Raw genomic sequence first — 144,179 nt, forward strand, 5'->3', positions numbered from 1 at the left:
GAAGGTCAAATCAGAACCTAAATGAATAACATGTATTTTGTTATATATAGAATTTAGTTGGCATGTAATTAAAAGATTTGTATTAGATACACTCTCATCAGTTTTGTAAAAGCATATGTTTTATATCATAGAAAATAAATGGTTTTATTAGAAATATCAAACTGAATATTGGTTATTTTGTAAAAGTAAATGTTTTGAGTAGTCAATGTAACACCTCAGATTCGTATCCGGGTCGGGTACGGGTTGGGGGTGTTACAATCACCCTCAACCGATGAAAACCAACGAAGAATTTATAATCTCCGACGAAGATTCAGAAGGCTCTCCACGACAGACGACAAAGAGGCTCGAATATCATCTATTGGGGTTTTGCTCGGGACGAGGCGATGCATCGACTGATGCTGACGGTGACACTCATCAATGATTGGTGGTTGAGATCAGAGACTAATGTTTCGCATGGCCTTATTCAATTTCACGACGAGTGACGACTACTGGGGGTGGCTGACGATCGTGGCTTACTCATGAGGTGACGCCGGTGCGGTTAATAATGACAATGAATGCCACAGCTAGCCGTACGTCGATGAACAGAGGGACGATGAGGGCTGAAGGAATTTTCTGAAATTCTTATTTTTGGGGTTCTTTTTTCTTCCATCGATGAGAACACCCCCTATATTATTTTTTTACAAAGCTCGATGAAACAATCATATTCCAACCCCAAAATTTTTCCAAATTTAACAATTTGGTCCTCAATAATATTCAATTAAAATAAATTAACTTAAGAAATGAAAATCGGTTTGTGATAGAAACAACATACTGTATTTTAATTTTAAAATATTATGAATAGTGAAGACGACGTGAAAGTATCCCATTTTTAATTTTTTAATTGAAAAAATAATGAACAATAAAGGCGATCTAGAAGTATTATGCCTTTATTTTTCCTCGCCCACATAGGGCGTTGGAATTTTTTTTCTCCATATAGGGCTTTAACCAACTTATTCCTTGAACTGGGGTTTTTGCTACAGTAACCTCATTGGTCGTCAAATGCTCCATAGGTCGCCAAGTGCTCCTTGCGACAAAGTCTCCTCTGTTGCAGCAACTCTTCTCTCTTCCCTCGTTGTTGCAGCTCCACAGGTCGCCAAGTGCTTGATAGGTCGCCGTGTGCTCCTGGAGACTTATGGTGGTCACTGTAGCAATCACCCTACTTAAGCAAATAATTGTTCGACTACACTATGTGAAGAATTTTTTTCCATTACATTATTCAACCACTTTTGCCAACTTAATATTTACTGTAAATTTTGCTATATTTTGAAAAATATACATGTGATTGTAATATTTTAAGAATTAAAAAGCTAAACTACAATATCTATGTAATTTACCCCAAAATTAACACAAGATGTTTTATCCACTTATAAGAATATTTATACAAACATAATTTGCTCAAATTCAATTCCTTTGAGTTTTATTTTTTTTTATTGAAATTCATTATTTTAGATTTAATAATTTTATTCAACATTTTGAAATTTTGACGGACATCTGAGTTTGAACTGATAACCTGACCCTACAACAAAAAAATTTAGGAATTTTTGTTATTGTTTTTTTAAATAATGAATTATAAGCTATGGGCCTAGCATATCTTAGCCCAACCCATAAAGAAGATCCAGAACTAAGACAAGTCTAGCAGGCAGCCTAATCCCAGCAAAGCAGCCCCTTACAATTGCATCCATTTTTTGTCTACCAAATTAATATCTTTCTTCACTCCTCTAAAACCCTAACCTAAATCACTCGCTGAATAAACAACACACAGATAAAGAAGAAAATAAACCGTCTCCATTTCTACGATCTCAAAAAACAAGGCGAGCTCCAATTACGGCAATTTCGGATCGGCGACCCGGACCCGGATTATTTCCGGTAAGAAATGGCGGGTTCTTCTACTCCGATGGATTCTCTAATCTCGATCGCCGCCTCAGTTTCTACCGCGTCTACTAAAAAACGGGTCCGGATCTTCCGTGATGAACTCCCTCTCCTCATCGCCAATTCAGGTATCCGATTGACTTCTTTTTTTTTTTTTTATAAAAAAACTAACTTTTATGTTTTCGTTAGATTTTATTTATTTGATTGTTTTACTTGTCTGTTGCTGCTGTTGTAAAATTTGGGCTTAGATTTTGTGGAAGTGAAATGCATTTCTTCTAGGATTTGTTGAAGTTTTAGAAGTCGGAAGGATGAGTTTACGGAATTGGAAATTTTAGTAGTTCCTCTAAATGCTAATCCTTATTGTTGTTTTTTGTATTAAATGAGGTAGGCGATTATTAGTGTTTGCACCTGTAGAATGTGGATCATCATTTAGGTGAACTGAGTTGTGTTTGTTGTTCTGAATTGTAGCTACTTTCGGCCCACTCAGGTTATTTATGAGATATTCAGTTTCACGAGTAAATACCGGAAGAAGGTTGCTGAAGTACTTTGGATTAAGTTTTGAGAATAGTTGAAGAGTGAGTTCATGTTCTTGGTAGTCTGTGGATGTGAACTGGATCTAGAGTATGTTAATATTCGTGGTTTCCCTTATGGAGCATTTTATGAGTAAGGGAGGGAATTATTTATGGTTTGTATTGACTAAAGTAGTCAGGAACTTACCTATTGGATGAAACAGATATTAAGAATTTTGTGAATTTGGAAACTGTTAGGCATGAATAATGCTAAAGGTACAAATATGTTTCCTCTGTTTTACTCAGAATTCAAGTTATGATTTTGTTTTCCCTGTTAGTGCTTATATCATGCACCACAATCTGAAGAAATTATGTGCATATTGTAATGGATTAGTTTTGTGACTAGACTGCAAATATTCTACCTATACTGCTTGATTATCCCAGCTTACCTCTTATTTTTCTACTCTTTATATTGAATATTTAAATGTGCTCATATATTAAGATATTCTCTCTTTTAACCATCACTTTTATGCAGCATATGCTCCTTCCCCCTCTTTATCTCTCTCTGATTGTATTTCTCTTTCACTCAATGACTGAATAACTGTGCACTCAATGCTGCAAGTATTATGTAAAAAGCAGAATAACATGAACTTATTTCTATGCACATGCATCTACTGATCAATTTTTGGCGCTGTTGCTATTTTTGAACAGATATGTCCTCTGAGTTTACATCACTTTTGGTTGATATAATATTTAAAACCTATCCAATATATGATGATGGAGGGTCAAGAAAAGCTGTTAATGATGTGATTGTGAGGACTCTAGGTGAGGTTACATTCATGAAAAGTTTTGCAGCGGCACTTGTTCAGGCAATGGAGAAGCAATCGAAGTTCCAATCCCATGTAGGATGCTATAGTCTACTCAAGTGGTCATGTCTCCTCTTAACTAGAAGTCAATTTGCTAAAGTTTCGAGAAATGTATTGTGTAGAGTGGCTGCAGCTCAGGCATCTTTGCTGCATATTGTCATGCAAAGATCTTTCCGTGAGCAAAGGGCATGCAGGAAAACTTTTTTGCATTTATTTTCTCAGGTTTCTATAGCTAACCTTATTTGGTTTTGAGGAAATTTCCCAGCTGGTTATCGCAATAAACAAACTTAGATTTTATCGTTGTCTCTCTTTACAGTCACCTGATGTCTACAACATTTACATAGAAGAAGTGAAGGATGCACGGATTCCATACAAAGATACTCCTGAATTACTCTGTTTATTACTGGAATTTTCTTCAGCAGTTCCATCTAAATTCGAAAAAAGCAAGGTAACAATTTTTTCTTCTGTTTTATTATTTATGTTGGAATTCTTTTTGACTTTTGGGAGTCTTCAAGGTTTTTCAGTTTAACGTTTTCATATATTCATTGAGCTATGTCGAATGTTTAACATGCTTGTTTTCTTTGTACAACCCATATTTCTTGACATCTATGTTAAAGCTGTTTTAAATGCAAGAGAAAAGCCACCCAAGGGGCTTAGTGAATCTTTTCGTCCATTATTTGCACATATTTCACATGAAGATCTCCAAAGTATTGTGATCCCATCGTCAGTGAAGATGTTGAAACGCAACCCTGAGATTGTGTTGGACTCGGTTGGAATACTGTTAAGTTCAGTTGATCTGGATTTAAGTAAATATGCGAAGGAAATTCTTTCTATTGTATTACCACAGGCTCGCCATGCAGAAGATGGAAGAAGGGTTGCGGCATTGGCTATAGTACGTTGCTTAAGCCAAAAGTCTAGTGATCCAGATGCTTGCGAATCAATGTTCAGTGCAGTTAAAGCTGTTCTTGGAGGTTTGATCTTCTCCTCCTGTTATGGCATTTATAGATCTCTTCATACTGTGCATGATACTTTAACATATCTTTATTCGCTAGTGTTTTTGTGAACTTTTACTTTACATTTCATTCAAACAGGCTCAGAAGGAAGGCTAGCATTTCCTTATCAAAGAATTGGTATGATCAATGCCCTGCTGGAGTTGTCTGATGCTCCTGAAGGAAAATATCTCAACAGCCTTGCTTGCACTGTATGTGGCTTTCTTTTAACTTATTATAAAGATGAAGGTAATTTGCTTTGATGACTCTCAATCTCTTCTGTTTACTAGTAAAATTGCTACTTTTTATTGGTAGATGTTGAAAAAATGATGAACTTCATCTGTTTTTGCAGGAAATGAAGAGGTAAAGCTAGCAATATTGTCGGCTATTGCTTCTTGGGCAGCCCGTTTTGCTGATGCGATTCAACCAGATCTAGTGTCGTTTTTTTCATCTGGCCTTAAGGAGAAAGAAGCTTTACGAAGGGGTCATCTTCGTTGTTTACAAGCTATCTCCAAAAACCCAGATGCCCTATTACAGGTTAACAACATTTTTTTATTTAATATTTCATGAATGTTCAGTAATTAATTATTTTGTAGGCATTACTCTTGTTCCATTGCATTGAAGCACTTCAAATGTAAATTTTCAGATATCATCATTACTGGGCCCTCTTTTTCAACTTGTGAAAACTGGTTTCACTAAAGCTGTGCAGCGTCTAGATGGCATATATGCATTAAATATTGTTGGGAAGATTGCAGCAGTGGATATCATAGCTGGTATGTGTCTTGTAAATGATTGAAAGAATGGAATGCCTACCATCTCTTTCCATTCATGATAACTTGCTAGTTTGGAGGTTTTATATCTTTGTTGAGTCCCTTCTTCTTTGTCTTTTCCCAGAGGAGACTGTGTCAAAGGAGAAAATTTGGTCCTTGATATCTCAGAATGAGCCCTCTCTTGTTGCAAATTCGATGGTAGCTATTGCTAAATCATTGCTTTTAGGTTTCTTTTAAGTGGATTGTTTTCAGCTGTATTATCTACATTATGTAGGTTGCAAAATTATCAATTGAAGATTGCATATCATGTGTAGATCTTCTTGAAGTTCTGTTGGTGGAACATTCTCGCAGGTTAAAGTCATTTATGCTGCACTGCCTCAAACATTTATATATGTTTATTTTGGCTTATGGTTAGACTTAAGAGTTGCCTTCTTTACGCAGAGTGTTAGAAACTTTCTCGGCTAAATTACTATTACAGGTAGATCTGTTATCAATGGAAAAAAGAAAATTTTGGTATTTTCTCTGTTCTAATGATGAATTCAGTATTTGAAGACTGATTTTGAATATTGATGCAGTTATTACTCTTCTTAATGTGCCATTCAAGCTGGAATGTTAGGGAAAAAACTTATGATGCTACAAAGAAGATAATTGCTGCTGCTCCTCAGTTGTCAGAAGTTCTTCTGATTGAGTTCACAGGCTTTGTTTCTCTTGTTGGAGAGAAAATAAGTACCTTGAAGATGAGGTACAAAATGACTAAGTTCTCAAGTTTTGGTGCTTTTTATACGTTGCAGTGATTTTAATATTTTGATTTTGGAGATATTACTTTGGTCACCATTCATTTTATTTTATGGTTTTGCAGAGTGGGTTGTCATTAGCATATTCTGTTCTATTATATCCGAGGCTCTATTTATTTACTCAAAATTTGGTTTAGCCTTTTATCTTATCTAACGAGTGAAGTGTAAACTCTGTGTACCTGTAGTGATGCAGATAACTCTCCGGACAACCATCTTCATGTCCTTCCTTCTGTTGAGATCTTAGTGAAAGCTTTAACTGTTATATCATTCACAACTCTTGCTACAGCGCCAAGTGTTTCTACACGAATTATATTTTGCTCTCATCATCCGTGCATGGTTGGAACTGCTAAAAGTGACTCTGTGTGGCGGGTATATTGATTTTTTCTAGTTTGACTTTAGTTTCATGAAATTTTTCTTCTTCAGTGATTAATTTTTGTTGCGTTTTCATTCTTCTCGTCCTCAGAGGCTCCATAAATGTTTGAGAACACTCGGATTTGATGTGATTGACATTATCTCTGCTAGTGTTGGCAACATATGCGAGGTAAAATTCATGTTCTTATGAAATATGATTTATGCCAGTTTATTGGTTGGAAAAATAACCTTTTTAGCGCCATAATGCTTCTGTTACAGTCTATAGCTGACCTTTTTGGGGATGTGTTCTGTAGAGTTTAATTGGACCGATGGGGTTGATGAGTGCCAATCCACTTGAACAACAGGCATCAATCTATTCTCTACGCACTTTGATGTCAATAGCACCTGAAAATACATATTCAGAGTTTGAGAAGGTATTGCTTGTAATTGGTCAATGTCAATTTCTTTTTTTTTCTTGGTGCCAAGTATTGACATGAGTTCACTCCACTTTGCAGCATCTTATAAACCTTCCAGATCGTCATTCCCATGATATGCTTTCAGAGAATGACATTCAGGTATGGCTTTTAAAGTTATCTACTCTATTCTTGCTGGTTGCTTGGGTCTTTTTTACTCCTTCCCTCCCTGTTAACTGGTTTTGGGCCTTGAAGTGTCATTATGTACGTGGTTTTATTAGTCCCCATTCCTTTTCTGTTATCTCAAGGTTTCTGTATTATGTCCTTCATGCTCAATCAACACTTTTCTTCTTTCTTGCTTTTGCCTAATGTATTATCACTTCGAAAATTGCACAAATTATTATGGATTTAATATTTTGGACGTTTTTTCCACAAATTTCCATTTTAGCAAGTTGTTACCTGCAGGTAATTTTTTTACTTTTTAGTGAGAGTGATTTGGTGCTCAAAGATGATTTATCAATTTTTATGGAATTAATCATGTGAATAACTCTGGTTTATGATTAGTTGGAAGAATACTATGTCATTAGATTACCTTTGTTATGCCTATTAGGTTCTATGTAGTTTTATGTTCTTGTCTATTGCCTTGTTTTTTTCTTCTTCTTTTTCTTTAAGGCTTGATTATATCTTTTTTGATATGTTGCTGTAGATTTTCCGGACACCTGAAGGAATTCTTTCCAACGAGCAAGGTGTTTATGTTGCGGAATCTATTACTTCTAAGAATGCTAAACCAATTGAGGTCTCATCTCTATTTTTCTCTTTGCACTCTTTGGTTTGCTGTTCTCTTTCATATATATTTTCAGTTATTTATATTGTTTTATGTTCTATTCTCAGGACAATATCAATTCTAACCATCATGGAAAGAGGGAAGTATCTAGTAGAGCAGCTGCTGGCGGTGGGAAAAAGGATGGTGGAAAGTCGACAAAGAAAGCTGGCATGTCAACATCACCTCACTTTATAGCTTCATGATTTCTATTGCTTGATGAATCTCATAATATTGTTTATGCCATTTAATCCATACAGATAAAGGGAAGACTGCAAAAGAGGAGGCACGAGAGCAGCTTCTTAGGGAGGAGGCATCTGTTCGTGAGAAGGTTCGGGAAATACAGAAGAATCTATCTTTGATGCTGAATGCTATGGGGGAGATGGCGGTCGCCAATCCTGTTTTTGCACATAGCCAATTACCTTCCCTGGTGTGTTCCATTCTGTCCTAGATCCAACATTGGTTTCGTCTGCTTCTCTAAAATGCCTATCCTTTTTCATTTTTGCATCTTGAACTAAATTTACTCTGGTCTCAATTTTGATTTGCATTGCCTATACTCCTTTAACACAATTTTGTGAGGAACATGGTTTCTATTTTTCCTCTCTGTGAAATTGAATGCTTGATTTTCTTTTGTTGTTAATTTCATATTTGTTCACCAGATCATTGGTCTGGAATAATATTCAGGTCATGCTTTTTGATCTTTTACATTTTTCAGGTTAAGTTTGTGGATCCTTTATTGCGGTCACCAATTGTTGGGGATGTGGCCTATGATACATCAGTGAAGCTTGCCCGTTGTTTAGTGTATCCCCTGTGTAATTGGGCCCTTGATATTGCTACTGCTTTACGTCTAATTGTGACTGATGAAATTCGTATTCAGTTGGAACTCATTCCTACTGTGGATGAAGTAGCTGAAGAAAGACCATCATTGGGTCTTTTTGAGAGAATAGTAAATGGATTGTCTGTGTCTTGTACATCTGGACCTCTGCCTGTGGACTCCTTTATTTTCATCTTTCCTGTAAGATGCCCTACTTTCATATGTGGCCGAATGCATTCAATGATGTTTCTCTTATTTATTTATTTATCTATCTAATGATGTTTCTCTTCTTTATTTATTTATTTATTTATTTATCTATGTTTGTTACCAGATAATGGAGCGGGTTTTATTATCATCCAAGAGAACAGGACTTCACGATGACGTTCTTCGGATTCTTTATATGCACATGGATCCTCTTCTACCCCTTTCGAGGCTTCACATGTTATCGGTTACACAATCAAACTTTCAACCTAACAGATTTATGATTTATATATTTTTTTTGTCTTATCAAAAAAATATATATTTTTTTGTTATTTAATGGATCTCTCTCACTATATCATCCATTTATTTATTTATTTATTGCAGGCTCTCTATCATGTATTAGGTGTTGTTCCAGGTTACCAAGCATTGATTGGACCTGCATTAAATGAGTTGTGCCTTGGCCTTCAGCCAGATAAAGTAGCATCTGTATGTCCTTAATTAGTTCCTTATTTTCTATTGTGTAGTAGGTACTCATTTAATATATGTGATCTGTCTAATAATTTTGTTCTTACAGGCTTTTTTGTATGGAGTGTACGCAAAAGATGTTCATGTAAGGATGGCTTGCTTAAATGCTGTAAAATGCATTCCACGTGTTTCTGGTCGGGCTCTTCCTCAAAATGTTGAAGTTGCTACAAACATTTGGATCGCTTTACATGATCCAGAAAAGGTTTGGCTTAGAACTGCTTGCATGAATATTTAAAGTTGATTGCTTCTGGCTTACATAGGAGTAGTCATTCACTTCATTATCTCTATGCTTTCAGTCTGTTGCTGAAGGTGCAGAAGATTTATGGGACCGCTATGGATATGACATTGGGACTGACTACTCAGGGCTTTTCAAAGCACTTTCTCATATAAACTTCAATGTGCGCTTGGCTGCAGCTGAGGCATTAGCTGCTGCTTTGGATGAAAACCCAGATTCTATACAAGTTTGTTGATTTTTACCTTTTACATTTCTCTTGCATTGTTGTTATCTGATTCCTTTTGGTGGTATTTTCAGGAATCTCTCTCAACGTTATTTTCTTTATATATCCGTGATTCTGGTTTTGGTGAGGAAAATCTTGATGTTGGTTGGCTTGGTCGGCAAGGAATAGCATTAGCTTTGCATTCTGCAGCTGATGTATTAAGAACAAAAGACCTTCCTGTTGTCATGATATTCCTGATATCACGAGCACTGGTGTGTATTCTTTCCTTACTTTTGGTAATAATTATTAAAATACACTGGCTTTGCTCTTTAAGCTTGGAATGGTTCCTCCAGTGTGTTATGCTGCACAAGTTTTTTTTACTTTTAGTTATTCTTTTACTAGAAAATCAGAACAGCTAATTTATGAATATTTTGCATTTCAGGCTGATCCTAATGCTGATGTTCGCGGGAGAATGATTAATGCTGGTATAATGATTATTGATAGGCATGGAAGAGACAATGTCTCTTTGTTATTCCCAATTTTTGAGAACTACTTGAATAAGAAGGTTAACCTTTCTTCCAAATTATTGTTCTTTCTTATCTATATTTTATGTTGATTGATTCAGTCTCGCATAGTCAAGTGCTGGAGTATATTGATTTTCTTTTCATGTAGTTTTGCACAACCTGATGCATATTTGTGCATAATTGTTCTTTTTATATAGGCATCAGATGAGGAAAAATATGATCTGGTTCGTGAAGGTGTAGTTATTTTTACGGGAGCCCTAGCAAAACATTTGGCAAAGGTGTTGATTTGCTGCTTCTTTCTCGTCATATGAGTTATATGACATCATCCTAGTTTACCTTTAAGATCCATACTTCTGTTAACAGGATGATCCTAAAGTGCATGTGGTTGTAGAGAAGCTGTTAGATGTGTTGAATACCCCTTCTGAAGCTGTTCAGCGAGCAGTCTCATCATGCCTTTCTCCTTTGATGCGATCAAAGCAAGTATGTGTTATGCGGTGCTAAAAATGGGTTTTAAGGTTCAGAAATAAGTACTTGTATGCTTTTTTTTTTTTTGCAGTTATGCATGTTAATTTTTACTTGAAGAAATATGATACTTCTTAGGACGAGGGTTCAAATTAATGTTGATATTTCTTGTATAGGATGATGCAGCAGCACTTGTTTCTAGATTGTTGGATACAGTGAGAAATATGGTGAACGCCGCGGGGCAGCTTTTGGACTTGCAGGAGTGGTCAAGGGGCTGGGTTTATCATCTTTGAAGAAATATGGTGTCGTGACTGTGTTACAAGAAGCTTTTGCTGATAGGTTTGACTTTCTTTTTTATATATATTTTTTTGATAAGAAGTTTAGGCCTCATTAAAAACCCCCTTCATGATTATTGGATCACAATGTGCTCCTTTTTTTTTTGATAGGAATTGCAGGCCTCGTTAAAAAACCCCTTCTTGATTAATGGAGCTTTGAATGGAAGCTCCATAATCAGCAGAAGGAGAAAAAGAGTGCATTAAACATTTTATTAATCATAACAAATTACATAAGATTTAACAACTCCATACTGGATAACATAAAACTTAAGAACTCTACAAACAACATAAACCCACTAATACAAACAGGAAAAACCACTGATGAGACCATACTATCAACCAACCCCCTTATTTGCTAAACTGTTTGCCTCCCCATTACACGCCCATTACAATGTGCTCCTTAATCAGCAGAAGGAGGAAAAGAGTGCCTTAGAATTCATTAATAATCGAAAGTTACATAATGTTTAAAAAAAAAAACAAACATACACACTCCCTTTACAATGACCAACCCCAAGCATAAAAAACATCCTTAACAAAAACATTGGAACTAACCAATACCAGCCTTAGCCAAGCAATCAACGTCAATATTGGCTGACCTAGCAACCCATCTAATAACACCATGCAACTCCCTTAAGTAAGCAACAATGTCTTTCACTATAGCTATATAAACATAAGGAAATCAATTGTAATTCTTAACCCAATCCACTGCTAGTTTACAGTCACTTTCAACAATCAAACGTTCCTTGAACCGGTGTTGGATCGAATGAAAGAAGATTAAGCCCTTCTTAATTGCCTTAAGCTCTATCAAAATAGGAGGACCTGGACCAGCCGTCTCTTGGAAAGAACCCATCACCGACCATCCTCAACTCTTAGTAAGCCACCAACACCACTTTTCCTCCAATCTCCGCTCACAGTTGCATCCACATTTAGTTTTATAAAACCCGTTAGAGGAGGAGACCAAGACACAATATTGATAATTGAATTCCTGGAAGTAGAGCAACAATCCCCAAGAGAGGGATCACTAATGAGAGAATCATTCGAAATAGACACATCCTTGAACTTGGCTAAGAACCAAGTTGTGAGTCTAAATCTTGCTATAAAGAATAGATCAATCTGATCTAATCTTGCCCCTTCAAACACAATGGCATTCCTATATTTCCAAATCGTCCAAAGAACCACTCCCGGAATGAGAGACCAAATAGAAGAGTAGGGCACAGTATCCTCCCAAGTTAAAATAAAACTTTGAGCATTGCCATGTAGAATCGAACTATATTTCCAAAATCTCAGAAATTTATTCCATAAGGACCACGACACGAAGCAAGTGAAAAATAGATGTGATGAAGATTCAATCTCCTTTTTACAGAATGGACATGCAACGTCTACAATAGAGGACACCCCTCTCTGTAATTCTTGTTTTACTGGCAATCTCTGATACACCACCTGCCACATTAAGATTTCCACTCTAGGAGGTACCAAGCCCTTCTAAATGTTTTTCATCCAAAAAAATTCAGCTGTCGAAGCAGGGCATCATGACATCACACACAATTTAACAGAATAAATACCTTCCCTATTCCCTCTCCATATCACTCAGATTTCTTCTCATCTCTATATGCCAAGACCAACCTGATGACCGAAACTCACCAAAATCCTTTAAATTCCCATTCTTGTTTAATGAAAGAACAAACAATCTCAATTATAATGATGATTTAACATTCATAACTGAAGTAGTGAGAGAAGCTCCTCATTCTCTCTAAAAATCAAGCGTTTTCAAAAAAATTTTATTTCTTTTACCCTTTTCATATCTCTTAGATGGCGAGTAAGGTGAGAAGATCTGTTGGGAAAAAATGCGGTACAGTGATCATTTTTAATATTCCAGAGTGTCTTCATCACCATGGTCTTTGGGTATAATTCGATAAATATGGCGAGGTGGTTGATTCTTTCATCCCTAAAAAAGAAGCAAGTGAGGAAGTAAGTTTGGCTTTGTTCGCTTCACCAGATTGGAGGACGCGAGGAAGGCTATCAGATGTGCTGATAGATCTTGGATTCAAGGTAATAAAGTTAAAGTTTTCATGGCGAGATTTCATCCCCGTGAAGATTTCTGGAGAAAGTTCTCTAGTCCAAACTCAGCCGCGGTCAAGAGTATAGTGGAGAATGTTAGTCATTCAGAGGCTTCCATTGTTGGTTCTGTTGACAAGGATAAGCTCTCAACTCTCAAAGATAGCTTGGTAGGTTGGTGCAGGAAGTTTATTAGAATGAAGGAGTTGGCTGCTACTATGCACAAGGAAGGCATAGTAGGTTCGAAAATTATGAGGTTAAGCGGGTTAGCAATTTTAATCATTTTTGAAGATGAAGAGAGTATGTGGGATCCTGTTTTCCAGAATTTTAATAAAAGACTAGCAGGTTGGAAAGCAAAATCATTGTCGTTGGCGGGTAGACTTGTTCTAGTTAAATCTGTGCTTTCATCCTTGCCGATCTTTTTTTTATCTATTTTCAAGATTCCTCTCAAAGTGACTAAGAAGTTGAATTTTCTGATGGCTAACTTCCTTTGGGGTGAAGACCTTGATAAGAAACGAATTCATTGGGTGAGTTGGAAGTCGGTTTGTCAACCTATTGAAGAGGGTGGCTTGGGAATCCTTGATTTAAGGGTGATAAATAGAGTCCTACTTGGGAAATGGATTTGGAAATTTGCAAATGAAAAAAGAAGCTTGTGGAAGGAGTTGATCTGCTGCAAAAACAATGTTGATGTCCTGTCCCTTTCTATTTCAGATGCGGCTTCTCCTTTTGATTCTTGGATTTGGAAAGGCATCCTAAGTAACTTTTCGAAGAATGATCAGATCGGTGACTGTTTGAGAGACAATTCAAAGATCCAAGTGGGAAATGGTCAGTCGATTGCTTTCTGGACTGATGTTTGGATCACTAGTCTGCCTTTAAATCATCAATTTCCCAGAATTTTTGCTTTGTCTACAAATAAATGGGGGAAGGTCTCTGAGTTTGGTGGGTATGTAGATAATGTTTGGGTTTGGAACATCCATCTTAGAAGGAATTTGTTTGATTGGGAATTGGACCAGTGGATCGATCTAATGTTGTTTTTTTGACAAGACTAAGCTGTCATGTTCTGTTGATGATTTTACTGGGGTGGTCGGGTAAAGGGGATGGCATGTTCTCGGTCAAAGCTTGTAGACTGTCGTTATATGATAGTTCTGAAGAGAGTTTTGAGTGGAAGAAGTGGGTTTGGGATGGTTTGGCTCCGCCTAGAGTTCAAACCTTCTTATGGCAGATTTGCCATCAGAAACTAGCAGTTAGAGTGGAATTGAAGAAAAGAGGGATCCCTCTAGCGGAAGTACTGTGTCCATTATGTAATTCCCAGGATGAAACTATAGCTCACCTGTTCTTAACGTGTTCTGTTGCTTCGGGATTGTGGTGTAAATTTCTAAGGTTATGGGATATTTCTACTGTTCTGCATCAAGATCCTTCCTCTATTCTCTGCTCATGGTCCAATCTTAGGCATAATTCTATCATTTGGAGGTTTATTCCGACTGTTATTTTCTGGTTAATCTGGAAGGCAAGAAATCTGGTTGTTTTTGAAAATGGAAAATGTGACAGTTCAGTTCTGTATTTTATCACTAGATTTAGATTGGCGAAATGGTTCTTAGCTAAACATCCTTCGGTTCGGATTCAGACAGACCTTTTAGTAGGGGATCTTACGAGGGCAGATTCTTTTCTCATTACTTCTGGTCCTAAGAAGGTTATTGGTTGGTCTCCTCCTCCAGCGGATATGTTTAAACTCAATGTTGATGGAGCAGTGACTGGCGATGGGATGCAAGGGGGTATTGGTGGTGTCTTGAGAGACTCTTTCAGCGGCTCTTTAGCTTCTTTCTCTTCTGCAGTAGGGTCTGGTTTGCCTATTTTGACTGAACTGAAAGCTATTAAGGAAGGATTGGGTTTTTTCTATTCTTCAAATTGGGCTAAGAAGGGAAGACTTATTATTGAGAGCGACTGCAAATGTGCAGTGGATTGGATTTTAAAGCTGCAACTTGCCCCTTCATTTTTCAGTGATCTGGTGGAGGATATTGAAGCTCTTATTACTGCTAAGGGGGTCGTTCTTAGATGGATTCCTAGGAGTTGTAATTTGGTGGCTGACAGGCTAGCTAAGCAGGGGATCGGTTAAGTGTAACAGGCTTCTTGTAATGTTTTGTGCTTTTTCGATGGGTTTGTTGTGGTTGTTCCTTTGTAATAGTATTGCTAGTTTGGGAATCAGGACTCACCCACTGATCTAGGGTACTGCTGTGTCGGTTTTGAGTAGGCTTCTGTTATAGTTTTGGTTTGCTTTGGGTTTCGAGCGCTTTATGTTGTTTATGGTTTGATGGGGGTGTGGTCCTGGTTGTTTCTTATGTATTTTATGTTGTTGAATAAAATCCTAAGGCGCTCTTTTCCTCCTTCCAATGATTAAGGAGTTTTCTCCAAGCTCCATTAATTATGAAGGGGGTTTTTAACGAGGTCTTCAATTCTTATATAAAAAAAAAAGATGAAGAGAGTAGGGATTATACTCTAAATAATCATATTGGGGCGTTGAATAAATTCTTCGACAAAGTGGAAGTTTGGTCGGAAGATTTTCAGTGCAGCAGCCGTCGGGCATGGCTTTCGTGCAAAGGGATCCCTTCGTTTGTGTGGAATCACTCCACCTTCAAAAATATTGCAGACAAATGGGGAGTTCTTATATCCATTGAGGAAGGGACTGTTATGATGACAGGAAAGTTAGGGTTGGATCGTGTGGATTTGGGGGAAACGGTGAAGGGAAGAATTGGGAAGTCACAGCAGAAATTGGGGGAAGATCGAATGAAGTTAGGGATTGAGAGGGAAGCTAGGGATTGAGATCCTATCTGTGGAATTGGGGATTGGGAATCGAGAAAGAGATAAGAAGGAAGAGTAAAGACGAGATTGAAGGGGGCAGGGGAGAGCATAATGGGTTTTTAATACTTAACCCAATATAAGTTCAGGTGGGCCTCTATGTTGGGCTGGTTTGAATAGAATCATTTTAGGAGAGTTGTTTGGAGGGTGAGTCAGCTTCAAACGGTTATTTTGTTAGATTTGCTGTTATGACAGCTGGTACTGAGTATAAATAATTTGTACCCATCCTTTAAGGAATATCTTATGAATGAATTGCAAGTTTTCTGTATCTATTTCTCTCTACATTTCTTAAATCCCTAAAAATTCTTTCTTATTCGATCCGGAAACATAACAATTGGTAATCAGAGCTGAGTTTTTTGATCCAAAATCAATTGTTCACACTGGGAAAGACAAGAAAAATGCAGAAAACTGGGACCACAGAGGTACCAGAACAAGTAGCACTGGAGGAGGAGACCTTACCATCTTGGTGGGCTGGGCAGAAGGCAGAGCTGGAAGGAAGGATACAAACCTTAGAAGAAGGTATGACTGAGAATAGAGGGTATTTACAGAGGATATTACAGCTGGTTAATCAGGCAGCGGAGGAAAAAGATTCACCTAAGTCAGTGAAGAACCAACCACCAGCAGAGGAGAAACAGAACAAAAGTGAAGGTAAAGTACCATGCTTAATTACGGTTCTTAGTGAAAATGAGAAGTACACATTTCAACCTAATGAACCTGGGATTCTAGCCTCTAAACCTGTGGGGTTTACTGGACCTCCAATTTTTAATCAGAAGATGCAAGAAGAGAAGCTTATGGGTAGTTCTAGTGAGAGTAAGGGAGGAGATGAGCATGTTGATACTAGAAACTACTGTAAAAATCCTTTTGGGAATCCTAGTTCTGTATTACCTAGACCAAAAGTGGAATTACCATTGTTTGAGGGTAATAATCCGAGGGGTTGGGTCAGGAAATGTCAGAAATTTTTTAATCTGTTCGGAATACATGAGGAGCAGAAACTGGAAATAGCTGCTATGTATTTAGTTGGAAAGGCTGAGACGTGGTTTGATGGGTACATTATGCAAAAGTATAGAGTGACATGGCATGAATTTGAGGCTGATTTGTGTCACAGATTTTGTGATAGAAATTATTCTGATATTATTGAAGAATTCAATAAGTTGATGCAGAAGGGGAGTGTGGAGGAGTATCAAGAAAAGTTTGAAGAATTAAGGCCTTATTTATTGCAACAGAACATGCAGTTGGGGGAGAATTATTTTGTGTCCAGCTTTATTAGTAGTCTGAAGGAGGAATTAAAACATAAGGTGAAAGTGTTGGAGCCTAAGAACCTATCTGAAGCTTATAGGCAAGCTAAACTATATGAGTTAGCTAATGAAATTGAAGGGAAGAAGTACAAATCTCCTAGTAAATTTTTATCTTATACTGCTTCAAACAGTCAACAGAACAGTGACAATAGGAGTTTCTTACTGTTGTAACCGGTTTTCGTCCGGGCACGAAATATTAAATTGGGCGAGAAAATTGATGTGAATGAATAATTTTGAAAATAATTTAAGAGTCGCCATCGGCCTTTTGGGTCAGGTAGGTCGAATACCTAAAAAATATCTTTTAAAAGAGTTTTAAGAAAACATCAATTAAAAAAAAAATTAAACTGATCTGCGTTTATAACCAAAAATTCGTTCTTTTTAGTAATAAAAAGGGATTCGTGGTCGGTTACGTTTAGGGAAGGATTAGCACCCCTACAACGCCCAAAATTGGTACTTTGCAATTATAAATTGTCTCTATTATTAAAATTTAAAAATTCAAAAATATATTTAATTCTATTATTTTCAAAATTATATATATAAAATATTTATTTATTTAAAAATATCCAAAAAGAACTTCTAGGTGCCTTAAGACAGCTCTTTTTCTTTGATATTGATAAATAATATTATTTAATTTTTAATTTTAAAATATCAGAATAGGACATCCAGTTGTATTAAGACTGTCCTTTTCTTCGATTTATTAAGATAAATATTTAAAAATTACCATTATATATATATTTATGAATATATAAAAATATTTATTCATAAAAATAAAAATACTATTAAAACAATATATTTAAAAACAATAAAATAAAAGAAAACATATAAAATAAATGACTAAATTACAGTAAAAATAAAATTAAAAGTCTAATTCGTAATTAATCAAAATTATAGGGATCAAATATGTTATTTTCTGATTTAATGATTTAGTGACTAAAATAAAATTATCTAAAATTCGAATTTTATAATAAAATAAATTAAAAATATAAACTAGGGATTTAAGAATTATTTATAGAAATTAATGGATCAAATCTGTAATTTATCCTAAATATATTATTTTAATATGAAGGACTAAAATAAATTAAATTAAAATTCGAAGACTAAATTAAGAATATTATAAATTTAATTTAGTGACTAAAATGTAAATTTTACAAATCCGGAGGACTGCGGACGGGGTTTAACTATTTCATAATTACGCGTATAGTCCTTCCCGAAACGACGTCGTTCGGGAAGAACTATAAATGGTCCAAACCGGCTGGCCCGAAGGGCCAGCCATTTCATTTCATTTTTTTTTTCTCTCTCTAGCAGAGAGAGTTTTAAAACTCTCTGCCTTCTCTCTAGCTTCCCTCACCGGAGGGAAGCCGGTCACCGGACGGCAACCGTCTGCCGCCGTGACCATCACCGCCGGCCACCGCATCCGGTGACCGGAAAAATTTTTCTTTACACTAATATATAGATCGGACCGTCCTAAGGACGGTTCCGGTGTTATTTCTTCCTAAAAGGCTCCCAATCGGAGCAAATCTACAAAAGTACCTTCGGTATTTTTGGTTCTCCGGCGATGTTCAGTGTTTCCGGCGACGGTCAAGGTTTCCTTGGTAAGCCTCTTCTTCCTTTTTCTTTCTTTTTTTTTCTTCTGGTTCTTTGCTGCTGAGATCGTTGGTATAGTTTGTTTGTTTTTCTTTTCTTTGTCTTTTTTTTTTCTCTCTCCGGTTCTGTCTCTGTCTCTGTCTTTGTCTCTTTTTTTTTTTTTTTTTGCAGGTGGGGTGGTGGCTTTTATAGCCACCACCGTTGTAGCCGTCGGACCGGTCCGAAGAAGGGCTCTCGGTGAGTCACCGGACTACCAGTGGTGACTCACCGAGTAGCCATGGCGTGGACGGCTGGTATGATCTTCTGGAGCCTTCATTCGGGACGTGGCAGCGGCGGAGGCGGCGAGAAGACTGTCGGCAGCCGCGTGGAAGCTGGGGCGGCGCCGCGTGGCCCTAGGGTATCAAACCCTAGGGTTCCTCTCTGGAGCTATGTGGACCGTTGGATCGTGCCAGATCCAACGGTTGTAATGAGGCGGCTGAGGATGATTAGGGTTAGGAAACCCTAACTGGAAACCCAAATATTTAGGGTTTCTGGTTGGATTTGGACCGGTTTCAGTTGGTTTGTAACTGGGCCGGTTGAATTGTAATTGGTTTGTAATTTATATGTATTTAATATATTTAATAATAAAATAATAATAATAATAATAAAAATAATAATAATAATAATAATAATAATATTAATAATGATAATAATAATATTAATAATAATAATAATAATATGGATAAAAAATAGTATCTTCAGCTGCCCCTCTTTGCTCATTCTTGTGTTAACAAGAATAGGGCAAAGATGAAAAGATAATAAAATTTTTTATCCATTTGACTTTACTTTGATCATTTTGGAGATATTGAATAAATTCTTCTTTTTCTCCAGATGAGTTCTTCTCATTACAAACTTTCTGCTGGGGATGATGTTCCATCAAATGATGAATTCAAGCAAAAGGTTGAACAAGTTCTTCTCATTATGAACTTCTTCTTCCTTCTTCAGATGACGAGTTCTTCTCATTATGAACTCTTCCTCTGGAAATGATGATCCATCAAGTGATGAATTCAAGCAAAAGGTTGAACAAGTTCTTCTCATTATGAACTTCTTCTTCCTTCTTCAGATGACGAGTTCTTCTCATTATGAACTTTCTCTGGAAAAGAATGATCCATCAAGTGATGAATTCAAGCAAAAGGTTGAACAAGTTCTTCTCATTATGAACTTCCTCTTCCTTCTTCAGATGACGAGTTCTTCTCATTATGAACTTCCTCTGGAAAAGAATGATCCATCAAGTGATGAATTCAAGCAAAAGGTTGAACAAGTTCTTCTCATTATGAACTTCTTCTTCCTTCTTCAGATGACGAGTTCTTCTCATTATGAACTCTTCCTCTAGAAATGATGATCCATCAATTTGATGAATTCAAGCAAAAGGTTGAACAAGTTCTTCTCATTATGAACTTCCTCTTCCTTCTTCAGATGACGAGTTCTTCTCATTATGAACTCTAACTGGAAAAGCTGATCCATCAAATGATGGATTTGAGTCTTTGTTAAAATCTTTGAAATTCCTGTTTAAAATTTCAACAAGAATAAAAATGAATGAAAATGCATCTATTTTTGCAAATGTCTAAATATGATGCATGAATGTTAAGTTGTTTGATTTCAGATTGGTGAATTGAGTATTTCTTCAATTGTAAAAATCCAATATATCTTTCTTCTTTGAATCAGAGAATCTATCATCTTTGACTAATGTAGATGTAGATATAATGTCACAAAACCTCATGAGAATAAAACTCAATAGTATAAGCTCTTGAAAAGCTTGCATTCAAGCAACATGTTGAGTTTGATAACAATTCATCTGATTATGAAGTGACCTTTCAAGATGATTTTACAGATATCGATAGTTCTTCTAATACCAAGAAATCTTGAATTTTGATTCTGATGAAGAGAATAAACTGTTATACTTGACAAAAATGGGATTCTCAAGTGCTGAAACTTCAATATCCATGTAGAAATGTGGTCCAGATTCATCAATTGTAAAATTGATAAATTTTATATGTGATGCTCAAATGACTAAGGCTGCTGATGCACTTCTTCGGATCAAATAACTCAAAGAACACTTCCAGAAGATGCTATTGGCAAATTCATCTTCTAAATTCAATGATTGATTCTGTCCAATCAGATAACTCAAAGAACACTTCCAGAAGATGCTATGTTTTGTCTAACCAGATCAGATAACTCAAAGAACACTTCCAGAAGATGCTATGTTCTGTCCAACCAGATCAGATAACTCAAAGAACACTTCCAGAAGATGCTATGTTCTGTCCAACCAGATTAGATAACTCAAAGAACACTTCCAAAAGATGTTATGTTCTGTCCAACCAGATCAGATAACTCAAAGAACACTTCCAGAAGATGTTATGTTCTGTCCAACCAGATCAGATAACTCAAAGAACACTTCCAGAAGATGCTATGTTCTGTCCAACCAGATCAGATAACTCAAAGAACACTTCCAGAAGATGCTATTGGCATATTCATTTGTTCCAGTTAATGTTTGGAATAGGATATCACCAGGCTCATTCGATGTAGAGCCAAAATTTGTAGATTCAAAGCATTTCCATGCTATTACACTGAAAAGGGCTATATTCATAATTCTGCCAATTGAGAACAGATTTCCTCTTATTTTGCTTCCTCCATGTGCTGATGCTTTTCCATTGACAAAGAAATGATGGCCTTCATGGGATCTAAGAACAAAGTTGAACTGTTTATAAACATGTACATGAAGTGCCAAATTGACAGAAAGGATCTGTAAGGCTCTTGAAGCTATGACAATAAGCCACCTTCGAGTATTCAGAAGTATGTTCTTGATGAGTGCTGAAAATGGAATCTAGTATGGGTTGGAAGGAATAAGGTTACTCCACTTGAACCTGATAAGGTGGAAACGCTTCTAGGTTTCCTTAAAAACCATATACAAGGATCTGTATAGAAACATGTCTCCTAGTGATATCAAATGTCTTGTTTCTTTTTGCTGGAATCAGTATTGCAAAGATCATCTTCTACTGTTTTAGTATATCTTTGAAAACAGATGTGCAAGAACTGAATGGTGATCGGTTGGAGCAATTGATGAGTAGATTTGGCGGATTCGACCTTGTTGTCGGTAGAATCCCGTGTAATAATCTTGATGTTCATGGCTTTAAGCTAGTGATGATTTGACTACTTTGTATTCCATGTATTTAAAAGTATTAACATAAAGTGATATTCAGAAATCTTTAAATTATTTCAAAATTATGTTAGTTCAATAGAAAAGAATAAATTGAATTTCCAAAAATAAATTGAATCTCAAATAAATTGAACTTGAAATAAATAGAATTGTATTCAAAGTTCTGGCAAACATAATAATGATAAAAATTCAAATGTCTCAACAAATTATAAGCATAAATATTTCTAAATTAATCGCATTGACACAATTTAGAGATGATGTAAGCTTTTGTCTGGAAGGTCTCAAACGTTGTTGAAATGCTTGTAGATGTGAAGTTTCTTCCAAACTACCAAAATCTTAAGAGAATTCAATTGCCGGATGCCTAATATCAACCTGCCTTTGAGCCGCCTTTTCAGGTTTTCAACTCAAATCCTTCATTTGGTTACAAGATGCCCTTTGCGGGTTTTCACCTTGACCCCCTTTCTTTTTCTTCTCTTTTTTTCATTTTCTATTTTTTTTTTCTTTTTTCTTTTCTTTCTTTTCTTTTTCTTTTCTTTTTTCTTCAAGCATAATATTTCTTGACAGAATCCGAGTTTATTGGATTTCTCAGAATTTTTCCATCCATTTCTGCCAAGATCAACGCTCCTCCGGAAAAGGCCTTTTTCACAACGTATGGCCCTTCCCAATTAGGCATCCATTTCCCACGGAAATCCTTATGTATAGGCAAGATCTTTTTTAATACTAGATCACCCTCTTGGAATTCTCTTGGATGTACTTTTTTGTCATTAGACTTCATCATCCGTTTCTGATACATCTGTCCATGGCAAATAGCTTTCAATCTTTTATCCTCAATAAGGTTCAATTGATCAACTCTAGCTTGGATCCATTCAGATTCATCCAATTTTGTTTCTCTCAATATTCGAAGCGATGGAATCTCAACTTCAATTGGTAAGACTGCTTCCATCCCGTAGACTAAAGAAAACGGTGTTGCCCCAGTAGATATTCGAACAGTAGTTCGGTATGCGTATAGAGCAAAAAGTAACTTCTCGTGCCAATCTTTGTAAGTTTCAGTAGTCTTTGTAATGATTCTCTTGATGTTCTTATTTGCTGCTTCAACTGCCCCATTCATCTTTGGACGATATGCCACTGAATTTGCATGTTTGATCTTGAACTGTGCACAAAGTTCGGTCATCATTTTGTTATTCAGGTTCAGAGCATTATCTGTAATGATCCTTTCTGGTAAACCATACCGGCAAATTATTTCTTTCTTTATGAACTTGCAGACTGTGGACCTCTTAATATTGGTATATGAAGCAGCTTCAACCCATTTGGTAAAATAATCAATTGCCACAAGGATGAAACAATGTCCATTCGATGCTTTTGGTGTGATTGCCCCAATGACATCTATTCCCCACATAGAAAATGGCCAAGGCGCTGTCATTACATGTAAAGGAGATGGGGGTACATGAATCTTGTCTGCATATATCTGGCATTTATGACATTTCCTTGCATAATCAATGCAATCTGTGTGCATGGTAGCCCAATAGTATCCATATCTCATTATTTTTCTGGCCATGGAAAGACCATTTGCATGTGTTCCACATATTCCACTGTGTACTTCTTCAATGACATTTCGAGCTTCGCTGGTATTTAAACATCTCAATAGCATTTGATCATTGCTTCTTCTATACATAATCTCTCCATCAAGAAAATATCCAGCAGCCATTCTTCTCAAGGTTCTTTTATCAGTTTCTGATGCATTTGGTGGATAACTTTGATTTTTGATATATTGCAGGATATCATGATACCATGGTTTACCATCTACCTCTTCTTACACACTATAACAATGTGCAGGAATTTCATATACTTGCATTTTGATTGGCATCATATCAACTTTCTTAGTTGCTTGAAACATTGCAGCTAATGTAGCCAAAGCATCTGCCATTTGATTTTCTTCTCGAGGGAGATAATTGAATGTAACTTTCTCAAATTCTTTCACTAATTCGAGGGTAAAATTTCGGTATTCCAACAATTTAGGATCTTTTGTTTCCCATTCTCCTCGCAATTGATACACCACTAACGATGAATCTCCATATATCTTGAGAAATTTGATTTTTCTTTCTATAGCTGCTTTCAATCCCATGACACAAGCTTCATATTCCGCCATGTTATTGGTGCAAAAGAACTCCAGTCTACTTGTAAAGGGATAATAAACATTTTCAGGAGAAATTAACACTGCCCCGATTCCTCGTCCCAAAGCATTAGATGCTCCATCAAAGTAAAGCTTCCAAGTTGCAAATTCATCATTTGTTTTGACTTCTTCATTCATGGATATGCATAACAGATCTTCATCGGGAAAATTAAAGTTCAAAGGCTGATAATCATTTGATACACGACTGGCCAAAAAATCAGCTATGACACTTCCTTTTATCGCTTTTTGGTTGACATATACAATATCAAACTCAGATAATAACATCTGCCATCTAGCCATTCTGCCTGTCAAAGCTGGTGATTCCATTAAGAACTTTAAAGGATCAAGTTTGGATATCAACCAAGTAGTATGGTATAACATATATTGTCTGAGTCTTCGAGTAGTCCACACCAAAGCACAACATAATTTTTGTATTGGTGGATATCGAACTTCACAATCAGTAAATTTCTTGCTCAGATAATAAATAGCTTTTTCTTTCCTTCCTGATTCATCATGCTGTCCTAGTACACATCCCATCGAATTTTCGAAGACCGTCAAATAGAGAATTAATGGTCTATCAGGCATTGGTGATACTAAAATTGGGGCATTGGATAAATATTTCTTAATAATATCCAAAGTTTCCTGACATTCTTCATTCCAGACTTCAGGATTGTTCTTTCGAAGTAATTTGAACACTGGATCACATTTGTCAGTCAATTGAGAAATGAACCGAGATATATAATTTAATCTCCCCAAAAAGCCTCGAACTTCTTTTTTTGTGTTGGGTGGTGGAAGATCTTGAATTGCTTTTACTTTATCTGGATCAATCTCGATTCCTTTTTTGCTGACTACAAATCCCAAAAGTTTCCCAGAAGTTACCCCAAAAGTGCATTTAGCAGGGTTAAGCTTTAATTGATACTTCCTCAATCTCTGGAAAAGCTTTCTCAGATTTTGAATATGTTCTTCTTCCGTTCTGGATTTGGCAATCATGTCATCTACATATACTTCAATCTCTTTGTGCATCATGTCATGAAACAAAGTTACCATAGCTCTTTGATATGTTGCCCCTGCATTTTTCAATCCAAATGGCATCACTTTATAACAGAATGTGCCCCACATGGTTATAAATGTTGTTTTCTCCATATCTTCAGGATTCATTTTTATCTGATTATATCCTGAAAAGCCATCCATAAATGAAAACCATGCATGCCCTGCAGTATTGTCCACCAATGTGTCTATGTGGGGTAATGGAAAGCTATCTTTCGGACTAGCTTTGTTGAGATCTCTGTAATCCACACACATTCGAACTTTTCCATTTGTCTTTGGTACGGGAACAATGTTGGCTACCCATTCTGGGTATTTAGATGCCTGTAGGAAACCTGCATTGATTTGTTTCATTACTTCTTCTTTGATTTGTAACAACATTTCTGGCCTCATTCTTCTGAGCTTTTGTTGGATTGGTTTATATTCTGGATTGATTGGAAGCTTGTGTATCACTATATCTGTGCTCAAACCAGGCATATCTTGATAGGACCATGCAAAGATATCTTTGAACTCTTGAAGGAGATTTATCAATTCTTGTTTTATCTGGACTGTCAGAGTAGTGCCAATTTTCACCTCTTTTATTTCTTCATCTGTTCCCAAATTCACAGTTTCAACCTCTTCTTTGTGTGGTAGAATTTGTTTGTCCTCTTTTTCTACCAATCTTAATAGTTCAGTAGGAATATCACATTCCAGTTCATCCTCACAACCATTGATTTCTTCCAGACATATAGGATGCTCTAAATTTATCACTGGATTAAATCTAGGAATAAACATGCTATTAACACTGTGACACCTGCAAATTTAAGTCGGAACATTTCCGAAAGAATATAGTAAATTTATGAAAATAAATAAATGTAAAAATGTAAGAAAATGTAAAGAATGATTGCCATCTGAAAATTTTAAAGAAAATTTCTTATATTTAACATAATTTCTTTTACAAGATAACAAAAAGTTTTCATATTTTTGAGCTAAACATAAAGATTAGTTTTGAATATTACTCTGCATTAATATTAAAAACTATAGGAAGATCTTCAGTGGTCCAATTGGTGAGTGTTTCTCCAGGAAGACATGGTCGAATCCTATCCAAGTATTTGCCATTTTTGTTGTCCTTCGTAATCATGTTGATAAATAATCCATTCATAGCTTCTTCACCTATGTCTTGATCTTTCGTCAACTTTTCTTCTTTAAAGGCTTCAACAAGCTGCTGTTCCACATTAATTGTTCCCCCCTGATCTGAATGTTGTATTCAACTGTGGGAAAGACATGTGTTTCCAAAAGATTGCTCCCCCTTTCAATTTTGTCTTTCTGTCTTCACATCTTCTTTTCATCTCTTTATTCTTTTGCTGAAAATTAGGCTTAAACCCTAGCCCAAAACGGTCTTTTTTCATCTGTATACTGATAGGAACTGAAATCCCTTGAAGATTCTTTCCTAGACCTCTTCCAGCTTTAGCTCCGATGCCTAAAGTTTGTTGTACCGTCATCTTGGTACAATCAGACAATCTGGGATATGGAATTTTCCTTCCTTCTGCAACAAAGGTTGCATTTACAAATTCAAGAGCTCGAAAAGAGCATTCAAGAGCCTTATCATTGGTGTCGATATATGGAACATCGCTTGTTACAGATGCAATGATTTCTTCTTCAGCATTGACGCATATTAGTTGTCCATCAACAACAAATTTCAATTTCTGATGTAATGAAGAAGGAACGGCTCCTGCTGAGTGAATCCATGGCCTCCCTAAGAGACAATTATATGTGGGGTGGATGTCCATCACCACAAAATCAATATTGTACACGACTGGGCCAATTAACAACGGTATTTCCATTTTCCCAAGCACTTCTTTTTGAGTACCATCAAATGCTCGTACCACATTCTGATAACTCTTCATGTGTGATTGATCCAGAGGCATTCTTTGAAGTGTAACTAGAGGCATCAAGTTGAGAGCAGATCCATTGTCAATCAATACTCCTGGCAATACATGACCATGACAGTGTGTCGTGATGTTCAAAGCTCTTACTGACCCCATTCCGCCTTCCGGTATTTCATCATCTGTGAACGTTATGTAATTGTCAGCGGCTATATGTCCCACAATTCTGTCAAGTTTATTGAGGGATATATCTTCGGGGATAAATGTTTGATTGAGAATTTTCATCAAAGCATTCCTATGCGCTTCTGAATTCATCAATAGATCAAGAATAGAAATTCTCGCTTGTTGTTTGTGTAGTTGTTCAACCACACTATACTCACTATGTTTTAGGAATTTCAAAAATTCTTGAGCTTGTTTTTCTGTCACAGGCTCATTGAATGCTGGAAGGGATTCATCTTCAAATACCTTCTGAGGTATTGCCACAGCTTTTCCTTTTGCTTTCACTTGTTCTGAAGCATTGGATGTTTCGGGAGAGTAACATCTCCCACTTCTTGTAAAGAAACCGACCTCGCCCACTGCTTCAGACGTCGATGTAGTACTCAAACTCTGTATTTTCTCTTCTGTTTTATCTAGAGAATCAGATCCTCCTACCATTGAAACATGGGTAGTATAATTCCAAGGTACCCTGCGGGTATCTTTGTATGGAAATGGTAGAGGAGTGGTAATGACTACTTTTGGCCTCATTGGTGCCGGAATCACCGTGGATGATTTCACATTAATGATCACAGGATCATTTATTCTTTGATTTGGTTTAGAATCCTCTGATGAGCAAACATCATCTTCTTTTTTCCCGGGTTCTTCTTCAAAGAATTCTATTTCTCTATTGTTCATCAATTTTTGCACCAAGTTTTTAAACTCAGGACATAGTTGAATTTTATGCCCTTTCTCCTGATGATATTCACAATAATTCTTGCCTTCATTCTGCTTTGGCCTGAATTGTTGTGGAATTATACCGGCTAAAGAAAGTTGTTGGAAAATCCAAACAAACGGAGATTTAATTTCAGAAATGTCAGTCTTTGCTTTCTTTCTGTTCTCTTCCTGAATTGCATTCACGTTTTTATCTCCATGATTTGGCAATGGATGACTTGATGCGGATGGTGTATTGAATTCCAACTTCCCAGTGTTAATCAAATTTTGAACCACCCTTTTGAATGCTAGACAGTTTTCAATAGAATGTCCTGTAATTCCTTCATGGTAAACACAGTGTGCCTTTGTATCATACCAAGGAGGGAATGGTGGTTGCATGGGAACCAAAGGGTAGGGCCGTATAACATCTGCTTTTAACAGCGAATCATAGACCTCTGCATATGGTACTGGTAAAGGTGTAAAAGACAACCTTTCGTTTTCTTTTCGAGATCCTCTGGACTCTGCTCGATTAGTGTTTGTTTCCTCTTTCTTAACCCTTGGTTGGGTTATTGTAACACTTTTCGATAAATCCTTGCTGTAAGAGTTTGCATTGTTGACTTCATTTTCCTTTTTCCGGTACGTAGGTCTTTTGGAACTAGACCCATCATTTGATTCAATCTTGCCACTTTTCAAGACATTTTCAATTAATTCTCCAGAAATGACCAAATCTGCAAAATTTCTTGTTGCATTCCCCATTAAATGGTTTAAATAAGGGGCCTTCAATGTATGGACAAACATTACTGTGGCCTCTTTTTCTGATAAAGGTGGTTGAACTTGGGCTGCAGTGTCACGCCATCTCTGGGCATACTGTCTGAATGTTTCATTATTCTTTTTCTCCAAGTTTTGAAGAGTCCATCTATCAGGGACCATGTCTGTCACATGGCGGTACTGCTCTAAAAATGCTTTAGCCAAATCTTTCCAAGATCTGATGTTGGCTTTGGTCAATTGAGTATACCATTTTAAAGCCGGTCCTGTCAAACTATCCTGAAAGCAGTGAATTAACAATTTCTCGTCTTTCACATATCCTGCCATTCTTCGACAAAACATAGTAATGTGGGATGAAGGGCATGTAGTACCGTTATATTTATCAAATTCGGGAGCTTTGAACTTGATAGGGAGGATTAGGTCTGGAACCAAACTCAATTCACTAGCATCAAATCCATAGAATGATTCAGTTATTTCCACGGATTTCATTCGTTCTTCTAAGCTCTTGATCTGTCTGGTCAGTTCTTCATTTGCTTTCTGTTTCTCATTCAGCTCATTCAAATCTGGGATCAAATGCTCAGTATTAAGATCCCCTACTTTCACATCTGATATAAGCGGATTTTTGTTTGAAGATGCAGGATCCACTTGTTGATCTTCATGTGATTTGACTTCTTGTAATGCAGATGTACGAGCATTGATTTGTATAGGGGTAGTACCAGAATGATAAATTGGTTCTGGTGGAAAACCTAGAGGATACATAGATTCTTGATCAAAAGATACAGGATTTTTAGGCATTTTTCCAATAATAGCCTGCCTTTTAAACATATCCTCTATCTTCTTCATCATATTGTCTTGTGAATTTGCAATGCTGGCTTCAATTTTTTCCAACTTCATTCTCATTTCTTCTTGTTCTTTATGATGCTGTTCTTCAATACGCTGTATTTTATCCTCCATAATTCTCTTAGTAGCTTGTCTAGTACCGTAGTGATGTAGTATTTCTCTTTTGGCCAGAGTAACTGCGATTAAAAAATCTTTTAATATTATTTTTTTCAACTTTTAATTAATGAATTTTAACTTAATAAATAAAATAATTCATAGCGAAAATTATGAAATGAATGATGAATGTATGCAAAATGTATGTATGCAAAAAAGATATTGATCCCAAAAAGTTAACTGTCATAGAACAACTTTCATCGGCATACAAAAGTTTCTTTATAATAGTTCAGAACTACAGATAAGGCGTAGCTTTCCTATTAAGCTCTATAATTTCTTTCATTAACCATGACACCTTCTTTCCACACTTAGAAACTGGATCAACGTGATGCTCAATTATTTCGGCTTCAACAGCTAGTTCCCCAACATATCTGGCAACCTCGCTCATTTGTACCATGGCCTCGAACACCATATTGCTTCTTTCTTCACTTCTTTCGACATAGAACTCAGTTGACTTTTGCCATTGTTCATTCGTTCCTTCAAGAGTTTGTTCTAACTCAGTGATTCTGACTTGACAATTGTGCAGAATTTTTTCAAGATCTCTAATGCGTCTCCGCAGTGAAGCATTTTCCTCATTACTTTCTTTGAGATCATTAGGTCCTAGACGAACCTTTTCTTGAAACAATGATTCTTCCAGTTGCAAAATGTAAGCATTAAACTCTGAGTTTTTGTTTCTAGACTGATCCAAATCCTCTTCAAGTTTTGTTCGTGCTTCTTGCGTTCTTTGATTAAGCTTCTGGATTTGAACATCTTTGTTTCTGTATCTTTGCATCCAATTGCTAGCCACCTCTTGCTCTACCTCAAGTCTGGTATTGAAATTTTTTCTTTCTAACTCCCATTTTTCTTTTTCAACATTAGATTCTTCCATCTTTTGGCCTCTGACTTCAAGTTCAGCAATCAACTGGTTCATTTCAGATTCAAATCCCTTGAACATGATATTTTTCTCGCCTTCAAATTTATCAAAGATGTCATTCTTCATCTCTTCTAAATCTTTGGCTCGATCCCTTTCTCTTTGTCTTTCATTCATGATCTCGCGGTGCTCAGCCTTGTGCTTTATAATTCGCTCTCGTCTGTCGACCTCAAAATCTTCCATTTTTTGCTTTCCTTTTTCCAGGCTTTTGAGTAGACGGCTATTCTTTTCTTTCAGATCTTCAACTCGTCTTTTCTCGATGTTCAATTCTCTGGTCATCTGTACCGTCGATTGGCTAGGTCCTGATGTTTTTCGGGATTTATATAACTCCTGATAATCTTTCTGTAAGGCTCTGTACTCATCCTCACCTTTTTCTTTATCTTTTCTCAACATTGCACATTGTGACGAATGAAAGTCAATGTCAACCCCCAACATAGCTTTATCTTGTCTCATTTGCTCTAACTCTTTCGACCAACCATCTCTTTCTGCTTCAAACTCAGCTCTCAGGATTTCAATCTCTGATGGAACCACCTTAATGCGATCTTCCATAGAGATATCCTCATTTTGATCTGGTAGAGGAATATTTTCGTTTTTTCTGACAGATCTCCAATCTTCATAATCAGGAGTTAGCATTTCTTTTGCTGCTTTAGCTCGAATACAAAAAGTTGTTTTCCAAGCTGTAACGGCTTCCATGATATTTCTTTTATAATTTTTGCTGTGAAATGCGAACTCAGATGACTGTAATCCAGCAGTGACAGGTACAAATTGACGACCTTCATACTGTCTTATAACCAGAAGTGGTGCATATCCAATTCCTCCCCATAATCCGAGCAGCATTATCCAGTTGTAATCCCCACATCTGTAAATGAATTCCCTTTGTATTTGCCACGGGGCTCGCCAAACAACGTCATTGCTTTGCAAATTTCGAAAGGCATTAATCCACATATCTTTCTTAATTTCTTTCGGCCATTCCTGCTCCAGAAATTCCTTTAATGGTGAATAATCCGTATTAAAGCGTCGGTATGAAACCTTTTCTGTTCTCCAGAAATGACTACGGATCCAAACATATAACAACTGAGTACACCCTGAGAATCGTCCACCTCCTAACCTTCTGCAAGCATTTAATGATCTGAAGGTCTCTGCTAGGATGGCAGAAACAGGATTAATCTTCTTCGGTAGTTGTTCAAACAAGTCTACCACTGCAGCTTCAATATCCCAATACTTTTGGGAATATGACCATACCATATATACCCAGAGCAAATATATCGAATCGTACTTTAATATCTGGATGACTCTGAATAAGTTCTTTGATGTTGGTCCAAGCAATGCCTTCGCTTTCGCCTTTTTGTTTTGTACGGGATGCTACCCATTCTTCTCGTACCCCGGCAATTTTTGCTAATTTAACTCGGAAGGGTTGAGTTTTAATTGACTTTGAATAGATTCGATTCTCCAAAGCCCCTTCGATATGTAACAAAGTTGTGTATTCTTCAATAGTAGGGACCAAGTCCTCCTTATTGAAAGTGAAGCAATTGTACCCTGGATTCCAGAATTGAACTAGGGCTCGGAGTAATTCATCATCAACTTCTACATAGAGCAGATATGGGATGTCTCCGTAAGTCTGATAAAATTGCAATTTTTTGTTTGAATCCCAACTTTCCCAAATGCTTCGCAAATCTTGCATATCATTTCTTTTTAGTGAAACTGAAGCATAACTGGCCAAGTCAGATACATAATCATCCTGCAGACTGTCTCCTTCTTGTCTTTGTAAATCTTCAGCCCACTGTCTTACTTCTGAGTTTAGAATTACTTGACTTGAACACTTTTTATCCATAGATGAAGGCTTTCCAATGAGACAATTAACACAAGGATCAATGTCTTTTATCCTGTATGATGCAATGCAAACAGAAAAATAAAGAACACACAAAAAAGAAAATAAATTAGTTTACATAAAAAAATTTAATAATAACATTTATTTAATTTAAACATGCTTTTCTAAATAATTTAAATAAACATGTAAAATAAATTAACAGGAAAGACATAATTCATTTCTCCTGTGTGTACACCTATTTTGGACAAAATTTCGGCATGACTTCTGATTGGAAGAGTTTCTAAGGTTTTTTATATGCAAGGTTTCAGATCTAGGAATAAAGGTACCCGAATTGTCTTTGTTAGTGCCCCCTTGGGTTGCTAACCCTCAATCCTAGTCCATCACAGACTAAAGTGGATCGAGTTCAATTCGAGGGGATACATTTCTCTATGCCTGACACGGAGAATAAATTCTCACGAAGACAGAGAGCATATGAACCCCGAAAGTTACTTGCTAGGTCTGACACGGAGAATAAATTCTCACGAAGACGTTGCTTTCACTTTCACTTAAAAGGGACAACTCAATTATAGAGCTTTATGTTATGCAATGCAAGTGTTGTGTGTGAGGAGAAATGTTCAAACTTTAGAAAAATAAATAATGAAATGAAATACTTGCAAAGAAAATAAAACATATAAATATTATAAAAATAATAAATAAATAAAAAGTTTGAAAAAAAAGAATTAAAAATTAAATATATAAATTTTTAATTTTTAACTAATAGAGACAATTTATAATTGATTTTTTAAAAGTTTGACCAGTCCCCAGCGGAGTCGCCAAGCTGTCGTAACCGGTTTTCGTCCGGGCACGAAATATTAAATTGGGCGAGAAAATTGATGTGAATGAATAATTTTGAAAATAATTTAAGAGTCGCCATCGGCCTTTTGGGTCAGGTAGGTCGAATACCTAAAAAATATCTTTTAAAAGAGTTTTAAAAAAACATCAATTAAAAAAAAATTAAACTGATCTGCGTTTATAACCAAAAATTCGTTCTTTTTAGTAATAAAAAGGGATTCGTGGTCGGTTACGTTTAGGGAAGGATTAGCACCCCTACAACGCCCAAAATTGGTACTTTGCAATTATAAATTGTCTCTATTATTAAAATTTAAAAATTCAAAAATATATTTAATTCTATTATTTTCAAAATTATATATAAAAATTTATTTATTTAAAAATATCTAAAAAGAACTTCTAGGTGCCTTAAGACAGCTCTTTTTCTTTGATATTGATAAATAATATTATTTAATTTTTAATTTTAAAATATCAGAATAGGACATCCAGTTGTATTAAGACTGTCCTTTTCTTCGATTTATTAAGATAAATATTTAAAAATTACCATTATATATATATTTATGAATATATAAAAATATTTATTCATAAAAATAAAAATACTATTAAAACAATATATTTAAAAACAATAAAATAAAAGAAAACATATAAAATAAATGACTAAATTACAGTAAAAATAAAATTAAAAGTCTAATTCGTAATTAATCAAAATTATAGGGATCAAATATGTTATTTTCTGATTTAATGATTTAGTGACTAAAATAAAATTATCTAAAATTCGAATTTTATAATAAAATAAATTAAAAATATAAACTAGGGATTTAAGAATTATTTATAGAAATTAATGGATCAAATCTGTAATTTATCCTAAATATATTATTTTAATATGAAGGACTAAAATAAATTAAATTAAAATTCGAAGACTAAATTAAGAATATTATAAATTTAATTTAGTGACTAAAATGTAAATTTTACAAATCCGGAGGACTGCGGACGGGGTTTAACTATTTCATAATTACGCGTATAGTCCTTCCCGAAACGACGTCGTTCGGGAAGAACTATAAATGGTCCAAACCGGCTGGCCCGAAGGGCCAGCCATTTCATTTCTTTTTTTTTTCTCTCTAGCAGAGAGAGTTTTAAAACTCTCTGCCTTCTCTCTAGCTTCCCTCACCGGAGGGAAGCCGGTCACCGGACGGCAACCGTCTGCCGCCGTGACCATCACCGCCGGCCACCGCATCCGGTGGCCGGAAAAATTTTTCTTTACACTAATATATAGATCGGACCGTCCTAAGGACGGTTCCGGTGTTATTTCTTCCTAAAAGGCTCCCAATCGGAGCAAATCTACAAAAGTACCTTCGGTATTTTTGGTTCTCCGGCGATGTTCAGTGTTTCCGGCGACGGTCAAGGTTTCCTTGGTAAGCCTCTTCTTCCTTTTTCTTTCTTTTTTTTTCTTCTGGTTCTTTGCTGCTGAGATCGTTGGTATAGTTTGTTTGTTTTTCTTTTCTTTGTCTTTTTTTTTTTTTTCTTTCTCTCCGGTTCTGTCTCTGTCTCTGTCTCTGTCTCTTTTTTTTTTTTTTTTTGCAGGTGGGGTGGTGGCTTTTATAGCCACCACCGTTGTAGCCGTCGGACCGGTCCGAAGAAGGGCTCTCGGTGAGTCACCGGACTACCAGTGGTGACTCACCGAGTAGCCATGGCGTGGACGGCTGGTATGATCTTCTGGAGCCTTCATTCGGGACGTGGCAGCGGCGGAGGCGGCGAGAAGACTGTCGGCAGCCGCGTGGAAGCTGGGGCGGCGCCGCGTGGCCCTAGGGTATCAAACCCTAGGGTTCCTCTCTGGAGCTATGTGGACCGTTGGATCGTGCCAGATCCAACGGTTGTAATGAGGCGGCTGAGGATGATTAGGGTTAGGAAACCCTAACTGGAAACCCAAATATTTAGGGTTTCTGGTTGGATTTGGACCGGTTTCAGTTGGTTTGTAACTGGGCCGGTTGAATTGTAATTGGTTTGTAATTTATATGTATTTAATATATTTAATAATAAAATAATAATAATAAAAATAATAATAATAATAATAATAATAATAATATTAATAATGATAATAATAATATTAATAATAATAATAATAATAATATGGATAAAAAATAGTATCTTCACTTACCTAAGTCAGTTCCTCCTAATACTAATCAAAAACAGAATTTGTTGGACTACAGGAGAGCCAACAATTTGTGCTTTAAATGTGGAGAAAAATTTGTTCCAGGGCATCAGTGCAAAGTCAGACAGCTGAACTGCATGGAGGAAGAGGAACCTACAGATTCTGTTGTACAGGAATTAACAGAACAAGAGAATAGAGAGGTAGAAGATCAAGCTAAAGAAACCCTGGAAATTTCTATCAATGCAATTACAGGGAGTGTGGGACATACTACTTTGAGGATTCAAGGTTTTATCAAGGGAAAACCTATTAATGTGCTAATTGACAGTGGTAGCACTCATAGTTTTGTAACTCCTCAATGGGCCAAGGAAGGGGTTGAATTGGTGCATACCCAGCCATTAGTTATTACAGTAGCTAATGGGGAGAAGCTGTTCAGTACTGCTCGAAGCAATAAGGTGAGTTGGAAGATGCAGGGCTATGATTTCCAGCATGATTTCAGAGTGTTATCTCTGGGAGGTAGTGATATGGTCTTGGGGGTAGATTGGATGGAAGTATTTAGTCCTATAATGATGGATTTTAAAACTAAAACCATCAATTTTGAGAAAGGTGGAGAAACTGTGGTTATAAAAGGGTCTCAAAAGCTGCCATTAATCAGATCCATCACGAGAGAAAAACTACAAAAGTTAGCAGAAAAAGACACTGAACTAAGTGGGGAGCTTTATTTGCTAAGTGATGAAGTGGAAGACAACTTAGTTCCTCTACCATTACAAGAACTATTGGAAGAGTTTAAAGAAGTTTTTGAAGAACCAAAGGGAATGCCTCCTAGTAGGCAACATGATCATGCAATTGTCCTTAAACAGGGGACACAACCAGTAAACCTGAGACCTTATAGATTTGCTCATCATCATAAGGCTGAAGTTGAGAAACAAATTACTGAAATGCTGTCCTCCTCTATTATTCAGGTGAGTAAAAGCCCTTTTGCTTCTCCATGTTTACTTATAAAGAAGAAAGATGGAACTTGGAGATTTTGTGTGGATTATAGGAAACTTAATTCTGCTACAGTTAAAAATAAGTTTCCTATTCCTATAGTGGAGGATTTGTTAGATGAATTGAATGGGGCTGTGTTCTTTTCAAAAATTGATTTGAGGTCGGGATATTGGCAAATTAGAATCAAGGAGGAAGATATTCATAAAACTGCTTTTAGGACTCATCAAGGACACTATGAGTTTAAAGTAATGCCTTTTGGTCTTACTAATGCTCCAGCTACTTTTCAAGCCTTGATGAATGACTTGTTTGGAGCATATTTAAGGAAGTTTGTTCTTGTATTTTTTGATGATATATTGATTTATAGTCCTAGCTTGGCAGAGCATAAACAGCATTTAAGAACTGTGTTGGAAGTTCTGTTGGAAAACAGGTTATATGCTAAAAGGAGTAAGTGCTTCTTTGGACAGCAACAAGTGGAATATCTAGGGCATTTAATATCAGCTGATGGGGTGGCAACAGATCTTAACAAAATTAAAGCTATGCAACAGTGGCCCTTGCCTAAGAATCTGAAAGCTTTAAGAGGATTTTTAGGCTTAACTGGTTACTACAGGAAATTCATAAGAGGATATGGGGAACTGAGTAAGCCCTTAACTAATATGTTGAAAAAGGATGGGTTTTGTTGGTCAGAGGAAGCCAAAACAGCTTTTGAAAAGCTAAAGAAAGTTATGTGTAATGCTCCTGTGTTGGCTTTGCCTAATTTTGAGCAGAAATTTTTTCTGGAAACTGATGCTAGTTCAAAAGGGATTGGAGCTGTTCTTTCTCAAGCAGGGAGACCTATAGCATATCTGAGTAAAGCTCTAGGTCCTAAGCATGCAGATCTTTCAATCTATGAGAAAGAGTATTTGGCCATTTTGATGGCAGTTTCTCATTGGAGGCATTATTTGGAGAGTGGATCTTTTGTCATTAAAACAGACCATGAATCCTTAAAACACTTACTTGATCAGAAGTTAACTACAACTATCCAGAAGAAGGGACTTACACTAATAAAGCAGCAGATGCACTCTCTAGACAACAAATGGATTCTGGTGAATTTGTTCAAATGGGAGTTACTGTTATAACTCCTACTTGGGTACAAGATATTGAAAAGAGTTATGAAGAAGATGTTATAGCCCAAGAAAAATTTCCTATTCTGGTTATTAAGCCAGATGAATTACAGGACTGGAAATTATCGAAAGGAATTTTGTATTTCAAAAATAGAATTTATGTGGGCAGTAAGGGGGATTTGAGGCAGAAAATAATTGAAGCTTTGCATGATTCACCACAAGGAGGTCACTCAGGCATTCAAGCTACTTATCAGAAAATTAAGTCTTATTTTTTCTGGCCAAGGATGAAAGTTCAAGTTCAAGAACATATACAGCAGTGTGATGTGTGTCAGAGGACAAAAATAGAACATATTTCTAAACCAGGATTGTTACAGCCTATTGCAATCCCAAACAATGCTTGGGAAGTGATTACAATGGACTTCATTGAAGGTTTGCCAACTTCAACAAAATATAATTGCATTTTGGTGGTGATTGATAAATTCACTAAATATGCTCATTTTATGCCAATATCTCATCCTTACACAGTAGTGGAGGTGGCTAGAGTTTATCTTGATCAGGTTTACAAGTTACATGGTCCTCCTAAGGTGGCTATATCTGATAGGGATAAGTCTTTTACTAGTCTGTTTTGGCAAGAATTAATGAAGCAATTGGGGTCAACTACTTTATTTAGTACTGCCTATCATCCTGAGACAGATGGCCAGACAGAGAGGTTAAATCAGTGTTTAGAACAATATTTGAGGTGTATGTGTTTTTTGAAACCAAAGACTTGGTCCAAATGGTTAGCTAAGCTGAGTGGTGGTACAATACTAATTACCACTCTGCTCTTCAAATGACACCATTTGAAGCTTTATATGGATATAAAGCTCCTAATGTCACATGGACAACAGACTCTAGAGTGGAGGCAGTGCAAAATGTTATGCAACACAGGGAACAGTTAAATTCATTACTACGAGAGCAATTACTTAAAGCTACCAACAGAATGAAGCAGATGAGTGACAAACATCGAACAGACAGGGAATTTCAAATTGGTGATGAAGTTTACCTGAAGCTCCAGCCATACAGACAAACATCATTGGCCCTAAGACGAAATTTGAAGCTGGCTGCTCGCTATTTTGGACCCTACAAGATACAAAATAGAGTGGGTCAAGTTGCTTATAAACTGGAGTTGCCAGCAAATTCGAAGATACATCCAGTTTTCCATGTCAGTTTACTTAAGAAGAAAGTAGGAGAAAAAGGACTTATCTCGATCGATCCTCCAGAGGTCGCTTCGGATGGACAACTGAAAATTTATCCAGCCCTAGTTTTGGATCAGCGAGTGGTTACAAAACAGAATCGAGCAGTCATTCAACTGCTTATTCAGTGGACAAATATGGGATCAAATGAAGCAACTTGGGAAGATTATACTGTACTGAGACAACAATTTCCTCAGTTTGATCCTTGGGGACAAGAATCGTCTGGAGAAGGGGGTATTGTTATGATGACAGGAAAGTTAGGGTTGGATCGTGTGGATTTGGGGGAAACGGTGAAGGGAAGAATTGGGAAGTCACAGCAGAAATTGGGGGAAGATCGAATGAAGTTAGGGATTGAGAGGGAAGCTAGGGATTGAGATCCTATCTGTGGAATTGGGGATTGGGAATCGAGAAAGAGATAAGAAGGAAGAGTAAAGATGAGATTGAAGGGGGCAGGGGAGAGCATAATGGGCTTTTAATACTTAACCCAATATAAGTTTAGGTGGGCCTCTATGTTGGGCTGGTTTGAATAGAATCATTTTAGGAGAGTTGTTTGGAGGGTGAGTCAGCTTCAAACGGTTATTTTGTTAGATTTGCTGTTATGACAGCTGGTACTGAGTATAAATAATTTGTACCCATCCTTTAAGGAATATCTTATGAATGAATTGCAAGTTTTCTGTATCTATTTCTCTCTACATTTCTTAAATCCCTAAAAATTCTTTCTTATTCGATCCGGAAACATAACAGAGACCTTAAATCCCGACTCTTTTGATAGGGCTTTGTTTCAGATTATTACGAATTGTCATGCTCGAGTGGAAGAAACCTTTGTTTTGAAGTTGGGGAAAGGTTCTTTAAAGTTTATGTTTCTGAGTTTGAATCGTGTTTCAGCCCAGAATCTGTCTGGGTTGATTCATCTTTGATGAATGAGGCTGGTGCCTCCCCGATATCCTTGGTGGGGGAGCTCGTTGGTGTTTCCCCAGTTAAGTATCCCGAGTTAGAGGTACGTGCTGAGGAAGAAGGAAAAAACGTTAACTCATCGGAGGTGAAGAATTCCGAGAGGTGTTCTAAGGAAGATGACAGTGTTTTTTGTTGTATGGGGAATAGAACAAGTGGCAGTTTTTTGTCGGGTGAGGATGAAGAAGTTAGAAACATTGGCGAGGAAATGCTGATGGGCCTGAGGAGTAATGGTGCGGGTTAGGTGATGGTTCAATCGCAAATTGAGGCGGTAGATGTCATAAAGGAGAGTTGTTTGTCTCCACGTATTGAGGGGTTTAAGGATTATTTAATTGATTTTCCTATCCTGGATGGTCGTTTAGAGTCTAGGGTAGTGGAGGATGTGATTAATATGGGCCTTTCAAACGAGGTAGTGCGTGTTCAAGCGGGGAGAGAGTCAGAAGACATTAACAAGAAGAGTTGTGAGTCTGCACGTTCTTATGAGGGGTCCAAGGATTATTTTACTGATTTTCCCATGTTGGATGGTCAAGTTGAGTCAAAGGTGGTGGAGGATGTGTTTAAAGAAGACTAGTGAGAGAAGCTCCTGCTTCTCTCTAGATTTTTAGGCGTTTTTTTACAGCTCTTTCTTTGATCTCTCTTTGTCTTATGATGGCAAGTAAGGTGATTAGTTCTGCTGGGAAGAATTGTTTTACGGTGATCATTTTCAATATTCCAGAGCTTTTTAATCATAAAGGTCTTTGGCTGTTATTCGATAAATATGGAGAGGTGGTCGATTCTTTCATCCCTAACAAAAGAAGCAAGGGAGGAAGTAGGTTTGGCTTTGTTCGTTTCACCAGTTTGGAGGACGCAAGAAAGGCTATCAGCTGTGTTGACAAATCTAGGATTCGTGGTAATGAAGTTAGAGTTTTCTTGGCCAGATTTCAACCTCAGGCAGCTTTTTGGAGAAAGAAGCTTTCTAGTTTAAAACCAGCCGTGAGCAAGAGTAATAGGGAGGATGTTGGGCGTTCAGAGGTTCCCATTGTGGGTTCTGTTGACGAGGATAAGCTTTCAACTTGCAGAGGCAGCTTGGTAGGGTGGTGCATAATTTTTTTTAAGATGAAAGAGTTGGCTGCTATTATGCACAAGGAAGGCATATTAGGCCCGAAAATTATGAGGTTAAGCGGGCTAGCAGTTCTAATCATTTTTGAGGATGAAGAGAGTAGGGATTTCACGTTGAACAATCAGATGGGGGCATTGAATAAATGTTTTGGCAAAGTAGAAGTGTGGTCAGAAAACTTTCATTGCAGTAGCCGTCGGGCGTGGCTATCGTGCAAAGGGATCCCACCGTTTTTGTGGAATCCTTCCACCTTCAGAAGCATTGCAGACAATTGGGGAGAACGTATCTCCATTGAGGAAGGATCTGTGAATCCAGGCTCTTTTGACAGGGCTTTGTTTCAAATTATTACAAACTGCCAAACACGTGTGGAAGAATCCGTTGTTTTGAAAGCTGGGGATTTGTTTTTTACAGTTTTTATTTCTGAGTTTGAGCCTTGTTTCAGTCCTGATTCGGTCTAGGCAGACTCGTTCCTGATGGATGAGGCAGTTGCCTCCCCGTTCTCTTTAGTGGGGGAGCTCGTCGGTGTCTCGCCAGTTATTTCTCCCGTGGTGGAGGTATGTCTTGAGGGAGCTGGTAGAAACGTGGACTGTTCAGCTGGTAGAAACGTGGACTGTTCGGTGGAGAAGATTTCTGAGCGATGTTCTGTGGACGAAGAAAGTCTATTATGTTGTATGGGGGAAAGATTTAATGGCTGCACCTTGTCGGGTGGGGAAGTAGTGGAGAGGAACATAGGGGAGGATTATATTATGGGTTTAAGGAATAATGTTGTTGGTATGGGGAAGATTCCTTTGGAATTCGAGGATGTGGTGGAGCACGAGATTGTGTTGGAACACGCGGCGAGAGAGTCAGATTTTGAAAGAAGCAAAAGTTGTAAGTCTGCACGTGATATAGTGGGAATAATGGATTTTTTTGATTCGTCCAACTTGGATGGTCGGTTAAAGGCAAAGGTGATGAAGAACGTGATTAACATTATCAAAAAGCGTGCTATTAGTAATTCCAAGGGTGTGGAGGCCCAACAGGATGGGGATGTGGTTGGCAATTTGGATGGAAGAGCTAAATCGGGGTTTGTAGATAAGGATTTGGAACAGATTCTTAGAGTATTGGAGGGGAATTTAACTCTTCCCAATCCTTTGAAGAGAGAGATTCGGGTCCCCAAATAAAGGCTAGATACTGCTGAACCAAGAAACAAAAGAAGGTTCAATGTGAGGGTGTTTTGTCTGTTCTTGGAGCCAGAATATGTTTCCGTTTTTTCCAGCTTTGGAGAAAGAGTCTACAGCTGGGTTTTCTGCCCTCTTCGTGTGGAAGCTCCTGGATGTTGTGTTTTATTTTGGCTTCTTTGGTTCGAGTCAGCTATACTTTTTGGTCTTTATTTTAGGAGTTTTGTTTTCTGGTGCCCTTCGAGCCAAGAGTTAGGCTTTCAGTCGGGTCAGCCCTTTAGAGGCTGTTGCGGTTGATATGTTGGATTAGGTTGAGTTTTGTTGCTGCTGTGGGGGTGTTTTCGGTTGTTTTATGGTGTTATGTTTTATGTAGGGGGTCGATCTCTGGATGTATATTGGTTTTTTTATGTTTAATGAAATCCTAAGGCACTCTTTTCCTCCTTCCGCTGATTAAGGAGCTTATCTATAAGTCCCTCTAATCAAGAAGGAGGTTTTTAATGAGGCCTTCAATTCCTATCAAAAAAAAAATCCCAAGGGTAAGGCCAGGCAGAACCAAAGAGCAAAGGAGGGACGTGTCAATAAAAATAGCTCCGTCCAAATTTTTCAAGAGAATTTTACGGCTCCCCATAGGAAGGCTAAAGGCTGCCGAAGCAAGAGTATTCAGAGTAAGGGGCAACGTGAGGTAAAGGTGTCTGATATTGAAGGCAGATCAATATATGATTCTAAAGGCTCTCAAGTGTTTTTGATCTTGGAACATTATGACAGTGGAAGTTTTGAAAGGTGTCGCAATCCCTTTATGTTGATTTTAGCTTTTTCCGAGGAAGTAGGTTGAGATGAGGTTATTATCTTGGATAATACGAGGGATGGGCTCAAATGTTTTATTTTTTCTGAACTAAGGAGGATTGTTGGTTGTTTAAGTGTGTGATTGTGTTGTTTCAAGGTACAATTTGTAGTGATTTGTTTCAGGGGAATCAAATATGCTCTTTTTTATGGAGTTGGAGGTTCGGTTGGTCTACGATGACAAGACGAGCACGGAGGGGCAGAAAAGCGGATATAGTGTTCTCGAAGTTTGTTTTTTTGTGCTCTTCTCGTGCGGAAGCTCATGGTTTTTGTGTTTGAATATGGCTTCTATGGATTGAGTCAGTTGATTTTTTTGGCTTCTGTGAGTTGTATTGTTCTGTGTTGTATTTCGGGCCAAGTTCTGGTTTTATGTATGGTTAGTCATTTAGAGTTGTTGTTGTAGCTAAGATGGTTTAGGATGAGCTAGTGTCGGTGTGGAGGGGTATACTCGGTTGTTTCTTATTTTCTATCTGTTTGGGGGTTACTCTCTGGTTGTATATTTGTATTTTCTTATGTTTAATGAAAGCTTAAGGCACTTTTTTCCTCATTCCGTTGATTAAGGAGCTTCTCTACAAGCTCCTTTAATCATTTCTTTGGATTCCCTTATCAGTGAATATTCCTTGGGGATTTATGTTTCCCTCCAAACAAATCAATTGTCTCTACCATCCCTTGGTCCCCCCCTCCTAAAGGCTTTGTCAAACGGAATGTGGATGCAGCTACTAGTTCTGACTGGAAGAGCAGTGGAATTGCAGGTATTCTAAGAGATGAAGAAGGTCTACTTTTAGGTTCTTTTAAAACGGCTTCTGGTCCGGGTCCACCTATTCTGATGGAGTTAAAGGGCTGTTAAGGAGGGTTTAAATTTCTTTCACTCAGTGAGAGGAGGTATTAAGGGTCGGTTGATTATAGAATCAGATTGTAAAATGGTAGTGGATTAGATTAAGGATGGATCTTGTTGTCCTGTTTTCTATGCCTCCATTGTTAGGGAGATAGCTGTTAAACTCAAAGAAGTCGAGGGAGTTATTAGATGGGTGGCTAGGACAACTAATATTGAGGCTGATGGGTTGGCTAAGTCTGGTATTGGTTAATTTTACTTTATTGTTGGGGTATTTTATTTTGGGTTTTTAGGTTGTTTGTAAGGGTTTTATCTTGTTATTGTAAATCTTATGTATCTTTATTAATAAAGTTTATGGCACTCTTTTCCTCCTTCCTCTGATTAAGGAATTCAGTTCTTTGGGATGGATCTGGAATATTCAGTTGAGGAGAAGCTTAGCCGATTGGGAATTTGAACAGTGGGCTAACCTGATGGCTATCATTTCTAATTTTTGTCTGTCTAAAGAGGCAATCGATGGTCTGATTTGGAAAGGAAACGGAACTGGTGTCTATTCAGCTAATTCATGTGTGAAGACTTGTTCTTTGGCTCAGAAGCAGGATTATGTTTGGAAGAAATTTGTGTGGAAAGGTCTGGTGCCACCAAGAGTCGAGGTATTCATGTGGCAGGTAGTTCTTCAAAAACTGCCAGTGAGGTCTGAACTGGTTAAGAGAGGGGTTACGGGTAGAACAGATCTTTCTTGTCCTCTATGTAATTTGGAGGTTGAATCTTCTTCTCATTTATTTTTCTCGTGTTCAGTTGTGTGGTCACTTTGGAACAAATTTGTGCAGTATTGGAGTCTTTCTGTGGTTTTTCATACAAATGCGCAGAAGTTTCTTCAAGCTTGGGAAGATCTAAATCCTAGGTCTGCTATTTGGAAGTTCATTCCTGCCGTTGTTATATGGACTGTTTGGAAAGTAAGAAATGATATTGTTTTTGATAGAGGGAAGTTTGACCATCTTAATCTATTTTTCCTAGCAAGAGTACGACTTGCATCTTGGTTCTCAGCTAAGTTTGCAGATTCTGTTATTTCAATGGATTCTCTAATCGGGGACCCTTCTCTTGGGGATTCATGCTTTCCTCTCAACAAATCGATTGTTACTACAATTCCTTGGTCCCCCCCTAAGGGCTTTGTAAAATTGAATGTGGATGCAGCTACAAATTCTGATTTGAATAGCAGTGGAGTTGCGGGTATTCTAAGAGATGAGGAAGGTCTTATTCTAGGATCTTTTAAGGAGGCCACGGGTCCAGGTCCACCTATTATGATGGAGCTAAGGGCTATTCAGAAGGGCTTAATTTTCTTTGATTCAGTGAAAGGAGGTATTAATGGTCGTTTGTTGTTAGAATCAGACTGCAAATTGGCAGTGGATTGGGTTAAGAATGGAACTTTTTGCCCTCAGATTGGGTTAAGATGGGTTGCTAGGACAGCCAATATTGAGGCTGATGGGTTGGCTAAATCCGCCATTGGCTAATTCCAGTGTGTCTTAGGGGTATTTTATGTTGGGATTTTCAAATTGTTGTAAGGGGCTTATCTTCTTGTTGTAATCTTATGTATTTTCATTAATGAAGTTTAAGGCACTCTTTTCCTCCTTCCTCTGATGAAGGAACTCATTATAAGTTCCTTATTCAAGAAGGGGGTTTTTAATGAGGCCTACAATTCCTATCAAAAAAATAAAAATAAAAAAAATATGAGTTCCTTAAATCATGCAGGGGGTTTTTAATGAGGCCTCAATTCCTATAAAAAAAAAGAAAAAAGAAGAAGGGGGTTTTTAACGAGGCCTTCAATTCCTATTAAAAAAAAGAAAGAACAAACAATCTTGAGAAGATAACTTTAAAGAATCTAACGCCCAACTGTCAAACCAAAATCGGATACTCTCTCCATTACCCATTCGGACTTTAAACATGTTACGAAAGTTAGCACCGAACTGATCTTCTTTAAAATGATTTTTGACTACTGATTTCCATATCCAAGAAGCATTTGCAGGAAGATTGTTCTTGAACAGCAACAGTCTAGTGTCCAGATTATACTTGTTGCAAATCACCTTTTTATATAATGGAGGCTATTATTTCAGTTACTTCTGAACTCTTGTTACTCATCTGTTCCGTCTGTTTTTTTTGCTTTAATCCAACGGCCTCTCCCCAGGGCCCCCATATCCACTCTCGTTTTATCCATATAAATCAGCATAGCTGTGGATACTTGTTATGAACATGGTTATACTTTTAGTGGCTCGTATAGTTCCTTTTCCGATTTTTTTCTTACTGCAGAAATTCTGCAAAATCTCGTGAAGGAGCTTTGCTAGCATTTGAGTGCCTTTGTGAATATCTGGGAAGATTGTTTGAGCCGTATGTCAACAACCATTAAGGCCTTTTTCATTTTTTACAATTTCGTTTTTAAATATATTCATCGTGATACTTCCATGTGATTTTGATCAGGTATGTTATTCAGATGTTACCATTGCTTTTGGTTTCTTTTTCTGATCAAGTCATTGCAGTTCGTGAGGGTGCCGAATGTGCAGCACGTGCTATGATGTCTTAACTGAGTGCACAAGGAGTAAAGCTTGTCCTTCCATCTCTTTTAAAGGTGACGTTTGCATTTGTTTTCCTCTTTCCCCCTTTTTCTTATACTGCAGACTTAATTTATTTTATGGTCACAAATATAAAACTTTTGAAATATATGTTCAAGTGTCAACATTGCTTTGTAATCGTGAATGGCTTGGAACACTAGTTGGGACTCTTATGTACTGTTCTTATGGATCGAGTATTTCAGTTGCATTTGCTGGATGTAAACTAGCAGTGGATTGGGTAAAGAATTTAGATAGATGTCCTGTTGTTTATCTAAATCTAGTGAAGGAGATTGCTGTAATGTTTAGAGAATTGGAGGGTGTTATCAGATGGGTTGATAGAACAGCTAATATAGAGGCTGATAAATTAGCTAAGGCTGGTATTGGTTAGTTTTGTTGTTGAGCTTAGGATCTTTTGTTCGAGTGTTTCGGGTTTTTCTTTGTAAGGGGGCTTGGCTGTTTTAAACATTATGTAAATTTTCAGTTATTAATGAATTTTGAGGCATTCTTTTCCTGCTTCCGCTGATAAAGGAACACCAATAGGTGTTCCTTTAATCATGAAGGGGGTTTATAACGAGGCCTCCACTTATAAAAATATGTCCTTTCGGTATGGTTAATGTTGTTCTAAATACTTTACTCTGCATTTATAGGGTCTTGAAGATAAGGCCTGGAGAACAAAACAAAGTAGTGTACAACTACTTGGTGCCATGGCTTACTGTGCTCCTCAACAACTTTCTCAGTGCCTCCCAAAAATTGTCCCTAAATTGACAGAGGTGTTTCAGATTCTGACTGGTTTTTGTTATTTCATATTGTGGCTGATATTGTACCCTCGGTTTCATATCAATTTGATTTTAGATTTTTTATTTCTTGGCTTGTTAACTGCAGGTGTTAACAGATACACACCCTAAGGTTCAATCGGCAGGGCAGACGGCACTTCAGCAGGTTTTAGTTTGTCCTCTTTCCTAAACTTTAGATTCTTCTTGTATTGCCATTGTTGTGCTAATATACTTGTTCTTTTAGGTTGGGAGTGTAATAAAGAATCCTGAAATAGCTTCACTTGTCCCTACACTTCTTTTGGGTCTTACAGATCCTAATGACTATACAAAATATTCCCTCGATATTCTCCTCCAAGTAAGATTCTGAACCCGAAGTTATCAATTTTGAGTGTTCTCTTTTGACCTAAACTTCGTTGAATTTTGCAGACAACGTTCATTAATTCAATTGATGCTCCTTCACTTGCATTGTTGGTACCAATAGTACATAGAGGGTTAAGGGAGAGAAGTGCAGATACCAAAAAGAAAGCTGCCCAAATAGTTGGAAATATGTGTTCCTTAGTCACAGAGCCTAAGGATATGATTCCTTATATTGGGTTGCTCCTTCCTGAAGTGAAAAAGGTGCATTTTTCATCTGAAGTTTTAGGATTTGGTACCTTTTATTTTCTGTGCAAACCTGAATTTTTGATGTTCAAAATATGAACAGGCACTTGTTGATCCCATTCCAGAAGTTCGATCGGTTGCAGCTAGAGCCATTGGATCTCTTATAAGAGGAATGGGAGAAGAAAACTTCCCAGATCTTGTCCCCTGGTTGTTTAATACACTTAAATCTGACAATAGTAATGTTGAGCGCTCTGGTGCTGCTCAAGGCTTGAGTGAGGTTAGAATTTATCAGTTAATGAATTTCTACATATCCGTGCTAAAAGTTGCTATGAGTTAAATCCTTGCTTATCCTTCAAAGTTGCAAGAATATTTATATCATGTTTTTTCCTTATCTCCCTCCTCCTGCATGTCATGTTTGGGTGATTCTTCATCAGTGTATTACTTGGAGGCTTGTCCTGTTCTTGGTTAAGGGATTTAGAGATTTTTGATGGAGAAGAATATTACTGCATTTATAGACATCCATTGTTGTAGAGGAAGTTGCCATTATCTATTAAATTGCTTCTGTGCTCGTCTACTTGCATGTGTTATGCTTGTGCCTAGCTTGCTCTTCATGAATAGTTTGTAGTTTTCACCGATCAGGGAAAAAAAGGTTTGTATGTTGTGTAAGCATGTTATTTTATCTCTTTACAGGTCCTAGCTGCACTTGGTAATGAGTACTTTGAGAATGTACTTCCTGATATTATTCGGAACTGTTCGCATCAAAAGGCATCAGTACGTGATGGATATTTGACACTTTTCAAGGTAATCTCACCCTACCTTCTAATATATTATTTTCACCTGAAGAAATTGGTTTGGTTGGATTTTCTTAACAGATTTCTTTGAAAAAATTCTTAGTATTTCCCAAGGTCATTAGGTGTTCAATTCTAGAACTACTTGCAGCTGGTATTGCCTGCTATCTTAGATGGTAAATATTCTTACTTGTGATCTTTTTGTACGCTTCAAATTCTTACTTGAATCTTCTTTGATAATGATTCTTGGCATGAATATTAGTAAAATCTAATGGCGGTTTATCTTATTGTAGGTCTTGCAGATGAGAATGAATCTGTGCGTGATGCAGCTCTAGGTGCTGGGCATGTCCTAGTGGAGCATTATGCAACAACGTAAGGATTCTTTCTGTTTCAGTTTTTTAAAATTAATGCTGTAATTTTTTTTTCCTAGAAAATCAATAGGAATTTTCCTGTCTTTTCTAGTTAATCTTGAGCATTTCCGGTAGTGACATAATGATAATCTTTTCTGTTTTCTTCTTTTACTTCAGGTCATTACCACTTCTTCTTCCAGCTGTAGAAGATGGCATCTTTAATGATAACTGGCGAATTAGACAAAGCTCTGTGGAGCTTTTAGGAGATCTCCTGTTTAAGGTTTGTATTTCATGCAATTTCTTGGCAAATCAGAAATTTTGATCTTCTTGGTCCTTTTGAGATCCAATCCAAGCGACTCTTTCTTTCTGCCTAGGAGCTCAGTGATTTGATTTTCATGCTCTGGTTTCTATCCAGGTTGCTGGAACTTCTGGGAAAGCTTTACTTGAGGGTGGTAGTGATGATGAAGGTGCTAGTACTGAAGCACATGGACGTGCTACTATTGAGGTTCTAGGAAGGGATAAGCGAAATGAAGTTCTCGCTGCATTATATATGGTTCGAACTGATGTCAGCATTACTGTACGCCAGGTAATTTTCTCCATGTTTTAGTAAGTTATGTCAAATTAATTAAATGAACTAATGTTGTGACCATTTTGATTAATGTTTATTGTAAATAAACTTAAGAAGTTTCATTCTCCATTTTCAGGCTGCATTACATGTATGGAAGACTATTGTGGCAAATACTCCAAAGACACTCAAGGAAATAATGCCTGTTTTAATGAATACTCTAATTACGTCTCTTGCATCGGCATCCTCTGAAAGGCGACAGGTTTGGCTTTGAGCTGTTCTCCATTCTTATTGATAACGTTAGGGTTCACAACTTACAAATATCTATCGATTATATAGGCTGCTGGAAGGGCACTGGGAGAACTTGTAAGAAAGCTTGGGGAGAGAGTACTCCCTCTGATCATTCCAATTCTATCTCAGGGATTAAAGGACCCGGATGCTGGTAGACGACAAGTAAATCTTTCCTCTTCTCTTGATACTATATTTCACCTCATATTCCTTGTACTGTTGACTGTGTCATCCTTTGGTCTAACAACATAAAGCTATGCTGATTTATATAGGATGAGTTATGAGTAATTATTTTGAATCTATGAGAATACTGTAGTTCATATTTTCAATAAAATCATTAACGTTTGAATATTGGTGTATTACATTGTTATAATAGTTTTTTTTTTGTTCTATGCTTGTTAGCATCATTGTGTGCATCTTTTTTCTGTGGGGATTCCTTTGAAAGATATTGTTGTCTACAAAGACTGGTTTGATATTTGTAACGATTTCGTAAGAACTGTATGATATTGTCTAGGTCTTGAGTGTTCTGATAAGCTTGGTCTGTTCTAGTTGCTAATAAATTTCTATTGAAGGTATGATGTTATGAAAGATAGGGTTAGATTGAGACTTGGTTTTAAAAGGCGCGCCTAGGCGCTCCTAAAGCACAAGGCGCGCCTAGGCGCTCCTAAAGCACAAGGCGCGCATGGACTCCCAAAAAAAATCGCCTCAAAAGATGAAGGCGAGGTGAACTATAGAAAGCTCAGGAGGTGGTGCAGCTTTTTGATGAAGCGTCGCTTTTGTGTTTTTTCCGCTTTATGTATCTCACCTCTTTTTGCTCTTTTATTTACCTCTTGCTTTTTCTTGGGTTCAACAATGATTTTTCTCTCGGCAAAATCGTATTCAGTTGTAGAATTGAATCTGCTTTTTGTTTTCATACCACAGGTTCACAACCATCATCAAATGTTGTATCCTTTGAAATATCATGAAGATTTTCAACTTGCCCTTTTTCCTTCCCTTTTTTTTGAGGATGTGGTTGCATTCCTCTATGAAAAACCAAAGTCTCCTTTAATAAGATATGCGTTGACTTATTAAATTTCCTCAATATTTTCATCATAGGTCGAATTTAACATTGCATAATTTTTCTCATCCACATGCATCTTGTTATGAAAATCATTATCTTCTGTAAATCGGCAAAACAATACAAAAAAGTATCTCTTTTATTTCAATATTTTGCTTTAGAGACCTATATACACCGAAAGTTATTTCAGTCTTTCCTAATAATCCGAAAGGCTTCTTGCTTTCATGGTTGCATCTTAGACCCTACTCGGATATTTGGAGATTTATTCCAGGAGCAGTTTTGTGGTCTGTTTGGCTGTGCCGGAATCAGATTGTTTTTGAGAATGGCAAGATGGACAAAGATAATTTGTTCTTTTTGGTGAGGTATAGGGTGGCATCATGGTTTTTAGCAAAAAATAAGGATTTGTCTATTCATTTGGACAGCCTTGTGGGAGATCTTACTTTGGCGGATAAGCATAAATCCCCCTCTAATTTTCGACTGTCAAGATTAAAATGGTGCCCTCCTCCTTCCGGGTACTTTAAGATGAATGTTGATGGGGCAGTCAATTTTGACTGGAAAAGGAGTGGTATTGGTGGAGTTCTTAAAGATGCTGGTAATAACAAGCTGGTTTCATTCTCTACAGCTTTAGGACCTTGTTCTCCTATTCTAGTTGAGATTTATGCGATCAAAGTGGGGTTAGATATGTTTTTTGATTCAGTTTGGAGGGACAAAGGAAATATGATTTTAGAAAGTGACTCGTTTCTGGCAGTGAAATGGATCAACAGCCCGGATCTCTGCCCGGTTCACCTTGTTGATTTTATTACAGAAATTCAGAAGTCAGTTGGGCTTTATAATGTTGTTATTAGGCATATTAGCAGATGTATTAATGAGGAAGCTGATGGTCTAGCTAAGTCAGGAATTGGTTAGTGAGTGTGGACGTTGTTTTTAGGAGCTGTGCTTTTGGCATTTTATTTTGGTTATGTTTCTTTGTTTAGGCAATCTTTTGTAATGTTTGGTAATCTTATGTAATTGTTGGTTATTAATCTACTAAGGCACTCTTTTCCTCCTTCCGCTACTTGTCTCCTTTAAAGAGACAACTATGAGGGAGGTTTTTAATGAGGCCTTCTATTCCTATAAAAAAAAAAAGAAATGTTAAGTCAACTAACACTCCTTTTCAAGTTGGAGCATAGATGTCTTCTCACACAAAGCTTGTCACTCAATCTATGAAAGTCTTCCTTCTTAAGTGCTTTAGTGAATAAATCAACAATTTGAACTCTTGACGGTGTAAAAGGAGTGCAAATCTTCTTATTAGTAATTTTATTTTTCACAAAATGACATTCAATGTGTTTTATCTGTTCAAATCTTTGAGGAAAGCTTTCAACCACAACACGTTTGATTCATGACACAATATTCTGCCTCAACATTAGATCTTGATACAGTTGTTTGTTTCTTACACTTTCACGTTATTAGATTCCCACCAATGTACAGTAACCTAATGTAGATTTTCAATCACTCTTGTCACTAGTGTAGCTAGCATCATAACAATGAACTAATTTCACATGATTGGTTAGAGAGTGAGGAGTTTGTTGTTTTGAATAGTGGTTATGGTGTTTTATTTTGGTTATGTTTCTATGTTAGGTAATACTGAGGAAGTCTTAACCAGAAAATAAATAAAAAGATGAGTGAGAAAGGTAGAGAGAGAGTGAGGGAGAGTTCGAAGGGAAGTGTCCGTCCGGCTAGAGGTAGTTCTTTGTCTGGAGGAGTTTCGTGGGTTGCTTTCGTGGATAATCTTAGTAGGCGTGTGCATAGAAGTGCATTATGGGAGCGTTTTAGTCATTGCGGCAAGGTGATAAAGGTGTTTATTCCATTCGTCAATAGGAGACATTATTATAAGGAAAATACGCTTGCTTTTGTGCATTTTGCTAGCAAAGATGATCTGCATCTTGTTGTTGAAAAGATGAATAACGTATCGTTCGATGGGAGGAAAATCATGGTGTCGATCGCTAAGTATCAGAAGAAAAGTACTTCGGTGAGCTTTAAGCGTACTAATGTGGGGAGTTCTTCAGCTGCTTGTGCAGATGAGTTGCGGAAGAAAGTTGCAGAGAAGAACGAGTTGTTGAATAAGTTTTATGATGGAAGGTCCTTTAAGGATTCGGTTGTCGGAACAAAAGAAGTTGAGGGCCAGAAAGTGGGGAGTTTTGGAAATAAGGGAGAAGGGAAGAAGCAGAGAGAAATTTTTATTCCAATGGAAGATAGGTCATGGCTTAGAACGTCTTTAACTGGTATTTGTAAGCCAATATTTGAAGTTGAGTTTGTGCAGAGGGAGTTAGGTTCTGAGGGAATCAATGTCAAAGTGCTTAAATGGGGATATGCAAAAAACGCCTGTCTGGTAGTTTTCCAGACTGTCGAGGAGAAAGTCACAACGATGGAAAACAAGTGGGAGGCCTTGTCCTTTTGGTTCGATAGGTTGGAGCAAGTTATGGAAGATAAAGGAATTCCATTACCTTACTGTCAAATTTCTATGATTGGTGTTCCTCTAAATTGTTGGTCAGTTCCTTTTTTCACTAGCTTGGGATCGAAATGGGGCAAACTAGTTAAGATACAAGAACAAACTGCTAAGAGAGTGGATTGTAGAGTAGCCCATATGTTGTTGAGGGTTGAAAGTCCTTTTGATATTCCTTCCCATATCAATATTAATGCGTATGGGAGATCGTTCTTGTTCAAGATTAGGGTGGAAGGAAGTGAAGATTTTTTTCCGGAGCTAGAGGATATGGTTGAAGATGACGGAACAGTAAACAATGGGGTGAACTCGCCGGAAGAGAGCCTTGGTGTTGACATCGATGAGCAGGAAGGGAGGTTGAGTGAGCAGGCGTTGGCAGACAACCATAACAGTGTACAAGCATGGGCATTGGACTCATCTCAAGGGGAGCGCACATTTTTCGAGGGGAGGTTGGAGGGAAAAGGGGTTTTTCAAAATGTAGTGGCAGATGATGTTTGTGCAGAGGAGACAGTTTTTGATGATGATCAGGATCAGTAGGAAAAGTTGGGGGCTGGTACAGATGAGAGAGAGTGGGTGGTTAACAGGGGTGAGGTCTCTTTGGGGCTTGACAATGTTGACCAAGTTAACCGGCTCATTGGTTCTGTGGGTAGGGTAGAAGTTTTTGGGCCTATTTAGGGTAGTCCAAGTTCAAATAGAGGTGGTTACAAACCAGATGAATTAGTTAATGCTAGAGGGGAATGTGGAGGTACTCAGCAGACAGATTTGAAGGATTCAGAGCTTGATTTTCCTGTTGTCCAGGTTGAAACAAATGGGTTTCAAGTTAGTAAAGTTCTTACAAGGAGGTGTTCCTCTTCCCCTCCAACAAATCGAGTTCGACCCCCTAAGGTAGCTACCATTTTCTGTGACAGAGTTTACAGCAGATCTAATAAGAAGATTAAAAGAGTTGAATCGGATAAGGGTTTTGCAGGAGTTGATTTTTCGATTGATAATGATGAAATGGAAGTAACTTGGCAGGTTAGCCAAATGTTAGGTGTTAATTTTGAGGGGGGTAAGAAAGCTTTTGCTGAGAAGTTTTCGGAGTCTAATTCGGTTAGGGGGGAGAAGGGTGGGTATTAACCCTTATTATTGGTTGAAGGCTTTTAATTTTATTTTTATGGTTTGTGTTTCTTGTGTCACTTGGAATATTAGAGGATTAGGTAGGAAGGAAAAGGCTAGGGCAATGAGGAAGGTGGTTGTTAATAAGAAACCGTCGTTTCTTTTTTTGCAAGAAACGAAATTGGAGGTGGTTCGTGTAGGCTTGAGGAGGAAGTTGGGGGGTAAAATTCTAGGTGGGTTGGTGGATTCTCCGGCCGTGGGTGCATCAGGAGGATTGGTTACTCTTTCGGATGAGGATTGGTTTTTACCTCAGCTAGTGAAAATTTCACAAAGGTTTATAGCTTTGAAGGGTATAGTAAAGGATAACCAAGAGGTGTGTTGTTTTATTAATGTTTACGGGCCCTCTGTCGAAGCTGATAAAGAAGCGTTTTTTGAGGAATTATCCAGTTTTATTTCTTCATTGGGGTGTCCTTTATGTGTTGCTGGAGATTTTAATGCTCACTTGTCACAGGAAGAAAAGATGGGGAAATCTCTGAATGAAAATTCAATGGGATGGTTCAGGGAGTTTCTATTCCATACAAGTTTAATGGATCTGCCTTTGGTGGGAGGAAGTTTCACTTGGGGTAGTAACAGGGAAGATCCTACATTTGTGAGGTTGGATAGGTTCTTAGTTTCTGCAGATTTCTTAGGCTTATTCCCGGATGTTGTTCAGATGCTATTACCTAAGTCAATTTCAGATCATAATGCTGTGGCATTGGATTCCAATAAGATTAATTGGGGTCCGAAACCCTTCAAACTGTTCAATTACATTATGGAGGAGGAGGGTTTTAAGAAAGCTGTGGAAAAGAAAATTTCAGAAGCTAAGAGTAGGAAGAGGCTGAACATTGAGGAGTTACTTAGAGTTTCTAAGACAGAAATCATGAATTGGTCTAATGGAAGCAGATTGCAATTACAAAGTTTGATTGAAAGCAAAGAGACTAATTTCGAATCAAGAAGCTCAATTACAACAAAGGATTCCTTCCGTTTCTATGGTGGATGTTGCAAAAGAAAAAAGTGAATTATGGTCATTGTATAAAAAAGAAGAATTAGTTTGGTTTCAAAAATCAAGGGCGCAGTGGATTATGGATGGAGATAGAAATTCAAGGTATTTTCATCAATGTGCTACAAATAGAGGGAGGGTGAATGCTCTTAATTCTTTGGATGTGAGTGGGAATTTGATTGAGGATCCGATAAGGAGAAAAGCTGCTATTTTTGATTTTTTCAAGAATGCTTACAATGCCATTCCGACGGTTGGAGTTGTGAAGATGGATTTGAATTTTTCTAAACTTTCGGAGAGTCAAGTTGCTCAATTAGATATGAATTTTTCGGAGGAGGAAGTTTGGGAGGTAATACATTCGTCGGATAGTAATAAAGCTCCGGGTCCTGACGGATTGAATATGGGATTTTTCAAGAAATTTTGGCCGGTTTTGAAAGGAGACATTCTTAAGCTTTTTGAAGATTTATACAAAGGGAAGAAGTTTGGGAAAGGTGTCAATCATTCCTTTATCACTCTAATTCCGAAGAAGCAGATTCCAGTATGCATTGAGGATTACAGACCAATTAGTTTGGTAGGGGGACTTTACAAAATCTTGTCTAAAGTTTTGTCAAGGTTAAGGCTGTGCATAGGAGGGTTAATTGGTCAATCTCAATTTGCTTTCATCCCGGGAAGGCAGATTTGTGACTGCCCCTTAATTGCTAATGAAGCAATCGATTTTTGGAGGAGGAAAGGAAGGGAAGGTCGTCTTCAAAGTGGATTTCAAGAGGGCTTATGACACTGTTGATTGGAATTTTTTAATCAAAGTTATGGAGTGTATGGGGTTTAGCAGAAGATGGAGGTCGTGGATCCATAATTGCTTAAGTTCAACTTCTATTTCAATTCTTGTCAATGGCTCCCCAACTGCAAGTTTTAAAATATCTAGGGGACTGAGACAAGGGTGTTCTCTATCCCCGCTTCTGTTTAATATAGTGGGTGAATTTCTGAATTTACTATTGTCTAAAGCAGTAGCATTGGGGCTGTTTGAGGGCTTTAATTTAGGTTCTGATAATTCTTCGTCGATGCTGTCCCATTTACAATTTGCGGATGACTTGATTATTTTTTGTAAAGCTTCTAAGGGTCAATTGGCAAATTTGAAGAGGGTTTTGGTTGTTTTTGAGATGTGTACAGGGCTGCAGCTGAATTTGTTGAAAAGCATAATTTTTGGTCTCAATTTACAAGATAACATTGTTGGGGAATGGGCAGATTCTATTGGTTGTTTAAGAGGTTCTTTTCCGGCAGAATACTTGGGGTTACCTTTGGGTGCTAAGAGGAATTCTATTCAACTATGGGATCCGATTGTTAATAAGTTCTACCAGAAATTGACAGGCTGGAAACTGTCTTCTTTATCAATAGCAGGAAGGACAGTCTTGATAAAATCAGTCTTGAATGCTCTCCCTAATTACTATATGTCACTTTTCAAAATGCCAATGGTTGTGAGGAAGAAATTGGAATCTATTATGGCCAACTTCTTGTGGGGTTCATCGGCTGTGAAGAAAAGGCTCCATTGGGTTAACTGGAATACTGTCTGTAAAAATAAAGAGTTGGGGGGATTGGGAATTTCGGATCTAAAGTTACGGAATAGAGCTTTATTGGGCAAGTGGGTTTGGAAATTTGGTACAGAGAAGGACTCTTGGTGGAAGACTTTGATTTGTTCCAAGTATAATGCGGGATCGAGCTCTATTGTGTTAGATGATAAACTGCCCTCTAATGTGTCTTGGATTTGGAAAGGTGTTTTAAATAACTATTGGTCTAATGACTCTTTTGGTTTATGCCTTCGAAATAATCTCGTGCTTCAGGTGGGTAAAGGAGAGTATCAGATTTTGGCATGATTCTTGGATTTCTAATGTGTCTTTGAAGACTTTGTTTCCTAGGATCTTTGCTCTGTCTGTTAATAAGGAAGGTGTTGTGGCTGAATTTGGGTGTATATTGAATGGGGAGTGGGTATGGGATTTTCAACTTAGGAGGAATTTATTGGATAGTGAGTTTGAACATTGGATGGAACTGATGGTTTTGCTGGATAATTTTCGCCCTCTACTGCAGGGTGAAGACCGTGTTGCGTGGAAAGGTAGTGGGGATGGTGAGTTCTCGGTTAATTCGTGCTCAAGACTATTTTCAAGTTTAGCAGAATCTGACAATTCTTGGTTTGAGATTGTGTGGAAGGGATTAGTTCCACCAAAGGTAGAGATTTTCCTATGGCAAGTTATTCATCAGAAGTTGGCTGTCAAAGCTGCTTTATTGAGAAGAGGAGTTAAAGATATAGATAACCCGCTTTGTGTGTTCTGTGGTGAGGAATCGGAATCAGTCAGTCACTTATTTTTTTCATGCGTCCAGGTTTGGCAGATTTGGGCAAAACTACTCCGTCTGTGGAGAGTTTTTTCAGTTCTCCCTAATAATCCGAAAGGCTTCCTGCTTTCATGGTTGCAACTTAGACCTTACTCGGGTATTTGGAGATTTATTCCAGGAGTTGTTTTGTGGTCTGTTTGGCTGTGCCGGAACCAGATTGTATTTGAGAAAGGCAAGATGGACAAAGAAAATCTGTTTTTTTTGGTGAGGTATAGGGTGGCATCATGGTTTTTAGCAAAAAATAAGGATTTGTCTATTCATATGGATAGCCTTGTGGGTGATCTTACTTTGGCGGATATGAATAAATCCCCTTCTAACTTTCGACTGTCAAGATTAAAATGGTGTCCCCCTCCTTCCGGTTACTTTAAGATGAATGTTGATGGGGCTGTCAACTTTGACTGGAAAAAGAGTGGTATTGGTGTTCTTAAAGATGCTGGTAATAACAAATTGGTTTCCTTCTCTACAGCCTTAGGACCTTGTTCTCCTATTCTTGCAGAGATTTATGCAATCAAAACCGGGGTAGATGTGTTTTTTGATTCAGTTTGGAGGGACAAAGGAAATCTTATTTTAGAGAGTGACTCGCTTCTTGCAGTTAAGTGGATCAACAGCCCGGATCTTTGCCCGGTTCACCTTGTTGATTTTATTTCAGAAATTCAGAAGTCAGTGGTGCTTTATAATGTTATTATTAAGCATATCAGCAGAGGTATGAATGTGGAAGTTGATTGTCTAGCTAAGTCAGGAATTGGTTAGTGACTGTGGAGGATATTGTTAGTAGCTGTGCCTTGGTTTCTTTGGTTGTTTTTTTGATTTGGCAATTATTTGTAATGTTTGGTTCTTATGTAATTGTTGGTTATTAATATACTAAGGCACTCTTTTCCTCCTTCCGCTACTTGTCTCCTTAATAGAGACAACTATGAGGGAGGTTTTTAATGAGGCCTTCTATTCCTATCAAAAAAAACTGTTTCTATGTTAGGTAATTTTATGTAATGGTTGGTAATCTTATGTAATTATGGGTTATTAATATATTAAGGCACTCTTTTCCTCCTTCCGCTATTTGTCTCTTTACAAGAGGCAACTATGAGGGAGGTTTTTAATGAGGCCTTCTATTCCTATAAAAAAAAATAAGCTTGTCCATAAATTGACTAATCAAACTAACGACATGCATAATGTCTGGTCTAGTAATTGTTAAGTAAATAAGCTTCCTAACAAGCCTTTTGTATTGTCTAGTCTTCAAAGTCATCCTCCTCCTTCAACAAGTCATGATTAGGTTCCATCAGTGTATCCAATGGTTTTGCTTCAAGTAAACCATCTTCTTGTAGTAGATATGGCTTACTTCTTTAACTTGGGAAACTTTAATACCACGAAAGTACTTTGCTTTAATTGATTAATAGCCTTGTTGTGCTCACATACTAGATGAGTCTCTCCTTGAGCAACGAAGCCAGGTGGTTGATTGATATAAACGTACAAATTCAAGTCCCAAAGAAACACTTTCTTAACATCTAGTTGATATAATGGCCAATCACGATTGACTGCAACTTAGATGAGCACACAAATAGAATTTCACTAGCAACATGTGGAAAAGTTTCAAAGATGTCAATGCCTAGAGCCTCTATGTATCCTTTGACAACTAGTCGAGCTTTATGTTGAGCAAGCCATTATGGTGTATTTGATCGTAAAGACCCAACGACATGCAACAAGTGAACTCCTTTAGGTAAATTTTCCATGTGCAATCTTGTGCTGCTGAGAACAGTTGACATCTCCTTATACATGGCATATTTCCCATTAGAATCTTGAACAACCTTTGTAAAATTCGTAGGAGTAAATATGGATAACAAGGATAAGGCTAGGCTTCTAAAACCAAAACCAATAGAATGTTGGGTTTATGAACGTTTACCTTTTCTAAGAGCTATTGGAAGATCATCAATAGAATGCATTTAAGGAAACGATTGTGAGACGTGAGGAATTTTCATCTTATTTCTTCTTTTGTAAACTTGTAAAGGTATGACGGGAGACAGAGTTGTTGTGATAGGGTTGAAATTGGCTCTTTGATTTAGAGTTCTGAAAAACAAATTAGACTCAAAAAGGGTCACATCAATTGAAACAAAATTTGTTTTCGACACTGGATCATAACATTTCTATCCTTATTTGAGTTCAAGAATATCCTACGAAAATACAATGGACAGCTCAAGGAGATAACTTATCCATACCGGTTTCAAATAGATGAATAAAGCAAACACTCCCAAAAATTCGAGAAGAGTGGAGAGTTTGTAAAAAGATCAAAGAGAAACGTCACACTAAGAGTAGAAGATGACATCCAATTAACGAGAAATCTAGCAGTGAGAACAACATTACTCCAAAGGTATTAGGCACATTCATTTGTATCATACCAGTACGAGAAACATCTTCTGTGACACCAGTCCTCCACCAGTTCATTTTTTCAAGGTTAACGTTGATGGGGCAGTCAGTGGGGATGGGCTGTTGGGGAGAATTGTGGGCATTTTAAGAGACTCGAACAGCAAAGTACTAGGGTCTTTTTCGAGTGCTGTTGGTCCAGGTCCCCCTCCATTGGCTGAGCTGAAGCCATGGAGAAAGGCATTGATTTCTTTCTCTCGTCGGAGTGGGCGATGATGGGAAGATTAATATTAGAGAGTGATTGTAAAGCAGCAGTGGATTGGATTCTGCAGCCAACTTCATCTCCTCCTTTTTTTAGTTCGCTGGTGGAAAAAATTGTCTCTTGTTTTGGACAGGGAGATCATTGTAAGACACATCTCGAGGAGGTGCAATTGTGAGGCGGATTCTCTGGCTAAACAGGGGATTGGATGAAATATTTTGTTTGTGTTAGAGGTTTCTTTGTAGGTTATTGGTGGTTTTTCGATGTTTAGGGACTGAGTTAGTTTTGATGTTTAAGGGTAGTCTGGTTGTTTTTGTGTTTACGATCTTATGTGGTTATGTTTAAGTGTGCTTTCTGGTTGTATCCTATGTACTTTACCTATGATTAATATAATCCTAAGGCACTCTTTTCCTCCTTCCGCTGATTAAGGAGCTTTCTTAAAAGATCCATTAATCAAGAAGGGGTTTTTTAATGAGGCCTGAAATTCTTATAAAAAATAAATAAATAAATGGCCTGGCTTTTAACAAATAAATCCAAGTCGTTCGTGAATAATGTTCCACAAAAGTAATAAAATGATTTTGACCAGATTAATTTTTGTGTGGGGCTTTGACTTGGCTCAATTAGTGGGTGATGACTTGGCAACTGTGGAAAATTTGACACAGATCCGTTACCCTTTTCAGTATTGAGTAATGTCAACAAAGGTGCAACACAGCAAACATGATAAGTCTAGTTAATATGGATTTTGATTTCCATCTGTGTACAAGTGTCCTGCGTATAAATGTATTGATTTATGATACTTGTAGCTTTTGAGTTGTGACTGAAATTCACATGATTGACAGGGTGTATGCATTGGCTTGAGTGAAGTTATGGTGAGTGCTGGTAAGAGTCAGTTGTTGAGTTTCATGGATGAGCTTATCGCTACCATTCGTACCGCCCTTTGTGATAGGTTTGTTTTAATCTCGTTTCTGTAAGCAATTGTTCTCTATCTTTAATTGTACAAGAATGTCATACAATTTATTCCAACAGTGTTGCTGAGGTTCGTGAGTCAGCAGGCTTAGCATTCAGTACTCTATACAAGGTATTTTTTTGTTCTCTTGTTTCACTCGAACTTGCTTTTATGGGTGTATTTGAATAGAATGAAATATAAAATCTCATGATGCAGAGTGCCGGTATGCAAGCAATTGATGAAATTGTTCCAACATTGTTACATGCTTTGGAGGATGATGAAACTTCTAATACTGCTCTAGATGGTCTCAAACAAATTTTGGGGTTTTATTTCCTGCTCTCTTGATACTATACTTTGCTGTTTGTTTTGCATGTTTTCATATAATTGTCAAATACTAAATTGCTTTCTCTCATCAATTTTAGTGTCAGAACTACTGCTGTCTTGCCTCATATATTGCCTAAGTTGCTTCATCGTCCCCTTTCGTAAGTTCTCACCCTTGTGTTGGAGTTCTTTGTCAAAAAATAAGAAAGAAAAAAACAAACAAAATGCTTCAATCACTCTGCTTGATTACTAATTTGCAATTTGGTACAGTGCCTTCAATGCTCATGCTCTTGGAGCTTTGGCAGAGGTTGCTGGCCCTGGCCTTAACAATCACCTTGGTACCATCCTGCCTGCTTTACTTTCTGCAATGGGTGGTAATGACGCGGTACACATTATTCCTAATACATCTCCTTTGTAGTTCTCATTGTGAATTTCAAATGTGATCTGATTTTTTTATTCACATTTAATTGTTATGAAGAACATAAAAGTTCTTAACTCGGTGACATCTACTGCCTGCTCTTTGTGGTTTTTTCAGGAAGTTCAACCTCTGGCTAAGGAAGCTGCAGAAACAGCGGTCTTGGTCATTGATGAGGAGGGCATTGAATCATTGATATCAGAGCTTCTTAAAGGAGTTGGTGATAGTGAGGTTAGTCTCTGAGGCTCTCTATCTATGATTGACACACAGATGCGATTGCTTTCGGTTCAAGTATCAATTAGAAATTTCATCTTACTTGATCGACTGACAGACGCTAGTGCTTTTGGTGGTTTCAGGCATCAATTAGGAGAAGCTCATCATATTTGATTGGATACTTCTTCAAAAACAGCAAACTTTATCTAGTTGATGAAGCTCCAAACATGATATCTACCTTAATTATTTTGCTTAGTGATACAGATTCAGCCACTGTTGATGTATGTTATGAGCTATTCCTTGTTGTTTGTTGTTCATTTATAGCCACACCTACTACCTTGCATCTCATGTTTTGTTTGACAGGTTGCATGGGAAGCTTTATCAATGGTTGTCAACTCAGTTACAAAAGAGATGCTTCCTTCATATATAAAGTTGGTACGTGATGCTGTATCTACTGCAAGAGATAAGGAGCGCAGAAGAAAGAAGGTGAGTTCTTGATGTTTGTCACATGGATGCTGTTTATAAGATGTGAATGTTGTGTGGAAAACTAAGAAATCTGAACGTCTCTTTCTTTTGTTTAATCCACTTACAGGGAGGCCCCATTGTCATTCCTGGATTCTCTCTTCCAAAAGCGCTTCAACCACTGCTTCCAATATTTCTTCAGGTATTCCTTCTTTTCTTCTCTGCAATGTGTGTTGTCATAACCTCATGTTGACCCCTGAAAATGTTGAATTGTCCTCAAATAAGCGATGTAAATTAGTGCTGGTATTTCTGCTTGATCATCTCTATGGCTGGAGTTTTCAAGCTCATTTCTTTCTTCATTCACGTATGTTATGAATGGATGAAAGAAGTATTGAGAAAATAATTTCTATGACAATTGCCATCATAAATGCCACTAATGGATATGGAAAATGTGTAGTGTTCTCTATCCTGCAATCACTTTACAATTTGTCTTCAGCATCTTACTTGTAATGTTCTTTCTGCATGTTGAAATCATTGAAAGTTGGAATGATTCTTAGATTGCAAGGCAGTTGCTAGCTTGAGTGTTCTTTCCTTTTTGAGTTCACATTTGTTTCAAGAGTGAATACAATTAATTAAACTGTCTTCTGTGGACCTTTCTTTTTGAATCAATTAAATATATTCTTTGTTTCGGCCTGTTACTTGATACCTGTTTTCCTCTGATCGGTCTATAGGGAATTAATAATTTATTCCTGATTGTATCAGGGTCTGATTAGTGGATCAGCTGAACTGAGAGAGCAGGCAGCCCTAGGTCTTGGGGAGCTTATAGAAGTGACTAGTGAGCAATCACTGAAGCAGTTTGTCATTCCAATTACTGGGTATGCACTCTAAGAAACCGACAGGTTTAAATAACTAAAAAAGATGTCACAAAGAGAGTCAAGCACAAATGAACTGGCAAAATTGTGTGCAAAACAATGTTTGGCTGACTGTTCAGCCTGACTTGGTTCCCTGATGATGCACCGAAGCCTGGTTTTGGCTAAGGTTGTCTCCATGGATTCGATACCTCTGTTGGAGTTGCTAACTTCTATATCTCTACTGGCCAGAGATGGAAGTTAATAATATATTTTATGCTTGGATAATGTCCTCAACTTGGTTAATCTGATACTGTTATATGGTGGCATCTTTTGGTTCATTTTTATGCATTATGGAAGTAGCAGTGGCAGAAACAAGAAACAAAGATTAAATTGATATAAAGCTGAATTGATAATTTTCAGTAAAGGCTCTATTCGTGATTTGAGGAATGTTAAGTTAAGAGCAGAATTTATGGTATCAATGTTAAGGATGGGGCGTTAGCTACTTGGGCGAATGATATTGGTTGTTCGGTAGGAAGTTTCCCATCAGAGTATCTAGGTTTACCCTTGGGCTATAAGAGAAATTCGGCTGCCATGTGGGAGCCAATAGTGGAGAGATTTCATGCTAAGTTGAGCGGTTGGATGTCTAATTCCCTGTCGCTTGCAGGAAGGGTGGTGTTGGTTAAGTCAGTGTTGTGCTCGCTCCCTATGTATTTTCTTTCCATTTTCAAAATTCCAGTTTCTGTGCTAAAGAAACTAAATTCTATCATGGCTTCATTTTTGTGGGGGGGGGGGGGGTGCAGCGGATAAAAAAAATATCCACTGGTTAAATTGGAGTTCGGTTAGTAAACCAAAAAGATTGGGGGGTCTAGGGGTCCCAAATTTATTACTCTTGAACAGAGCATTATTGGGGAAGTGGGTTTGGAAGTTTGCATCAGAGAAAGAGTCTTGCTGGAAGAGGGTGGTATGTGGTGTTTATGACATGGATCCGAAATGCATAATGATGGGGACTTCGTGGCCAGGCCGTGCATCATGGATTTGGAGAGGTGTGGTTAAAAATTTCTTTTCCGATGATGGTTTTGGGGATTGTATTAGGAGGAATATGCGTTTGAAGACAGGGAAGGGGAATTATGTGCAGTTCTGGAACGATGTATGGTTGGGTGAAGTACCTTTGAAAATACAGTTTCCTAGACTCTATGTTCTTTCGAGCAACAAATCGGGTAAGGTGATGGAGTTTAGGGTGAATAATGGCGCTGGTTGGGTGTGGGACATTCAAATGAGGCGAAATTTGGCGGATTGGGAGGTTGAACAGCTGTTGCAATTGATTTCTATGTTGAATAATATCTCAATATCGCCATGTGAGGAAGACTGTTGGATTTGGTCAGGGAATGGTGAGGGTTGTTTTTCAGCTAAATCTTGTATCAACATTTTCCTTGATCAAGATGGTATTCAGCAGAAGATGGAGACCTGGGAGAGACATATTTGGGCAGGGATTGCTCCTCCACGGGTGGAGACATTTGTATGGCAAGTTGCTCACCAGAGAGTGGCGGTGAAGGAGGAATTACTGAAGCGAGGTGTGGTAGGGATTGATGATCCTTTATGCTCTCTGTGTGGTAGGGAAATGGAATCAGTTACGCATCTATTTTTGCATTGCGAGGTAGTATGGGGTCTGTGGGCCAGATTATTGAAAATTTGGAATTTGTCCTTTGTGATTCCAAAGAATATCATGGACTTTTTAAATTTGAGGGATGATTTACTTCCGAATTCTTTGATATGGAAATTTATTCCAAGGGCGTTGATGTGGTCAGTGTGGAAATGTAGAAACGAGGTTATTTTTCAGAAAGTTAAGCTGGATGTGGTGAGACTGTTCTTTATTGTCCGTTTTAGAATAGCTTCCTGGTTTGTTGCAAAGTTCAAGGATGTGAATATACCTATAGACTCTCTTGTGGGAGATTTAAAACTTGCGGATTTGGTGGGTAGACAAGGAAATGGCAACTCTAAACCAATTTGCTGGGTTCCTCCTCCGGATGGGTTCTTAAAGCTAAATGTTGATGGAGCCATGGTAAAGGGTTGGGATAAGGGAGGTATTGGTGGTTTGATTCGGGACAGTAAAGGTGTGTTGCTTCAATGGTTTTCAGAAAGAGTTGGGGGTGGTCCTCCTATCTTGGCAGAATTATTGGCGATTAAGACGGTGTTATGTCTTCTGGAAGATTTAAATTTTGTTCCTAATCGGAGGTTTATTCTTGAATCAGATTCAAGCAATGCCCTAAAGTGGATCAAGAATCCGGGTTTATGCACTCCTATGTTTCAAGTATTGGTGAAGGAGATAGTCTCTCTTATGGCAGGGAAGGATATCATTATCAAGCATATTTTGAGGGCTGCAAATTGGGAAGCTGACAAATTAGCTAAGGATGGGATAGGGTGATGTAATGGTTTCTGTCTGCTTGTATTGAGGAGTAGAAAATTTTATTTCCTATGTTTAGCTGTTGTGTTTAAGTTTTATGTAATTTCTGGTGGTGTTTGCAGATGTTTAGGGTCTGCCTTTGTTGTACTTTGTTTCATCTAATAAATTCTAGGCACTCTTTTCCTCCTTTCCTTGTCCTTCATGTTACTTTTATAACATGGAGGTTGAAAAAGGGGGTTTTTAATGAGGCCTAATCTTCTATCAAAAAAAAAAAGGTTGTGGAAGTCGGTGGTTAATAATCATTATAAAGATGATCAGTTTGGCGAGAAGGTTCGAAGTTTGTTTCAAATTAAAGTGGGTAATGGGATGAGCATAAGGTTTTGGTTTGATATTTGGGCTCTTGATCGTCCTTTGAAGACTGCTTTTCCAAGGATATTTGCTCTTTCCCTGAATAAGGTTGGGAAGTTAAATGAGTTCGGTGAGTTCAATTCTTCAGGATGGATTTGGTTTGTGCAATTGAGAAGGAACCTGTGTGATTGGGAGCTGGAACAATTCTCAAATTTTCAAACCCTCATTCATAATTATAGTCTTTTCCAAGAGTCCAAAGATGGTTTGATTTGGAAAGGGAATGGGGAAGGTATTTTTTCTGTCAACTCTTGTTTGAAGACCTGTTTTCTTGGTCCGGCAGAAGACAATTTCTGGGATAATTGTATTTGGAGGGGGCTAGTCCCTCCAAAAATAGAGACTTTTATGTGGCAATTAGCGCACCAAAAAGTGGCGGTTAAGTTGGAATTACAAAAAAGAGGAGTTTCGGGGATTGTTGATGTTTCTTGTCCTATGTGCAATAAAGAGTTGGAATCTGTTAATCATCTTTTCTTCTCCTGTACGGTTGCATGGTCCCTCTGGAATAAGTTTCTGAAGATTTGGAAATTTAGTTCGGTTCTTCATGTTAATGTTCATGGTTTTTTAATTGCTTGGTTTGATATGGTGCCTGCTTCTTCGGTTTGGTCCTTAATTCCGGGAGTAGTGCTTTGGACTATTTGGAAATTCAGAAACGAAGTGGTGTTTGAAGGAAGGTCTTTAGATCAGATTGAGTTATTCTTCATGGCCAGGATGAGACTAGCTTCTTGGTTCTTAGCTAAGTTCCAAGAGGTTCCCATCTCTAAAGAATCTATTATTAATGATCCATCTATTGCAGATTCTTGCTTTTCTACATCACATTCAGTCCATAAAGTAATCTCTTGGATCCCCTCCTAAGGGCTTTTTAAAGTTAAATGTAGATGCAGCAGTTTGTAAGGATTGGCGTAAGAGCGGTGTAGGTGGTCTCTTAAGAGATGAGTTTGGCAATATCAAGGGTTCTTTCAAGGAAAAAACTGGTCCAGGTTCTCCTACTCTGCTGGAAATTATAGCCATTAAAAGGGGTCTAATTATCTTTGATTCTATTCTTCAGTTTTTTAAGAATAAGTGGATTGTTGAATCTGACAGCAAATCTGCTGTGGATTGGATTAAGAACTTGGAGAATTGTCCTGCAGGTTTCCGGGATTTAGTCAAAGAAGTTGCTGATATGATTAAGGTTTTGCAGGGTGCTATTAAATGGGTAGACAGAACTGCTAATATTGAAGCAGATTCATTAGCTAAGGCTGGTATTGGATAATTTTCTTATGTTTGTTGGGTTTTGTTGTTTCTCCTTTATGTCAGATGTGTGTCAAGGTGGGTTGAGGATTGTTTTTGTAAGGGGATTGTTTGTTCTTAAACATTATGTAATCTTTCAGTTATTAATAAAATTTGAGGCACTCTTTTCCTCCTTCCACTGATTAAGGAAAACCGAGCGGTGTTCCTTTAATCTAGATGGGGGTTTTTAATGAGGCCTCCACCTCCTATAAAAAAAAAAAAAAATAGGTTTAAGGATTTAGAACCACTAGCTGTCAGCATAATGTCTTCTTAAAGTGTCTTGGAGACTTTTGTACTAGGGTTTCATTCTTTAACAAGTGTAATCCTAGCCTTTCTATACTAATAAGCCCCATGTAATCCTTACTTATCCGAACTTGTTAAAAATACCAAATACATGGCATCTTTAAATGAAATCTTGTGTTTCTTTTTGAAAGATTTCTTTCTATTTTTGTGTTGAGCTTTTGTCATCTGCCTGTCAATCGCGTCAATGCTTTCTTATATTTGTAATTTTTAGTATCTTGGGCATATCTCCTTTATGTTGTTTGAATCTAGTGTAAAATGGATTCTGTCAATGCCTACCTTAATAATATGATTGTAATGTCATATAAATAAAAAAATAACATCTTCAACCACTAAATCTTGACCTCTGTTGCGTAAGTGTATTTTAGTATTGCACATTTCAGGTTAATTTTCATTAATGGCCTCTGAAGTTCTTAAATAGTCTCATTTTCCCCTATGACTGCTATTCAGTGTTTTATAATCTATTTTTTTTTTCATTTTTTCTGTATCATAACTGCAGGCCACTTATTCGAATCATAGGTGATCGTTTTCCTTGGCAAGTCAAGAGTGCTATTTTATCTACATTGAGTATCATGATCCGAAAGGGTGGGATCGCACTGAAACCTTTTCTTCCTCAGCTGCAAACAACATTTATCAAGTGTCTGCAAGATAACACAAGGTCTTCTTGAAATTTGTAGCTGTCTCAACAGTACTAATATTCATTTATTCTACCGTGTTTAGTTCTCCCTGGAGTTAATTATCCTTACCTTTTATTTGCTTTCAGTTTTTCTATGTGATGTTAGCATGTTTCCGGGCTTGCTTCTTGTTTTTGATTTCTCAGTTGTTTGAATGCAGGACTGTTCGCTCAAGTGCTGCCCTCGCACTGGGTAAGTTTAGTGCATTGAGTAGCAGGGTTGACCCATTAGTCAGTGACCTCCTATCTAGTTTGCAGGTGATTTTTAGCATTTGGTTTCTGTGCGGCTGATTATCTTGTAGTAGATGGATGATGTTAGTCATTAATAATTAATTTTCAGGCATCTGATTCTGGAGTAAGGGAGGCCATATTGACTGCTTTAAAAGGTGTGGTAAACCATGCTGGTAAGAGTGTGAGCCCAGCTACTAGGACTCGTGTCTACACACTTCTCAAGGATTTGATTCATCATGATGATGACCAAGTTCGAGTGTTTGCTTCAAGCATACTGGGTGTTATATCGCAGGTACTTGACAGATTGAACCATTAGTCAAGTTGTATCCTTATAGTTTTGTTGCTATTTATTCTCACGGGCAATGCCAGAAGAGGGCATATTTTTATCCCTTTGGCCCTAATTGGTGATGTATTCATCAGTTGTACTAGTTACTGGTGTTGCCAGCTGGATGACGTACAATATCTTCTGTGCTATTGATCTGTTTGCTTATTCCGAATCTAACTTGATTTTCTTCAATTGTCTTTGACTTTTCTTTAAATAATGGTACTGCAGTATATGGAAGAATCTGAGCTGTCAGATCTTCTTCAAGAACTTCTAGAACTGTCCTCTTCTTCAAGCTGGGCTGATCGTCACGGTGCAGTTCTCACGTTCTCCTCCTTGCTCAGGCATAATCCTTCCACCATTTTTATGTCTCTGGAGTGCCCATCTATTTTAATCCGTCTCAAAAGCTTCTTGAAAGATGAAAAGGTTTTGCAGTTCTAGCAGATTTTGTTTTGTTATTTTTACTTTTACCAATTCCTGACCCTTTCTTGTAAATAGTTCCCTCTTCGTGAAGCTACAACCAAGGCATTGGGGAGGTTTTTACTCTATCAAGTTCAAAGAGACCCCCTTAACTCCACTGCACTTGTGGATGTTCTTTCATCCGTACTGTCAGCATTATGCGATGACTCCAGTGAAGTAAGGAGAAGGGCATTATCTGCTATAAAAGCAGCTTCCAAAGTATGTACACTTGCTTTAACTCTTTCTTTCAAAAGCATAACTGGCCTATTTCTTTATTTTGAGGATCATATTCGGCACCTGAAATGTGAGAACTTGTTACAGGCAAACGCGTCGGTTATCATGACACATCTGTCGTTAATTGGCCCTGCACTTGCTGAATGTTTAAAGGACGGTAGCACCCCGGTTAGACTTGCTGCAGAAAGATGTGCCCTCCACAGCTTCCAGTTGACAAAGGGTATTTTTCCAGTAGAATCCCATGTTTAAGAGCTATTTGCTTCTCCTCAACCACATCAGCTTTGCAATAAAATTAGATGCAAAATTTTCTTCTCTTTTCCCTCTCCACCGGAGTTGGTAGAAGCAAGAATAAACTTCGGCACTAAATGGTTCATTCTTGTAGGTACCGAAAATGTTCAAGCTGCGCAAAAATATATCACGGGCTTGGATGCGAGGCGCATATCAAAGTTTCCTGAGCACAGGTCCCGCCAAAAATTATATACCTTCGCAAACATATACATATTGGATGTCACTTATTATTGCTGTCGCAACATTGCTCATGTTTATTTATACAAATTTTCTTTCAAACCATTGTTATCTTAATCTTTTTTGCTGACTATGAAAATGCAGCGATGATAGTGATGAAAGTGAAGGAGAAGCAGCAAGCAGCTAAAGCTATGCCCCATTGATCTAAATATTGTATGTTTTTTTGGAGCTCAAGTGCTGAATTGAAGTAACCAAAAATTCGATACCATTTGAAGCACCTCCTGCCGACGTTTTTCCATGGCGCACATCGGTGTTTGTTCATAAAAAATACAGATTGAATACAAGAACAATAGCCTGGTTTTTTCTTTCTTTCTTGAATGTGTCTTTATAATACCAGTGTAATTGGCACTATATATGAAGATGATATAGGAACCTGAAGTTTCAGGCCCCGGATGCTTCCTAAAACATTTTTGTATGGAATTTTGTTGTTCATGATCTGGCCAAATAGTCACATTGAAAACAATGTATCCAAATTTTGAGGGCGTTTTTCTTCAGATTTTATTCCCATTTTGGCGCACATTTCATTTCTAGTCTGTAGTGGCTAGAGTGCTTTTTGTTGCAAGTACAATTCTAAATTGTCTTGATGCCTTTTAATGGATTAAAAAGTAGATATATCAGAAGCTTAGTTGTATGTTGCGATCAATGAACTCAACCATTCAACAAATGGAGAAAATAAGGCAAATGAAGAGGTAGTTGGCCATATACAATATCGTTAGTAGTAGACGGTATGATATTGGTATTATACCTTCCACCATTCAACTAACGGAAGTCACATTTTCGAACTCCCCTGCCATGGGAGTCTCCAAGCACCTCTGTGTGACCATCAGATGATGGGAATGATAAGAAATAAACATCTTGGATGGTTCCTTTCCTTCCAAAAACAAATCAGTGGTAATAAAAAGGAAGTGAGAAAGAAGAAGACAGAATTTAAGAGAAGTTTGTTAGATCTTGTTCACAACTTTTCTCTTGATTTCATTCTTAAAAACAGACAAAATGGAGTGCGGTTCTTTGGAACTTCTTTTGTAATCCTTCTTTAGAGTGCAGTTGTTAAGTCACGAGTCTTGGTTGTTAGTAAGTACCCTTGGTTTCTCTCACATATGCATGCTTTGTTGACTACCTTCCAAGTAATTGACTAGGGTTGGAAGCTCCCATCGCTTGGAATGGTGTCATCCGTGCCGACACCTGAAAGTCTGTATTATACCACCAGTACTTGGCCCATGCTAGATGACGTTCCCAATTGCTCGGTCTATCTCCGGTCGTACATCATAGATACATCTCTAGACAGCGGTTTAGTTCCTCAATTTGTCCATCAGATATGACGAGCTCATGCATAATTCTGATCCTTGTAGTCATGTCATTTCCCTCCACAATTTGCCGACAAATATCCTGTCACGGTCGCTAACTATGGAACATGATTACTCCCTGGATCAATTCGGGTTGGCAAGGCTAAAAAATGTCCACATGACTACTAAAATTGCTTCCTTTCCATTTGATTTTGGCAGACCTGTAATGAAATCACAGGGTCGTTTCCCTGTTCAATCTGTCACAGGATCAAGTCCCACGGAGGGCATTTCATAATTTGGAGGTCTCCTACGGAAGCTGCTCTCAACCTGGTGTTGGGGGCAGCCTACTATCTTACCTCCCCCTTACCCCATACATATGGGAAAAAAGGGACAGCCATTTATTTTTTTCCCATTCTTGCGAATTTCCTCAATCACTCCAAACATCAGTCTGGACAAGGCCATTAGAGCAGCATTTGGTTCCCTAGACAAGGCACCTACCGCAACATTCAACTTTCCCAGTTGATATTCGAATTTCAAACTCATAACCAATCAGTTTCGATAGCCACTGTTGCTGTTCGGAATGGTCTATTGGGTCGATACATTCTGCATTCTCGCAGTGAGCTTTTAATTGAATTAAGCAAGCGTACGATTTTCCTGTGTTAGCACTGCCTTGATGTCTATCCGGACGAATCTATCACCACTACAGATACTTGATCGAAACACGACATCCTTAATACGAGAGCAGAATACATACTCAACTTCAACTCCTGAAAAGTTTCTTGAGTTGCTTTGTTCCGTTAGAAGGTCTCCTCTTTGTGAACCAAATCGGTTAAGGGTGCTGCCAAATTAGCGAACCCTTTAACAAACCTCCTATTATATCCTAGAAAGCTTCTAATTTCTTTCATTGTAGTTGGCATTGCCCAAGCCTGAATGGCTCCTACTTTTCCTGTATCTACTTTTAGCCCTTCTCGGCTCACCAAGTGGCCTAAATATTCCACTTGCTCTTGTTCTTGTGCAAAGGTGCATTTACAACATTTTTCTATATTCTTATCAATCTTTACTATATATATCAATATATTATCCAGAAAGATCAAGACACACTTCCTCAAAAATGGTCAAAAAGATTCGTTCATGGTTGCTTGAAACGTGGATGGGACATTAGTCAGCCCGAAGGGTACTACGAGGAATTCATAATGTTCCTCATCAGTGCAAAAGGTTGTGTTTGGTCATCATCGGACCTGTGTAAAACAATAATGACTCATATTGATCTTTAGTTTATGATTTGCATCCGCCATAATGTATGTAAGGAAAGGAGCAGTGGATTAGTTTCGCTACTTCAAAGACTTCACGCGTGTAATTCATTAAAAAAAAAGTGAGGTTTTTGGGGTTAGTTTGATATTAAAGAATATGAAGAAATAAAATGGATGGACCGATTCCGACGTTTTAATTTCTTATAATTTTAGTATTTCATTTTTGAAAAGATATATATTTTTTTTTATTATTATTATTATTATTATTATTATTATTATTATTATATTTTTATTTTCCACACTCACCAAACATCGGCAGCTTTAGCTGGAACTAAAAAATAAAGAAAAGTAGCTTTTGAATTATTAAACAAAGACAAACCGAACATTTATTAGAATATCTCTCTCATTGATTTCGTCATTCTCCTGTTGTCAACAAACTTATTCATGAAGAAGACTTAGACGGTCGTTATTGGACAGCTCCTTCCAAAGCATGTCGAATTTCATCTGACCAAACTTATGTGTGAACCATTTTAAAAATTGAAGACAAAACAACGAGGAAAACACCCTACAGTTTCAGCATATAAACAATTAATTACATGGCAGACGCATCCATCATCATTGTTTCATGCCTGCGTATGTGTATATATATAGCAGAATGCTAAGGAAAACACACCAGAAAACACTACAGTGGATAAGATTGTAAAGAAATTAAACAAGCAAAATAGCAGAAGCAAAGGTTTTTCGTATGAATGCAGCAGATCATGAAATTAGCTATGCTAATAATTCAGTTCTTCAAGTTCGTTGTTACATGATTTCTGCTTTATTATATGTTCTTTTTTATTTTTCAAAAGTTATGATGCTAACCAGTTGTTTGTGCTTTCAGAAAGCAGTGATATCAAAGGTAACACCAATCATTGAAGAATCCATCAGAGATATGTTCAAGGAAATGGGTCCAGCTTGTATAAAGGTGGCAGACTTGGGTTGCTCTTCAGGACCTAACACCTTCCACACTATATCTCAACTTATAGACACTATCCATGGGATATGCAAACGAGAAGAGTTAAAATTTCCGGAGTTTGAAGTGCTTCTAAATGATCTCCCAGACAATGACTTCAACTCTGTGTTTAAGTCGGTTCCTGATTTCATCGAGAGGTTGAAGAAAGAGAAAGGAGATAAGGTGCAAGAGAGGTGTTTTATAGGAGGAGTTGCTGGCTCTTTCTATGACAGACTCTTTCCAACCACAAGCCTCCACTTTGTCAATTCTTCCTATGCGCTTCATTGGCTCACAAAGGTTCCTCACTTGACCAAAACCATTCTCCTTTTTTGGTCTACTAAACAATATATTTTAATCTCATTTAACTTTGATCTTGTCATCAGCTCCCAGTTGGGCTAGAGAACAATAAGGGAAACGTATACATGGTAAGATCAAGTCCTCCCAATGTTTTCCACGCTTATGCCCACCAATTTCACAAAGACTTCACCAATTTTCTAAGCTTGCGCTCCAAAGAAATCATACCCCAAGGCCGTATGGTGCTAACTTTTATGGCTAGGAAAAATGCCGACCCCTCCAACGAAGACTATGGTTGGGAGCTTGTTGCTAAATCACTTGTTGATTTAGTTGCACAGGTGCCATATAATCCATCTGCTCTATTTCTACGCTTACCCAATTGCAATAAACTAACTTAATTAAGAACTGCAGGGAGTTGTAGAAGAGACAGAAGTGGATTCATTCAACCTTCCTTTTTATACACCTTGCAAAGAAGAAGTGGCTGAGATTGTAAAGAGACAAGGATCATTTGAAATTAACAATCTACAAGTTTTCGAAGTGGACGCCGATCCTATAAATAAAGATGAGAGGTTCCGTAACAAAGACTCTAGTTTCAACATTTATACGCAAATGGGGAAAAATATTGCAAATACAATCAGAGCTGTTATAGAGCCAATGATCTGCAGTCATTTTGGAGATGCTATAATTGAAAAGTTGTTCAAAAGGGTTGCTGCAAATGTGGAGGACGCTTTGATTAATTCAACGCTCAATAGGAGGGTTAACATTGTGGTTTCTTTGATAAAGAAGTAGTTAATAAAGGGTAATGAAGGGTTTCTTAAATAAATTTTTTAAATATGTCAAAGTTTGAACATGGGTTGAATGTTGTATTGTGTCTCTCCACACATATATAAATGTTGATTTTGTAGAAAAACGGTTTAACGAATAAATGACTGAAGTCAATTAAGAATGAATTTATATACCATTTTTAGCATTTCTCCCACTCTCACTATTGCCATGCAATGTATGCATCCTAAGCTTTCTTATTTTTATTCATTAATTATATACAAGGGTTTGTGTTGGTTACACTCGCACATATTGCTGCATTATCTTTGTTGATGGTTGTAATGTGTGTTATGTCGATCCTATGTAGTTTACTCCTTTTTGATTTGGACAGAGAGTCATACTCGATAATTATAGCATAGTGTATTGGTTTCCATAACTAATATTCTTTGGAGATTTTAAAATCGGGGTGCCAGAAAAGATAATAATAAGAAGAAAAATTTTCCTTCTCGTCGTGTGTTGAGGCTTATATACCGACCTTTTTGGTATATGTGGGTGTCAGTTTAGTATAGGCGTCAATTGTAAGTTAATGATTGCCACTTGTAGGTTGTCAAGTGAATTGACTAGGCTATAATGTGACGGGTTTTATCGTTAATGATTTTGATAGTAATCAAATCAAAAGTCAAAGGAATGCAACTATTAGAAACATCAAAGGGCTATAACACACCAAAGAACTACAATTGTTCTCATCTGGTGTACTTCCAAAATTTTGGAGGTTTGACCCACGTTAGAGAAGGGATAACATTTTGTTCCCCCTTTGATCGAGGGAAGACTATAAAATAACTTTATATGATATTGAAAAAGATGTAGATAGCTAGAGTTTGAGATAACTCCTTTCTAGTATAATATCATGAACCATGTCAAGGCATCTAGACAGTTTTGGGTGGAGGCATCTGGTTGCCTTATGAATCAACAATTGAGTAATTCTTATTTCTAGGAAAGTGGCAACTTAACTCTTTCAGTCGATTTTAAAAAGATTTCTTTTAGTTTGAGACAACTCGTTTAACAATATGAAGTGTTCTTATGGTAATAATGGAAGTGATAGTTCAAAATCTTCCAACCGAGTTAAAACTTGTCACTTTTGTAAAAAGAAGATCATATTAAAACATAATGTTACAAGTTACAGAATAAAATCAAAAGAGAAGTTGAAGAACAGAACTTTGGAAAATCTGGTGAGGTCAATGTACTGGAGGAGTACGATGATGGAGAACTCCTAGTTGTATCTGACAACAACTTTATAACAAGTGATGAGTGGATACTTGACTCTAGTAGCAGTTTTCATATGAGCCGAAATAGTGATCGTTTTGCGATGTATAAAGTTGTACATTTAGGTGATAATTTTTTTACAGATATTGACACAATAAAAATTAAGATGTTCGATGGGATTGTTGGAACACTTGGTAATGTGAGACATGTTCCAGATTTGAGTAGAAATCTAATTTTGTTAGGTACCCTAGATTCAAAAACAAATTCTTTAGTGAAGATAAAGATAAAAAATTTGCAAGGGCTCTCTTGTTGTGAAAAAAGGCAGAGAAAGACTGTTAAATTTTATGTTCTACAGGGTTCAACAATTTTAGATAATGCATTTGATGTTTCCTCTTATGTGTCAGATAACATTGATACTAGAAAAAATATTTTGACTAAATTAAGAAAAATAAGATTTTTCTATACAAGATAATTTTGGGTAGAACAATTATGTGAAGCATAAAAGAGCTAAATTTTGTGAGCATAATGAATTTGAAGATAGAATTATCATTGATGACCGGGATCATGTTTTGCATGATATTGCTCATGGTGATACATTTGTGAGCAAAGTTAGAACTTATGATAAGCATGTCAATGTGAAGATTAATTCTAAGCTTAGAAAAAGCTTGGATTCGATCGGTGTTCATTATTGAAGATTAACCATTAGAGGGGTGTTGTGGAAGAGGTTGAGAACTTGTTCGTTGAAGTGAAGAATTATTTTTGTTGAGCTTGAGTGTCTCATTGAGTTTGAGTGTTTTGTCCCGAATCCTTCGCACTGATAACTCTCCAAAAGAGTTATCATTTGAGTTCTTTATACCTAGGTTTTCTTGTACTTCATGTAACCTCCCAAAAGTCAGGTTAGTGATCAAAATGAAAGTTTTGAAAATTAGTGACCAAATTCAAAAAAGATTAAAAGTTTAGGGACTTGATTGGAGAATTTTGGTATTAGAATTAATAGCAAATTTTGAAAATGGAAAGGGTATAATGGTAATTTCATAAGAAAGATTTTTTTATTTATCCTTTATATAGGATATAACACGTGGGAATAGAGGAAAAGGAAAGAAAGGTCTGGAGACTAGGTTCTCTTCTTCTTCATCGTGGCCATGAGCTCCATTGCAAGGGTGAGTCTTGGTAAGTTGATCATTTCTTGAGTTTTAAGCTTATTTTTTATTCTTGGAGTATTAAGAAAGCTTAATGAGAGATTAAGGTGTGTTGAAACTCAAAGATTAATAAGTTATGAGAGATTGAAGATAAGAGGTTTCAAAGTGAAATCTTGGGAAAAGAGTTAGTAACTGAAGTTTGAAGTTAAATTTGACTTGTCATCAGTCAAAATAAGAAATTCAAAGTGTTAGAAACAAATTTAGAACAAGTGGAAAATTTGGTATGATTCTTGAATTCCATATGGAGGATGAGAATTTGAGGATAAAGATGTATTGAATGAGTAGAAATTGGTTTAAGTATGTGTTCTTAAGTTAAGAGTATGAAATGGATTAAAACATGAAGTGTTTAAGCTAATAAGAGTGAATTTTCGGGCTTAAAAAGGAAATTTGGGCAAGGGGGTATCGACATTGCTTCATCAGGTACATGTACCTCAAGAGTAAAAATAAAGAAGGCATTCAAAGGGTATCGATACCTGGGAAGAACAATATCGATACCCAGGGTACCGATACCTTAAGGAAGGTATCGATACCATCTTTGAACGAGAATTACAGAATGCAATATGAGTATCGATACCTAGGCATGGTACCGATACCATAGCTAGGGTAGTATCGATACCCTATGAAGGGTACCGATACCATTACAAGAGAAAATTTGGATTAATTCTTTCTTCTAGCTTAAGAAATTAAGGATCGAATCATAGTATTTGGAATTCTAATATGTATATGATATGTTTGATTGTGTAGATATTGATCGGATGTGAATATTAGATAAATCAACGAGATAAGATCGAGCAAGGAAGAAGTAAGAGATCAGTATTGACTAGTGAGGCCATGTGAGTGCTATTAGTTTATATATGATGTTTAAGGGAAATAAGATTTGCGATTAGTCTATTTCCTATATTATGATGCATGAATTCATGAATATAGGCATGTGTTGATATGATTGTATGTGTTATATGTTATATGATATAAGTTAGTACATGTTAGTATAATTGTGAATAAGTATAAATGATATATGTGATGATATAAGAATTTGTTATAAGATATATGATATGAACATAAGAGATCATATGAACATGAGATATGTGATTATGAATGAAATGATATGTTTATATGAATATGAGAAAATATATATGTGACATGTGAATTATATGAAAGTGAACTACGCGACTATGTGATCATATGAAAATATGATAAAGAGCTATGTGATATGAATGTGTGAATGTGTAATAAGATAAATGATAATGTCCATGTTATGTGTCATGAGAGCTAGAGGTATAGTTAGCATGCCAAGAGTCGAAGGTTCTACGTGGTCCTTCGGGACATAGTGGTCCTTCAGGACATTTCTACGCGGTCATTCAGGACAAATTCATATGCCCCTAGTGGGACCTTATACGAGCTGTGGTGACAGCATATGTGCATAACCTCTATGTACTCACATATCTATAGTTTTCACATGTGCACATGGGCTAACAAAGAGATAATAATAAACATATTACAGGAGTATATGCTTTTGTGATATGAGTTGTATTACATGATTTATATGATGATATGTGTATTGTTTCGTTAAATGAGTCATATGTTGCTTAAAAATGTTAGGCACAAGAGGATATGATTAACATATATAAAATGATAATAATATTGATAGTGAAATAAGGTTAATGAAGGAAATGATGAGTGATATATGTATATGTGTACATTTGATTATATGTAATGTTATATTGTTTTGTGTGATAGCATGGTGATAACTCCGTAAAAAGGTCACATTTTGGGACCCTTTCACTTAAGTTATTGAATGTTTAAGAGCTCATTTAGGACCACATAGATGCATTTAGGAGCATATAGTTACATGTGGTGGAATTAGGTTTGCCGCGGAATTTTAATTTGTCATCAGTGCTGCCTTATGGGGAAGTTGTTTGCTTAATGATGTGAAGGATTTGAGAGCAAGGAAAAGAAAAAGGAAAATACCGTGGTATAAGGAGATTGTTGAGCAGAATGAAAATACTAAATTGGATTGGCATCTCGAGACCGAACAAAATGAAAGAAGATATTTTTAGACCCAACTGTCCCTATTTTCACGGGATCTCTGACCATGAGCGAGAAATCCGCCTGAATCAGTGTTGTCTGTCGGGTGCTCAGTCAACCATCTAGGCTGGACCATTTCCAGCTACCCAGCAGCACCACTGCCAGTTCTGCCCGATCATCAAGAGAATTAAGCATGATTTGGGGTATCTTTGGAATTTTGACACAAATTTTTAGGGTTTTCTCCTCCTATAAATAGAGGATGAAGCCACAATGTTATGCACTTTGGTTCCACGCCATTTTGAGCTTAAAAGTTAGGGAGAGAAGGTCTTACCTTTCTCTGTCAATCTTACTTGCCGTGGCATTTCTCTGTGACAAGCTTGAAGGAGTAGCGTTCTAAGTCATCCAAGAGGAGCTAGTTCACTGGGGGCAGTTCGTGGTGGCCGGGGGAAGCTCCGACAGTGCACGTCGAAGGCTTTTCCTCATTCCCTTAGTTTTTTGCTTTCATATTTTGTGATTGGGTTGTAAGGAACGAATGAAACTTGACTTGTGCTTGTTTATTTCAAACCCCACCATGAACTAATCCTATTTGGTGGGAGTTCGCTTGGATGTTTAAGTTTTTATTTCAATGAATGGTTTCTTTTCCATGCTTTAATCAATTTTGTTTATGGTACTTAATGCCTTAAGGTTGTAGGAGCTACGAGAGTAGCCTTTCCTTAGGAGGTTCTTAGGGTTCGAGAGAATACCTTGGCAAAATATCTTTAGTATTTGAGAGAAACTGGGGAAGAACTATATAAACAAAGGGTTCTAGGTAGTAACTAGGCCTAATCCACCTTAGAGATAAGGCTAGGATTTCATTCGACTAAAAGGAGTTGTGCAAGAACGATAGGTTAGATATTAATGCTGCAGCAAAAAGGTATTGCCGAGACATATCCTATTATTTGGACCAATAGGATCACTGCAGGGGTTTACGCCAATCGGTTTTGCCAGGGCATCTTGAATCTGTCGAGTCCCTTACTAGAGATAGCATAGGGTACCTTAGTATTCTATATCGGACAGGAGAGGCATAGAGATAAAATCATTCAGAGAAGTAGACTTATATTTTCCTTAGTGACTCCCATCACTCATTCCCAAAGCAGCTTGTCGTGTGAGAAAACTAAAGTCTTACATTTTAAATCTCGTATTTACATTTTATTTTGCCTTTACATTTCAATTTGTTCGTATGCATCACAATATAATTTGCCATGACATATCCATTTGCTACCACACTACTACCATTCTATTTCCACATCAGACATTTCATTTTGCCACAACATTCTCATTTGTACATACCATCACTAACTTTACTTAGGTGACAAAGTAAAGTACCTTGAAAAACTTATTTGATTTCCCCTAATCCCTGTGGAGAACGATACTCACTCATCATTGTATTACTTGTTTGATTGTGTATATTTGCATATATTTTCGCACTATTTATAATACTCACAAAAAGCAGACAAGTTTTTGGCGCCGTTGCCGGGGATTGGCAACTGGAATTTAATTTGTTTTGTCAAAGCATTTTTATTTTACTTGCTTATTTTTTGTATAGTTTTACTTGTTATGTTCCTTGTCTTTATTAGGTTTTTATTTTCTTGCTCAAGCAAATATGTATCAGATCAGAAATCAAGGAATTAGTCAAGAGGAATATCAGAATGTCGAGGCAATTCCGAATGTTGGGAATGCAGCTAGGCCTCGTAGTATTCGAGATCATTTAAACCCTATCATGGACGACCTAAATCTTGGAATTGTGGCACCCATGATTCAGGCAGCCGACTTTGAGCTCAAACCTGTTATGTTCGACATGTTGGACTTTATTGGACAGTTTGGTGGTACTTCTCAAGAGGATGCAAGGCAACATGTTCGGGCATTTTTAGAGGTCTGTGACTCCTTTCGACAACAATGTGTTCATGAAGAGGTGTTGAAATTGAAGTTATTTCCGTATTCTTTGAAAGATCACGCCAGGGCATGGCTCAATGGATTACCTTCCGGCTCGATAAGGTCTTCGGATGACTTGTGCAAAAAATTTTTGCTACGGCATAATCAACCCAATATGAACAACCATCTTAGAAATGTCATACCATCTTTTTGCCAAGGCGATGAAGATTCTATGTATGAGTGCTGGGATCAATACAAAAGTTTGCTTCGCAAGTGCCCCAATCATGGATTCCAGGACTGGACTCAAGTTTTTATGTTCTACAATGGAGTCAATGCACCCATGAGGATGATACTAGATGCCTTAGCAAATGGGACATTACTTGAAAAATCACCAGCAGAGGCATTTGACACTCTGGATAGGATTGCCACCAACGATTATCAATTTCCATCTACAAGGCTTGGACTTGGGCGAAAATCACATGGAGCTTTCGAGCTAGACTCTAAGGATACGGTGTCCGCCCAACTTGCTGCTATCACCAACATGCTGAAGAATTTGCAAAGACTAAGTGAGGTAAAAGAAGTGAAAGCAACCAACTCAACATGTCTATTATGCCATGGCAATCACAATGAGAGCGAGTGTCCGACCAATCTGAAATCCATCAACTATGTAGATAACTATAATCGAGGCAACAACAACCCATATTCTAATAATCTTGGATGGTGTCAGTTTCCAAACTTCTCTTGGGGAAATCAAGGAACCAACAGTGCTAGTCAGCCCGCTAGGCAACAAAACTTCAATGACTCCCAGGGTTTTCAAACGAATATGCCATGACACAATTCTAACAAGGGAGTACCATCTTTATCTAACACAAGTTTCTTGGAGGCCACAAAGCTAGATTTTATAGCAACCACGAAGACCATATTGCATGACCATACGACCTCTATAAAAAACCAAGAAGCTTTGCTTCAAAGCCATAGCTCATCTTTGAGGGCCTTGGAGGGTCATGTTGGTCAAATTGCCATGGCATTACATTTTTGTCCACATGACAATCTACCTAGTGATACTGAAGTCACTCAGGCTAAAGACATGGAGCATTGTGGTACATTCACCTTAAAGAGTGACACCAAAATCTATAAAGATGCTAAGTTCGGGGGGTAACACTCAGAGAGCCCGATCATGAGATTGTGCACGAAGATCTGAAGGTTTATATTTGATAGAAAACAATGATGAGGGTTCAAAGAGTGTAGCCAATGAAGACACAAAAAAAATTTCCACGACAAAAGAAAAGCCCCCATCAGTAGGAGTTGATGACCAAAGGAAAGCTGCAGAATTTTGCCGCAACAAATTTTTATGCACTAATTACCACTTGAAGCTTGATGAAGAAGATAAAGAGGAGCTCGAGGATATTCCAAAGGAGATGAGTCAGTCTAGCTTACCCATAGCTAGACCAGGTATGAAATTTGAACCTTTGGATTCTATTGAACTTACTCATCCTAAACCCCAAGTGATTGATCATCTGTCTAGACTAGAAATTATAAAATAATTAAGGAATAAAATGGAGATTAAGGAAAAATTCCCTAATGAGAAATTATTATTTATCACGGCAATTTTGTGGCATGCTAACATTGTAAATTTTCTCGTTACTGTTGTTTTGCTTCCTTACTTGACTAGCCTAGGAAAGAACAAGGTCATACACGATGGTGGCTATTGGCATAGGGATGACCTCGACCTCTCTAACGAATTTACTGCCCAAATGATTTCAAGTTGCCACAGCAAAAAAGAGCGAAAAAAGATCTTATTCCACTATCATTCAGCTTCAGGAAAAGAACACTTTGAAGAAGATAGGACAACTGCAAAGGTCCTACAATTCAGATGTGAAAGACACGAAATGTCAGGGTAAACTATTTTGAAGGCAGAACTATTATATGTGTGGGGCATTTTGGTCTACACTGGTGCTCCGATCGAACGTGAAAAAAATGCCATAACAATTTGAGATGTTTCGGAAAGCACAAACTCTCAAACATATGGACAAAGACAAATTCCCTACAATAGCTGTACCCACCCACTTAGAAAGAAGACTCAATTGGTGTTGGCATAAATGATGACATTGCTGATGATTTCCACCCATATACACAAATGCCACGGAAAATTGCAATACTTCTTGGCAAGGAGACCCAAGATCAAGTGGCGAATCTGGCCAGCAACCTGATGACCTTCTTTGCCTATATCAAGCGATGGGATGAGGATGTGGCAACAACCTTTATGGAGCTCATTCAACATGTAGATCTTTATCTTCCAGTCTCCACTGATACACTTTTACGAAAATCTACGAATGCCACGGCATCAGCAGATGCTCAACAGCCAGATAATGAGGATGGGCATGAAGATGTTAACTCGATCCACACCGTACCTACAACCGAACGGCAAGATACTGAGCCCTAACTACCAACTCTGAAGAGCACCCCGAAGTACCGCAGCCCACCGAGTCAATGGAGGAGTCCCAATCCGAGATGCCACGGTAAGCTCCTTTGCGTAGAAGCAGGCGTCACCTGAAGAAGGAATCTAAGCACGAGGAACCCTAGCTCTCAACCGTCCCAAAAGGTCCCAGTACTCCTCCGGTTGCACCCACCTCTGACTCCGAATACTCCAGCCCCGCCAAACTGAGAAAGCGCACTCGTCACGCGACCGGTCCACCACCACCTGCCTAAAGTTAAGGTACCTTGCATTGTATTTCATTCTTAGCATTTATTTTAGTTTTACTTAGTTTTAGTAAGCATTGAGGACAATGTTTCTCTCAAGTTTGGGGGAGGTAGGGTTCTTAAATCATTGCATAATAGTATTAGTAGAATGAATATGCCATGACATTAGTAAGTGGTTGAATTGGTTTTCTGGAATAAATTAAGGATGCCCGATGATGATGAATTCTTGATGGTTAGGATTGAATGTACATGACTGTTGAGGATGATAGAACCAACTGATGATAGAAACAACTCTAAGACTTGCTTCTTTGAAACCCCTGAATACACGATTGTATGTTTTTTATGCTTACGGAACTTGGAAATTTTTTTATAAGAGAATTCTTGCATGTCTTGGCATAAACGATGAAAACCCCACTTTGTAAAAAAAGGAAAAAGAAAAAAATGAAGTTGTGAATAAATGCTTCGACATATCTTTAGAGGGACACTCTGCTATGCCATGGCATTTTCTGGAAACTACAAATAAATAAATGACAGCTATGGTATATGAGTGAATGAAAGTAGTCACAGGATGACTCTACCTGACTAGCACGAGGGTGGAAGGTATGCTCCCTTTCACCTAGAGTGTGGGATGGTAGGTGTGATGGGCTGACTCCTCTCATAGCAGTGTTAAAAAAAAGAAAAAAAAAAGAAAAAAGGAAAAGTAAACAATGTGGGAGTAAAAATTGTAAATGTCATGGCAAAACAAAGAAAACTTGCTTAGAAAATTTTTAGGTTTGTTAAGTATAGACTGGATACAAACACGCACACACCCACACAAAGAATCTTGCCCTAGGGGACAATACTTGATTTATCAAACTAGTCTAGCATGTTGAAGCCATATGTTCCGAGGGCTGAAATTTTATCCTATAAAACTATTATGCTTTTGAACTTACCATTGGTATTTTTGTTTTGCTTAGTACTATCCATTGCTTGAGGACAAATACTAGCTTAAGTTTAGGGGTGTGATAACTCCGTAAAAAGGTCACATTTTGGGACATTTTCACTTAAGTTATTGAATGTCTAAGAGCTCATTTAGGACCACATAGATGCATTTAGAAGCATATAGTTGCATGTGGTGGAATTAGGTTTGCCGCGACATTTTAATTTGTCATCAGTGCTGCCTTATGGGGAAGTTGTTTGCTTAATGATGTGCAGGATTTGAGAGCAAGAAAAAGAAAAAGGAAAATGTCGTGGTATAAGGAGATTGTTGAGCAGAATAAAAATACCAAGTAGGATTGGCATCTCGAGAGCGAACAAAATGAAAGAAGATATTTTTGGAGCCAGCTATCCCTATTTTCACGGGATCTCTGACCATGACCGAGAAATCTGCATGAATCATTGATGTCTATCGGGTGCTCAGTCAACCATCTTGGCTGGATCATTGCCAGCTTCCCAGTAACACCACTGCCAACTCTGCCCAATCCTCACGAGAATTAAGCATGATTTAGGGTATCTTTGGAATTTTGACACAAATCTTTAGGGTTTTTCTCCCCTATAATTAGAGGATAAAGCCACAATGTTATGCACTTTGGTTCCATGCCATTTTGAGCTTAAAAGTTAGAGAGGGAAGGTCTTACCTTTCTCCGTCAATCCTACTTGCCGTGGCATTTCTCTGTGACAAGCTTGAAGGAGTGGCGTTCTAAGTCATCCAAGAGGAGCTAGTTCGCTGGGGGCAGTTCGTGGTGGCCGAGGGAAGCTCCGGCAGTGCACGTCGAAGGCTTTTCCTCATTCCCTTAGTTATTTGCTTTCATATTTTGTTATTGGGTTGTAAGGAACGAATGAAACTTGACTTGTGCTTGTTTATTTCGAACCCCAGCATGAACTAATCTTATTTGGTGAGAGTTTGCTTGGATGTTTAAGTTTTTATTTCAATGAATGGTTGTTTTTCTATGCTTTAATCTGTTTTGTTTATGATACTTAATACCTTAAGGTTGTAGGAGCTACGAGAGTAGCCTTTCCTTAGGAGGTTCTTAGGGTTCGAGAGAATACATTGGCAAAATATCCTTAGTATTCGAGAGAAACTAGGGAGGAACTACATAAACAAAGGGTTCTAGGTAGTAACTAGGCCTAATACACCTTAGAGATAAGGCTAGGATTTCATTCGACTAAAAGGAGTTGTGCAAGAACGATAGGTTAGATATTAATGATGCCGTAAAAAGGTATTGCCGAGACATATCCTGTTATCTAGACCAATAGGATCACTGCAGGGGTTTACGCCAATCGGTTTTGCCAGGGCATCTTGAATCTGTCGCGTCCCTTACTAGAGATAGCATAGGGTACCTTAGTATTCTCTGTCGGACAGGAGAGGCATAGAGATAAAATCATTCGGAGAAGTAGACTTATATTTTCCTTAGTGACTCCCATCACTCATTCCCAAAGCAACTTGTCGTGTGAGAAAGATAAAGTCCTATATTTTAAATCTCGTATTTACATTTTATTTTGCCTTGACATTTAATTTGTTCACACGCATCACAATATAATTTGTCACGATATTTCCATTTGCTACCACACTACATTCATTCTATTTCCACATCAGACATTTCATTTTGCCACAGTATTCTCATTTGTACATACCATCACTAACTTTACTTAGGTGACAAAGTAAAGTGCCTTGAAAAACTTAGTTGATTTCCCCCAATCCCTGTGGACATATTTCCGCACATATTTATAGTACTCACAAAAAGCGGACACATGGTATGATATATTCATGCATGGTTAAGAAGTTAGAGTTACCCTTATAAGTTTAATGCCTCACTAAGTCATCGACTTAGCGTATGATTGTTTCACACGTAGGTTCAAGGAGATTATTGCGCGAAGAGGAGCAATATAAGTCAGTTTCTCCTTGCCAAAGGTCAAATCAGAAGAGAAATGGACATGATTATGTATTTTGGTATATTGAACGTAGTTGACATGTACTAAGTGATTTGTATTGAATATGCTCTGATAGGCTTTGTAAAACCAAATGTTTTTAATTAATGTAATTTATTTAGTTTTATTTAAATGAGAAATTGAAATTCTTTAGTTATTTTTTGAAAATAAACCATTTGAAAAGTCAATGTGGCACCTCGGACTCGGATACGGGTTGGGGGTGTTATACTTCAACATTCTTAGGAGCTTTTTAGGATCATATTCAATGTATTTTACATATTTTGCATCATGAAAAGTAAGTGGGTAACTTTGGGCTTATTTATATTTTATTGTTGAAAAGTGTTACACTGATGTTGTAGAATTGGTTGAAACCACATAGGATGCTGAGTAGATACTGCAGCAATGGATGAGTCATCAAGTGGTTATGGGAACCTTCTGTCAAAAGGTTGGATTTACATGCAACGTGGAAGAATCCGATTTGTTTAAGGTTGTCTCCTCTAACCTATAAATTGGAGAGCTTTTTGAGCCAAAAATTCATTCAATTATTTACCTCTAAAAAGATCTTCTTCACGTTTTATCTTTCTCAAGCTATGGTAGCCTAAGTCCCTTGCCAAGGAGTGCTGTAGCATCTCAGAACCTTTACCGAGTAGCATTGACAGTCAAAGAGATCATCGCTCTAAGCTTTTTATTTGCTAGAGATATAGTAGAAATTAACATTGGGATGTTATAAACTTGTGTATGATATTTGGTTTTTACGTTTTTATTTAGAATTATGCTTGAATGTTGTGATCATGTGTTGCTACTCTTTAAAGTTATTGTTAGAAATATTAGTAACCTCAAGCATGATTTATTAATGATATTTTAGAAATAGATATTTTTAATATTTCTTGTAACACCCTAGACCAGTGCGATACACAGTTGATCAATTTAAGGTGCTACATGGAACCACCGAAGTGGCTAACCAACTTTTTCTTATTTTCTTTAATTATAAAACAAATTGTAAAATAAACTAAAGAATAAATAAAATCTTTACATTGAGGAGCTCCAAATTAAAATATTTACTCTTTACAAAAAAATTACAGACCAACATGTCTGAATCTACAACTCAACTGGACAATAATGTTTGCAAATATACATGCCCTTTCAAAAATATTGAGACGTACATTTGATCTGCATTGGACTGGTCTGGACCGTGGTTTATCAAATGCTTCCCAACTGCTAGATCTACTAATCTTCCCACAAAAACATCCGAAGGCTATGCTAACTAGCTCATCGACACACTATATGTTGAAACATACTAATTGCATAAAACTGAAAGGCTAGCCATCAAGTCAAATGATTTGATATGCTTAGTGAATATCCTTACGATATTCACTATTTACATTACTTTAGACATCATGGTGCGGCTGAGGGATTTCTGCATCTCGAAGCTCACGTACCCCTCTAGCCTACTGAGATATGGCCCCTAGAATTTTGCATCGGACACCATACCCCTGACTAACCCACCCCTTGCGAGTGTCAGACATTTGCCTTAGTTAGGCGATTTTAAGGGCCATGCGCCCTACCTAAGGATATATCTTAACAACATCTATAATTTTGACTCCTCTAGCTTTTCTAAATGAACTCGGGTATCTGAAAACAAGGCTAGTCTTATTTGTACCTAATTCTTTGATTTCTAAGTTTGAATTAACATTAATATTGCTTCACTTGTAGTCTTATTTGATGATATATTAAAGTGTTGGGGTACATCGAGTCTAATTACCTTAAAAATTGACCTTTTTTCCCAAAACAGACTGAAAGTATCAACACTAACCCAAGAGTATCGATACTCCTGCAAAAGTTTCGATACTTTATATAAGTACCGATACTTTTAAACATTCTGTTCTGCCTAATTTCGATACTTTCTACTATAAAATTCTACTAAACATGCTTAAATTAAACTTTCAAGCTAAACATCTTTCAAATGATTCTACAACTGGTATGGAAAAGCTAATAGTGTGTTACCCATATTCTTTAGATGCTAGAACACTTCTTGAATCAACTATGGAAAAGCTAATAGTGTGTTACCTGGATTTTTTGGATGCTAGAACACTTCTTGAATCAACTAGGGATTTACTCTTCCTTTTCCCTTGGCTTGAACTCTCTCTTCAGCCATTTTAACTAATCAAGATATAAAAATGGATTACTTACTTAACTAGGTATTGGATAAAGCTTAGATACACTCCCTACAACTCATGCACTCTCCTAAAATGACTTAAAACACTTGATTTCTAAACACCCATAAAAACCCATTTTTGAAAAACTAAATCAAAACTTGAAATTAAGGGCTCTAATGGAAACTTAGAAGATGAAGAATATATTTCTTACCTTGATTGCTTCAATCTAGGCTTAGGTTTCCTTAGAGCTTGATTTTGGCTAAGTAGAAGAAATGAAGAAGAAGAGTCTAAAGAAAAATAAAATGGGAAGATATTTTTGGAGAATGACTCTCGTGAAAAATAAGGGAGGTAAGGGGTTTTTAACCTTTAAATCAAGCTATGGGTAAACTACACTTTTAGTCCTTCTCCTTTTAACTCATTTTAAAAAACACTACTATCCATTAACTATTGGCCAACCTAAGCCCAATACCCTTTTTGAACTGGTCCAACTATTTTAAGAGGTCTAACTGGCTTGACTTACGGGTTTCAGGTTGACCGAAGCTACTGACCCGGGTTTTGTGGCATTACATTACTTGTACTTCCGTCAGCATTGGTTTTGCTTAGAAGTAATTTTGTATGTTGAGAATCATACTGCCATTTGTTTAGCTTTGTTGATAGTTTGATTACCTTAATTAATGAAGATTAATTTGTGTTAATCAAATGTTTTTAATCATTTCTAGACACAAGAGAATATGATTCATTGCATGATTGTCTTAAAAGATGTCACTTATTATCCTAATATATTTGATAATTGACTTAATGCTTTCCGGAATGCTATAGCATTGCCTAGTCTTTGATATTATGATTTTTATAGTTTGCTATCTAGTCTCTTAAGCACCAACAACTTTTTTAATTGATAATTTAACTCTAGTGGAAATGCTTGCCCATGTTGGATTCGACACTCGTACCTATCAAAAGCTACCACTCTTATTACTTGATAGGATACATGCACTTGCGTTGAATGCTATAGCATTATCTTAGCATCACGTACTTCCAGAATTTGTGTCAAGGTGGAGATTGTTAAAGTTTGACTCGAATTCTTTTGAATGACATTAGTATTATGCTTGTTCAAGAATGTTCACGTGCTGGTGCACGGGCTTGCGTCAACAGGCTATCAGGTAGAGAGGTTGTTAACAGTAGTTATTTGGTTACCGAGTTATTATACGTTTGTGTGTGGAAGTTTAGCTTGTAATCAGATTATAAATAAACCAATGTGTAATTCCTAAGAGGATAAATAAAGAAATACAATTGTTGTTTATAAATCTAGTCAAGGTTCTCAACAAATTTGAAGTTACACAATTTAATTGGGAAAGTAATAAACATCGTTTGGTTAAAATTAGAGAATTTTTATTAAAGTATAAAATTTTATTAAAATAACTTTTTATAAAATAGTTTTTTTACTTTATTTAGTTAGCTTTATAATTAATTATATTTATCATTATAAATAGATATTAAGAAAAGAGTTAGATATCAAATTATTCTTTCTTCATAATTCTCTTGTATTTTCTTCCTTCGTATTATTAAATTATTCTTTTTTTCCGTGATTTTTCCCTTTTGGATTTTTCACATAAATCTAAATGTTCATTATTTTTCTTTTTTGATCGTGTTTATTAGTTTACCGATAATCATTCCGATATTATAACATCCTTAACATTAAATAAAAATATGCCTCATCGATTTCGCCATTCTCTTGTTGTTAACAAACTTATTCATAAAGAAGACTGGCGGCCGTTATTGGACAACTCTTTCCAAAGAATGTCGAATTCCATCTGACCAAAAACTACAATTGAAACAGCATATTCTTTGAGAACTACACCAGAATTTGAATTCAAGTATTTGAATGGCTGCACCTTTCACTTATTTTTTCGTGCTGCACACTCAATAATTCCTTAAAAAACAAGTTGCCAAAAAGAATAAAAAAAATACAACAACGAGGTGTGTATCCTTCATTGATTTCGGCATTCCTTTTTTGTTAGTAAACATTATATTGTATTGAATCCAAAAGAAGATAATGGGATGCATAATTAGTACGATAGTATGTTGATGTTCATATTTAAGTAGATGTTCAAGCATGCAATTAGACTTTATATGCCAAAAACTTAGTTTCTGTTTATTTTTCTATTTGTACTGGTCATAAATGGTTAAGAAGGTTAAATACGCAAGCTAGAATTGTTGAATGGCCAAAACTGATATATTAGCTCCTAAAATGCGACTTAAAATGCATAAATGGACTTTTAATCCACTTGACATGCTCAGATGTTAATTTTGTATTGAGATGATTATGTGTATTTTATGGGTACGTATGACATGTTATAAGTATGTCCATCTATATTTATTAACATTAAAATCAATAACTATACTACTGATTTTCTTTTATGTTTCACTTCAGATATGTTTGATATATGACTGATACTTTATATATATAATATTCATGATTTTTTGTACCATTTCATATATTGTAGAAGTTACTTAGTCACCTTTAAATATTATATTATTTTATTGATAAATAATTATTTTAAAGATAATTTTATATTCAAAGAAATATAAATTTTCGAAGATTTTTGAGATAATGTATGTGGTTGATTAGATCTAGTCGTAAAATCTGGACCGGTTCTAATAAATTAGAATCACATCCACTATTATAACCGCTAATATTCTAATATGTTCTATTTTAAGAAAATGTTGCATGTATTCATTTCCTCTGTTAATAAGTCGTACATATGCGTTATAAGGAGATCCAAGTACCCATTGTTGATATTATATTTCATGTAATTCAAGAGAGATGATATACGACCTTATAAGTAATGTTGCAAAGTGACATGTTGTATATTGTTTTTAGGGTATATTACATATTTAGTATTTAAACTATCGATTTCAGTCCGTTTTAGTATCTAAATTTTTAAAAAAATTCAAAATTATACCTAATGTTTAATTTTTATTTCATTTTATTATCCTGTCGTTAAAAACTTAACACATTTACTACATAAACTACTAATTTTAGCCTGTTTTTATAGTATATGCGGGCCTTTAAAATGCGTGATTTACGTATAGAAAATTCCTATGTACCCTATGTTGATCATTCACTCCACTCATTTTTTATCGTATATGCAGGCCCTAAAGCTAACTAGGGAGTGAAAGACAAAGCAAGTGAAGGCAAATTCCCAAGGCTTTTAGTAAATGAAGGCTTAAATGTTCTACACATGATGAACTTGGCCACCAAGGCCAAATATAATTGCTTCATTGTTGAAGTAGTCACCCTCCATTTTAGTGTTTAAACATGGTGAAAACATTGCACTGCACTATGGGAAACTGTTGAAAGTGAGTCTACCACTATATTGTGATAGGAATTTTCATATGAAATCTGAATGGTCATAGTCTACCACCTAACAAAATATATATTCAGCCACAATTATTTTTCATACATTTTAATTCTTCCATTACTCAATTCGTAAATGATATCCACTTACGCACCGCAAAAATCGTAATTATAAAAAATAGTTAAATTTATTGTCCGACTTACTGGAGGTTGTGCTTTTTATTTTTAGAAACGATAAATATTGTCCGAAAAGAACAGCAGATCCGCTTCTTCAAACGTTTTAATATATAGTAAAAACGTTGTCCAATGTACCATAATACAAGTAAAAATCATACTAAATTTGGAACTGGTAAACAAGTATATAAACTCTTTCCGATCTCTTCTCTCCAACACAAGCGCAAATAGGGCTTCAATGATAGTATCAAATTGGGTTTCTCTTTTAAAAAATAGTTTGATACTAATCTTTGAGTCAGCAACTTCTTATTTTTTTTCTGGGGAAAAAAAATCAGAAGCCAAAGCATGGAGAGGAAGAAGATGATGATACTATGGATATGTGCATTGTTTGTGAGCTCAACGCTGGTTGAAGACGCCGACGCCATTAAACTAAAAGCCATTAGATACAAAGAACTGGGAAAAACACTGAGGGAGGCCTGTGCAAAATCAGGGACGTGTGGAGTTCCGAGAGTGAGTAACAACCATGTCAGGAATTCCGACTGTAACAGAAACTTAAGGTGTGGACTTGGCGGGTGACACCATAGTACTAAATTGTGGTTGCGATCATCGTTGCAACTACTGCTGCGGTGTGGCAGTTGAGGAAGCTGTGGACATTACAACGAGAATTATTTCTTAAAAGTAAGCATGTTTTTATGTTACGGATGTGATACCACGGATGTGATTTATGGTATCACGATGATCCTAAAAAAAGTTACGATACGACCGTTATATTGTATTGCGACTGCAATTTAATACTATAGGTGACACACACCCCTGCGCTTAACCAACAAAAGTCCTTCCTTTTCATGTATTCTGTAATAAAATCAATAAACAACAATCCTTGTTGTTATTAACTTTTTGGTTCTACAATTATGTGTGTCAATAAGAATCTTATGTACTTTTTATTATCTTACTAGGCGTGTGATATACAATGTGAATACTATCAAATTATAATATAATATATTTCTTTAATTTGAATTTAATTTGATTGACGTTGTTATCTTAATAGAGTTTTTTAATCTATTTTTCCCCTCAATATTCTTGTATCGTCTTATTCTCTTCCTTTGTTTTTTGTTTAGCCGGTGACGGTATCAATCTTAATACTAGTTGTCTACCATCAGTAATTATTTTTTTTCTTTTTCATTTATGTCTTTGTTTTTTTCTTGAGTTTTTTCACTTTCAAATAAGAATCTATGTCATTCTGACACGCTTTTCTCTGCTCTTGTGGCATGATTTTTCTCTGCTCTTGTGGCACGTTCCTTATGGTTTTCGATAAGTTTTTCGAAAAGCTTGTGCTCGGATTATGATGTCTCAATAAGAATTGATCCCGATCTTAATTTCCCTTAGCGAACCGCCGCTAAGTTTGTTCTTAGTGAATTGAATTTGCTACAAGCCGATTCTCCTCCCCAACTGTAGATCGCAAGGTCGATCAAGCCAATCGTACACTTCTTGGATTGAAGATGTCAAGATGTTGAAGAATGGCTAATTTTCTTCCTTGGTTTGCCGAAAATTCAAGAAAATAATCTAAGGAAATTACATACTTTTTTTTTCTCTCACAAGATTGGATTGAGTCGTAGCTCCAACCTCTGGCTTTTTGAAAAATTAACTAAGCGTGATAGAATTCATGCTTGACATTAAAAGAAAAATAAAGAAATTGAAAGAAAATAAAGAAAAGAAAGCTTTACTTAGCTAAAGAAAGCAAAGAACAAAGTAGTTTGAGAGTTAAAGAGATATGTTTTCTGGCTTACCCCAATAGGGTATTTATAGCCTCCCAAAGATCCTAAAAGTATGTAGAAACATCAAGATATAATTCTTGAATTATACAAGAAAAATAACTCCTAAAAAATAAATCATAATAAATAGGAAATAATTCTAAATAATAACTCTTAAGAGATAGTTTTAAATGATAATTCCTTAAAAAAATAAAAATAAATTCGAATTTAAATTTAAATTTAAATTTGAAGCTAATTGCCCATCTTCAATAATGATGACTGGACCTTCTGGAAGACGTCGATTTGATCTTCTAGAAGCTGCTGGGTCGGATGCAATCATGCCCATTAATCCAGCCTTGACTCCAAAAAATAAAAAATTCTACGGAATTACGCCATTTTAGTGTTGTTTCTGGAATCTAGTCCTGAACAGAAAATGAATAGAAAAACCCAAATCAACAACAAAAACTAAACGACGAGTAATTAAGAATAAAATAACAACTATTTAAACTACGCATCAAATTTTCCCTCACTTATTCAATGCTTGTCCTCAAACATTTCTCAATTAACATGTCAAAATTTCAAGTTGCCATCTTTTTTTTTTCATAAAATTTTCAAGACTTCCAAGTAAATAAAAAATAATAGAAAATGTTGAAATTATGGAACAATTAAGCAAAGACACAACTAAAAGCAAGTTTAAGCAAAACATGACATTCTAATTATCCATCAATCTCAAAGAAGCAAGACTTAGTACCTCACAGTGGTTCGCTCATTTTGCTCAAGTGTTTTGGGTGAAAGAATCTCTCAAGACTAACTAATTAAAACATTACCACAAGCTTGTAACTAAATCTAATCTCAACTACTAAGTATGAACATGATGCAATAATCAAGAAGTCTTTAGAAGGGTTGTAACGAGGCTAAGGTTCAGGTAGGATAAAGGCCAAAAATAGGGTTAAAAATTCAAGACAAAGAGTAGATCATTTCACAATTTAATTCTAAAGTAAACTCAAGAAAAGAACTCAAATGATCCAGTTTTATTCATCTCCTCATTTTTTCGAACTCTTCTTTCTGTTTTTTTTTTCACGAAACAATTTTAACTTTGTCCTGAAAATGGTGACAAAAAGAGGGAAAACAAAAATAAAATTAGATCGATTTAATAATGTGGTAAACAAAGAGTAAGAAAGTAAATGTATGCTCATTAGGCTCAAAACTCACATGAACTGTTTAATTGTACCAAGTCATGCTACCAAGTCATGCAACCAATTCAACTAGCAAACTCATGGAATGCCAATAAAATTAAAAAAAATCAACTAATCATGCCAATTGCTATCATGCATCCTAAATTCCAACAAAAGCAAGATCAAAATTTACAAGAAAAATCAAAGAAACAAGGTGAAACATGAGATATGCAACAAGAAATTCCAACAAATAAGATAAAGAAGTTCTCAATTTCTAAAAGATAATTCCTAAAAAAATAAAAATAAAATTGAATTCGGATTTGAAGCTAATCGTCAGTCTTTAGGAATACTGACTAGATGGAAGATGCCAATTGGATATTCTAGAAGTTGTTGGGTCGGATGTAGTCATTCCCATTAATCTAGCCTCGACTCCATAAAATAAAAAAAATTATGTGGAATTGTGCCATTTTAGTTTCGTTTATGGAATCTAACATCCTACACATAAAATAAATAAAAAAGCTCAAATCAACAACAAAAACTAAACAACCAGTAGTAATTAAGGATAAAATAACGACTATTTAAACTACACATCGATTGCGTAAATAGTTTTTTAGAATATTAAATGAGTGATTTGTGATATTCTAGATTTTGGTAGAGACATTAAATTTTATGATACATAAGAAATAGACTAAAACAATTAGTCAAAATTAAGTGATCTGGACTGTCAAATGGACTGTCAAAATTGAGCCATCTTTACTGTGGTCGATTGAACCAGAAGAACACTCAAATATCCGTTCTAGAGTAAGATTAAAATTAACTGATTTTATAAGACAAATTAAAGGAGAGCAAATTACTAAAAGATCATGAATTATGGGGTTATAGAAAAAGACATTCGAAAATACAGACCCAAAATAGGAATCAGATTTGTTTACTCATATTTTAAAGACGAGTGACCAAAACATAACTAAAATATAACATTAAATATGATTTAAAATAAATAATAATTTAGTGACCAAATCTGAAATTAAATAATAAATTGGTGACTGAATAAATAATTTACCCTTTTTGAACATAAGGTGATGTCTAAACCGACACCCATGTCTTGATGCTCAATCAGATCTTGATAAATGAAAGATAGGCAAAGTTTCATCCTTTCATAATCTGCCAGCACTTAGGTCGCCAGTGAAGTACCATCCACCATTACCAACTCAGTTCCTATGAGTTGAGCTAAGGACTCGAGGCAATGTCCGCACTTTCTTGGAAAATTTAAAGGTGTTGGTTTATTCAACTTATTAGATATCAACTCAAATTTTAATTAAAAATGAAATTAAATTTTATTATTATTGTACTGATTGAAATTTTTTTAATGATTAATTTTATTTAATTAAGAATTCTTATAAAATGAAAATTCTTGATAATTGATTATTTGATTTTATAAATATAAACAGAAAACGTATCTTAATTTTTAGAATAAACTCAATAGTTAAATAGATTATTATTATTCTTGGATGTCCCACGTTCAAAAAGAAAGATGAGAGGATTATTTAGGACAATCATTATTTACTTTCTCATGAGATAATTAAGTTGAGACGAACAATGGAACCTTTGTTTGAAGTGTAAAAAGAATTAAGGTAAATTATGTATTTAGTAATTTAATTGTTCGCATGGTTTTATTTTGACCACTTAATTATTATTTTTTTTTAAATCATATATAATATTAATTTTTTGGTTTTATTTTCGTCAGCTACTATTAAAAAATTAACAAAACTAACGGCATGATATTTAAAAAAAGTCAATGATGATATGAAATTACATTACAGTGAAACGTTAACATCATCGTTATTTGTTTAACATGTGACCAAAATCTAACATTATGTATGATCTTGAAAGACTAGTTATATATAATCTAACAAATAATTAAGTAACTAAATATGTAATTCATCAAAAGAATAATTAATTTTATACATGTGTTACTCCCTATGACAATGTCTAAGACTATATCTAGACTTCGATTGGATTATGTATTGCATTTGGATTAGATTGATATGTCTGAATTATGTATTTTATTTAGTTGCATTTTGCATTTGATTTAGTTGGAAATTATTCTAGGATTAGGTTTGTACCAAGTGTAAAAAGAACAATTCAGAATAAAAATAAATTAACACTATTAAATAAAAATATATAATTAATAATAAGACCGAAAACCATTTTTCATATTATTACTATATATTTAAGCATGCAATCGGATTTTCATCAATGACTATTTACTGACGGTAATTACTGTACCTGTATTTTCAGAGTTAAAATTGAGATTTCATTAAGATCCTTCACCGGTAGTCATTGTTGTCACTAAATGTTCAGGAATATAATTGGAATTTCACAATAAACAATCAAAAAGCATTGCTGTAAGCTTAGATGAATTTACTTATACCGACGGATCTAAACGCCGCTACACCAAACAGACGAAAATGTTAGTGGTATATGTACAAGTATGTGTTACTGCTCCAAATAGTAACTGTACCCACAGTTTAAGCTATCTTCATTTCATTCAATTTTTTTCATAATCGTGAGTAAATGTGAATATCCATACCACAAAAAAATTGAGGAATTGTTATTATTCTTTGAGGATTTGGATTCTAGTATTCTTATTGGATTCGAGCATCGAGAATTTCAAAAGTATGAAAGTTTAATGTCAAAATTAAAAGTTACGTTTAAACAATTGATAACCATGTTTAACCTGGCATAGAACCAAAGAACATTAGAAACCAAAGAATTCCAACCTGTATGCAGTTAACGGGGGACCAAGGGTTGCTAAACATAAGCATCAGTTGCTACACCTTCAATCTTGTCTCTATTAAGGGACCAAGGGTTGATCAAGCCAACAGGGGTCATGCTTAAAGACCTTGACTCAAATGGCAAAGAAAGAACCTCAGATGCCAATCTTCTCACACCCACTGCACGAAGCCGAGGTTGTTGAAGCACATCCAAAGCCAATGCACCGAGATCCACCAGGTTCCTGAATGACTGCGGTGAGAATAAATCTATCAGCTTTTCAGCATCCTCTTTCATATGAACACCAACAAATATCATGTACCTGTTTATCTAAGAACTGTTTAATGTAGAAACGACCACCGGTTTGAAGTGTTATTAGTACGCAAACAACCCGAGTGCAGATTACTGGCAACGGATTATCTTCATAAGATCCAACCCATATTATATCTAAACCAACAACCATGTCTTGATGCTTAATCATATTTTGATAAATGGAAGAAAGGCAACGCTCCGTCCTTTCAGAATCTGTCAGCACTTCAGTCACCAAAGCAGCACCATCCACCATTAAGAACGTATCTCCCAAAAGTTTATTCTCTGAGGCCATTCTTGAAATGAAAGACTCGTAATGACCGAATAATGTCCTCACCTATTTATATAGAGTTTTTAAAACTTGGGTATCGGATCAAATCTCCTCTTGAAACTCTCATTTGTAGTTGATTGCACTGCTTGGAAGATGTGGGTTCATTGAACCTTTGGTAGGGCTTGGAATTTGAATTTAACTGTTGAGATGTGATTAATGCAATTTATGACATTGTATGTGAACAGACGAATCTATCTGATTAAATAGTCCATTTATCAGCCATAAAATTAATGATTAATGGAGTAGTAATTACTCACAATTTCCGAGACTCAAGCTCCCAATAACTTGATGGAAATCTTGTGCGCAGCATAAGCATCGATTGATGAACAATCAACCAGGTGTACCGGGACATTTAATAGATATCATCATACACAAGGGTATAGCCTTAAATGGCACGAAAGAACTTCATGATCCAATCCACTCATACACAAGAAATTGTAATTTTGTTCAACTTGATAAATTAAAGGGTAAATTACACAAATGGTCCCTGATTATAGGATGATATTTTGTTGAGTTCATTGACTATTAAAAATTATAAAATGATCTCTAATTATAAGTTGTTGCTTTGTTGAGTCCATCGACTATTAAAAGTTATAAAATGGTCACTCAACTATTTATATGTTTCAATTTGTTAAAAAAATTGATGACAGACTAAACTGAAAGTTAACTTGTTGATTGAGAAATGATTGTCATTTGAGATTTTAAGATCAAATTTTATTATATCATAGTCAGGAAGTGAACGTCCAGCTCAAACTGCCATTAATTTTTTAACAGAAAAATAACAAGTGTAGAATGTATAAATAGCCGAGTGAATATTTTATAATTTTTAATAATTAAGAAAATCAACAAAGCAATACCCTATAATTAAAAGATCATTTTATAATTTTTAATAATCGAGAAGCTCAACAAAATAACGCGATACCATTTGTATACTTTACCCTAAACTAAAATATGCGATTATAATGATATTTGTAATTTTGAAAGATAATCAGACAATATGACCCTAGTGCATAAGGTATTATGACAGTTGCCAAGTGTTATTATTCTCCAAAGAATCCTGATAACGTTATTCATAATTGAGGAATTACTTTTGATGGAAACCAAAACTGATATCCTTATCTTATATATCATATAAAGATAATTTCCGTTTCAGATAGATAGCTAATTGTGCATGTGTATTTTACTCCTCAGATGCTACTGATTCCCCCCCCCCACCCCGCCCCATTCACCCAAATATCAAGTCCAACATCTTCTCGATTCAAATCCCGTTCTCGATTCAAATCTCAAGCCGATAATCGCATAATTCGGTATGGCAAGGATGATGATTCATAACAATGAAACCATTTCAATATTAGCCGGATCATATGGATAAACTGTTCCTGGTCTGTTTAACATTGGTCTGTTTAACATCCGTGATTTTGTACATAAAAAGTAACTTCTTTGACAAGAAACCATTAACCAATGGCTTTGCTGAAACCTGTTTTATGACAGACTATGGGTATTTTCAAGGTAGATGAAAAGATGGGCATCTATAGCTTCAGTGTAGTTCTGTTAGAGCTTTTATCTGGGGAATGCCATTAGATCCTTCTTTCGGAGAATCGGTCGATATAGTCGAGTGGACTCAACAAAAGTAAAGAAAAGCATAGGGTTGGAAGAAGTTCTAGATTCGGCCATGGCAGGCCAATGCAAGCATGTCCAAGAAGAGATGCAACTTGTCCTAAAGGATTGCATAAACTAGTACTTATATGTAAATGTATTACATGATATGTATATATAAGTAATCTAAGGTTGGAACCTTTGATACTCATCCTCTACTATGCAAGTAAAATCTAAAGTTAGAAATGATCCGGAATTAAATATATTTATACTTCATTGAGCACAAAATATTCCACAAACATGCTTCGTTTTGATAAGAATGTTGGGGAAACAATTACCTGAATTATTACCAAGTCCAGTAGAGTTAAAAGAAACAGTCGAGAAGAAAAAATATGACGCCTCTTCCCAATCCGAAGAACGTTACCCATCTATACAACTACTTTGTTTCCTAAGCTCAAAAGATGAAAATCATTCACTTTTCGCCTTTGAGGTAGGAATGCCAGAGCTGGATGTTCTTTTTCTCCTATGCCGCAACATCTAGAAAAGTAGTAGCTCCTGATGCACTCCCTTCATCAAGAAAACTGTTAGACAATGGCTGCAAAATAGTAACGGATAAAAAGAATCGGTGTTTTAGGTAAAGTGTAGATTTTCATAGTTCTCATCAACAGGGATTCCGATGAGAACGTGGCAAGAAGTTTCCATCACAAATTCTAAAATCTTTGTTCGACTATAATTAATCCTTAACGAATAAATGTTTACGGTATACCTCGTTATAATCAACGTGCGATAAGAAAAAATACTCCTCTCGGAGACCCCCATTTTCATTAAATATTCTTTCCAAATCCTGCAAAAAAGGACTAAACAAATTCAATCACAATGGCAGGCCAAACTCTTTAAGATATTCTACACTTCCACTAAAAGAGGTAAAAAAAGCACCAAGCATTAAATATTTAAACATGGTTTCACAATGCAAGTCTAACAGTATTTTGTCAATGCAATACCTTTGCAAGCCAATATAGAAGACAGGGACAGCAGAAGACAACTGATTACTCCCACAGTTTTTTATTATCAGCTAACTGGCTATTCTATGTTTTCCAACCATAACATTGCAACATAGGTCGACAGTGATGGACAAGGTGGGCAATCGCCCCCTAAAAATTTCAAATTCCCATATAGTTAAGATATTTTCTTTGTATTTTCTATTAACAATCTGTTTTCGCACCCCTAAAATTTTATAAGTTTGCCCTCCCATAAAATATTATAAGTTCGTCCCCCTAGCACAAAACCCTGCATTTGTCTCTGTAAGTCTATGACAGTTTCAACAAAGCCTTAATTCAGTTACAACAACACTCTCTTAAAGTTCGAATTTCCTAATATAAGTTTATAAAAAAATGTAAGCGGAAGCCATAAAAGAGAGAAAACAAGTTCAGAAGAATTGTATAATAATTTAATTTAAACAAATTAAGCCTAACAGCTTTACCTTTCCGGTCAGTATTTCAAACTCAAGCAACTCTTCCACAATCTTTTCAAGAACTCGATGATTTTTCTTAAGCATACCCCTTGCCTTTCGTATGCTAAATCGTAAATCTGCAGAAATTACAAGCATTTTTTTATAGAGATTCAACCCAAAAAAAATCATTGCAAAAAATATATTAAATCAACCTCAATTATTAAGAATCATACAATAAAATGCATCTATACCCAAAACTCATCACATACCCTTTCAACTTTAGTAGCCATCTCGAACTCGTGATTGTTTCCCATGCTCAAAGCCGTAATCTAATACCAATGAAGGAAAGTCCAGTATAAACAATCTATTCGGGCAATAAGAACAATTACGTATTACTAAAGCAACAGCATCAGTAATCCCTTATCACATTAATAATGATAAAGAGCACACTTACCTTAAAAAAACAATAATAATAAAGTGCATGCTTAAGTTTTTAAAGGGCCAACATACAGTAAGAATTAACTATATGGACAAAAAACAAAATGTTATCAGAAAGGAAAATAGCCAATGTCTAAGTGTACATCCACAACCTCCGAGTAGTTGCAGCATATATCAATATAACACATTATTCCAGAATTTAAATATGAACCATGCGCAATTGTTTCAATATTTGGATCTATAAGGAAAATAGAGTACCGCATTAGTACTATAGTAGACCGCAGGACTATCATCAGGACCCCATCCATACTGAATCACCATCCTTGTGGCTATCTGTTGCAATTTTCATGGAAGTAACTCAAATGAAAATTGTTTTCTCCTAAGCCTTAACAAGGTTATTATACTCGAACATGTGAAACAGTAAGAATAGGATTATATCAACCTCCTGAGCCTGCTTTAGTTCTGATGCAGAAAGAAAATTTTCTTCTCCAAAAGGTAGAAGCTGTTGGGCTGCAATATGCGACCCAAAGCAGAATACAAGCTTCTTTTCAAGGTAAGACCTTGACTCTGCATTGCCATAAAAAGACCCTTCATTTCTTGCTTTGGTAATCTTCGTACATCCAATTCCCTGAAAGATGGAAAGAGTTAATTAGTTCTCCCATATTCATCCTTCCCCAAGAACAGGTTGAATACTGACATCTTTAGGCCAGCAAAATATGCAAGAATTATAAATTCACATATTGTACATACAAAAGCACTGCAACTTTATAAAATATATATATTTTTTATAAGAATTGGAGGTTTCATTAAAAAAACCCTTCATAATTGCTAAATTCATAAGAATTCGGCAAAAACGAAAGGGGGAAAAGAGTACCTCAGATTTTATTGATAAGGGGATAAAATCTCGAAGTTACAAAGATCACAACAAACCCCAAATAAATCCCTACCCTAGCAAGAAAAGACAGCCTGAGAATTCCTAGAATTACCCTATCCCTTTTTTCTTTTTGCAAGTTCGTCCACTTCCCTATTAGCGTTCCTACTAATCACCCTAACAATTATTTCTTCCCTACTAATCATAGCTACAATCTCCTTAACTATAAACTCATAGGAACTAGGGCACCTCAAAGGGTCCTTTAGCCACTCCACAATATTCCTACAATCACCTTCCAAGATCAGCCGACCCTTAACACCCCAGTTGGACCCAATACAGAGGAGGATACCAGCTTTGACAGCCTTTAATTCAGCCAGTGCTGGTGGACCAGCACCAACAGATTCCGAAAACGATCCAAGAGTATGACCACTAGCATCCCTAACTAGTCCCCTAATACAACCCTTGTTCCAATCCCATTTAACTGCGCCATCAACATTCACCTTCAAGAAACTAGGTGAGGGTATCCAAGATACATGTGACGGCCTAAGGGACTTCCTCAAGGGAGACCAGGAATCTGTTATGGTTGGATCTCCAATCAGTGAATCAATAGGAATCTTAAACTCAGGGAACTTTTCCAAGAACCAAGAAGCCAGACGGAATCTCACTATGAAGAGGAAGGATTGGAAATCTGCAGAGCCATTTTCAAACACTAATAAGTTTCTGAATTTCCAAGTAGACAAGATTACCACTCCCGGAATAAAAGACCAGATGCGAGAGTTGGGCAATAAAGCATCCCTGAACTAAAAAAAGTGATTCCACAAACCCCAAGTTACTCTGCAAGAGATAAACAAATGAGAAATTGATTTTGGAGACAAGGTGCACAAAGGGCAAAGTTGATCCCCAACTCCAGGGACTCCTCTTTTGGATAATTCTAATCTAACTGCCACCCTGTGATGAAAAACACGCCACAAAAATGTTTCTACCCTAGGTGGAGCAAGCCTTCTCCAAACACATTGGCTCCATTGCTGATCTTCCTCATCAAGACTCGTGATCAGGCTCCTACAGGATTTGACAGTATATATCCCTTCTCCATTTCCAGTCCACGATACACTATCTTTAGCTTCCTCACGTGGATTTATTCTAGTTAACACTGACATTAAATTCACTCATTGATCCAGTTCCCAGTCGCACAGGTTCCTTCTCATTTGAACATCTCAACTCCAGCCCGAAGAGCCAAAACTACCAAAATCAATGATTTCACCTCCCTTATTCGTAGATAGGCTAAAAATCCTAGGAAATTGAAACTTCAGGGGGGCATCACAAGCCACACGTCATGCCAAATGAGAGGGCAGATCCATCCCCTACACGGAACTGAACATGATTACGAAAATGGACCCCAAACCTTTCCTCAGTCCCACAATTCTTAACAATGCCCCTCCATATCCATGAGTTAGGTATTTAAAATATTTTTTATTTAATGTCACATGTCAACTTTAGGATTTTTTGTAAAGACGGTTATATATATGATAATATGATATCGTCTTCTTCTGTTGAAAATGTGATATATTATTCATATTTTGGTTCAATGTTTGAGAGAAAATGTGATATTTAGGGGACATTAGCTTACAAAATGATAATATGATATCGTCTTCTTCTGTTGAAGTAATAGAAGTTAGTTAAGAGTTTGTTGATTAGTTTGTTAGCAGCAGTTAGTGTACAATTCTTGTGTGTATATATATATATATATAACTCTTGTATCGTAAGTTTATTTGTATACTTTTTGGATGAAATAAAGTTGAATTATTCTTTAATTCTCATGTTGTTGATTGGGCCTTTTGTTTATCGAGCTTGCACGGGCTCTTTGCATGTTGTTGATTGCAAGACGAGCTGCTCGTCAAACTTTCCCAAATTGCTTGTGGTTAGGGTTCCTCTTGTTCGTCTTCAAAGTTGCGATGCCACCCATGGTTGATTCTACTGTAATCGACTTCAATCATCCTCTTTTTTGCATCCATCAAACACTCTACCTATTCCCTTGATCTCTCATCAACTGTTTGAGTTGGTGAATTATAGCGTCTGGAGTAGATTACTGAGAATCGCGCTCTTGGCGAAGAATAAACTCGCATCCATTGATGGTGAATGACAAAAGGAGAATAACGATCCTGCTTTGCATCCGCAGTGGGAATGATGGAACGCGATCGTTCTGTCTTGGATTCTCAATGCTGTGTGTAAGGAGCTTTCGGCCGGCATCGTTTTTGCTTCAAATGTTGCATTGGTATGAAATGATTTGAAAGAATGCTTTGACAAGGTTAATGGTTCCAGGATTTTTTTTCCCCTTCATCGTGAAATTGCTACCATTTGTCAAGGTGATTCGAGCGTCTCTACTTACTTTACCGAGTTGAAATTATTGTGGGAAAAGTTACACTTGTGCCTTTTTCTTCCTGTGTGTCAGTTTACAACAGAATTCCAGTACTTATCAAGTACTTGAACTGGAATGTTACACTTATGCCATTTATTTATTTTAATTTTTAATAAATTTTCTTTTAATTATGTAAATTTTTTTTAACTTTATTTGTGGATTATATATTATAGATTTTTAAATTTTAGAATTTTTTTAATATTTTTTTAAAAAATAATATAATTTAAAGAAAAATATAAAAAATTATGAATCGGATACTCATGACCCGAAAATACGGATATTTGAGTTTTACAAGTATTTGACTTACGAGCACCCAAATTTAATGGACCGGGACACGAGCTGACATTTTGGTACCCGAAAATACGTGTACCCGGTTTTGAACACCCCTAATAGTCATAGGTATTTCTTAACAAATGTGAACGACTTTACTCATTGCGATTAAAGAGTGATGCTATTCCGTCTCCTAAAAAATTCATTACCTTTGTTCAAAATCAATTTTCGGTCATAGTCCAAATTATTCGCAATGACAACGGAACTGAATTTTTCAACTCTGAGTGTTCTGAGTTTTTTTTCTTTACTTGAAATTATTCATCAAAGCTGCTACGTTCAAACTCATCAAAAAATGAAGTAGTTGAATATAAGCATCAATATACTCTAGAGGTGGCTAGAGCACTTCGTTTTCACTCAAAAGTTCCTCTTAAATTCTAGGAGGAAGGTATAAATACGGCTTGTTATATTATAAATCGTTCGTTTCGTCTTTGTTTTACATTTTAAGACTCCTTTTGAACTCCTTTATTCCAAAACCTCTAATCTGTCTCATTTACGAGTTTTTGGTTGCTTTGCTATGCCACCAAGTTAAATTACCATGACAAATTTTCACCTAAAGACATTTCTTCCATTTTCATGGGTTTTTCTTTGACTCAAAAAGGATATATCTTGTTTAACCTTGAATCTCAGCACTTTTTTGTAAGTCGTGATGTCATTTTTCATGAACTCATTTTTTTTTCATTTTAATTTCCAGTTTTAAAGTCTTCTCCTTTTTCCCTTCACATCATTCAATTCCTGACTCAATATTTTGTGCTTGATTCCTCGCCGTATACTTTTCATGTTAATTCTTCTCCCATTTTTTCACCATCTAATGTGTCACAAGATTGTCCTTCTGTTAACTTTTCACCGCCTGTTGATTTTCCTGTTGAATCATTTGATTTACCCTTTTCTACTACTGTACATTTTCTGATGTCTCAACCGTACCTGTTCTTGATGTCTCAACAAGTGCGTCTGATCCTACCATTCCAGTTCAAGTCTCTTCTGATCTATCTGATTTGGTCTTGTCTAAAAGGTCAATTCGTCTTACAAAACCCCCGAATTTGTTAAAAGACTATCTATGTACTTATCAATCCACTTCACCTTCTGCTCTTTACCCCATTTTGCAGTATATTTCTTATTCACATCTTCCTCCTCATACTCAACTTTTCTAAGCCTCCACCTCACATCTTGTTGATCCTACAATTATCAAGAAGCTTGTAAACAACCACAATGGGTCCAAGCCATGAGGGAGGAGATTCAAGCACTGGAATTAAATAATACTTGGGCTATTGTGCCTTTGCCCACTGGTAAAGTTCCAATAAGGTGTAAATGAATATATCAAATCAAGTATCATACTTTGGGTGAGGTCGAGCGGTTTAAGGCTCGTCTGGTAGTTAAGGGCTATAATCAATAAAAGGGCATGGACTATGTGGAGACATTTTCCCCTATTGCCAAGTTTACCACTGTTCGTTTGGTTTTAGCAATTGCTTCCATATTTGGCTGGCTTTTATGGCATATGGACGTTTAACGCTTTCTTGCAAGGGGACTTAGTAGAGGAAGTCTACATGCAGTTACCTGAGGGATTTTCCAGCTAGGGGGAGCGTATGGTATGTCGGCTGCAAAAGTCACTGTATGGACTTAGGCAAGCTTCAAGACAATGGAACAAGAAGCTTTCTGAAGCTCTTATATCAGCAGGATTTCAACAGAGTAAATATGATTACTCGATGTTCACAAAACGGACTGGAAGCAAGTTGGTTCTTGTTCTTGTGTACGTAGATAATTTACTAATTACAGGCATACTGACATGATTGAAGAACTCAAGGCTACACTTCATTCCAAATTTAAGATGAAGGATTTGGGTGAGTTGAGATATTTTCTTGGGTTTGAGATTTTGAGATTGAAAAAAGAAATTATCCTGAATCAGAGTAAATACGCTTTAGAACTAATAGAAGACATAGGGGCAGGAGGTGTAAGGTCTGCTTCGACACCCTTGAAGCAGAACAATAACATTTTTTTAACTAACACTTTGTGTCTAAAGCATGTTGAGGAAGATGTGGTTGACAAAACAAGGTTTCAAAGACTTATGGGAAGGCATATATATTTGACACACATTGCGTTAGATATAGCCTATTCAGTATAGCATCTGATTCAATTCATGCATCGGCCAGAAATCCAGGGCAGGGAATTTTATTAGATGCTTCAAGTGGCTAGAAATCCAGGGCGAAAGATCTGTAACAGGATATTGTATAAAGCTGGTTAATTCCGTGGTCTCTTGAAAATCTAAGAAGCATAGTACAGTTGCTCTTTCCTCAGCAGAAGCTGAATATAATAGTATGGCCATGACTACAGCTGAGTTGGTATGGTTGAGTGGACTATTAAATGAGCTTGGTGTAAACCAAAGTCAACCTGCTAAATTGTTGTGCGACAGTAAGACTGCACTACAAATAGCTTCTAATCCTGTGTTTCATGAGAGGACGAAACATATCGAGATTGACTGTCATTTTGTCAGGGAAAAGGTTCAAGAAGGATTTATCATAGTAGAACATACACCTTTAAAGGAGCACTCGCATATGTCCTAACTAAAGCACTCGGTACTTTACAACATGAGTATCTGACAACCAAGTTGGGGTTGCAAACGTTTTTCACTCATCAATTTGAGGGGAGTGTTGAATTAATAGAAGTTTGTTAGTAGTAGTTAGTGTACAATTCTTGTATATATATAACTCTTATCGTAAATTTATTTGTAATTTTTTGGATGAAATAAAGTTGAAGTATTCTTTAATTCCCATGTGTTCCCTATTTAACATCTTCCTCTATTCATATTTCTTCATTTCCACTTCTTTGATTAATCTAAAAGCATTTGAGTGAGAAAAAACAATCAAGGGTTGAGAAAGGTTATGTTATTTTTATCATCCTTGGAGCATCAAGAAAAGCTCTTCATTTCTCTATGAAGAGTGAAAAATGGTCAATGATGGATTGAAGGGGGAAGCGGGTGATTGCATTTCTCTAAAATTTTTAAATTTTTTTATATTTTATATTGATAATATGTTTTCGCTCACTAAAATTTATAAGTTTATTGCTTTTTAAAATTCTATAAGTTCATCCTTCTAACGTGAAATCATGTATTCATTCTTCTATAATTGATTTAAATTCATTTTTATGCTTCAAATTCATTGTTATACCTTTCATTTACCTTCTTTTTGTTATGACATGCTAAAACAAGAATGAAAAAAAATTAAACTCAGTTTTTAGTTTTCTTCTAAAGTAAATAAGTAAGCTTGAATAATTAAAAATAATTTTTTTTGTTGAACAATTCCTATCAAGGAGAAAAAAAAACGGGAATTTTTTGTTCTTATTAAATATTGAACTCACAATATAAGATAGAGAGGAGATGTCAACAAAAAAACTTTTAATTATATGCTTTTAGGGATTATTAACAAATTTGAATATGTAATTTGGGTTTGTGAATCGTTTTCGTATGTCACTCGTTCTCATTTGCATTTGTTGATGGTATTTTAGTATCTTCGTGCCCTTTTGTGGTTTATTTACCGATACAGTCAGATCTATTTGTATTTGTTTTTTGTTCGAGTTTTTTTTTTTGTTATGTTTTTAACTTCTTCTTTGTATGATCATTATGTGATCTTAAGTGACTAGTTTCTTGTATCAATGGTTGAATATATCCTAACTACGTGTTTAGTTTACAATTATGATTATAAACATTCATTATAACTCTAGATGTTTTTTTTTAATAAAATTAGTTATTTCTATAAAACAAATATAAAGTATTTTCACAAGCCACAATAATAACAATGAACCTTCACGTTTTCGTATTTTACTAATAAAAGGTCTAAACCTATGTTTCATTTCGTTAATTACTATGATGATGACTTAAAATTGTATTCATTGTGATTTAATGCAACAACCAAACCATTTAATTAACTTCAATTATTGCAAAACACACATAATACTCATCAAAATCTTTTTTGAGAATCAATTTTTAACATTCTTTATTTATACAATTACATTTAAAATATAATATTTAATAAATCCTATACTTATATTTCAATATCACTATTTATTTTCTATATCCTAAAAATTTAATTCAAGATAAAATCTTAAAATTTGATCCATAGGCACAACACTACATGAAGCAAGCGATTTGCCTCTCTTTTGCTATGTTTAGCTTTATTAATGTTTGATCGCATCAGATTCCAAACTCCAACCTAATTTCGGGGCGGAAGGGAACTAAACCACTCTTTCCTCAAAACCTTGACGTTTGGTTCGTTGGAATCTTTAGAATTAGAGGAATTGGAATATAATTTTAGCACTTTTCCATGTTTTGTTCAACTTTTCAAAAGAGAAATTGGAATCTAATTCCATAAAAAGAGGAAAAGTAAATTACATCTATAACATGATGGAATTGAAATTCTTTGGAGGAAAGAATGTGAAATTTGACCATACTACCCTCATCAACCTTTTGGTATTCGGGTCGGGTTTTTTAAAGTTTGCTATTTAGGTTGGGTTTTTGTTAGTTTGATATTCGGGTCGGGGTCGGGTCGGTTTTTTTTTTTCAAAAAATTTTGGGATCGGGTCGGATTTTTAAAAAAAAAATCGGGTCGGGACGAGTTTTTTAAGTGTGATATTCGGGTCGGGTTTTTTTAAGTGTGATATTCGGGTCGGGTTTAGGGTGAAAAATACCCGACCCGACCTGAAAAAATATATAATTTTACCTTATATATTTAGGAATAATTATAATAATACCCCTCTATATATAATTTTTTTTCAATTAAGTCACTGTTTTTATTGAATAAAAATAATTTTTTTATTATTTCCGGTAGGGTCGGGTTTCTAATTTATATATTCGGGTCGGGTGAAACTTTATTTTGGTCGGGTCGGGTCGGGTCTCGGGTGGAGGTTCCCTTGTTCTCGGGTCGGGTCGGGTGGACCAAAAACCCGACCCATGACCATCCCTAATTGGGATGATTTTAACTTATGATGTTTATTAGTATGATTTTTATAATTTATTGAAATGAACAATCAATCAATAAAATAAAATTTTAATATTTTTTAATTTTTTATAATATATTGCTACATGTAAGTTATAAAACAAACTAAAATTAAGCAAAAAAAAACAAGAAGGACAATTCTGTCATTTTACATTACTGAAATCAAATTCATCTGACATGTCTGCGAACCAAACAGAATATGGAATTAGATTCCAATTCAATTTCCTGCCAACCAAACATGTTTCAGATTCAGATTCTAATTCCTACATATTTCAATTCCTTCACATATTCCAATTCTCTCAAAAACATTCCAACGAACCAAACGTCACCTTAGTGTTTTGTTAGGGTATTTGTTTTTTGAGAGTGATGGTGTGGACCATCGACTTAAATGATGCGATTGTATTTTTTATTGTGTTTATTATGATTACGGACATAATGAATTTTTATTATGTCATTGTGGGTATTGCGGTCGTGATTTTTTTAATCCGTAAAATTTATTGTAAAACATAATAATTTTAAGGGTAAACTATTCGTATGATCCCTTAACTATTATCTCTTTTCATCTTGACCACTGATTTTGAAATTTTGTCAATTAGACCATTTAATTATTTAAGTTTGTCAATCAAGCCACTTCCTATTAATATTTAACGGAGGGAATGATGTGGTTGTTAAAAGAATTAATATAATTACAAATTTTGTCTTCAATATTTATATATTCTATCAATTTAGTCATGATTTTAATTCAATTAAATAAATGTAATATCTAATTAGTTGCTAACACATGTCACTACTTGATTGGATGATATTATCTTAATTTTAGTTTATTTAATCTAATAATTTTCCCTCAAATAAGGTGATGACAAGTGTTACCACCTTGTTAGAGAGAAAATAAGTTGAAGTAATTGTGCATTGGCCTAGAATCAAACCTGGGCAAGGGTGATAACTAGTGCACACTTAAATAATTAAGTGGTTTAATTGATGAAATTTCAAAATCATTGGTCAAAATGAAAAATGACAATAGTTAAGTGATCATATGAATAGTTTACCCTGATTTTAATTGTTGCAACATACTATCAGATTTTTTTCTTTAGCTTTACAGTAACAAAATAATAACGAAAATAACGGCCCTCTATTGTCACAATTGATCGTTACTCGTTAAATTGTAATCGCGTTTGTCCACTATTTGTAACACACATAGCCCATATATGTCTCATTATACGAGTTAAAGATGTCATATCAACTTGAGAAACATTCATTGAGCATAAATTCTTAAAATCTCGTTTCTTTTTTTCTTCTAAACTTTCACTATTTCAATTTTAAACTTTTACTTTAGTCGTATAAAATAGTAAAATAATGTTTAATCATTGAAAACGAATCCTATTTCAGTCAGTAATTAGACATTTCAATGCTGATCATAACCATATAACACTACCTAAATATTGCTTAATTTAAAAACCATTTAAAACATAACATTAATATTATTCATTCATAAATATGATTATAGCTAAAATTATCCAAAACTAAAAATAATCGTAGTTTACTATTACAGACCCTTTTAAAATAAATTTAATAAAGCATACAATCATATGTAATGTATATGCCACTAATAAGTCAATAATAGGATGTCTTACTGATTCTGTAGGTAGGTTTGACTTCCAAAAGATGCTTAGAAAGCTCCTCACTTCACGTCCTTTTCTATATTCGAACCTACACATGAAAAACATCACGAGCTAAGTAAAACTTAGTGAGGTAGTAATATAGCTAAAGTGATATAAAACATAAAATTCGTAAAATATACAACATAAAACTGTAATTTAAATAAAAACATAAAAACTTTCAAACCGAGCAAGTCAAGCCGTTTTCCTCTTGAAAACCTGAAAATCATCATCTCTTGATTTTATCAAAAATCATGTAAATCAACATCAAATATCATAAATAACTCAGGTTCTTTTCATTCGAACATATTTCAGAACTTTCAATTCAATTCATAATCCTTTCTTTCATATTCTTGTCATAACTTTCACATTTTTTATACCCCAATGTATATGCAAGTTATTTGAATTTATTTTATAACTCAACTCGAATTTAAATTTTTTCGAGTCGGATTTATAAAAATACGAATAACTTTTTGAGTTGAATTGAGTTTTTCTAACCCGTAAATATACACATTGTATGCACTCTTAACATTAAACGATTGAAGTAGTATGATTTTGCTACAATTTTCTTACAAACAAAGACGAGTGAAATCATATGACAAGAAATGTTACATTTTCATACTATTTTTGGTTTAACAAAAATGTTAAAAGAAATTAATATTTTTGTTTGCGCTCAACTGAAAATCTTATGTTTTTTCATCATATTTCCGATTGCACACATTTTCTATTATTTCTTAACCTTAAATTAGACCGTTGTACAACATAACTTTCCAGAGTTTAACATTGATTTCTGTTTTTCTTCTTCTTTAAGTATAACACCGTTAATCAAGTCAAAATCTAGTAATTTTTTTTAGAATTTAATTTCTTTATTTGAAGTTGGAACTTTGAAGTGAAATATCTTCTTTTTATCATATTATTATTAATTATAAGATTTAATTGACAAGTTAGTTCTCTAAATATATTTTTCACTTTGTATCTTAATTATTTCACTTTAAAGTGGAATTTCTCGTTTGGAGAGCGGTACAAAACCGCATTCCAGTATGTGATGAACTCTTAAAACATGGTGTGAGTAATTTGGTCTCGTGCCAATGCATCTTTTGTAAAGATCAATTAGAAACGTCCTCCCATTTGTTCTGCCAATGCTTGGTCGTGTTGAAAGTTTGACAATCTTGGTGCTGCTGTTGGAATATTAATCTAGTATGTCTTAGCTCTTTAGATGCATTGTTGATTTTGTGGGATTCTCTACCAATCAAACCGTCCCTTAAATCTTTCTGGAGATTAGCTTTCTCGGGTATTGTTTGGACCATTTGGCTATCCCGGAATGAAGCCATCTTTAACAACAAATTATGGGATGCATGCCAACTGTTTGATCTTTCGTTGACTAGAATTGGCATTTGGTGCAAAAGTAAGTGGTCGGATTCCTTCGTATATGTCAATGAGTTCATTAGGCGCCCTGCAAATGTGTCTTTCAAAGCAAAAACAAGTCGACGACCTGCAGTTGGCTCGTGGATTGCTCCTCCTGCAGGTGAGCTGAAGTTTAATGTGGATGCGGCACTAAAGGATCGCTTTGGATCTGTTGGAATTGGGGGCCTACTCCGTGATCATAATGGTAACACTCTCATTCGTTTCTCTAGAGCTATTGGGTTGTCCGAACCAATGGGAACTGAACTTAATGTCATTCTTAAAGCTTGTGAGAGATTTTTGCATCCACATGGTTCAATTCTTGCTTACTCATTGAATCTGACTGTTGTGTAGTTGTTAATTGGATTACAAATCCTACTTCCACCCCGCCTGTCTATGATGATGAGCGTAAAATTTCTGAATATTTCAAGGAAAATAGATGGGTTGTCAAATTTGTATATAGAAAGAAATATGGAAGCACATCGTTTAGCTCTAGAAGGTTTAAGTAGAGAACTCTCGTTCATTTGGATAGCAGTGGCGTGAAAGACCATCGATTGTCTTAAGTTGGTGTTGGTTGGATGATTTATAGTAAAGTTTTCTGGAGGAATTATTATTGGAGTTTTGGCAGGGTTGGGAGGAGTTGAATCCGGTTAATTCCATTTGTTGTAATTAAGGATGTCTGAAATAGTGTTTACTACCAAATGTCGCAGATAGACCGGTTATCGTCCATTGTGGTTCTCGGGGCTGTTTTATTGATCCTGCTTTGAGTTGTTCTTTGGTTTGATGTTCTGGTTCCTTGCTCTTGTTGGGTTATGGTTCCCTCGTTATTGGGTGTTTTTATGCAGGCATGTGGCACTCAAGTCCTGGTTCATACATGTGTCTAGGTGGCTATTCGTTCTTCCCATAGCTCAGGAGGTGGTTGTTTGTGAAAGTGACTGCAATGCTTTTTCCTGGGAATGGCTCTCGTCAGAGTCTGGTATTCGTTTGGCTTATGATGGTGGTGTGTGTTGTTTAAGATGTACTTCTAAAGGTCAACCGTTGTTATTATTTCAATCGTTTGTATTTGTATCTGATTGTGTAATGGTTCGGGGCACTCTTTTTCCTTCATTGAGGTATAAAGAGGTTTTTTAATAAGATCCGTCCAATGCCGATGCTTGTATGGTTCGTTCGCTTAATAATATACAAGTAGCATGTTCAAAAAAAAATTATCCAAAAAAGTAGGCTGCTAGAGTTGGTGTTAGGATGAAACACTAATATTTACGAAGTAAAAACCGTAATATAACTCAGTATTCATATCCGAAAAATCGAATACTAATTTTTCCTTTTAATATGGTTACCTTCCCTCCCATCCCATGAGAAATTTTGTTCATAAACGCCAGAACATTCATTCATAAAACAAACCAAATCATAAGGAACTAAAATCAATTGCTAGACAATCAAACCAAGATTCTTAGTTCTTACATGATTAGAGAACTAACACGACAATCCTACACAAACCATACCACTAAAATTACTACTAAATGAACCAACCTGGACCCCAGAGAGGAAAATATGAACTTGGATCGTATCTCAGAAATCAAGAAACGAAAGGATATTAAAATGTTCTGAGCTTTCTTATACCTGGATTTTGATTTACAGTCTCCCAGCAAGATTCGTTCATATGAAAATTTTGTTTAGAAAAAGCGGGCTCCAATTTCATGATTCATCATGTTTTTTTCTAACCATGCATGCAACGGCCTGGAAATCCTTCACTGCTGCATCAAGCGTATGTCTCAGAAGGACAAGCCAAAGTTTTCCTCCAATGTATCTTCCTCGCCCATCAAGGCAACATTCTCTTTCTGGTGCCCAACATAGAAGTGTGTTGAGCTCTTCTCTGAGCACCTGTAACAGAAAATGAGAAAAATAAGTGAGTTTGCATGAACTTCTTGGTTGCTTGATTACAAATTTTTGCAGCCATTTTAGCTTTTATTCTTTGATTTGGTGCACTTGCAAGATAGCCAGCACGCATGATTTGGGAACTACATTCTTTTATGCATCTTTTTTTTTCTTTTTTCTTTTTTCTTTTCGGTAAAAACCAGAACAAAACAAAACAACACAATGTGAACTGGACAAGCTTACCTTATTCAACTTAGAAGGGAGCCTCAACCGATTCATCCCAAACATCTGCACTTCCATTAGAGGCATCTTCGACATCATCTTCCATTGAAAGTCTAATATATTCTCTCTGTGCAAATCGGTCCCACTCTGTCAATGTAGGGTTCTCACGCTCCTGTTTGTTCCGATACAAACAATGCAGTTATCCGAAACTTGCATAGAAGTATGCTGATTTACAATTTCTGAATGAGGAAAGGATCACGAGTCTCAAAGGCCATGAATTTGTTAAGATTAAAAAGGGTGTTGAAAACACTTCCCGAAAGTTTAGAACCTTTCAGATCACGCAATGTGACATAGCTCTCATCCTGCAAATGTGACATAGCTGCTGAACATGTAAAACATTCTATCTTCATTTGCAGTGTATAGGAAGGAGCATTCAATGAACATTCGGGACCTAAAAGCCCAAACCAACATATGGTAAAAGCAGTTCACGGTATAGTTAGCTCATTAGATCACACTAAATGATCTTATTACGAAGCAGCCATGAACTACCTACTTCCGGAGGAGCATGAGAAGAGAATAAACTCAGTTTTCCAGAAACCTACCGTTATACCAACAGAAATCTCTAAGTTTGAAATTACAAGAAGATCTTAGCACAAAATTAGTATTCTGATCCATTTTCCATGAGCACACTCCAATATGCACTGTATTAAATAGACAAGAAAATAAAAAGAGAGTAAATAAAATGGTCAACCTCTGGTTTAATCATGTCAATTATTTGGCATAAGATGTCCTCAAAGAGCACAGGCTCCTGTCCCATGCATTCCATTCGATGCAACTGCTCCTCATAAAAGAATTGCATTTCGTTACGTGTTAGAATCCCATTGCCATCCAAATCTATACACTTGAACCTAGAAAAGGAAAAAACCACATTGGAAAAACTAGCCAAAAATTGTAAATAGTTGGAACTCCAATCTCAATGTGATCATCCAGAAGCTCCACCCCTTCAAAACACACTACTTTTTCTCACCCTCAGACAGAAGCAGCAGAAAATTATGGAATATTTATAAAAACGCAGATGAATCGTTTACATCAGTTAAATTTTTCTTTGAGCAAGATTAATTTCCCAAGCAGTAGCTTCTGACAATATTTTCAGAATTTTTGGGGAGGAGTGAAAAAAATGTTATTTCAAATATTTTGGGGGCTTTTTCAAACAAGTGAATTTATACAATAAGTAGAGGGTATATATTTACTTCAATCAATAAGAAGATAAACTTCAAAAAATAATCCATGAACAAGATCCAACATAATACCCTTGACTCTACAGAGAGAGCACAAACATACCAGTACTCAAGGCTAGGCTCGGATGACTTGTCCTCCTCTGCAAGGATAAAGTAAACAAAATCTTCATACCCCATCTTTCCTTCAACCATACTGGTAAACTTTCTTGGAACCTAAGATGGTATGGAAGCATAACATGAGTGAAAGTTCCAAACTTGTGAATAAAATTAAATCAATCAATGACACAGAAAAAGTGATAGAAAAGGAAAGTGGAATAGACAGTTCAATTAAATGAAAATCTTCTTCTGCATATAGAATGTAGTTTGGACCAAGGAACAAAAGTGGCATCTGACACAGACAAACCTGAGAAAATATCCTATCAACAATCCGGTAGGTAAGTGCATGGTTACCATATCTGATAAGGTTCTCCTTGTCAATCAAGAAATCATGATCTGTATCCAGCTCCCAAAACTTGCAGTATATCACGTAAAAGTGCTCATATGAAAAGTACCTGTGTATATAGTATAGAAGAAGAGAGAGATTGCAATGTGAAAATAATCAGTATTAGACAGAATGTATTAAGCATGCATCCAAAAGCAATTATACAAACTTATTCCATGCCAAGTCCCTACCTCAAAACTTTATTAATGTCCTCTTCCTCATCAGCATGTAGCATCGCATCAATCAAGTTTCCACGTTTCAACTCCCTAAGAGTAAGGTGACCATTCTGAGATCTATTTATGTAGTAATATATTCTGTATATTACAGTTTCAGCTGGCCATGTGAAACAAAAGTTATGTTAACAAGCAACATCAGATAAAATGTGCTACATTCGTAGAAATTCACATGAAAATAGATGCATTTACAAGATTTGCAAGTTCAGATCTTAGTGGTTCCAGCATTTAGTCTAGGAGTTAGTTTGGAAGCAATTCATTCAATGTTCAAATACCTTGGATATTGTAAAAGGAGGGGTAAATATCGAAAAAGTGAAAAAGCACACAAAAACAAAAATTAAAATGAGACAACAGCCAAAGGTATCAAACAGATCAAAAACAAACCATATCTTTCCTGAAACTCAGGTGTACTCTGTAAGAATTCCAACCCTGGATGAGTTGCCAATAGTTCACGGAGGACAGGTTTGAAGTCATCCTGTCAAATTGGAAAGTACATAAGAAATTAAGTTTAAACATATACTATTAGACTATAAACAAATAATGCTGTTGTCTAAGCTCTCGAAAATGCATAAAAACCTGAGTGAGATATTTGAGATCAGATTGCTTTAATATTGTATACACTTGGGTTGCTATATCCATGGTCAGCATGTTGCCATTGACCCAATAATCAATAAATGCATCTCTGCAAGCAGTTTGGAGAAAAATTCAGTAAAAGCTACAGTACAAAAGGAAGAATATGATATCATAGCTGCAAAGCAATTGCAGGAGAAGTGATGCCAATTAGGAGTCAGATTATAAAATAACAATTTTATAGAGTACACAATTTTCAAAAAAAAAAAATTAGAGTACACAGTACTCTTACGAGGCTCAACAAGGAGAGCACCAAAGTCTCATAATTTTCAAATAAATATCTTATTAGTTAAAAGAATATGATGCATCTGAGATATAAATATAGCAGTTCCACTTCCATGAACAAGAAACTATACCTTGTAACCACACCAGTGCTATTAACATCAATTTTTCTGAAAAGAGATGGGGAGAAAAATGATGGCAGTTTGCAGATTTCTTTGGTCACTAGTTTGAATTCTGAAATGTATAGAAAGTAAAAAATGAATATACGACGACTTCCAGAAATATGTGTTAAAGCACATGCATTTATCTTACCAAGCAGCTGCAGCCCATCTGGATGTCCATAGAAGAACTGACTGATTCGATACATGCATTGTTCTTTTAGATCATTTGGAGGCGGACGGCCATTTTTGAAGTAAAACTGGAGGTGTTCTCAAGTACAAATGTAACAAGTTATAGCTGATTTCGGAATAGAAAGGAAAATACAGCAGATAAAACACAACCAAGAAACCGAGAAAAGAAAATTATAATATCAAATAAACAAGATCCAAACCTGAGGTATGAACTCTTTCACGGGCTCGCAAACTACTTTCAGTGGAGAACCTAAGTTTGAAGGACCAGCCCTTTGTTTTGTTATTCGAGGAGAACCAGATACACTTCTTGGTGAAAGGGGAGGAGCACTGCCAGCAGGAAATAAGGAAGGAAGAGCATTGCTTATTGATGTACTTCCAGAGGAAACATTACCAGCAACATTCAAGGGATTACATGCCTTAGCATCATTAACCAATGATGTCACCTTGCAAAGTAAAAAATTAAACAAAAGTCAACTCCTCTCCTAGGCTCAGAGGACATTTTAATAAATCACATGAATTTGAATATTTTGCTTCAAAGACAGGGTAAACATTCCATATATAAATACAAAAGAAACTATTGGCTTTCTCTCATTAAAGAATATACAAAAAACTATTCTAGAACATTGTTACAACTGTTAATCCTCCAACATATAATCAATTTGCACATAGCATTACTGAACAAAGATATATGAAAAATCAACCATCGGAGTTCAAATATTCCTTTCACATCAATGTAATCCACTAAATTTACCTAATCCTCCATTTGGAAATTAGAATTTGAAAATTTGGACTTGGATTTCGTTTGCTATGTAAATGATAAGAATGAAATGCATATATTGTGGATAGACAATTAAGAGTCAATATACTATATAGATGAAAATTATAAAAATATGGATTTATCAAATCTAAAAATAAATTAGTAATTCCAAAGTCATTACTATATAGACATCTAACAAATCCATAGATTTGAGAAATAATCATCAATGTTACATTTCCAAGTATTTTTATAACTCAATTTACAATATCTTTGAAACCCAGATTCTAAAATCAATTTCCCAAAGACTACCTAAATTTAGTCTTTAATTATGGTTCACATAAATATCTACAATGAACTAGATAAACCATGAAGAATCAAAATAACGTGTCATCAAATATAGTTTCATTATCATACGCTTAAATTAAGTTTTTTTTTTAAATAATTTACCACCAAATAATCGAGCAAGGAACTGACTAGAAAAATGCATAGGAAATAACGATTAATCATTTTCAATTCAAGATATAAAGAAAACAAAACAAATCAAACACCGCGAATATTCGAAACTAGGTAAGCAAAAGTACCAGCTTGTAAGCATCGGGAAGCGAAAGCCACTGCTCGAAAAGCTTTTGCGTGAATTCGGGATTGGATTTGAGAACACACGGAGACATCTCCTGGAGCTGCAATAGCTCCGGATCCAAACACGCTATGTCTCCAACAGCAACTGCCTCCATTTTCTTTTCTTCGCATAACCAAACGCAGCTTAAACGAAGTCTCCACGCAGATCAAATGTAATGAGCTTTAAAAAGATAAAACCAACATATCTGAGCTCAGAAACTCATTTATAGTAAGTAATCGAAAATGTGAATGAGGAAGTTCGATTTTGATCTGGGAAACAATTGGAAACCCTAGATCTCCATGGAAACAGCAAAACCGAGCTAGGCGATTTTTCTCTTTTTTTTTTTTTTTTGGACGTTAGCAAGTGAGTGATTTGGGACGAAACAAAGTGATTTACAATTAAAAAGAAAAATCAAGAAGTAGATAGATCAGCTAAGAAATTAGAAGATTTGGAGTGACATTTGAGAAGAAAAACAAGCGCACAATACTGATTTATTTATTACTTGAAAGAAAAAGAGTTTACTGATTTTCTTGAGAAAAAATAAATTAAAATAAGAATAAACTACATGTTTAATATTTTAATTATTATTTTTATTTGATTTTAATCACTTAATAATTTTTTTATTTTAATATTATAATAAAAAAATAATTTATTTTAATTACTCATTATTTAAAAATTGACGGTGATTTTAACATGTCTCTAAAAGATAATATCACATTATTATTAAAAATAAAAAAATATTATATCAATAGTTTTATTATTTTTTAATAATGGTTGACCGAAATAAAATTAAGTGTCTATTTAATATACTGTAATTGATTTTCTAAAAAATGATTTACGTAAAATGGATTATATGAAAACTATTTTATATAAAATGAATTATATTTTCTAAAAAAATATTTTCTATAAAACCAATTACAACTATCAAACAACATCAAGACGTTGAAGTGAAGCCAAATTACAGATATCTTTTGGATCATGTAAGCTCCATTTTTTCCCTAATTTATTTAAATTTTTTGGATATATTTTTGGTGATCTTTTGCTTGCATTATTTTCCCGATGATAACTATAAATAATAATTTAGAATTTTAAGGGAAATATTGTATTATATATTTTTCCTGAAATTTTCATGGACAATTTGAATGTTTGTTATCTTTTAGGGTTTAGCGCTGCGTTAATCAATTAAGACAGTAATGCATGATGATCATGGATTTAGCTGGATGTTTAGGTAGCATACATTCTGTTTAGGTCTCCTGGTTTTATTTTCTATAGGAAAAGCTGAGAAATATGTTCAAATGAATTTGATATTGAATTTTATTTGTTGCATATGATTTTTTGACCGCTACGGTTGATGAAAAAATTTCTGATCCAAATAGGGCCTGCAATCTGTTATTTTCTTGTTATATAGAACTTTCTAGAAGCAGTATTTTTAGAAATTTGATTGCAACATTTCCCATTTCAGGGATCATGATTTGAAAGTAATCAAATCACACAGATTTCAACTGCATCATCACTTCGCTGCTTTTAATCACATAATCAGGCTATATTAGTAATCCGATCAGGAGTTTATCAAGTGCATCACCACTCTATCGGTAACTTTAGGCGGTTAGATACAAAATTATATTTGTGTTTCCATTTTGTCTGTTATCTATGGCATGGTTCTAGGATTTGGGAATTGGCATATGCATGAGTCGAACGAAATGTGAGTTTTCATGCTTTGAAGTGTTTCGCCTGGTAGTATACTTTAGCATTGATCCTTACAAACATAGCAAGAATGAAACTTATTCAGGAATAAGCCTAAAACTTATTTGGCCTCTCTCTCTTGCTCTATCAGCTGAAAATAGTCAGGAAATGGCTTAGCAAGGATCATAGTAAATTATCATATTAAAATATGCTGGAATGTAGTCATCCTCGGTTCTTATTATCCGCATATCTTCTTTAACTTACTGAATTGTGGTTTTCTGGGGAAAACCTGAAAATTTATTGCATTGATTATTGCAGTGCTGACATGTTTTATGCCGAGTTCGTGAGAACATAATGGTTTGATCGAATGAAGCTTTTGAATTATGTTTTCTCTATTTTTTCTTAATACTTGCTTTCTAATTCTGTGTAGCTAAAAATTCATTTTAAAGCAGTTCAGAATTATAGTTAGGATGTTGGGCTGCGGAATTGATTCTTTAATTTTTTAAGCTAGGTCTGTTTTGTATTCAACTGTTCCTATTCCAGATACAGAATGTAGGGATTGAAGTGTCATTCGTTGTCTTTGTAGCAATACAGATGGGGACAGAACTTATGAGAGTGGTAATGAGAACTATTGTTCTGCCTCCGTGACCGCTAGAAGTTCTGATGCCAGTCCTGCCTCCAAGGAAATTGAATTGGGAATTAATGAAAGCAAAAATATTACAAGATCTCTGAGGCGGAGACCTTGGATAAACTATGGTATATATGATAGCAGTCCAGAAGATGAGCCTGACTGTGGAAAGCTTGATCTAGTTAGTTTCTTCTTTTCTTATAATTTATTTGTTGAACCTTCTGTCTTATTTTCTTTGCATTTTGAAAAAGTTGTCTTGTTTTATTGTTTTGGATGCTAGTTTTGGAAATTTTAGTAAAACAATATGCTATCACCACTTCATGACAATGCTACATCTTCGTAGTTTCATATGTCATTTATTTTTGCAGAATCAAAGATTGGGACATAATCTTCTTAAAGGCATTATCCGTGGATGTCCAGAGTGTAATCAGTGCCAAAAGGTTAGTTTTTCAACTTCTTTTGTTCTCTCCTAGTTTCGTGAACTTTTTACATGTTTCATTATCTGCCTCAGGCAGCACCACTCCTCTATTGTCATTTTTTAGAATACTGTTATATTTATCCTCTATGGTAGCAACATTGTAGATGTAAGAATGACTTGGAAATGCCTTGTAGTTAAGTTCTTGTCAGGAATAAACGATGGCTAATTTATATTGTAATTTAGCTTAGAGTGACAATAACTGGTAATTGAAGCGCTATGAAGGAACTAGACAATGCAATTTGGATTGTATAATTGATATGCTATTTTAACCATTGTCTTCAAATATTATATCATTGATATGTAAATTGGTGGAACAGATAACTGCAAGTTGGCATCCAGAAGAAGCATGTAGACCAGGCATTGTGGATGCACCTGTGTTCTACCCAACGGAAAAGGTATTTAATGTTGCTTACAATATTTGAGTTGTTTGAATATCATAATTTGCCTGCCATAGTTGTTACTGGTCAAATCTGCAGTTCTGCATTAGAGAATTAAATATCTTATCTGGTTTTGTAATACCCCCGAGGAGTTTGAAGATACTTTATAGTATATAGCTAGTATACGACCAAAAGCGGAACAACTTGGAATATGTCATGTCACATTGTTCCTCCCTCTTCTTGGAAGCCTCCTTGCCCTCTTAAAGAAAAGAATATATGGGAAAATTCCAGATTTGCTACTCGTGTGCAGAGGGTTGACAAGCTTCAGAATCGTGGTTCAATAAGCAAACCGTCAAAAGTTACTAACAAAATGAGGAAAATGAGAAGATGAGAATGGCCGTAGACTGTGAGTCTGATAGTGGAAATATCTCATGGTCTTCTGATGCTGGATTTTGTGAAGTAGAGAGTTTTGGGTTTGAACCTGGTCCAGAGTTTACTCTGGATATGTTTCAGAAGTATGCTAATGATTTCAAGGCCCGATACTTTAGGAGGAAGGAAACCGATGTAGATATGAAAGGAAAAATGACCATTCCTCCTGAGAACCATGAACCTTCAGTTGAGAATATTGAGGGTGAATACTGGCGCATAGTGGAGAAAGCAACTTAGGAAATAGAGGTAAGATTTGTGAGTTTGGAAATTTTGTCCTTTCCTTTCTGTTGATTAAGTTACTAAGCATAGGATAGGCTGAGCTATTGAAGTCACTTTCCTGCTCCAGGAAGCTATAGTGGGACCAAATACGAGTTTGAGATAACTTTATTTTTAAAGCTTTTCTAAAAGCTGAAATGAGTTTCTGGAGGCTAGGAAGTTCCAAATGGGGGATTCTAGAAAGTGTCACTAGGAGAAGCTGATAGACAAAGTCAATGAAGTTGCAAGTCAACCAAAGAAAATTGTTCATAGTTAGCTCAAAGAATTTCATTCTGATGAAGTATTTGAAAAAAAATCTCACACCAACAAACTGTTTTTTTACACTCGAACTAGATCCATCAAACTCGGGTTTTCTTATCTGCTCTGCTCTGTTCTTTCTTTCTCTTTAAACCAGTTACGAAGAGGAGTTGCTAACTCTTATATTCCTTTTCTTTTTCAGGTCTTATATGGGCCTGATCTGGAAACTGGGGTTTTTGGTAGTGGATTTCCTAATAAGTCCAGTCAAGTTGGATTTGCAACCAGTGAGAAGTACATAAAATCTGGCTGGAACTTGAATACCTTCCCCAGGCTTCCTGGATCTGTTCTCAGCTATGAAAGCAGTGATATTTCTGGGGTTCTGGTTCCCTGGTTGTATGTAGGAATATGATTTTCATCTTTTGTTGGGTAAGACTTCTATGGCTATATACTTCCTTTCCCCATGCATGAGTTGAACTCGGTTCTTTTATTTTTTTTTTATAGTTTTGTGTTAGCCTAGCTTGTGAAAATGAAATTCATGTCAATTTATTTTGTTTGGGTAAACATTATTCTTCATTTGGTTCTCCCATAAATCGTGTACCTTCAATTTGGCATAATAAGAATAGTTAAGAGGTTGGTATGCCTGAAAGTGATTCCAGGATGGTTTTGTCAAACGTTGGATGGATTTGTTACCAAAATAATGGAAGAAACTCTTAACAAAATATTTTGCCACCTGGCCCAGTGTGCGGATATGGTTTTATGTTTTCTTAGATGTTACCCAATAAATGATTCTTTTGAAATTTCGAGTTATTGAATTTATGTTTAAGGCCATTACAATATAATGGATGACCTGCGGATTGCTAATATTGCTATTTTTCCCATTTGTTTTATGTGGATGGGACTAGCATGTTGAAGATCAGCACCTATACTCACTGAATTACATGCATTGTGGTGCTCCAAAAGTATGGTATGGTGTCCCTGGAAAGGATGCTCCTAAACTGGAGGAGACTATGAAAAAGCATTTGCCTGACCTGCTTCACAAACTGGTAAGCTAAAAGATTTATAATATGGTGTTTATATTTGTAATTGTAGCTAAAAGTGACTTTATTTAACTGTTTTGGAGTTTGTCAAATGTACTAAGAAGCCAAATGTGTCAAAAGATACTATTTGTTCTCGAATTTAACTTATTAGATAATCCCGATAGCTCTTTATTACGATAGCATGTTTTACAAAGAATCCCCCACCCCCCCCCCCCAAAAAAAAAAAAAAGAAAAAGCTCGATAAGGTCAGTTCTAAGCTGAACCTGGCTCAAACATTCAAAGGGTACTGGCTATAATGATCATTAATTAAAATTTCTAATTTTTGAGAGATCACAAATAGGCCTTACCAAGCCAGTAACAAAATGAATTTTTAAGCCTGAACTAGTTTTGGTAATATACAAACTGAATTATACTGCCTCTAGTCTCATTTCTAGTTTGGATATCTGAGACGGGCTAGGATGCTTTGGTTCACTATACTAATAGACCACTTAAAAGTAAATGGAGTGGATGCATAACAAATTTGTATGTCATGGTGCAAATGGAGTGGATCGTAAGATCTTCTCTTTTCCAAGTTATGCTTAATTACTGTAATATTACTTCATGATACAAATTACGCCCTGAATGTCATTCTTTCATGCAGGTCACCCAGCTATCCCCTGCTATACTAAAATCTGAAGGGGTTCCTGTTTATCGATATGTTCAGAATGCTGGAGAGTTTGTTCTAACATTCCCTAGGGCATATCATGCAGGGTTCAACTATGGTTTCAATTGTGCAGAAGCAGTAAATGTAGCTCCTATTGACTGGTTGCCACATGGGCAGATTGCTATTGAGTTATACCATGAACAGGGAAGGAAAACTTCCATCTCACATGACAGAATGTTCCTTGGAGCAGCAAGGGAAGCAGTCAAAGCCCACTGGGAGCTCAGCTTATTGAAGAAGTATACTTCTGATAACTTAAGTTGGAAAGGTTTATGTGGAAAGGGTGGAGTATTAGCTAACACTCTCAGGGTAAGTTATGTCTGTTATTTTTCTTTGGGCTAATTTATTTGGTGGGATTTTATGAATTCTTATTTAGTCGGTTCAGAATCTCTGTATATGATCTGGGTTTGAACTGTGTAAATTTTATAGTTAGAACTGTTCATCTGATTCAAATTTAATGTTTGATAAACTTTTTAAGTGGTTTTGGATTGGTCCAATCTCTAGAGAATTGTTGATCCCAAATCTTTAATGCTGTAAAAAGCTTGTGATTATGAGCTCTAAATATTTATGCGCATATGAATGTAGATAGATTCATGCATGTATACTTCCACGTTTACTGTATTTGTGCATATAGACACTAATCTGTTAAAGGTTATTTTTATGCTGTTGATAAAATAAATTCTATCTGGCAATTAATTTAGCTCCAATTCAAAATCGGAAATAGAATTCATGTTTATCAGTCTTATACTAATATTTATTTAGTGAACTTATTAGGATATAGGCAATGCTTAATAGTAACTCTGGTTGATTTTGACAGACTTTATATATGTTTATTTCTTACAGAAACGTGTTGAGATGGAGCGTATGAGCAGGGAATGTCTTTGCAGTTCCTCTCAAGCTGTGAAAATGGAGAGCAGTTTTGATGCTGCCAGTGAGCGAGAATGCAGTATATGTTTTTTCGATTTGCACCTTTCTTCAACAGGTTGTCGTTGCTCCCCTGATAGATATGCTTGCTTGAGACATGCAAAGCAGTTCTGCTCATGTGCTAAGGGTGCCGAAATTTTCCTATTTCGATATGATGTAAATGAATTAAATATCCTTGTTGAAGCAGTGGAAGGAAAACTAAGTGCAGTATATAGGTGGGCAAGACTAGACCTTGGGCTGGCCCTGAGTTCATATGTAACCAAGGACAATATAGGTGGTAGGCTATCCCATACTCAAGGAGTACCTAAAGAAGTGACAAATCCATCAGTCATTTCCTCCAAAGAATTACCAGGAGAAGAAATGTCGAAAAACAAACCCTCGATTTTGTCTCAAACTTCTGCTCAGATGTTATTGCTACCAAGAAATAAACTATCTGATGCTGCATTACCATCAGAAGATCCAAATTCTAAGTTGAAGAAAGGGGAATATGTTCTTTCTTCTTCAAGCTTAAGCATGCCCGGAGGCCAAACTGCCATGGCAAGTAGAGTGAAGAAACCTTCAGCTCCACGAGATAATAATAACATTCTTATTAGTTACGAATCTGAGAATCCAGTTTCAAAAAGACCAAATGAAGATTCTGTCACAGAGCATTTGGAAACCTCGCTGAGGCTGGCACCATCTGGTGAAAAAGCGAGCACGTATAATTACAAGAATGAGGCTATCTTAACTACCCCTCTAACTGATGCTGTGGTGAATCAAAAGGATGCCAATTCCCCTGATGTACAGAAGACTAGTAGCTCGTCTCATTATTCTCACATGAAAGATGAGCAAGCTGAAAACAGTATCACATCAGTAGGATCTAATCACCAGAATATATTTTGTCGTTCAGAATCTGCCACTCCAGACTCTGGTAAAGGTGTTCAGGATTCTTGTAATACCATAGAGAAGGATGATGACAAGAACAAACCATCGATTGTTGAAGGCAACCTTCAGCGTCTGCTGCCTTTGGTTAGTGAAAATGTTGACAAGGATAAACATGAGAAGGTGGGAGTCATTGCCTCTGCAAATTAGTTGACAATAGAAGAGGTAATGTAGGAGGGATTTCTTGCTCTCAAAATAATCTGGACAGAAACGTCCAGCAGAAAGGTCCTCTCATTGCTAAGGTAGTGCGTAGGATAAACTGTAATGTTGAGCTGCTGGAATTTGGAACTGTGCTCTCGGGGAAGTTATGGTGTAACAGCCAGGCCATTTTCCCAAAAGGTATGTTGCATTGTTGTTTATATGATAGGTATTGGCAGGTAGATGTATTTACTCATTTGTTCGTATGAATGCAGGATTGAAGAGCCGGGTTAGATATATTAGTGTTTTAGATCCGACAAATATGGCTTACTATGTCTCGGAAATTTTGGATGCAGAGAGGGATGAACCTCTGTTCATGGTAATCGAAAATTTTTATTCTATCAACTATGTTTTTGTACCACAATCTTATTAATTAGACAATTTTTTTCTCTTACCTGGTTATGCTTCGACTTGTATTCGATAATGTTAGAAAATGTTTTCATGGTGTTTTTCAGCATGCATGGCCTTAATGTTGATTTCGTTTCAGGTATCGGTGGAGCACTATCCCGGTGAAGTATTCGTTCATGTTTCAGCTGCCAGATGCTGGGAGATGGTGAGAGAGAGTGAATCAAGAGATAACGAAGCAACATAGACAAGGGAAAACCAACCTCCCGCCATTGCAGCCTCGATGGCTTTGAGATGTTTGGCTTTTCTTCACCCGAAATTGTTCAGTTAAATTAGTTAGTAGACTATATTTGGTTCCCTCGACCTCCATTTCTCGTATGCTTAACAGATGAAGTAAAACTCAGCTATCGTTTGCTTAACATAATAAACCAGGCCATTGAGGCAATGGATCAAAATCGAGTTTGTACCGAGTATTGGGACTCTCGGTCTTATGGCTGCAAGTGCAGTTTCTGCAACATTCTCACCTCCCTGGTAATGCGGGCAATGTAGTTAGAACATCCGGGGAACAAAACAATGTAGGGCCTCCTCGGAACATTTGCGTGTCCGGTGAAGTTGACACACTACTCAGAGTCTGTTCAAGAAGGCGAACTCTGAAGAATTACACTCACTTTGTAGCATTTTAAGTGAGAAAAGGCCAACTATGGATATAGACCTTGTGACTCGACTCCTCGAGGAAGAGATTCACAATCGTCGTTGTAGATGATCGAAAATATTTTTGTTCATTGGGATCCAAGATTCGGGAGCCCATTTCCCACATTTTTCAGCTCTGTACATATGGCACATTGCATGTACGGCTTTCAATCAATCCACCATTCTTTCAGGTAGAAGAAAGTGATAAGAAGCTGCGGGGTCTTTTGCATATCGGATGAATAACCAGTTGATCTAGTGAAATGAGATATTGGATTTTTTAAAACAAGACTAAGAGTTTAAATTTTGATATTTTGAATTAAACAAATTAAGTTGAGAGAATTGGTCTCATAATAGGCTTTTGCAGTATCTAATTCGAATTAATTGATTGGTAATTATATTGAAAAGTACGGGCTATCAGACCATTTCAAATCTTGTTTGGTCACGAACAAACAATTTTTGTACATGCTCTAATCCGAATATTGATGATTTCTGCAAATCTTTGAATTATTGTTTTAATGTTCAATTTCGTCCAACATATACTTTGAAATTTAAACAATTAAATTATCAAATAATTAATTAAATTATCGGAATCAAGTTTGTAGGTAATGAATATTTAAGAGTTAACACTAATATTCGTCTCGAATTATGAACAATAGTTTTGGAACTGTGCTCTCGGGGAAGTTATGGTGTAACAGCCAGGCCATTTTCCCAAAAGGTATGTTGCATTGTTGTTTATATGATAGGTATTGGCAGGTAGATGTATTTACTCATTTGTTCGTATGAATGCAGGATTGAAGAGCCGGGTTAGATATATTAGTGTTTTAGATCCGACAAATATGGCTTACTATGTCTCGGAAATTTTGGATGCAGAGAGGGATGAACCTCTGTTCATGGTAATCGAAAATTTTTATTCTATCAACTATGTTTTTGTACCACAATCTTATTAATTACACAATTTTTTTCTCTTACCTGGTTATGCTTCGACTTGTATTCGATAATGTTAGAAAATGTTTTCATGGTGTTTTTCAGCATGCATGGCCTTAATGTTGATTTCGTTTCAGGTATCGGTGGAGCACTATCCCGGTGAAGTATTCGTTCATGTTTCAGCTGCCAGATGCTGGGAGATGGTGAGAGAGAGTGAATCAAGAGATAACGAAGCAACATAGACAAGGGAAAACCAACCTCCCGCCATTGCAGCCTCGATGGCTTTGAGATGTTTGGCTTTTCTTCACCCGAAATTGTTCAGTTAAATTAGTTAGTAGACTATATTTGGTTCCCTCGACCTCCATTTCTCGTATGCTTAACAGATGAAGTAAAACTCAGCTATCGTTTGCTTAACATAATAAACCAGGCCATTGAGGCAATGGATCAAAATCGAGTTTGTACCGAGTATTGGGACTCTCGGTCTTATGGCTGCAAGTGCAGTTTCTGCAACATTCTCACCTCCCTGGTAATGCGGGCAATGTAGTTAGAACATCCGGGGAACAAAACAATGTAGGGCCTCCTCGGAACATTTGCGTGTCCGGTGAAGTTGACACACTACTCAGAGTCTGTTCAAGAAGGCGAACTCTGAAGAATTACACTCACTTTGTAGCATTTTAAGTGAGAAAAGGCCAACTATGGATATAGACCTTGTGACTCGACTCCTCGAGGAAGAGATTCACAATCGTCGTTGTAGATGATCGAAAATATTTTTGTTCATTGGGATCCAAGATTCGGGAGCCCATTTCCCACATTTTTCAGCTCTGTACATATGGCACATTGCATGTACGGCTTTCAATCAATCCACCATTCTTTCAGGTAGAAGAAAGTGATAAGAAGCTGCGGGGTCTTTTGCATATCGGATGAATAACCAGTTGATCTAGTGAAACGAGATATTGGATTTTTTAAAACAAGACTAAGAGTTTAAATCCTGATATTTTGAATTAAACAAATTAAGTTGAGAGAATTGATCTCATAATAGGCTTTTACAGTATCTAATCCGAATTAATTGATTGGTAATTATAGTGAAAAGTACGGGCTATCAGACCATTTCAAATCTTGTTTGGTCACGAACAAACAATTTTTGTACATGCTCTAATCCGAATATTGATGATTTCTGCAAATCTTTGAATTATTGTTTTAATGTTCAATTTCGTCCAACATATACTTTGAAATTTAAACAATTAAATTATCAAATAATTAATTAAATTATCGGAATCAAGTTTGTAGGTAATGAATATTTAAGAGTTAACACTAATATTCGTCTCGAATTCATTATGAACAATAGTTTTGGATGTCCATATATAATATTACTTAAATTTATAATATTTAAATTTGTAAAGACAATAATTATATGTGGATATTTGAATTTTCATTAGTTATTGAAGTAAATTGTTGAGCGTCGGTGATTTGTGGACCCCGTAGCGCATGGCGAGTGGGGAAACTCCACTCGAAATTTTTTTCAGCAAAAATAAAAATAAAACAAAAATAAAATAAGGGGGGGTCAAAGATTCGAATCGTACTATAAATGAACTTTTCTGAAAAAAGAAGCAGCTGTTTTAGACACTGTTCGACTGCCTGTTCATTTTGATTCACTGAACTCAAGTTTAGAGGCCAATAAATTGCAACTCTATTTAAAAAAGGATTAAATATTTGTCTAAATTATACCCATTTTTCACGAATTAATCTTTAAATTAGTTTTTGAATCATCTAAAGTATTTAACGTTATCACTTTAGATATTTCGATCATATCGATCATTAAAATCTTATTAGACACTTCATAATCTTAAAATTTTATTTTTTTTATTTTTTAAAAAAATCTAACTCAAGTCCCACCCTCTCCCTCTCCTGTTTCCATGGTTTTTCCAAGGCCAAACAAATGATTGAACGGTCAATTATTACGATCGAATCAAAGAAATTTAAAGGATTGAATATTTGGATTTTAAGGATTAGAGATTAAAATGTAGAGATTTAAAAATTTTGAGTTTTGAGATGATAGTAAGGGTTGTGATATGTTAGTTTGTGGTCGGCAACGTATGAGTGATTGGTCGTTGACGAATGGGTGACTGGAGATGATTGGCAACTACTGTAAAGGTGAGTAGAATAAGAAATTTTAAGAGTTTGTGCTTTTTTATATTTTATAAAAATTGGAATTTCTTAGAAAATAAAATATTTTTTAAGTTTTTTTTTAAAAAAATAAATTTTTAAAATTATCAGATTATGACAAATGTCACTTAACGGAATTTTTAACGGTCGTTAGAATCAATACACCTAAAAGAATAATATTTATATCATTAAACACTTTGATGATTCAAAAATTAGTTTAGAGATCAATTCGTGAACACAGAATAATTTGAGCAATTATTTTATGTTTAAACTTTCAAAAAATAACTTTATTTAATTTTAAATTATTCAGGTTAAATTAAACAATAATAGTATACTTTTAAATTAAATAATAATAATGAAGTTTAAGTTAATAGTAGGTACACTAATAATACATATATACTTTCCGGATAAAATTTAAATTGAAATACTCAAAATGATATTACTATAAAAGATAACAATAAATTCTGAATAGATTATAAATAGTAAAAAAACTTGATTACAAATGAAGTAAAATGGATTGGGATGGTCGTCTTGTCTCTATAGTACTCCATTCGAATTAGTCGATCAATAGATCGGATATGAAGTAAATTTTTTTATTAATATATAATAATTATAAGATAATATCTATTAAAAAAATTGTTATTGATAGCATATGCATAATTTACAGACAAAATTATTTAAACTCGAGACATCAAAAAAAATAATACTCTTCTATATTACTGAATTCACTTAATAAATTTAAAATATGAAATATATTTTAAAAATATATTAAATGAAATAAATAAATAATTATGAAAAGTTTCATTTTCAAACCGGTCAATTTTGTGGGCAACAGAGCACCAAATTCAATTTACCGACTCAAACAAAAACCATTAATTACTCCATAAAGCCAAAATGAAAGCACCAACATACAAACAATCACCCAGCTTCCACTCACTACCAAATCATATATAAATAAATATCAGAAGATTTTGTAATAAATTTCGTATCCGTACACATAGATATTGAAGATAAATAATTGGTTTATATGTTTTTTAATTGAAAATTGGATAATTATACCAACAAAGGGCTGTGTCCTTCGGTGAAGACATTAATAGGATGGGGTCAACTTCAAACGATACGAAATCGATGGATAGATATATTATTTGCACATTCATGCACCCATTTTAATGCTTTGCCGTTTGCCCTTTCCTTTAGAACAAATAAGGAGGTTGGGGTTGGCCCACCTAAGGATGGAAAAAGACTTGAGTATGACGGTTTCTAATCTGATTTAATTTTATTAGATTGACCCCGCCACCGGACTTGCTGTGGTGGGCGTCGTTGTTCGAGACGCTAGGGGTACGATTTTAGGTGGTCTGCCTATCACGTCTGTTGGTTGTTTTGATTCAAGGCTAGCGGAGTTATACGATCTGGTTGTTGTCGACAATCTAGCCATGGAAGAGGGGTGGCATTGTATCAATATTGAGCTAGATTCAACGATGGTGGTTAACAAGTTCAATAGTGGGGACGTTGATGATTTACGTTAGGAATTCATATGCGATAATTGTATTTAATTTAGTTGTATTATTTTTTATGTACTTAGAGATATATCGAGTGACTCATAGATTAGTTAAAAGAACACTTGACTCTAATATTTTTTATCGATTTATCTCGTGTTCCTCAATAGTGATATAAAGAACGATTTGTTACCGTCATGATTAATGAATCGATGGATACTCTTTTCTCTCTATATAATCTTAATCTTGTGTTGTAGAAGAGATTTTTAATGAAACTCATTTATCTTTCAAATTAAAAAAGATTGAGTTTTTTTTTTTAATAATTAAACCCAAATTAAATTGGATCAAATTTTTTCGAGTATAGGTTCAAGTTTAAAATGATAAATAATTGACTCATAAAAATTATATCTTATATATTTAAGAATAATTATAATACTATTTTTTATATTACATGATTATTTAATTAAGTTTCTATTTTATTAAATACAATTATATATATATCAAGTCTCTCTCAAATGATGTGGAGTTTATTACTTTTTGAAATGAGACTCCTAAAATATTTTATAATAAAGATTTAAATTTGAAATTACGATAGACCTACGAGATTTTTTATCAAATTTCATCAAGAGAACAATTAAAGATATTTTCAAAATCTTTGTTTATAATTTTTTTGTCATATTTCCAATAACACTTGTCACTGAACGAGCTTGATATATATATATACATATATATGGTAAGATTTAATTACACTGTATAAAACTCTTTTAGTTTTATATATTTTTAAAAACATTGGATGAGAGAAATTGAAGGGTAATGATAAAATATTTGTTGGAAAAAAAATAAAAGTCATCAATACAATCATCCTAAAAAAGTGTAAAACTAAAATAATTTTATACAGTGTAAGCGGAGCCAACAATTATTGAACGGTGTTAATTGACACCCCAAAAAATTTCAAATTTTTTCCTATATAAATTATATATATTATAAAATTAAAAAGTGACACCCCTTTTAAAAAAGTTTTGACACCGTATATATTAAGAGTTTTCATTTGTTTAATTCAGTCACCGACTGAATCGAATTTTTATTAATTTAATTAATCAATTTTTTACTCGTTAACCAAATCGAACAGAATAAAGTTTAGTCAATTCAATCGGTGGCTGAGTTAATCAAATTTTTAATATATTTTTTTATTAAATTAATTTGAATTCAATATAGATATTTTCTATTTGGGTCAAAATTTAATTAGATCTTGATAATCTGATGGGTCTAGTGTGATTAAAAAACAATTGAATCTTAATTCTTAATAGATTTGAGCTTAAAATATATATGATATTTAATATTTTTTGTTAATTCAATTAATTAATCTATTTAAAATAAAATTAAAAGTTAACTGAATTTTGAAATTTTTTAATTTTTCCTGACCGAAATAATATGGTGGCCGATTGTTTTAACTGAATTAATTCATATCGATCGATCAATTCGATTAGAACTGAAAAATGAACTCCCCTAATACGTATGTATGTTCTCTTTTGGTTATTGTTTTAATAACTTTGTAACAATCTTCTGTTAATTTAACTATTTTTTATGTTAATTTAACTATTTTTTATATTAATTTATCAAATTTTAATATTATTCGTTAATTTATATGATTTTATTTAGATATCATAATTTGAAATTATAACGCCTTATTATAAAATTCCTAACTCCGTCTCTAGAGTTACTACGTTAACACTTTGAATTATCATATCAAGACAACACAATAAAGATAAATAACGATTTTTGTTAATTAAAAGATCACATTAACATCTTTTTATCAATTTAAGAAACACATTAGGTAGAAAATAGATTCTTAAACAATATTTATTGATTTTCTTTCAAATGTTTCGAAGACCTTTACCATATAACTATATAAATAATTGAGTTCATGAAAACTCGATTTAAATTAATTTCGAGTTGTAATTTCATAAATTTAATCTGATTCGAAAAAAATTAAGTTATAATCGAATTATAATTTACAACTTGAATAAATCAAAATTTTTAGTAATTAGTAGATTAATTTTATGTTTTAGTTGAGTCTCTAGAATTTGTATGATAAATATATATTATATATGAAAAAATATAAAGGAATATGTCGAAACGATTTTTAAACGGCGTGGAAAAGCGCGTTATTTTTAATTATTTTCTTTACGATTGATTTTAATTAAAAATAATACGATTTTAGAAAACCTCTCGTTTCGAAAAATTGGAAATTCCTTTACGATGAAAAAATAAGGTTCGAGGAGTCGCCACCAATCTTTGATTAGGGTGTGATTGGACACCCAAAACGTTGTCATTTTAAATAAAAAAATATTTTTAATTAAAACGACGAATTTGCGGTCTGCGTTATCAAAATCTGAGTTCGGGAGTCGGTTACGCGTGGGGACGGATTAGCACCCCCACAGCGCCCTAAATCGGTACCTAGTCGATTAATTAATGTCTTTGCAGCGAATTTTACAAGTTCAAATTTAATTTAATTTTTGATCCTTAAAACAACAAAAGTGCAAATTTTATGGTATGCAAAAGCAACGAAATAAGTTAAGTTAAAATTACCAAGTCGTTAGAAAGATAACGAATATTCGATTATTTATAAATACCGAGACCAGATCTTTAGTTCAGTTCTAACGACCTTTTCTCGATACATTTAAATAGTCGAACATTTCATTTTCTTTCATTCCCAAATTTTAAAGTGAAATATCAAATTTTTTAGTGACAATGATGGGATACACTTGTAATTTAAAATCGTCAAGAACAACTTTTTCTGTAAGTTAAGAAAAGCCATTCTGACAGTTTTAAATTAAAAGGGTATTACCCTTAATCCGATTATGTGATTAGTTCAAGTTATGCACGTAAGACTATCATGCAAATTATGCTGATTGAATGTCATGCAAAGAGTAATAAATATTATGATTAAAATATCATGCAATGTGAAATACACAAGAAAAAAAATATATACATATATTTTAATTTCAAAAAAAAAAAAATAATAATAATAATAATAAACCACACATATTAACATATAGTGTACAAACATGACTTAAATATAATAATAAAAACATGACATGCGAAACTATAAAATTAAAATATATATATAGATATATACATATTTAAAAAGTGACTAAATATGAATAAAATCAAAACTAAACATACTAATCAAAAGTTAAACAAGGGTTAAACTATAAAGAAACTAAACAATAGGCTCATTTCATAAAACTTTCATTTCCATGTACTGCAAGCATAATATATACCAAAGTACTTCATAGGACCAAAATGAAAGTTTTTCAAAATTACATATCCAAAGTATAAACAACATCAAAATAGCCCTAAACTGATTCTGGACCAAGATACAACATGCGGCAAATTAGGAGGTAAATTTAAGATACCAAAGAAGCCCGATTCAGGGACAAAAATGTAACAGGTTGAAACTGAAATGGCCTACACGCAGTTACCCCCCAAAGCAAAACACAGAATACTTCCCCGGAGGTCAATACGACGCCGTTTTGGAACTAAACGGGACGACGCCGTTTTGGAACTAAACGGGACGACGCCGTTTTGGCGTACGAGACATCAGGGTATACCCCTAACCCTAGTCTCATTTCTTCTCAACCTAAACAGATGAAAACCCCCCCCCAGCCGTTCTCTCTATCTCTCTCGCCTCTCAACCCCAGCTTGACCAGACGACTCCCCTGGCCACCACGGCCACCATGGTCTCTCGCAACCCTCGATAAAGCCCGAAACCTGTGGCCACCATGGCCACCACCGTGGGGCTCCGATGGGGAGCCCAGACATCACATAAACCCCCCCCCGATGGTAACCCCGGTAGTTACCAACCTGAATCTAAGGCCAAAACCCCTCGAAACCCAGATTTCCCTTCTCCTAAGACTCCAACAAGATACTCAAAGGACCCGAGGGCAACCCCGACCGAATCTTAACTCAAACCCAACAAAAACCTACAACCCACTGCTCAAAACCGACATGCACGACTTAGAAAACAACGAAAGACGAAGGGTCTACCTTCTTCTCGGTTCCTAGCAAGGGCGACGGAAGCTTTCTGGATTAATGAGGTGGGTTTTTGTTTTTTCCTTTTTTCCGTTTGATGGTGGATTTTTGGGTTCTTGTTGATTTTTTGGTTACTGGAAGTTTTCTTTTTGGTTCTGTCCCTTTTTTTTCCTTCGATGATGGCTGATGGGTTGAGCCTCTCCTCTCTTGGACGATTTCCCCCCCTTTTCTTGATGGTTGGACCCTGTTTTTCTTGTTGTTCTCCTCGTTTTTTTTGCTTCCTCGTGTTCTGTTGTTTTGTGTGCAGGGCCCCCCGGTTGGGCATGGTGATCACGGGCGACGATAATGGTGGCCTTGGTATCGGATGGGTGGCCGATCAACACGGGTTTCCTGTCAGTGGAGCTGCGCATGCTGGCTTGGTGATCGTGCTCTGCCTGGGAACCGAGCTTCTCGGTCAGTGTGCTGTCGGGTGTGGGCATCACGTGAACCGTTGAATCGTGATGCCAGGTCCAACGGCCAAATGTGGTGCGGCGCCGAGAGCTGGTAGCGGGAAAGGAAAACCCTAACGGGTTTAGGGTTCAGTTGTTTGGGCTGTTTAATCCAGCCTGTTGTAACTTGTTTCAGCTTGGGCCTGTAATAACATTTATTTAGTATACTCATATGTATTTTAATTGCTTAATCATTCATTATAATTGCTTAGTTGCTCATATATCATATATAAATATAACCAAACATTAATCATATAAACGACAATAAATCCAATTCAACTTCAGAAAAGATCCCGGACAAATCGAGCATCTACAGCTGCCCCTCTTTGCTCATTGTCGTGCAACGAGAATATAGCAAAGATCACTAGATGATCAAATTTGTCCGATTATGAGAAATTCCAAAGATTAATCGGCTCCACTGCAACGTCCATAAAACTGGTTTTATCCCCTATTGCTTCAGGGAGTAAAACTCGAAAATCTTCGTCAATCGTGTCTGCTCCCCATTTTTCCAGAGAGTACAAGACTAAAACGATTCTCGATAATCATGTCTGCTCCCTATTTTTTCAGAGAGTATGAGACTCGAACAATTCTCAACGAACGTGTCTGCTCCCTATTTCTTCAGAGAGTATGAGACTCGAACAATCTTCAACAATCGTGTCTGCTCCCTATTTCCTTCAGAGAGTATGAGACTCGAACAATCTTCAACAAACGTGTCTGCTCTCTATTTCTTCAGAGAGTATGAGACTCGAACAATCTTCAACAATCGTGTCTGCTCCCTATTTCTTCAGAGAGTATAAGACTCGAACAATCTTCAACAATCGCGTCTGCTCCCTATTTCTTCAGAGAGTATAAGACTCGATCAATCTTCAATTATCGTTGGGAAACCTGCAAACATTTAAAATAACCATGCAATGTCATGATCCTATTCATGCCTACGATGTATGCAATTTAATCCACTTTCTTCTTCGAAAGAATACTATCCCCTTTGATTTCAGTGGAACTCAGTTTCGCTTTGGGCATAGAGCATTTCACCAGTTCACCCCAGTTGATACTCTCAATACTATAACTTTTGGCTTGACAAGACTTTGACTTCTTTCTTTCTTGAGGCCTGCCAGTACCCCTGACCAATCTTCTTGATAAATGACAACATCCTTGGGTCATCTATTAATGGCTGTGATTTTCTGTGAATTCCAAAGTTTTAGCTTTTCCCAACCATACAAGCTTAGGGGTAAAACCATTGCTAGCTTCAGAATACATGCATTTCCAGAACCTTTTGCATAATAATACAAAATGATCTCATGTACCACAAGTTAAGCTATGCGTTTTGACTTTCTCAAAATTAGATGCTTGTAAAAGGGAAATCAAGAAGGGAAAATATCTCTTTATTTATATAAATGGCGAAGAATTTTTAGGCCACTACATGACAAACTTTTAATCGGAAAAGAACAAAAGGATAGGTGTCTTCAAATATCAATAACACAAATGCTTTTGAACTGGCACGCCGTCAGAATGACTCGAGTGTAGTTTCTGTCAAAAGGACCTCCAAAATGATGATGACACCTAAGAGTGCGAAACCCTTTCTGGACCCCAAAATCTCCCATTATTGGATGCCATAAACCAATATTGAATCTCACGTGCATTCAATTCCTCCTCCGGTTGTCCCCACCGAGACTCATTGATCTTTGGTCTCAACCCCAATGGCCATCGTCGTTACCCATGTCAGGAGCTCTTCCTACTTCCAAAAACAATTCAGATTATCCACCATGCACGAACTCTGAATTTAAAACTCAAGTCGCCCTTTGCGGGTTTTCGACTCGAGACCTCCTTTGGTTTCAAGACGCCCTTTTCGAGTTTTCATCTTGAACCCTTCTTTTTTCCATTTTTTCATTTTTTTATTATTTTTTTTTTATTTTTTTTTTCATTTTCACTCATTTTTTCTTCTTTTTTTTTTCTTCAAGCAAAATACTTCTTAACTGCGTCAGAATTCACTGGATGAGGTAATTCAGACCCATCCATCTCAGTTAAGACCAGAGCTCCCCCAGAAAAAACTTTCTTGACAACATAGGGTCCTTCCCACTTGGGCATCCATTTCCCTCGGAAATCTTTTTGAATGGGCAATATCCTCCTGAGAGCCAAATCTCCTTCGTGGATTTCTCGAGGGCGAACCTTCTTATCATGTGCTCGTATCATCCGCTTCTGGTATATCTGACCGTGACAAATAGCCTTCAATCTCTTTTCTTCAATCAGATTCAATTGGTCATATCTGGCCTGTACCCATTCTGCCTCATTTAGCTTCACCTCTGATAAAACCCGGAGCGAGGGAATTTCCACTTCAATAGGGAGGACAGCTTCCATCCCATAAACTAGAGAAAACGGAGTTGCCCCAGTAGACGTTCGTACAGAAGTCCGATAGGCAAACAGAGCAAATGGCAACTTCTCATGCCAATCTTTATAAGTTTCAGTCATCTTCTCTATAAGCCTCTTAATATTCTTATTAGCCGCCTCCACTGCCCCATTCATCTTTGGGCGATAAACCGTGGAATTATGATGCTTTATTTTGAATTGCTCACATACAGATTTCATCATCTTGTTGTTTAAGTTCAACGCATTGTCAGAGATAATTCTCTCTGGTAAGCCATATCGGCAGATGATTTCTTTCTTCAAGAACCTACATATCGTCGACTGGGTAACACTTGCATAGGAAGCTGCTTCTACCCACTTGGTGAAGTAATCTATTGCTACCAGAATGAAGCGATGACCATTTGACGCTTTTGGAAAAATTTGCCCAATAACATCCATGCCCCACATAGAAAACGGCCACGGAGCTGTCATCACATGCAACGGATGAGGAGGGGTGTGCATTCTATCCCCATAAATCTGACACTTGTGACATTTTCGGGCATAATTGATGCAATCAGTCTCCATAGTTGACCAATAATACCCAAATCTCATAATTTGTCTGGCCATTACATGCCCATTAGCATGGGTGCCACATATTCCTTCATGTACTTCTTCAAGAATCATTTTCGCTTCTTTATTGTCCACACACCTTAATAAGACCTGATCCATGCTTTTCTTATATAAGATCTCACCATTAAGCACATACCCTGCTGCCATTCTTCTAATGGTCCTTTTGTCATTCTCAGTTGCCTGTTCGGGGTAACTTTGATATCTTATATACTGGAGGATGTCATAGTACCAAGGTCCTTCATCATCTTCTTCTTCAATGTCAAAGCAGTGGGCTGGATATTCATAAGCCTTCATCTCAATAGGCATCATATTTGAATGCTCGTTCATCTTAAAGGTCGCTGCCAAAGTAGCCAAGGCATCCGCCATTTGATTTTCTTCTCTGGGGAGGTAATTGAAAGTCACTTCCTCAAATTCTTCAATAAGTCCCAGAACTAATTTACGATATTCCACAAGTTTGGGATCTTTGGTTTCCCATTCACCTCTGAGTTGGTAAATTACCAAAGCTGAATCCCCATATACCTTCAACATTTTTGCTTTGAGTTCAATAGCTGCTCTAAGACCCATAACACAAGCCTCATATTCAGCCATATTGTTTGTACAATCAAAATTGAGCCGACTGGTAAAAGGATAATGCTCTTCCCTTGGTGAGACCAAGATTGCCCCAATCCCATGCCCCAAGGCGTTTGAAGCACCATCAAAGTTCATCTTCCAGTATTTACCGGCAAGAGCAATTGTTTCTTCCTCCGAGATAGCCATTAAATCCTCATCCGGGAAATCGAAATTCAACTGTTCATATTCTTCTGAAGCCCTACTCGCAATGAATTCTGCTATGGCGCTCCCTTTAACTGCTTTCTGGCTTACATACTGGATATCAAATTCGGACAACAGGATTTGCCAACGGGCTAACCTTCCAGACAATGCAGGTACCCCCATCAGATACTTTAAAGGGTCCAGCTTAGATATGAGCCAGGTAGTATGATACAACATATACTGTCTAAGTCTTCTGGTAGCCCACACTAAAGCACAACACAAATTTTCAATTGGTGAGTATCTGGCCTCACACTCAGTGAACTTCTTACTGAGATAGTAGATAGCCCTCTCCCTCTTCTCAGTTTGATCATGTTGCCCCAACACACATCCCATTGAATTGTCATAAACGGACAAGTAAAGAATTAAAGGCTTTCCTGGGATGGGTGGCGCTAGGATCGGAGTATTCGAAAGATATCTCTTTACTGCCTCAAAAGCCTCTCTGCAATCTTCACTCCATTCTCCTGAATCATTCTTACGAAGAAGGCGGAATATGGGATCACATCTTTCGGTCAGCTGCGAGATAAACCGAGCGATGTAATTTAATCTCCCCAAAAATCCTCGAACCTCTTTCTGTGTTCTTGGGGCTGGCAAATCTTGAATGGCTTTTACTTTATCGGGATCTATTTCGATTCCCTTTCGGCTCACTACGAATCCCAACAGTTTTCCCGACGTCACCCCAAAAGTACACTTATTTGGGTTAAGTTTTAGTTGGCACTTCTTTAATCTTTGAAAGAGCTTCCTCAAATTCTCGACATGTTCCTCCTCCGTCTTGGCTTTGACAATCATATCATCGACATAGACTTCAATTTCTTTATGCATCATGTCATGAAACAACGTCACCATGGCCCTCTGATAGGTTGCCCCTGCATTCTTTAATCCAAACGGCATGACTTTATAGCAAAACGTCCCCCACATAGTGATAAATGTTGTTTTCTCCATATCTTCAGGGTACATTTTAATTTGATTATAGCCGGAGAAACCATCCATAAATGAGAATAAGGAATTTCCAGCAGTATTGTCCACTAACGTATCTATATGTGGCAAAGGAAAATTATCCTTTGGACTAGCTCTATTCAGATCTCTATAGTCGACACACATTCATACTTTCCCATCCTTCTTTGGTACTGGGACAATATTTGCTACCCACTCAGGATATTTGGCCACTGTGAGAAACCCAGCATCAAATTGTTTCTTCACTTCTTCTTTAATCTTGAGCAGCATCTCGGGTCTCATTCTTCTCAGTTTCTGTTGTACGGGCTTGCAATCAGGCTTTATTGGTAATTTATGGACAACCAATTCTGTATCCAGCCCTGGCATGTCCTCGTATGACCAAGCAAATACATCTTTGAACTCTTGAAGTAATTCTATCAAGCTTTGCCTCCCTTCAGTAGACAGGGTGGTACCAATCTTTATTTCCTTTCTGTCCTCATCTGTACCCAGGTTCAAGATCTCTGTAAGCTCTTCGTGAGGCCGGATCTGCTCATCTTCCTGTTCCACCATCTTTAGTAATTCTGAGGGTGGTTCACATCCCTCATCCTCATCACAACCTTCGATTTCCCCTTGACATATGGGCATCTCGAAATCAATCGCCGGGTCAGAGTCATTAGCATTCGTATTATTGATATCTGAGTTTTCTGCAAAAGATTTGTAAACTACAGGCAATTCCTCCGCAGTCCAGTTGTTCAACACAAAGCCCAGTGGCGCAGGGTAAATGCCCATAGCTCTCATTTCTTTGAACTCCTCATCGGTTATGACATTAATGCTCAAGTCCTCCAAGGCAATCTCAACTATCCCTTTACTGCTTTCTAAAGTCCCTTGAAACATATATCCTCCTGATACGAAAATGCTGCTCAATGGCGGGAATGTCATGGGCTCCCAGCTTGGGTCCTCACCAGTCAATCTTGCCTTTCTCAATTCCTGAATCTTCTTGATGCTTCTCATTTTTTCTTTTAAAGTTGGCTGATACCCTAAACCGAACCTGTCTCTTTTAGTTACAG

At 36.1% G+C, this 144,179-nt stretch overlaps 3 protein-coding genes, 2 long non-coding RNA genes and 1 pseudogene across 6 annotated transcripts in view; 4 read left to right on the forward strand and 2 right to left on the reverse strand.

Annotated features, from left to right (window-relative positions):
* The first annotated feature begins 1,791 nt into the window (after positions 1-1,791).
* Positions 1,792-70,424, forward strand: LOC120213107 (protein ILITYHIA-like). The gene is given in 61 exon segments (XM_039211260.1): positions 1,792-2,036; positions 3,129-3,505; positions 3,600-3,731; positions 3,873-4,254; positions 4,375-4,521; positions 4,625-4,809; positions 4,919-5,045; positions 5,167-5,240; positions 5,317-5,393; positions 5,484-5,520; positions 5,618-5,784; positions 6,022-6,205; positions 6,300-6,377; positions 6,502-6,621; positions 6,703-6,762; positions 7,307-7,396; positions 7,492-7,591; positions 7,681-7,850; positions 8,136-8,435; positions 8,566-8,682; positions 8,820-8,921; positions 9,010-9,162; positions 9,257-9,421; positions 9,493-9,669; positions 9,840-9,962; positions 10,119-10,199; positions 10,285-10,401; positions 10,560-10,593; positions 10,596-10,722; positions 45,653-45,730; positions 45,821-45,968; positions 46,599-46,721; positions 46,834-46,890; positions 46,969-47,079; positions 47,151-47,342; positions 47,428-47,601; positions 48,015-48,125; positions 48,219-48,288; positions 48,406-48,484; positions 48,640-48,742; positions 48,878-49,048; positions 49,167-49,289; positions 49,367-49,480; positions 60,815-60,921; positions 61,002-61,053; positions 61,138-61,244; positions 61,344-61,403; positions 61,513-61,627; positions 61,778-61,888; positions 62,014-62,151; positions 62,234-62,356; positions 62,463-62,534; positions 63,095-63,207; positions 68,055-68,213; positions 68,390-68,486; positions 68,569-68,751; positions 69,013-69,207; positions 69,280-69,459; positions 69,562-69,694; positions 69,857-69,935; positions 70,084-70,424. Coding segments are annotated over 61 exon segments (7,848 nt in total). The 5' UTR covers positions 1,792-1,912; the 3' UTR covers positions 70,127-70,424.
* A 1,788-nt stretch (positions 70,425-72,212) lies between these two features.
* Positions 72,213-74,609, forward strand: LOC120213838 (S-adenosyl-L-methionine:benzoic acid/salicylic acid carboxyl methyltransferase 3-like). The gene is made up of 6 exons (XM_039211895.1): positions 72,213-72,302; positions 72,368-72,456; positions 73,250-73,328; positions 73,416-73,823; positions 73,910-74,158; positions 74,232-74,609. The coding sequence occupies exons 1-6, from the start codon at positions 72,213-72,215 to the stop codon at positions 74,607-74,609; spliced, it is 1,293 nt and encodes a 430-aa protein (XP_039067826.1).
* A 26,399-nt stretch (positions 74,610-101,008) lies between these two features.
* On the reverse strand, positions 101,009-102,736 carry LOC120213117. Its single transcript, XR_005524768.1, has 5 exons — positions 102,537-102,736; positions 102,353-102,427; positions 101,926-101,985; positions 101,687-101,793; positions 101,009-101,050 (listed from the first exon to the last, which is right to left on the reverse strand). It is a non-coding gene; the product is annotated as an uncharacterized LOC120213117 (long non-coding RNA).
* A 12,426-nt stretch (positions 102,737-115,162) lies between these two features.
* Positions 115,163-120,659, reverse strand: LOC120213123 (serine/threonine protein phosphatase 2A regulatory subunit B''beta-like). Its single transcript, XM_039211277.1, has 13 exons — positions 120,339-120,659; positions 119,201-119,443; positions 118,963-119,068; positions 118,785-118,884; positions 118,375-118,480; positions 118,183-118,273; positions 117,757-117,898; positions 117,488-117,635; positions 117,188-117,297; positions 116,598-116,754; positions 116,090-116,208; positions 115,868-116,025; positions 115,163-115,630 (listed from the first exon to the last, which is right to left on the reverse strand). The coding sequence occupies exons 1-12, from the start codon at positions 120,486-120,488 to the stop codon at positions 115,878-115,880; spliced, it is 1,620 nt and encodes a 539-aa protein (XP_039067208.1). The 5' UTR covers positions 120,489-120,659; the 3' UTR covers positions 115,163-115,630; positions 115,868-115,877.
* Positions 120,660-123,378: 2,719 nt separating this feature from the next.
* Positions 123,379-129,468, forward strand: LOC120213848 (annotated as a pseudogene).
* Positions 129,469-129,953: 485 nt separating this feature from the next.
* The window catches only part of LOC120213133, a 16,595-nt gene continuing 2,369 nt past the window's right edge, over positions 129,954-144,179 (forward strand). The window contains exons 1-3 of one of the 2 annotated variants that reach the window (XR_005524770.1): positions 129,954-130,011; positions 130,086-130,189; positions 130,358-130,992. This is a non-coding gene — a long non-coding RNA (uncharacterized LOC120213133). Of the gene's footprint in view, positions 130,012-130,085; positions 130,190-130,357; positions 131,078-144,179 lie in introns of those variants that run through there. The other variant, XR_005524769.1, reaches the window with a different exon arrangement.

This window comes from Hibiscus syriacus, unplaced genomic scaffold (genome assembly GCF_006381635.1).
Source record: "Hibiscus syriacus cultivar Baekdansim isolate YM2019G1 unplaced genomic scaffold, ASM638163v2 tig00000738_pilon, whole genome shotgun sequence".
Classification (NCBI taxonomy): Eukaryota; Viridiplantae; Streptophyta; class Magnoliopsida; order Malvales; family Malvaceae; genus Hibiscus; species Hibiscus syriacus.

Coding starts and splice junctions, on each gene's coding strand:
- LOC120213838 (XM_039211895.1), top strand. CDS start 72,213: ATGGCTCCTACTTTTCCTGTATCTACTTTTAGCCCTTCTCGGCTCACC. Junction 73,329..73,415: donor CTAATAATTCAGTTCTTCAA/GTTCGTTGTTAC, acceptor TTGTGCTTTCAG/AAAGCAGTGATATCAAAGGT. Junction 73,824..73,909: donor CGCTTCATTGGCTCACAAAG/GTTCCTCACTTG, acceptor TCTTGTCATCAG/CTCCCAGTTGGGCTAGAGAA.
- LOC120213123 (XM_039211277.1), bottom strand. CDS start 120,488: ATGGAGGCAGTTGCTGTTGGAGACATAGCGTGTTTGGATCCGGAGCTA. Junction 117,899..118,182: donor TGAGTTTCAGGAAAGATATG/GTTTGTTTTTGA, acceptor TCACATGGCCAG/CTGAAACTGTAATATACAGA. Junction 117,636..117,756: donor GACATTAATAAAGTTTTGAG/GTAGGGACTTGG, acceptor CTATATACACAG/GTACTTTTCATATGAGCACT.